At 41.2% G+C, this 144,179-nt stretch overlaps 4 protein-coding genes across 4 annotated transcripts; 1 reads left to right on the forward strand and 3 right to left on the reverse strand.

Annotated features, from left to right (window-relative positions):
• Positions 1-16,511: 16,511 nt before the first annotated feature.
• Positions 16,512-110,414, forward strand: UBAC2 (UBA domain containing 2). The gene is made up of 9 exons (XM_054383793.1): positions 16,512-16,542; positions 25,653-25,780; positions 30,483-30,602; positions 31,030-31,136; positions 76,272-76,395; positions 78,240-78,287; positions 89,731-89,976; positions 106,558-106,680; positions 110,105-110,414. The coding sequence occupies exons 1-9, from the start codon at positions 16,512-16,514 to the stop codon at positions 110,210-110,212; spliced, it is 1,035 nt and encodes a 344-aa protein (XP_054239768.1). The 3' UTR covers positions 110,213-110,414.
• On the reverse strand, positions 33,072-34,034 carry GPR18 (G protein-coupled receptor 18). The gene has a single exon (XM_054383783.1). The coding sequence runs from the start codon at positions 34,032-34,034 to the stop codon at positions 33,072-33,074; it is 963 nt and encodes a 320-aa protein (XP_054239758.1).
• On the reverse strand, positions 60,601-68,284 carry GPR183 (G protein-coupled receptor 183). The gene is given in 2 exon segments (XM_054383772.1): positions 60,601-61,714; positions 68,244-68,284. Coding segments are annotated over 2 exon segments (1,155 nt in total).
• Positions 110,415-120,771: 10,357 nt separating the features above from the next.
• Positions 120,772-121,806, reverse strand: LOC128973676 (G-protein coupled receptor 183-like). Its single transcript, XM_054390058.1, has one exon. It carries the CDS (start codon positions 121,804-121,806, stop codon positions 120,772-120,774), a length of 1,035 nt encoding a protein of 344 aa, XP_054246033.1.
• Between the last annotated feature and the right edge of the window lie 22,373 nt (positions 121,807-144,179).

Here is a 144,179-nt window from a genome sequence, read left to right on the forward strand (position 1 = left end):
TTTCCTCTTGTACGTTCCAGCTGGGCTAGGTAACTTCCTCTGTTTCGCAAATTCTGGTTGTTTGTTTTGTTAACATTTAACCCCAGTCTTCCAGCTTTCCAATCTTATGTCCCTGATCCACAGAGTCTTCCCTCATCCAAGTCAGCTATTCCAAATAGTCGCCTCTGAGAGATCAATCAAATTTCTCCAGTGCTTCACTCTACTTATCTTCTGATGAAAACAGCTTTCCTCTATGTTACAATTTACTTTTACATTTTTATGTTCTGTAATACTCTTTCATGATTCACCTGCCTGGTTTCATGGAACAGTACCAAAAGTATTAAATGTTTCAGCTTCTTGCCACAGACAAACCTAGGACCTGGCTGGTTTCCATTCTGCGGCAGTTGTAGTATTGCTACAGTCATTGTCCTCCAAGTACTTAGGCAAAATAAATTTTGTCACAAAAAATGCAAAATATTCTTTATTACCCTTTTTACTGTCACCTCTCTGATTTCTCCTTCTAGATGAAAATCAAAAACAAACCCACTTAACTTGTACATTTCCTGACATTTTCAGTATTGTTAGACCAATGTACTGCTCCATTGTTTTGCTCAGACATTTTCTTAGTTTCTTCACAATAGTTTCTTTGCTCAGCAATGACTCAAAACAGAAAAGTATTAAAGAGGTCAACCTATTTGTTTCTCAGCCTTGTTAAGGTGCAATTATCCACCCCAACAGGAAATTCAAGAGTCCTCTGTGAATGGGTTAAACCACAACAATGTTACAGAGGTACAGAGGCCAGAAAAGCCAACAGGCTATGGTCTAGCATATATGTGAGGTGACTTGGCCCAAATTAATTAAATTAATTGAGTGAAGGTAAGACTCTTCCTTAAATTAAACACACTGAAAAGAGAAAGGATTTACAAGCTGTGCTGAGCAGAACCTGAAAGAGTTTTCACCTCTTCCTGTGCCCTAAAAGCCTTTGCACCAGTGGCAATGGCCTGGAAGGAACTGATGCAGGAATCCTCTCACCACACCCATGCTAAACCCTAGCAGGTTAGAAAGGTGATTTGTTCAGACTCATGGTGGGTAAATAACTTCAGATTTACAGTTTATATGTTACTAAATCAGACAATATAAATAAGGCAGTTGCCATGTAATGTGAGAATACACAGATGTTGTATCTGTAAGACACCTCACACACAGGGCTGTATGAATGAATATTGAGGAACACTGTGGAGATGACTGGAATCTCCCCATCTGTCTAAATATATCTGGATCTGAATCAGCAAAACTCACTGAAGCCTCCAGCTTACTTCCTCTTGGATTTCCCCATCTTCAGATTTCTTTTCCTCTGTCTGTTGTAGGAGAGAGATGTTACAAAACATGAGTTGAAATCCTTTTATAAAAATTGCTTTTGAGTAAAATTCTGGATTAACATGGAGTTACAGCATCAGATTTTTGCTATTACTTGTCAATAACTAAGACTTTTTTTTTTTTTTTTGAGTACTGACATTGATTTCAGAAGACACAAAATCTTGATTCTGTGTGATCAGCAGCCCTCTGGCAGCACCCTCTCCAGGCTAATGCACCTTACTGTGATAATTGCCTTCTAGCAATCTGTTTTGTAATCCATTACTTTAAAGTAACAAAAGACAGATTTGTAGGACAAGAGGAAATGGCCTCAAGTTGCACCAGGGGAGGTTTAGATTGGATATTAGAAGAAAATTCGTCACTGAAAGGGTTATCAAACACTAGAATGGGCTCTCAGGGAGCTGGTTGAATCACCACCCCTTGGGAGTGTTAAAAAGGCACGTAGATGTGGTGCTAAGGGACAACATTTAGCACCAGGTTTGGTAGAGCTAGATAATGGCTGGACTCAGTGATCTTAAAGGTCTTTTCCAAATGAAATGATTCTGTGATTCTGTTTAACTTTCAAGAGCAACCACTTCTGAACAGTGAGAGAACGGTGAAAGACATGATTAATTTGGGACAACATATGTTTTATGTAATATTCACAAGTACCTAAATCACACTTTAAGTGTTTCAAGTTGTTTGTCTATTCTATTAATAAGTCCTTGTGTGACTCTCATTGAGTGACTGCCATTTGGGAAAGGAGAGGCAGGGCCACTTGCCTACAAGAGTAGCAGGAATCATGGGTGGAATGAGGGTTACAACACAGGATTTCCTGCCTCACAAATCTCTTCTGGTTCTTCCAGATCAGGCTGCCTCCCAAGCAGGTAATTACATATATATCTGTCACTTCTCTCATAATTTTCTTATATTTATTTATGAGCTATGATTCTCCTACTTAACTCAATTGTACTTCACTGTCTTAATTAGCTGTGCTTTACAAAACAACTCAGAGATGGTTTTTCATTTGCGTGTTCATGAAGTCAGCTACCAGAAAGGTGTTAACTAAGTATTTATAGGGCTACACAAAAAAACTCTAAAGCCCAATTAAAATATATTTAAAAGTGCTTAGCTGTCAGCCAACCAAATATTGCAAAGCCATTTAATCACCCACAAATTAGTCATAAAGAAAATTACGGCTGTACATACTGTTTGTGTTCAGGCAAGAGAGAACTGCATGCTTAAACAAAATGAACTTTAACATGGTTAAAAGAAACTCACACTTCTTTTAAGTGAGGTGCTTTTATGAAAAGTGGTAAGAGGAAGCTGTATCCATGCTCAGCTGTAGAGGAGGAAAAAGCAGATCCCCAGCTGCAGCAAACTGATTTTCGTTCAAGGAAACGAACAGATAGAGCTAGATTGACTTAATCCATTTACGGATCTTCATCAAATTTTCTTATAATCTCAACATTTACAAGACTTTCAACTCTGAAATTAATTTTGATAGAGGTAGTGAGAAAGACTGTGTTGAAAGCAATCTTGCTTACACATTGAGGGAACTATTAGCCCATTTTGTATTGTTTCATATTCTATGTCATCAAATAATTCTGCCCTCTATTCCAGTCATAAAGTATTTTATCATCTGTGGTTGGTGGATTTGTTTAAAAATACCTAATCCTTTTGACATTTTATTCAACCTGAATTGCTTCATTGCTTTTGAAGGGTTTTTTCCTCTCTGTTGAAGAAAGGTCAAACAACAATAGGGGTGTCAGCTGTATACACCATGACAGGTACACTCCAGAATACTTAGAGATATGAACATAAAGTCTGAACACAGTATGTATGCTTTTCTGTATGCATTATGTATGCTTTCAACTGTTTTGAATGTATATAAGGAACATCTATTTTTTAAAATTAGCCATTTTCTGACCAGCTTCCTCTGACCCCTTGTGATCTCTCCACAGAAGAGCTGTGTGGCTAGCTGTGTTTTAAGATCACCTGTAGGTTTAGCCAAGAAGTTCAAGAAAACAAAACAGGACCATTGTTCTATCCTTTGCAGAGATGATCTGGACCAGGGAGAAGAGCATATTACAAAATAAGAGTAGTATGCTCTAGAGTCTAGGAAAAATGGCAAAAGCAGGTACTGAAACACATATTGCTACTGGTTAGTTCATACATATAGTCCAGACAATTAGTTCCGTGCTCCAAGGCTGTCAGTCATGAGTGAAATATACAAAAAGTTCAAATTTGATTTCACACGAATGTGAAAGAATAAAACTTCTAGGTGTTCAGGGAAGCAGATGAAAGAGGTGAGACAGGTGAGCAGTACGGCACCATGGCATCTCTCTCTCATGTAAGGTCACGCTTCTCATGAATGCGGTATTAACGGTAATGGTGGCATAGGTGAGTAAGTGCTTTAGTCCTCTGAATCACCTGGACAAATCCCCAGATGAAAGACATCAATTCCCACTTGTAAACTTGCACTGGAGAGTGGTCTTTACTATTACTGTCTTGTTTCCAGCATGTTCTTGTGATCAGAGCAGAGATGCCTGGATGACCCCCGAGTTCTTTTTATCTTCTATGGATGCAAGATGGCACTGGCCAGCATCTGTCTTCACATACCTCAGCTTTCCTTCTTTCAGTAATTCCTGTAAATACCAACAGCACTATCTAGGAGCTGATGTGCCAGCTAGCATAAAGTCCAGCACGTTATGCTCAATTCCCCTTTCATATAGGGTATTTTCTCTAAGCTTTGAGACTTAAAACTCCCACTGTCTGGGGTTTGTGCACTCTTTCTTTTCTAAGGAAGAGTCATTTTAAACAGTGAGCATTCTGGATTCCTTTTTGGGTTTGTGTTTAATTGTTTGTATTTTGTTTTGTGATATGGGTGAATATCAAATCCTTGGCTAATGTAATACCTCAAAGCCCTTCCTAAAATGGATGCTATAATCTTGATTCATTCTCTCCTGAGTGTATAGTTTCTGAATTCCTCTCTAAGTCCTTCTCTGTTTATGAGTGATCTAGTGAGATTACAAATAATTTGTTTGAGACTGCTTATCCACCACTTTAGCATACATTGTAGTTAGGACTGATGACGTGTTTGAGAGAAATAAAGGGTTGGTTGGTGAGCACAAGTTATGAAAAACTCTATGAAACATGTTTACTTGAAAGAAAAGCTTGAAATGAGTGCTAAAAATGTGCTGTGTACCAAGCCATAGCACTGGCTCTGCTGCTGGCATTCTGTGTGCAAAAGTTAATCTGTGCTGGGTTATGCTTAACCTCAAGACAGCTTTTTTGCAGAATAGGGAAGTCCATGCAGAGGGCTAGTTACAAAACTCTAATTGTGTCTCATACCTATTGCACAAACTTTCAACAGGGAGACAAGCCTTTAGAAAAGGTCACTTGACATACAAGAGTGATGAGGTATTTGGTCCCTGGCACTTTTGTCACCCAACATGAGGCCACACCTCCACTTACAGTATTTTGAGCCCACATAATTATAATTAAGCTTCTTACTTGCCATAAAGCAGCACGGCTGATTGAAAACCTAGGTATCTGAGCAAAGACACTGTGGCACAGCCTTTGTGGTAGAGCCTTAGTGGCAGCCAGCTCCCTCATACTTGGGAGGTGGTAAAATGAGGAATCAGTCCATCAAATCACAAGCACTCTCACAGCATGGAAGAGACAAAATAATCCCCGCTAGGTCAGGAGAGAGTTAGGTTATAAAAGCAGTGTATCTGTCAGTAAATATTTCTAGGCATAGAAATGACCCAACAGACTGACTACCCCAGTTTTTTATCATATCAGTTACTAATTTGTGGACTGTGATTTAAGGGGTTAGGGTTATTGGTCTATAAACCATTGTAGGAGACAGGAATACCCATTGTTTAACCATCTCCTCAAACAGACATGTCAAAATCTAGAGTTATTTTCAAACATACTTACATTTTTTTGTTTGATTGAATTGTTATTTGTAAGTATATTCAAATCTCCTTCATTCCCTGGATCCTTGGGAAAGCCAGACAGTGCTGACAGAGGGATCATAATTGCTGCTGTGTAGCTAAGACAACATTAGCACCTGGGTTTTGACAATATTGTTTGTTGGTTCTCACGAATTCAGCTTTCCTGCTGGATGTGATAGCCCAGTAAAAGAGAGAATGTTGCACCGTCACCTTCACCACTGCCCAGTATGAAAGCCTGCCTGATTTTTTTTTTACACACTCTAATTAAATCCTTGAAGGTCTTCAGGTAGCAGTGAGTAATCTACTACTCATTTGGATCCCAGTTCTGTTCCTAAAGTCTAAAATACTCTTATCATGAATCCAGGCCAATGCCTTATTAATTATGACTGTGTCTGAGAAGATCATCTTGGTTGTTACTATATCAGCATGACAAAATGAAGAAATACAATTAGTGATGAAAGACACACACCCTTTATAATTTTCCATCTTGATCAATTCGTTCTCAGGCCTCACCCTAAATTCTTAACATAGGTGGTTACACAATGTCATTTGAATGAAGTGATCCACTTACTGATTTTCTTCCTTGAGCTCCTCTCCACAGAAGTGAGAAGGCATGTTGAAGTAGTAATCTTTTTCTTGCAAAGAACTTTGAAACTTTCTTAAGAGTGCTTGTAGTAATCACCACAACATTAGTGAGTTGCAAAATTTCAGTTCAAATTCTATATAATTGAGTTTTGGATCGTATTAGGATTTGTTCCAATACAGAATAATTAGATCTTATCCTATTTTTTGCCCATATCAGGCAAGGGTTCATTCTCTTCAGCTGAAGATGCTGACAGGGATTTTTTCTATGCGTCACTACTTTCGATTACTATGAAATAGCCACTGATGGTCAGTCCAGGTTTCCATTAAGCACTTTCCATGACTGGAGCCAAGATCAGACAAAATTACTTTCTAAAAGTTTTTTGCCTGACCAGTACCCTGATCACTTTTAGCTGGCCTCCCAGCACCACAATGTGTGCAAGCACTCCCCAAGAAGAGTTACTTACCTGCATATTATTTGGAGGGTATTGCCATGTGTCACCTACATACACTCAGAGGGTCCTATAGCATTTCCATTTTACAGAGAGAAGACACCTTTTGCACCTGTTTTGAACCTTGTGTGGAATGTGACGGTACTCAGGATACAGGACATCCTTGCTAGACAGTGAAGCTCAGTAAACTCTTTCACTGCATGAACTTACAGAAAAGACTCTACAGATACAACATACAAGGCAACCAGAATGCTTCAAGACAATTCAACAATTCTCCTTTCACTACTTTTATCTTCCTCTTTCTTTCCTTCTCTTTTTTAAAGTCATCATTCCACTGTGCGCAGACCTGGGCTCCATCCCATTGCTGTTACCTTACTTGTCAATCCCCCTTGCCACATCTACTCCTCAGAGCTTTTTATGGATTCCTCCTCTGCCAGTAGCAGGTTTAAGACCTGCCAAGTTGCATAACCCCGAGTGTGCCTCTGTTTTTTCCCCGTCTCTTGCTCCACCCGGTGCTAATTCCACACATTCCACCCAGCCTTCTTCTGGGGCCACTCCCTTCTTCTCTCTTTTTTGTTCTCGCCTTAATGCCATCCCCATCCATGCAGAGCGAGGGCAGCCTCCCACCCAAATGTTAGTTACGCGTCCTCCGTCTCCCCTCTCAAAACAAAGCAGGAGTGCGGCAGAATCCATCTGTTCCCTGAATCATGCAGTTTGTGATGGGCACTTTCCATCTGCCCTAGCTCACTGCTGTACTGACTGCGGTTTTGAAGCTTAAAGTGCACTCATCTGAGCCAAACCGTGCTGAAAACACAATGTGACTCTCCCTGTTGAATTCAGGACCCTTTTAATCAGGCCACAAATCATGTGGGGCTGACATGCTCTTTTTTTTCTTGCCATCTTTTTCTTTCCTTTTTAACATTTTAATGTACTGACACATCTCAAGTGTTGCATCAAACACAGGTACTTAAGCCCCAAACCAGTGCTCTTCCTGGGCATCATGTCAATCTTCTTACAGAATGTCCTTCAGATGAAAACAGTTTACCTACAAGTAAGTAAAATTTCTCGTTTGTATGACACTGAAATATGGCTTAAGGGAAAAAATGCTTAATTTTTGCCCCTGCAAATGTACATGCTCCCAGCAAGATCACTGATGTTGAATTCATCTTGCAGACTGCTTCTCCTGTATATATAAACATACCAGTACTCACTCATACTGACTGGATAATATATTCAAATAATTTTGTATTGCAACTCCAACTATGTTGATATGGAAGGACTAATCCCCCTAAAACCTGGAATTTTAGAGCTGAAAGTGACTGAAAATGCTTTCTTCTCAATATATATGCATATACAAATTATAATCCAATATTTGTACTAACAATTTTTTGTCATCAGTGTAATGTGACTTGTGTTGTAAATATATACTTACTAGTATGTATACTCAAACAAATACGTACTTAAGGAACAAATGTTGCAGTGAATGCATGTCTGATATGTACATAGGAGCTTGCTGACTTTGGTGGTTTATTTTTGTCCTACTTGAAAAGCTTGGTAACTTAGTTTACAGCAGGCACAAAACAATGAACTTGAGCTGATTTACTATTCCATCATTATTTCTTAAGTGCCAGAAATGGTCTTAACACAACCTTCAGCACAACTGCCAGATCAGGATACGGGCAGGTAGGAAGTCTCTGAACTCCAGTCACGCAGTGTAGATGGTTGCCTGTGCCCCTGGAAGAGTCTGTGGCAAGAGCTCCAGCATGAATGTGTAACAATAGAAAAGATTAATGTTATGGTTTACACACCCCTTCAGATAAGGGCTTCCAGTTCTTTCTCTCCCAATTAATTCCCTCTTGCTGTCTCATTTCCTCTGGGTGCAGGTGCATTTGCTGGAGATGAGCCACCAAGCTGCCAGAGAGCATGGAGGCATGAAACTCAGGCTGGTCTGTGCAGGCTGAAGGCAGCATGGAAAGATCCCGTGGAAGCTTCAGCATCCAGGCATTATGTGATTTACTTCAAAAATTTAAAATGGCATGAAATGTTGGTGCTCATTTCTCCAGTTTAACAGCCCAGTCAAGTCTGTCCTGAGAGATCAGTGGAAAAACACCCTCTCCATTGCATCAGCTGATCAGAAAATGGCACCATCCCACTTCCTGGGTGAGGGAGAGCCCAAAATAGCAGAGAAGCACAGGTAGAGAACATCATCTTCACACTAGGAAAGATTTCTTTGTTCTGGGTGGTGATTTCTGCTACAACCAGCCCCAGGAACACAGACGTTTGTAGTGTCCCTGATGCTCATTTATAAAGCACTTAGCATTTTTTTTTAATATTGAAGTATATTAAATTGTGCTCACCAAGAAAAACAAGAAATAATTCCTGTGTGTACAGAAGGGAACTAAAGGAACAGTAAGAACCCTGTCTTTTGTACTGAAGTAGTTTTATATTTTAGTTTTAGACTAGATCTCGTCCTCAGTTTTAGAAATCTCCCTAGCATACCAGTGCAAATGGAAAATGGCCCACACTGGAGAAAGTATAGCATGGAAGCAGTAATAAGCATAATAAACTATTCTTGCTGTGTTTTTAATAACTCTGCTGTATTTATACGTAATTTATCGGTACACTGATTTTTCTTTACAATAGTTTCTCTTTCTGATAATGAAAAGTGGTTTAGTTTTACCATTATTAACATTTTTAGAGGAGAAAAGAAACAACGGGACTGTTTATTTCCTGGAGGTGTGCATCTTCTATTGCAAATATCAAGCAAGTTCATTTCCTGGAGGTGAACATCCTTTAACTTTTTGCAAGTTCTTCCAAGAGAGCATTGTACTTCAATATAAGCATATGAACACAATCCTCCCTTGGCATGGGTAATTAGAGTTAGGAGGGAAAAAAAGATGAGACTATTCTTTTGTGCTCGAATTTAAGTCAAGTACAAATAACATAATGACATTTGGGGAGAAGAACTGCTTAAAGCTTTAACCTTTTTTTTTTCTTTAATCTCATAGCAGTGTTGTGCTACAGGCCTGATAACATCATGATGTGGGTGGCCATGTATTCCCTTAACCACAGATTTGCCTCTGAGTGTAAATATGGGTGTTTAATAACCTTTGCACTGTGTGGCGATATACAGGTAGGACTACAATACAAGATGTGAAGAAAGAGGAGGAGAATACTTGAAACTATGGATAGATATCACAGAGAAAAAAAAATCCCTTGAATACCCCTATAAATATCTTCTAAAATCTAATTTTCAGAATTTACACAGTTCCAGCACAGCCATAACTGTATGGAACAATGCAACTCATTTTCTGCATCTTAAAGGCTTAAGATTTTTGCTATCACTGAGACTTATCTTGGGTAATCTGGCATATACTCCAGACCACAAAGGTACTCTTTGACATAGATTCAGTGTGAATCTGATGGCTAGTGCTTGATCTCTAGAGTATATAAAAAAGTACATATACGTGAAGTATGCTGTGTCATGCAACGCTATACATAAAATTTTGACTTCCTAATGGATTCCTTAATTTGGTCTTTTGAGCACCATGTTTGAATCTCACAATTTTATTGATGCTTACTGATGTTTTGTCATTTACCTTCTAGTAAATTCATGCCCTTCAGATGCATGATCTAAAATCCATTTCTAGATCATAGAATCAATAAGGTTGGAAAATACCTTTAAGATCGAGTCCAAATGTAACCCAACTACCATGACCACCAAACCATGTACTGAAGTGCCACATCTACACACTTCTTGAACACCTCCAGGGATGGTGACTCTACCACCTTCCTGGGCAGCCTGTTCCAACACCTCATCACTCTCTCAGTAAAGAAAGTTTTCCTAATACAAAATCTAAACCTCCCCTGGCATAGCTTAAACCCATTTTCTCTCATCCTATCACTAGTTACTTGGGAGAACAGGCCAACACCAGCCTCACTACAATCTCCTTTCAGGTAGTTGCAGAGAGCAGTAAGATCTCCCCTTAGTCTTCTCTGCTCCAGACTAAAGAACCCCAGCACCCTCAGCTGCTCCTTCTATGCATGCCCTCCAAACCTGTTACTAGCCTTGTTGCTCTTCTCTGGACATGCTCCAGGACCTCAATATCTTTCTTAAACTGTGGCACCCAGAACTGAAGACAGTACTCAAGATGTGGCCTCAGCAGGTCTGAATACAGGGCCATGATCACTTCCCTACTCCTGCTAGACACACTTCTTGGCCACCTGGGCACTCTGCTGGCTCCTGCTCAGCTATGTGTCCACCGGCAGCCCCAGATCCTTTTCCACCATGCTGCTTTTCAGCCACTCTTCCCCAAGCCTGTAGTGTTGTTTAGGGTTCTGGCAGGGCCTGGCACTTGGTCTTGTTAAACTTCATTCCACTGACCTTAGCCCATTGATTTAACCTGTCCAGGTCTCTCTGGAGAGCCTTCCTACCCTCAAGCAGATCAACACTCCTGCTCAATTTAGTGTCATCTGCAAACTTGCTGATGGTGCCCTCAATCCCCTCATCCAAATCATTAATAAAGATATTAAGCAGAACTGGCCCAAATACCAAGCCCTGGAAGACACTGTTTGTGACTGGCCACAAACTGGATTTGACTCTGTTTACCACAACCCTTTGGGCCTGGCCGTCCAACCAGTTTTTAATCAGTTTTTAATGCTCAGTTGGACAGCTCAACCAGTCTATTTTTAATTCTCACAAGAATGAGGTCCCTCCTAAGTCAAATGGAATGTGAACATAGTACATTAAACATAAACACAGAGATAAAAATCAACAATTAAGAAACATCAGAATCAATTTGCCTATCTTAAACTTGTTTCCCTAATATGTTTGCATTAGAATCTAAGTCCTGGTATGCTACCATATGTTCTTTTTTTTTTCATAGGATCTCAGCCTTCATTGTAATAAAGAGCCTGGCTCCTGTGACAAAGAATTTAAGGACAATGACTTTATTTATAGATTTATAAAGATACAATGTGAAGAAGAAAGCACAGTTTCCTCCACAGGTCCAGGTAAACACACCTCTTGTGCTTCCCCCGTCAATCTCTGCAGAATGCACTGCATGATTGTTCTCTCACCCACATTTGAGGGGCATGGAATAAATCAAGAACATAGCAGATGCAAGACATTTCTGGTGACTTGCTGGGACTAAATAGACACTTGTTGGAAAGTGGTCAAGGTTGAGGCACCTGGCAATGAAGTAGGTATGAAAAGGCCTTTGCTGGGGATGGAGCTGAGCAATGTAAAGAGTGGAAGCTTGTGGCTGCTGATGGCCACCAGCTGGTGAGTTGGCTGAGCCAGTCCCTTAAATACTGTACTGTGATTGCCTCCTGTTCTGGGATTACAAAGAAAAACAAGATAGCTCTGTCTGAATTATGTTTGAGTTATTGAGGCAACAATTACCCCCGTATTCATATATTAGACATTGATATGGAGCTCAAGTTTAACATGGCTAGAATCATCTACCTGGAATCATGTAAAGTGTTTCCCACTGTCCCACATGACATCCTGGTTATCAAATTGTAAAAGCATGGACTTGAGGGGTGGGCCACTCACTGGATAAGGAATTGGCTGGATGGCCAAACTCAGGCAGTGGTGGTCAACGGCTCAATGCCCAAATGGAGACCAGTGATGAGTGGTGTCCCTCAGGGGTCGGTACTGGGACCAGTGTTATTTAACATCTTTGTCAGCTATATGGGCATTTGAGTGCACCCTCAGCAAGTTTGTAGATGACGCCAAGCTGTGTGGTCTCATTGATGTGCTGGAGGGAAGGGATACCATCCAGAGACACTTGGATAGGCTGGAGAGGTGGGCCCAAACCAACCTCATGAACTTCAACTAGGCCAAGTGCAAGGTCCTACACCTGGTTTTGGGTCATCTCAAACACAAATACAGTCGCCATGAGGAGTGGCTCAAGAGCAATCTTGAGGAGAAGGACTTGGGTGAGCTGATGAAAAACACAACAATGCTGGCAATATGCACTTGCAGCCCAGAAGGCCAGCCATATGCTGGACTGCATCAAAAGTAGTGTGACCAGCAGGACAAGGGAGGTAATTCTGCCCCTCTACTCTGCTCTTGTGAGACCCCACCTGGAGTACTGTGTCCAGTTCTGGTGCCCCAGCATAAGAAGGACATCAAACAGCTGGAGTGGGCCCAGAGGAGAGCCACAATGATGATCAGAGGGCTGGAGCACCTCCCCTGTGGAACTAGATGATCTTTAAGGTCCCTTCCAACCCAAACCATTCTATGAATCTATGAACAACAAAGGGGGAAGATTTGAGCACTTTAAAAATTATCTATAAGAGCATAATGCAAAATCAACTGAGAAAAAAAAAAACAGATAAAACACAATACTCTTGCCATTTTTTCCATTTAGGTTGCCTATCTTTGCTCACTTCATTGCTCCTCTACATGTAGAGAACTAACCTAGAAAATGGTCTGTATCTTCTATAGTCAAAAAAAAAAAAATCAAATGTTTATCTTTGTAATTCACCAAACCCATGTCACTGTAAGAGGACAGGGGTTCTGCTGCAGTACAAAGGTTTATTCACTTCTGAGAGAGTGAGAGAAATTCTGTAATTTCGGAAAAGCACAGGATCAACCAGTCTGATTTCAGCCCAGTTAAACTTTCCCCTCTGCCCACCCTCCTGTTCCCATGCAAGCTGCTATTAGTGAGCTACACTGCCACAGAAGTCTTCTCGGTAGGGTATGTACGGTGCACATCTTTCTTCTCTAGAGAAGGGCTAGAAACCATAGGTAGAAGCTACTGAAAATCATTATGTTTAACATCAATCTCTTTTCAGGTATCTGCTAATATTTCATGCAATTGTAATAACTGTAGGTGCTACTCAGAATGTCATAGAAACCCCAGATGTCAGAGACATGGATCACCCACCATTAACCTGCAGAATCATTAACCTGCATGGAGTTAGAGCAGAAAATCCCTAAGCTAGGTGCTACATTTCCACTCTGTTTCACTCTGCCACTATCCTTCATTCTATATGGCAAGGGACCATCTATTAGAGATTAATTAGTAATTAAGAGTTGGTTCAAAAACATCACAAGTTCAGTGAAGAAAGCAACCTAATTGTGTTAGAAAAATAGAAATACAAATTTCAGTCTTCTGAGATTTCTTCTGAACAGGAAATTAAAATAACTCGATTTTGAACATACCAAACTGATCCCACTAAGTAGATGTAATAAACAAATGGAGATATTTAAGCTGACATTTAAGCAGTGTCAAAGCCTCCTAAGCTTGTTCTGAGTAGATTAGTAGATAAGTGTTAGCTTTCCTATTCTGGGATATGGTCCAAGGCAAGCATGAGGACTGATGATTTCATTTAAAACCAAAGTGGACAACACTGCCTATTTAAATAATGCAAATCATCTATGTAATTCTGATGAGAGGCTACCAGTTGACACTGATGTTTTTGGGATAAAACCCCTCTCTTCTTGGCATTGTACCTGGGAGCAAAACCTTTATCATTCTATCAGTAAGTGAAACTATAATTATTAGCATGGTTTCGGTAGTTTCTCAAAAACAAACAGTGTATCTCATCTGATGGAATCCCAGAAAAACTGACTTAATAAATTAAATCTTTTTTGAAACAATAAATACCATGAGATGCTTCACAGATTCCATGATATATTTTTAGACTTAAGTAAGATAGTTGCAAATAAATTCAGAGCCAGCTCCCTGTATCTCAGTAGTACTGACAAAACTGCAAGTATTTCAGTATACAGCTGGGAGAAGCTTGCCAACCACTGCGACTCATTCAGTTTTGCTGTACCTATTAGTGATAATGAGTCCATACAACTGCTTTGAAAATGGCTCTTAAATATTTGCCTGAATGCATCTTTATTCAGCCAAATATACACACAAGTTTCTAGTACATTTAGTGATTCTGAATTAAATCCAATTCCAGTGCTCAGCACTACAGAGAAGAATCCCTCTGATTACTTTGTAGGACATCAATTTAGGGAAATCTTCAAAACTGAGCTTACAAAACAGAAGAATAATAGTTCTTGGCTAGCAAGACTGTAAACCTCTCAATTAAAGATTGTTCTGTCACTCCATTCTGAGTCACTGGTGAAAATAAAGAAAAGCAAGCCTTATCTTCAGCATTAAAACAGCAATCCTAAGCCTATTACACAGGCAGTGATGGAAAAGTTTTCAGGTTTTATCCTCACCTATATGAAAGGCAGATTCACAAAAAGGCTTAATTACTTTAAGTGGAGGTTAGTCAGGAAAATCCAAAATGGTGATTAATTAATCCATGAGTACCTTATTAGATCCCTAATGTTTCAGGAGGCCCCCAAGCATTTCCAAATGAGGTTTCACACTGGAACTATTACAAGCTCTGCAGCTCATTATTTACCTTCCCTTTCCTTAGACATGAGGATTGCCAGTGACTTATATAGGGTTATGCACATTCGGCAGCATACTGGCAAGGCAGAGTTTGCATATGTAACATATAGCAGCCAGATCCATTTGCATTTGAAAGAAAGGAGACTTTCTGCAGCCAATCACTTCTTCTAGACAGCTGTCAATAGCCAAAGACACAAGAAAGGTGATGGGTTTCGTGCTGTGAATCCAATTTCTTCGCTGAGGGAGGAATCTCAGGCTGGGAGGTAGTCGGGATTTTTCCATGCACCATCATTTTGGTTTCTCTTTCTGGCTAGTTTCAATATACCTCCTGCTCTGTGAGCTGACTGTGAATCCTATTCATGCCTCCCTGAGGAAGGACAAGTGAGCCAAAGAAATATGAAATGAGTGCTGGGAGACGGACATTTTAAAATTACATACTGATACACTGAACTTTAAGTCTTTGTAGGTCTTTTTATGTCGTCCTAGCAGCATGAAGAGTTTGTTTACAAAGACTCAGGATCTTCACATTTACAGGAGTTATTTAATAGTTGCATTTAAATGTAGTTACTAAAAGGCATATTATTATTTGGTGTTATGTGGGAAAAGTTTATGGAACATAAGAAATTTATGACTTGCCTAAAAAGTTTATTGTTTGCCTGCTTAAAAATTGTTATCTACCTGACAAGTCACATTTTCTGGTTCCAGAGTGACATTTGTTTTCGACCTCATACTGCAGTAAGCTAAACATGACATGGCAGCCCTGAGTTCTGTTGACTGCACACAGTGCACAGACTTTGTCCTGTTTCTTCCTGACATTCACGCCTGTGATGCAGAGTGGTGCATCATTATCACCTTTTAAATGCCTGGCATGACTTGTATCTGTAAGCTCTGATTTCTATGTGGACTTAAAAATAAAATTGAAATTAGGTGCCTGAATAATTTCAGCCTTATTATACCACATCTGAATGAAATTGGGTATTTGGCTCACCTTACATTAGGTGTCTGCCATGTCGGTAGACAGCCAGGCATCTGATGTATCCTTACAGCCAAAGGGGGTCAGTTCAATTCAGTCAGTGGAGCCTAGGGAGCAATTAATTTAATTCTAAAGTAGACACTTTCACGTGACCTTCTAAAAAGGTCTCCAGACACCACGGAACGTATTGGCTATGTCTCTATTAGCTGTAATGAGATCTTACTCACAGTTCCCAAGTAGGCACTTGCCTTGTGCACTGACAAAATTAGGATGAGCCTAGGGTGTCACAGTTTTCCAAAGCGTGAGGAGTCAAGCTTGCCCAAGGCATCTACAAATTTCAAATTTAAATCATATTTATAAAGCCAGAACTAATCATATATACCGTACACAGACTTAACTTACGTTTTATCCCTGACTAGCTACACCCAAGCTTTGAAGTGACCTTCCCTGTGCCTCAGGAACTGCGAGCGCCCTCTGACAGGACCAGCCGCCGGGAGCTGCCTCCTCAGTCTCACCGCCGGTTAATTAAGAAAAGGCATTCTGTGTATAGGCTCTCCTACAGGCTTCGCACTGTACCGCCGAAGTCACTGGCAGCGAGAACGCCGGGCGAAGAGCGGCGGACGCGGGAAGCTACGGGTCCCTAGCCTTGCCGCCCTCCCCTGTCCCCGGCGGGCCCGGCAGGGGGCGCCGGCTGCTCGGCTGACGGCGGTGTTTGGCCCATCGCGGCCGCCTTAGCAGTCCTCGGTCCGCCGCGGTTCCTTGGGGTCTGCCCGGCCTCTGGGGGTTCCGCCAGCGGCGCCCGCCGCGGCTGGGCTAAGCCGGGCCGGGCCGGGCCGCCGCCATGTTCACCAGCACCGGCTCCAACGGGCTTTGTGAGTACCGGCCCCGCTGCATCCCGCGGAGAGGACGGAGCTACGGGAGGGCGGCGGCAAGGGGTGTGTCGGCGTCTCCCCTGCGGAGGGTGGCCCGGCCCCCTCCGCCGGGGGACTGGACGGGGCCCCAACGCTAGGGCGGGGGGCGCCGCCGCCGTGAGGAGGCTAGCGGGGTGGCGGCGCTGTGACCTCTGCGGGTTCCGCGAAGGGAGGTACCGAGCGGCTCATGTTGCCCGGCCTGGGCGCGGTGCTGCCACCTCCTCCGAGGCAGCCGCTGGCCTCTTTCCCCCTTCTTTGCGCATGTGGCCTGGCCTCAGCCAGGCTTTTAAACTCGGACTTTACCACGTCTCCCGCTTACGTTTCTGCGGGTGAGGAGACGCGCCCGATAGTACCGGCGTTGGAGGGGCCGTTGCGCCTGTCGCGGCAGTGCTTTGGGCAGCGCTCGAGGGGCTTTGCTTCGCGGGTTTTGCTGCCTGGTGCGGCCGGTGGCAAGGGGTGGTTCCGGGGCGGAGGAGCGGTCCTCTAGCGTCGTGGCTGGCCCGGGACTCACTTCTCTGTGTGTGTATATCTCTCTACATAAATTGGTAAAGACTTACGTGCCTAAATATATATTAGAGAAGAGACATAACTTTTTATTTTTTTTAATTGTTAAGCAAAGATTGTTTAAACCATTTTATTGGGAAGACAGATAGAAGAGCAATAGATTTCTGGCTGTTTTTTAACCTTTTTTTTTTTTTTTTTTTTTTTTTACACGCAGCGGTTGTAAGTCATTTCCTATCCCCAGTGTTACTTGAATAGACTTCACGGACATGGAGGGTTGTTTCTGAACTTGTTTAAAGGAGAAAGAATCTTCTCCAGTTAGATATGACCATGAGGAACTCAGCTGGCTGTGGTGTGGACTTTGGTGCTGCAGTCCTCAGAGCAGGCTGGGATAAATGATAAGTCGGAACTTTGCTGACTAACTGCATGTTCCACATAAAGTCCAGATCTGACTATGAAAGCAGCCTCTGACTAGGGGGGAATAAGTCTGACATTTTAGAAGAGACATTGGTTGTAGCTATATTCTACTTGAGGCGTCCAAATGAGGGGAAGGTTGTTTTTCACTGAATCACAATGCCAGGTTGAAAGGACCCCAAGGATCATCTGGTCCAAATTTCTAGGTGATATTGTAGTTTAAATGAGATGGCCCAGCACCCTGTCAAGCTGAGTCTCATTTTTGCAGATGAATCTGGTAACACGGGTATTGGAACTAGAACTGGTGCTTGATTCACAGCTCCTGATTTTCATTCCCTCTCCCCAGTAACCGATACTGTAGAACACCAACATTTTGATGGCATGTGTCGGTGTATAATTCTATGAGAAAGAAGGTGAAGTGAAAACTATTTTTGTTTGGCTGAAAGTCATTGTCATTATTTGAAAATTTTTCCAAGATCAGAAAGAGGGGAAAATTAGTCATAAGAAACTTATTTGTGCTAGGAAAAAAAACCTAAACAAGATGCCATTATGCAAAAAGTGTTTTACTGGTTTTAATTTTTTTTTTTTTTTGAAAACTGGTACAACATACAGTCTTACTGAACTCACCTGTTGACCCAAAGTGTTGTTTTACAATTAGACCTGACTGCTACAGGTACCATGACAGTCTCTGAGACACAACATTTAGGTGACAGTGACATGCTCACTGCTATCTGCAGTACTGCACATGAGAGTAGTAACAAAGTCTCTTAGAGCTAGTCTTTATTAGGATAAAATCTGAGTCCATGTTTTTTAAAGCCTATCCACTTGATACATCTGGAAAATATTTAACAACTTTTCCTGCTACATACAGGTTACTTTTTGTAGTAGTAGGGAGTAGAGCCCTTTGAACTTGCATGCAGGCATTTCTACTAGTGTGACTTGAACTTTCATCTCTCTGTGAACCTTTGTCGTACAGGGATAGCAATTTGTTAAAAATCCGCAAGGCAAGAAGGGAATGTTGGGCTCCTCTGCTTTTGTAGCCTGCAATGCTGAACTGTAGGCATTTGGAAAATACTGAAGGTGAGCAAGCTGCTGCTTTGTGGTCCAACTGAAGGAAAAATAAAGTGTGTATTGAATATACCAGACTTTGGTGTGCAACAGTACTTAGTACACTACTAGATGGAAAAACAAATTAGTTTGTACATCAGTGGCTTTTTATGATGCTGTAACTACATCAGTGGACAAGGGAAGACCAACAGATGTCATCTGTCTGGACTTTTGTAAAGCATGTGACAGAGTCCTTCATAACATCTTTCTCTCTGAGCTGAAAAGAAATGGATTTGGTGGGTGGACTGTCCAGTGGATAAGGAATTGATTGGATGACCACATCCAAAGGCTAGTGGTCAAAGGCTCAATGTGCAGATGGAGGCAGGTGCATAAGTGGTATACCTCAAGGTTCTGTATTAGAACCAGTGCTGTCCAATCGCTTCATCAATGATATCAACACGGCACTCCTAGATACCAATACGGTCTTGGGGATGATGAAATTGAGGGCAGCCCTGCAGAAATAGACTTTGGGGTGCATGAGAAGCTGGACATGAGCAGACCATGTGTGCTTGCAGCCCAGAAGGCCAGTCACATCATAGGCTGCATCAAAAGAAGTGTGGCCAGCAGACTGAGAGAGGTGATTCTGACACTTCACTCTGCTCTGGTAAGATCTCACCTGGAGTATTGTGTCCAGGTCTAGAGCCTTCAATACAGGAGGGACATGGGCCTGCTGGAGCAGGTGCAGAAGAGGACCATGAAAATGATCAGGGGGCTGGAACACCTCTCCTATGAGAACAGGCTGAGGGAGCTGGGGTCATTCAGCTTGAAGAAGAGAAGGCTCTGCAGAGCCTTAACAGCGACCTTCCAGTACCTGAAGGGGGCCTACTGCAAGAAGGCTGCAGAGGGACTATTTACAAAGGCTCACTGTAGGGATAGGATGAGGGGCGGTGGTTTTAAATTAGAGAAGAGTGGATTTAGATTGGATGTTGGGAACAAGTTCTTTACTATGAGGGTGGTGGAACATTGGAAAAGGCTGCCCAGGGAGGTAGTTGAGGCCCCATCCCTGGAGGTATTCAAGGTCAGGCTCTACAAGGCTCTGGGCAACCTGATCTAGTTGAGGATGTCCTTGCTCACTGTAGGGGGTTAGACTAGCTAACCTTTTGAGGTCCCTTCTAACCCAAACCATTCTATGATTCTATGATCAGCATGCCACAGTGCAATGAGTACTGGGAGCACCATAGCCACATCAGCTCAATTAGCCAGGGATTGAGTGCTGTAAAAATGTGGTTATTCTGCTGCATTGTGATGCAGAGCCAGCTCATTTCAGTCTAGGATGGGGATTTCACATGGTGTTATGAAGCCATGCCTGATATTTATGAAAGCGTATATTAATAATAGTATGGTAATATACTCTGTGGTTGGGAGGAAGAAGAGACAGCTCAATGTGGTGAGCATTTTGTTTATTCATTTAACTTCATCTTTTTTTCCACTTTCTTTTCAAACATCACCTTTATAAGCAAAGGTTTTGAGGTTTTGTTGTTGCTTTTGGTTGGTTGGTTTTCTTCTTGTAGCTTCTCATTCTTTTGTAGTTTGTGACTTAGGCTAAACCCAGCAGTTTTCCAAATGTAAATGTATAGGCAATTGGTTTGATTACAGTCTTACTAAGGTCTCTTAAAGATACATTTAAAGCATGATCATATTTGGTTTCTTTATTGACTGTCTCAATATATACATTAATGTTACTCACATCTTAGTTTTTGCTTTAAGTTTATAAGCATTTGATGGAAAACTGTTCCTGCAGTGGTACTCTTCTTACTGTGTTCATTCACTTGCAGGTATAACAATGATTAACCACCAGAGTACGCTATGAAGCGACAATCTGAACACAGGATCTCCTTCCTGTATCAGTGCTCTGTGTCTAGACCAGGCACCAGAGCTGCTTTCCTGACCCCAAGTACTTCATTCAGTCATGTGATATTTTCAGGAAGCAGTAGCATCACTGCTTTTGCAGGGTCCTCTGGTTTGTTTGTTTGGATTTTGTTGTTTGGTTTGGGGTTTTTTTTTTTTTGTTGTTTGTTTTTCAAAGGATGAGCAAACTCTAAAAAAATTATCTTCTGGTTAAATTTCATCCTATCAGTCAGCACACAGTCTCCTGGTATCTTCTATATTCCTCCAGCAGTATTACATGGGTGCGCATCTCTTGTAGTCCTCCCTCCATGACGTGCTTTCATTTGTTCTTGGGCACCGTTCAGGACTTGGTGTTTGAAAGACATGCTTTTATTCCTCAGATATAGTAATGTCTTCAGTCTCCCAACAGCACACACTGGAGTCTAGGAAGCACTTAAAGATTCAAATTTGCATGTCTGACAGTGCATTTCATTAACCATTACAATAAAGGACAAGCAAGGGTTCCAGGCATTCAGGAGAAGGTGTTCACGCTTCTCTTTTATGTGTAGCAAACTTGAATCTGAAGGGAGAGTGGTAGGCAGAGTCCTTGAAAACTCTCACCTTTTCAAAACATCACTGTTTGACTGTGAACCTGCTGCAGGTTCCTGGACAGATTTTAGAATACAGTAGATGAATGTCTGCATGATGGCTTAGTGCAGGAAAAACAAGCCCCTAAAGTACAGATTCTATCAGTGCATTTGGGAAGTACTGTGCATTAAAATGTGCATAGGTTATGGTTTAAAAGACTCACAAATCTTGTGCATCAAGATGAAAAAATTATATATGTATATTTTATGCCATTATAGTAGCCCCCCAGCAGTTAATTTGCTGTATGAAAGTGGTGCTGAGGCCGTGTGAAAGCCTCAGCAGCAGGGTTTGGGAAATTTACAGATGACAGCATTTTAAAAAGCTGTTGCACAGTGTGTTTCATCTGTGGTGTAAGCTAAGTAGGGATCCTCACAAAAAAATACCCTGAGCTAATGTGAGCTTCTGCAGCCACTGCTTATCAGCTGGTGTTGGCAGTGAGGTCCTCTCTCAAGTCAATGTTTGAGTCTCAGGCCCAGAATAGAGGTACAGGGGATGAAGTTGTTCCCCAAACAACCCTTTTGAAACAGTAGTTTGGTCTGACTGCCTACTTTGACAGGTCTCCTGATCTGTGAGTGGTTAACAGGCAGGGAACAGGAAATAATTTCAAAAACCGTAGCTGTTGCTGCTACCCCCAACTTTCATATTATTAGTACAGCGGTGGCTTCTGAAACTGCAGCTGCCTGAGCGGTTGTGACAGACAGGCATTTCTATTCCTTAACTCTGTATACTTTGAAAGTGGGCAGCCAAAGAAGCAGTAGGTTGTGGAAGAATAGGGTTTGTGTGCTTTGTAATGAGTGCAGGGGTGGAATGTGAAGACATTGAGGTAGTTTTCTCATTCATGTCACATGTAGGATCAGCTTCACATTGCACAGCGGTAGCATAATGATAGGGATACTTGTTTATGAGATTATGAGATCATTTTGAGGGAAAACTTCTCCACTACAGCAGGGGGAAGCAAAGATCTGGAGTGAAAGCTAGTTCTTTGCTCTTTGTTGTAGCACAAATACACTATGCTGGCTATTACAAAATTTCTCTTGGAAGCTCAGTGTGTGTGTTGTGACACCAGCACTATTACAATCTGTTGTTTGAAAGAATTGCCACTTAAGTAGTACTTTGGGGCTGCAAATTTATTCCAGGGTCTTTGAAGATAGTATTCCCTGTATTTTAACTTTTCAGGATCAAAATGAGGGTTTATCCTGTCATTCTACTTTCTTTATGTGGTATAGAGGCATTGTTTTTTTTCTCCTTCTTGGGCACATTTATATTGGTGCTGATAGCAGACACTGGTACCCCAGTAGTTTGGTAGGATATTTCCATCCAGCATGTGGTTGTAAATCCATTGGTCTAGAATTTTGCTTTCTAAATTTTGCCTTTACATTCTAAGTAAGGAATTTTAACTCGGACGTCAGAATGCCCAATTGCACAGTTAGTCATTCTAGTCCGTGTAGTTAGTCTGGGGTTGTTAGTCGTTTTTGGTCTTACTGCTTGAGATGCTCCATGGCAGTGGGGTGGTTCCTTCTTCCCTGATGACCTTACAGCATCCTTGAGAATGATCTATATGTTGTCGAGGAGTCAAACAAACTACTACATTATACAGTGAAACGCTTGGGGAAAAAGCAGCAACATTTCAGGAGATGCATTATTTATCTGAAAGAGTTTGTCTTTCTCAGCTTTACTGGACAACAGTAAACTTACTGACTGTGATGATGTTTTGCGAAACTTGAGAGTAGAAGGTTCCGTTACTCATGTGATGTTCCCTATGGGTGACTGTCACAGTAATAGGTTAGTTACTACTGTGGTTTTTCACTTGGTAGCGTGTTTAAAAATAAGTACATTCCCTCTATAACACCTTTAAAGTGTCTAAGCTGAAAGCTGAAAGGAGGCTCTTAATAAAAGTGTGTCTTCACACTTTTGGAGAAAACAGACAAGTTCTGTTGGTTGATTATTTTTGGATGCATTCAATTTAGGAATGTATTTGATAGGATAAAATACTTCACATGTGTATTACCTGCAGTACATGTAAAAAGTTTGTAATTATGTGAAAATTGCAGTAAAGTCTTAAAACTGTATAGAAATATATAGTGATGGTGGGAAATCTAGTGATTTGCTTGCCGTGTTTCTTGTGGTAATGTGTTCTTTATATGAAAAGTATTACAGGATTAATGAGTTCTTGTGAAATTTTATTTAAACTCATGAAATAACATAAATGTATTTTGTTAGTAAAATACCAAATTTTGTCAAACTTTGGTTCAGAAATATCTGCTGTTGACTCTATTACCATTGCTCTGATTTAGGCTGTACTTTAAAATATCTGTTGTATCCTGGTCACAAAATGGACCTTTACCCATTAAGAAATGTTAAGTAAGTTAACTAAGGGAGCATTGTCTGAGGTTTCAAGTGTGTGCAATGTGTGCACAGTAACTTTTAGGCACCTCCAGCTTCTTTTTTCCTGCAGCGTTCTACAGTACTCTTATGGCTTCAAAATATTTTAAGCATCCAACCAGATCAGAGGTAGGAATAATTAAAAAAATGCTTTTGTTCAGCTAGGCTTTCTACCCTCCTGATGTGTCTTACACAAGAAATGTCATCATAAAAGTACAGCTTAAGGTTATGAGAGTAACATCAAGCTGTGCCATTGAAACACAGAATTCTTTCGGTTGGAAAAGACCCCTAAGATCGTTGAGTCCAACTGTCAGCCTAACACCACCATGGCTATTAAACCATGTTCCAAAGTGCCATGTCTACATATTTTTTTAACACCTCCAGGGATGGTGACTCCACCACCTTCCTGGGCAACCTATTCTGATGCCTGACTTGATACTAGGGAGAAGCGACTGACTCCCAGTGTCATTACAACCTCTGAGTCATTGTCTAATTTCTCTAAAAGGATAGTTCTCCAAAGTATTAATTGCTTAAATGGAGTAAGGAAAGTGAGTCTGTAAATAATGAACTCAAAGGTATGGTTGGGGTTCAAAAGGGATCAACAGAAGCATTTTAAGTACAAATCTATGTTATGATACACATAGAAAGAGATGTTTCCCTTGCATTTGTATTCTTTTCTTTCTCTGCAGTTCTGCAGGGTTCAGGGTGGTATGAACTGACAACAGCTAACAGTGCCTGTCAGAGTTGTTCTTGATGTGATCAGTTAGTATTTGGATGAGGACCATAATTGAATTATGTAATAAGAACCGTATTTTTTATAGGATCATGAAATAATTTCTGCTGGAAAAGTTCTTTTACATTGAGTTCAACCATTATCTAACTCTACCAAACCTGATGCAAAATGACATCCCTTAGCAGTGGGATTGTGCCGTGAATAAAATCTTGGCCTTCATGCCTATTACCACCTTCCTTTTCTAGCTGTTCGCTCTTCTAGTGTGCAGCAGATGTTGACACAGTCGTTCATATTACTCAGTTTATCTGAATAGACACTAAATGTTTCCTGTATTACACTTTTTTGATGCAGTTTTGTTCTTCTGGTGCTCCTGCTCTTTATTTCCCATTAGTAATTTTAAAGTAGTTTTAATGCTTCTTTTGTTGTCTAAGAACAATGACAACAGAACTATTGATTTCATTAAAACCAAACCAAACCCAACCAAACAACAACAATAAAAAAAAAAAACAAACGAGAAAGCAGTTGTTTGAAAATCAATACATTCTGTGCTATGACAGGGGATGTTTGGGAAGTAAATGTGATTCAGGCTGCATGTGTGAAAAGGATAAAAGTAATAGAAGAAATAGTATATCACAGTTTCTGTATTGGCTTAAGTTGTTGGGAGAGAATTTTTGTCTTTTTGCATCAGCTACACCAATAGGTTAGGACGAATTGCTGGGTATACTCCTGCTGGATGTTCCACTGGGCAGTTGGTAGTAAATACGTAATGCAGATTTCTCTGCTGGTTTTCTTCTGAGTTTCCTTTCTGAAAATTGTGCTAGCAGAGGGAAAGAAGTTCTGTTTCAAAAATGTGAATTAATTAGTTAACAAATTAATTTCTTTATTAATTTTTGTAACAATGAGTGGAAGATGAACGTTGTATAAGATAACTTTCCATCATCAGTGCATCCAAGCATGGTGAAGAGAAAGTCCATTTATTCAGGTAGTTCCTGCTATGTAGGCCCCCCCCCCCAAGCTAATTTTAATCCCTAATGCAGAGGAAACAAAGCTGTTTTTTAACTAGACGTGCATGTATGTTTTGCTAGTGAGCATGAGTGAGTGTTGTATTTCCTGAAACATCTCGATTGGGCCTTAGGAAGGCTGTATAGGAGGGCATGACTTGTATAGATGCAAAAAGCTTAGGCTTAATTATAACCAAATAATTTCATGAGAGAATGTTGAAAATAAAACGTCTGATTAATATTTAACTGTCATTAAAACCTCTAAAGACTTCCCCTGATTGGTGCGTTTTTCCTATTTGTTTGCAAGTTCTTAAGAACTTGAGAAGTTGTCAAGATAACTAATCAAGATGGTGCCACTGACAATATATTTTATAATCACCTGTTTAAATATGTAACTTTAAAAAATGTGACTTTTCTCTAAAATGGCTTTTTTGTTGTTTTTCTTTTTTCTCTTTAAGATAAAGCACCATTGTCAAAGAGTCTCTTACTAGTCCCAAGTGCCATCTCGATTCTATTGACTCTGCTCTTCCAACATTATCAGAAGTTCTTTGCATATAACCTACAAGCTATAAAAGAGGATTTTCAGGTAAGACTCAGTTAATTTTGGGTGGAAAGAGACTGTAAAATACGTTATTCTATGTGATTTATTTTCCAGTCTGTTTCTCTCCTTTTTCCCCTTTGTTCACTTTGTAAGACCAGGTTGTTCTTACCTTTTTTAATGTCACCTCAGCACATGACTTTTTGGAAAAAAGTGAGAAAAACTGATCTGAAACAATAAACATAGTTTTTCACTTCTTTCTTTTGCCTAGGAAATTATTTGGTTTGTATAATTTTTCCTTCCAGCCACTAGCATTTGGAAGCTGGCTGTAAATGAAGTGTGATTTAGCCTGAGTAATGCTAGAACTATTTTGATGTGAATGTCAAGGCTGTATTGTGCTTAGTTCTTGAGGCTGAAGAGGACTATTGTGGATGGGTACACTGATTATATATGATGTATTTTAACACTCTGTAACTTCTGCTGTAGTTAGATACAAGAAGCTAAAACGTGCCTGTTGAATAGAAAGCTTCTGCTTATAATTTGAAGAATCCAAGCAATGAGGAATTTTGTCATGCTCCTCAGCAATTTGCTGAATTGTTTAATTATGTTACTAAATACTCTTGCTCATTCCCAGTTGAAACTAGGATACTTTAAAGTATTGCGTCTTGTAAGGTTTTGTTCTCAGCATAATTAGGTATCCACTGGTATCAGTTTTTATTGTTGAAATAATGCATTTAGAAGTAATGAGATAAAAATTGTGATGATTTGAGCATTTTTTTTTATTTTTGGAAATGGCAAACTACTGCTCCACAGAGAATGGTCAGCAAATGCCTTTGTAATTATCTTACCCCACATGCTGTAGTTAGATCAAAAAGAAATATGTAGTCAGCTTAGTGTCTTTTGAGATTGCCAACTGTAGACTATATAAGACTTAAAAGATTATTAGACCTAGCTAGTGATACTCTGTGCTGTTGCAATGTTTGTGATCTTTCTTGTCAAGAAGAATTTTATTGTAATGGTGTGGGCTTCAACTCTGCAAGAGCACTGCTTATGTTTTCCAAGTCTCTTGCAAATGCTATGCAGCAAAAATACATAAATGAGTGTCTGTTTTGTGAAAGTGTTAGAACCAAGTGTTTGGGGAGAGGATGGAGAAAGTCTGAGAAACTTCCAGGTTTAAATATAAATTTTATGGGTTTGGAGTTTGTTTGCTTATTTGTTTGCTTTGCACTTTGTCTTTAGAGGAGTCCTCCCCAATTGTTTGATATGTTGAAAAGCAGTAGTAGCTGCGTTTTGTTCAAAGAAACATTAGCTGAGGTCTTGAGAAATGTAAGGCTCACGCAGCATGTTGGCATTTGGACTTTGATGAAAGGGAGAGTGCCTATCAGGCTGTGGCTTAGGAAATGGAGCAGGGAGACTCAAAGCTTAGCTGGAAACTAGCAAGGGAGATGAACATCAGCAAGGAAGGCTTTTTTAGTTACATCACCAGCGAAAAAAAGGCTTGAGGAGAGTGTGGGCCCAGTCCTCATTGTGGCAGAGGACCTAGTAATATGGGGATATGCCAAAGGCTGGAGGTATTCAAGCAGATACATTTATTAGTTTGTACTAGTATGTTTTGCCTCCAAGGTCCCTAAACTGCCTTGCAGAGTTTGTGAGAGTGAAGCAGTATCCACCATTTAGAAAAATAGAGTTAGAGATCACTTAATCCAGATGAATCACCTCTGAGAATGCCAGTGGAGCTGGAAATGTAACTGTAAGACCTTTCTCTAGCATCTTTGAAAGATCATGGCAATAGCTGGAGGTACCCAATGACTGGAGGAAGGCAAATGCCACACCCATCTTCATGAAGGGCAGAAAGGAGGATCCAGGTAACATCAGGTCATGCGGTCTTACCTTGGTCCCTAGGAAGGTCTTGGAGCAAATCTTTCTAGAAGCCATTTCTCAGTGCATCCTGTAGGTCATGACTGGCTCCACAGCTGGTGTTAGCAACACATTTTGTATTTTGTGCCCATAGGACCCTCTCTGAGGATGAAGGATTACTTGGAAGAGATGGGATCCACCTGACCAAGTGGGAGAAAAGCATCTTTGCTAACAGGCAGGTCAGCCTGGTGAGGAAAACTTTATAATAGGAGCAGTGTGGGAGAGAGAGGTCAACTCACAGTTAAGTGAAGAGGTAGCAGACTGGGTTAGCCCGCAAAGGAGACAGGGTGATGTGAACAGTAAAGATCTTGTAATCAACAAAACAGAACTGGAAAGGACCTACTTCAAGTGTGTACACTTAAATAAGGAAGTACCTACAGGACAGCATTTTATGGAAGACTCCCATATGTTTTCTGGGAAATCAGTGTGAGTGGGTGCCTCTCTGAAGTGTCTGTATGCTGATGCATGCTACATAGGCAACAAATAAGAGGAATTAAAGGTTGTATGTGGTTGCAGAGCTGTGATTGGGTCATGGAGGTGTGGTGGGTTAGCTTATGTGATAGGACTGCTGCAACAAGCACATACAAGCTAAGGGGGACAGGCAAGGAGGAGAATTGCGCTTTATGTGAAAGAAGTGGAGTACACAGAGCTTTATCTTCAGACATGAGGAATTTGAGAGTTTATGGGTCAGGATTAGCAGGGCAGACCAGCACAGCCATTTTAGGTGGTGGTGTTTGCTACAGGCCACCTGATCATGAAGAAGGAGATAAAGCCTTCTTCAGACACCTGGAAAAACTCTCATGATTTCAGGCCCTGCACCTCATGGAGGACTTTAACCATCCTGCAAGCTGCTGATCAGTCCTGCAGCAGGGTACAATCATCCTGAAGCATGATCAGTCCATTAGGTTTCTGTAGTGTATTGACAGAAACTTCCTAACACAAATTATTGAGATGCTGCTGATGGTGGCCAAGGGCCACCAGTATAGTCAGGGACTGGAGCAATTGGTGTGTCAGGAGAGGCTGAGAGAGCTGGGATTGTTTCGCTTGGGCAAGAGAAGGCGTAGGGTGGATCTTGCTGATCTGTGTAAATACCTGATGGGAGGGAGCAAAGAGGGAGCCAGGCCCAGTGAAAGGACAAGAGGGAATGGACGTGAAATGAAATACAAGAAATTCCATTTAAAGAAAAAGCTTTTTTTTTTACTGTAAGACTGATGAAACAGAGGAACAGTTTCCCCAGAGAAGTTGTGTAGTTGCCATCCTGGGAGACAGTCAGAACTAGATTGGGTGTGGTCATTTAACAATCCTGTCTTACTTAACTTTGTTTTGAGTGAGGGTGTCAAACTAGGTGATCTCCAAAGGTCACTTCTTACCTCAATCATTCTATGAAAGCATGCATGACCAGCTGGTTGCTTTCTTCCATGAGGCAGGTGGTGCTGTGGACAAGAAAGGAGTCAGTGATTTTGCATACCTTGACTTTAGCAAGTTCTTTAACCCAGTCTCCCGTTGTGTCCTTGAAGCCAAATTGGTGAGGTATGTACTAAACAACTGGATAAGAGGATAGGTGGAAAATTAGTTGGACTCTCAGTGGAATTATGATCAGTGCAAAGTCTAATTGGCAGGTTTTGATTGGGGGAGGGCCCCTCAGAGATGAATACTGGGACCAGTACTGTTTAATGTCTTCATTAGTGACCTGGATGATAGGATGGAGTGTGCTTCAAGCAAGTTTGTGAGTCAAAATTGGTGGAAATGGTCAATATGTTAGAAGACAGGGCTGCTATTCAGTCCAAGAAACGGACTGACAGGAACTTCATGAACTGAAAAGCCCTCCATCTGTGATGGAATAACCCCAACCTACAACAACACACACTTGGGGAGACAAGTGCTTGGAAAGTAGCTCTGCAGAGAAGCACCATGGATTTTAGCCTGTAGCAGGATTCAACAGTGTGTTCTTGCAACATGGAAGGACAACCATCTCCTGGACTATGTTAGTGAGATTGTGGCCAGTCAATTTGAGGCGAGTGACCCTACTTCTCTAGGTAACGCGGTGCTCTACGTGTAGTCACAGAAGTTCTCCGTTCTGGGAGAACGGAGTACAGAAGTACAGAAAAGATACAGATGCACTGGAGTTGGTCCACCAAGAGAGCCTGAGGGTTGGAGCATGGAACACGCAAGAAAAAGCTGTGAGAACTGGGTCTGCCCGGCCTCAAGAAGAGGGAGCAAAGAGGAGACGCATTGTTGCTGTCTACAAGCGTCTCATCAGAAGTTATGGAGAATCTGGACCCAGACTCTCCTTGGGGGTGCACTGAGGTAGTGCAAAAAGTAGTGGACGCAAGGTGGGACATGGGAAATTCTGCCTGGATGTAAGGATTTGATTTAGTTTTTTAAACCATGACATAGACAAACACTGGCATACATTTCTCAGATAGGCTATGGAACTTCCATCCTTGGAAGTGCTTGAGAGTCAGTTTGGCATGGCCCCAGGCAAAGTTATCTGATTTAGATCTGCTTAGAGCAGTATGCTGGACTAGTTGGTATCTGGATGTCACTTTGAAAATTACTCATTTTTCAGAATTCTCCAGCTTAGTAGGGTTGTGATTTTCATTTATATTTGTGAACATAAACTAGGGACATAAAAATGTTTTTGACTTGACTTTGTTTGAATTGTAGATTTATTTCATCAGTCTCTTCCTTGAAAATATTTTATTTTAAAACAGATTTCTTGAAGTTTCCATAACATTGTACTCACTTTGTTTCCCTCCTTAAATGCACTGCATTCTGTAGAGCATTTCCTTGAAGGAAGAGACACTTAACATGATGATCTTTAACATTTCAGGTTTGGAGACTTATATGTGGGAGAACAGTATGTCTTGATTTGAAAGACACATTTTGCAGCAGTCTGCTCATTTACAACTTTAGAATATTTGAAAGAAGATATGGCAGCAGAAAATTTTCAGTAAGTTCCACTTACATTTGTTTTTAACAAACTATTTTCTACACAGCTTAGAACCTTGTAGTCTTGGATTAATATTGCAGTTTTATTACTAACATCTTGTATATAAATATATATTAAATAATTTAAAAGATAATTTGGTTTGCATAAATCTAAATTTACATTGATAGTATCTTGCATTTAGGTGATTATTCTAATTAAAGTTTGAAGCTGTATCAGTTGAAAATTACAAGACTTTAATTTTGGTGACAAATTTAACTTTTAATTCTTCAGTGTCTAACCATGTAGATCTAAAATTATGTTGTGATTTTATTTGTCTTAGTTGAATTAGTATAGTGGTTTTCTTTTTTTTCTTTATTTTATGTAGAGATGTATCAAACCCTTAGATTTAAACTATTGAATTAATTTAAACTAAACTTTTTCTTTCCAGTCATTTTTACTGGGTGCTTGGATGCTTTCAGCTTTGTTTGATCTTCTCCTTGTAGAAGCCGCTCAGTATATATTTGGCATCACCATCAACAGCTTGCCTTCTGGTTTGTAAGTAACTCCTAATGGATTGGTTATTTTAGAAAATAGTTTCAAAGCATTATTTTGTGCAGTTTTATTTTTTAAAAAAACTTTCTTCATGTAGCCCTTCACATGAAATTTAATTTTCTCTTGAACTACAGTGTAAAGATTCTTGACACAGCTATTATTCTTCTGATCATTAGTTTCCTAGTTGTGATCTGCAGTTAATTAATTATAATGAATTATTACCTTCCATTCTGTTAGCCCCATTTCAAGTGTCAGCATGACTGAAACACAGTTTTCAATGCACAAATTATTGCTGTATTCGGTTTTGTTCAATTCAATAACTCTGTAATCAAGTTGATGCTTTTTTTTCTTAAATCACAAAGACAGCACAACTGTAATGCATATCTTTATGCTGACTTTGAGATGCTCATGCAGTTGTATGTATTTCATACTGTTATTTCATATGGTCGTGTTTCAAAAATTGAATGCAAAAGCATGTTAATCCATTTAGTGCTTGAATCTGAAATTCTTCAGGATTCATAAATCCTTATTATTAGTTAGCTAGTGATTCAGTTTCACATAACCTATTTTTGAGATTTCCACACTTAACAAGAGATAGATATATTACAGTTGAGCCACAGGGCTTGCAGAGCCTTTTGTTGTTAAGCTTCTGACAGGTGAGATGAACCTCATATAGACTCAGGTTTCCATGTGTCATATGCTCTGAAGTAACAATGAAAGCTCTTGGAGATTTTTAACATTAGATTTTTAACATTAAACACCATATTAGTCGTTCTTTTATTTTTGCCTTTTGTAGCGCATCTCTTGAAAGTAGCTAAAGTCTGATTTAATAAGGGAGAAAAAGCATATGTTTGACATTATAAAGATATATTTTTTGTAGTGGGTGAATATTCAAAACTCTTTACAACTACCTGAAAGGACATTGTGGAGAGGTTGGTGCTGGTCTTTTCTCACATGTAATGAGTGGTAGAACAAGAGGGAATGGCCTCAAGCTGCCACTGGGTAGGTTTAGTCTGGACATTAGGAAAAAATTTTCGCAGAAAGAGTGGTCAGGCATTAGAATGTGCTGCCCAGGGAGGTAGTTGAGTCACCAACCCTGGATATGTTTAAAGGTCGTTTGGATGTGGTGCTTGGGAATATGGTTTAGGGATGAACCTTGTAGAGCAGGCTTATTGGTTGGACTTGGTGATCCCAAAGGTCTTTTCCAACTTGGATGTTTCTGTGTGATTCTGTGTGAAAAGGAGTTGAATACTTCAGTAGTACTGCAGTTACGCATCATGTTTGCTACTTTTAAGTTTGTGGCTGGGATATAGGCTGCTGGTGTGTTTGGAAAAATTCGGTTTTTCATCTGTGTAAAAAAATACTTTGTGCAAGAGTAGGTTGTAATAAATGTATATATCATACTCACAGGATTAGTAAATAGTTTGACTATTATACCTGTTGATATTTTTATCTATGACTGCAGATTGTTGTCAGTTACAAACAAATCTTATCAAAGAAGTTTTTAGTTGAATGAAATATAAATGTTTTCTCTTTAAGGTGTGCTAACATCAGTCTTGAGAGAATGAAGCTAATTTTAGAAGTGTGGGCATTTCAGGAGTGTTTGGTTGTGCAAATATAGAGAATTACCATATACATTGCATGACAATTCTTCAATGTTGTCTGCTTTATTATAGTCACCTTTTCATGTCTGAAAATATTCATGAGTTTTGAGATGACAAAAGCATTGGAAAATATAACTCTAATACTAGGGTTTTAGTTCATTTCAGATTTACAAAAGCTGTCGAGCAAATATAAAGAAGTGCAATTATTCTGCTTCTGTCATACAGTGCAACAAATGTATTTGTTACTTCCAGCTATTGAACATTCTTCAGTGTAGTTCAGAAAAAAAGTCACTTGTTTACATTATAAAAGTCCCCTGACATTTTTTATCTCCTTTTATATCATTTCACTGTTCATATTACTGAGTGATCTTACACTTCCAGTTCGAAAACTTTTCCTGCGCACACTTCTAAGGTAGTTGCGGTAGAGGATTACACTGATGACTCTTGCCTGAAATTGCTTAGAAACAATATAGTACAGTATCACATCCAAGCATGTACTGAGATTCATGAGAAAGGTGGTAAAGGCTGCCCAGGGATTGTAAATTGTATTTTCATCTTGCAGCATCAAGAAGGCGAAGCAAATGTGGAAGGGTACAAAGCAGATAAGTACTTGAGCAATCAGAGTAGCTATAATTCTTATGGATCTCTCCTTGGCCTTAGGCTTCAGTTTGGAAGTTTTGCCGTGGATAAAATTGTAAATAATAACTAGATAACACCCCATCATGATAAACAAGGGAGTCAAAAAGAAAAAAATCAGACGAGAAAAGTTCAATGTATTTACTTCCTTTAAATGGATGATATCAAGCATTTTCATGCAGGTGGTAAAATTCGAGGCTGTGTCTGGATCAGATTGTAAAAATAGCAATGGGGACGTTGTTGCGAGGGTCATTATCCAGATTCCAATGCAAGCCAGCACAGCCTTTTTGGTATTTTTCAGTTCTTTGACATGTCTGGGCTGGACAATAGCCATAAATCTGTCTACACTTATAAAAGTGAGTAACCACAATGCAATGGCTGGATAAAATACAGTGAAAGCACTGATAATGCGACAGAATGTATCTCCAAATGGCCACATTTCTTTTCCATGGTAGATTATTCGAAAAGGCAGGGAAAATATAAAAATGATATCAAGTAATGCTACATTCATCATATATACGGTTATGGTAGTTCTCTTCTTGGTAGTGCAGCTGAATACCCATAGTGCAGTGGCATTCACCAGTAATCCCACCGTGAATACAAAACTGTAGAAGACCAGTGATGCAATTCTGTATTCTTCAGGGTGGTGATTTCCAGACATAATATTTTAATTGAATTTAGGAATAGTTGTTGCACTCCATAAATACCCTAAAAATAGATAAAATATGAAAAATTATTCTCAGTCAAAAAAAAACTTCTGTAAAAATAAAAACCAAACAAGAAAATTGTCGTAGGATGGGGTTTAGTGACAAAATTATATTGTTAAGCTGTGAAAATGTGTTAGCTTTGTTGCTTTTTCTGACTACAAATACATTATTGTGCTCTGAAGGAAGTACATGTACTGTCAGACTTGTGATAGAGCTAGTTTTAGTTAAATACCTTGAATTATTTCAGAAATTTCTTATATAAGGAATCAAAAAGTCAAGATTGACCAGCTCTTTGAGTGTGCTTCAGTAGTTGGTAATTAGATTGTAACAGCTGTAATTGAGGTAAGAGAGATATTTTCTTAATAAAGAAAAAAATTAATAATTTCTTCAAGTTATCCGTGTTGAAAAATTAATGACTAAAACTAGTTATGAAAAGAAGTAAGTGAGCCTGACATGTAGTGACATTTGGATATGCAAAGTGAAGCACTGACTTTGTATTTTATCTGTGTAGGAACTACTTAGCTCCCAAAAGAATAGGTGCATGCTGTTGCTTGTAAAAGACACTGAAAAGCTATCTTGATAGATGCATAGCTTCTAATACAATATTTAATCCCAAGGTATCAGAACCAAATACCTGACATATGAATGAGATTAATAGATTGATAACTTTCTCTTTATAAAAAATTGTAAAACAGGAAGTAGTGCGTTCTCCAGCCAGGCCCTATGTGCACACTATTTGTTGGAGGGAAAATTTGGTGGCTGGTAGCCAGCTGCTCCAGAGCACAGTTCTGTTACTTCTCTCAGCTTCTTGATCATAGGAGTTGGACATCTGAAATGTCATTATGCAGACGTAGATGATGAGAGCTGAAATATAGGGGAGACATTTGAGGATGGCAGGGTTTACATGATGTTTGCAAGGGTGCATTGGTTAACTTGTACCTGCTTGCTTTCTTGGGTATTGCTGTGATCACAGTTTCATGACTTTGCATGAGAAGGTTCCTTCTGTTTGGCTTTTTACCCAGCCCTGTGGCAGCTTTGTGAAGAGGAGGAAAGAGTGAGTTCGTGTCTGATCTTCCCACTTGCGCCAGCCAGCCAAATAACTTCTGCATTATCAGTTAGGCACCAAAGCTGTCCTCAAGAGTAGAAGAGTACATAGTTCCTGTGTGTTTTATTTCCAAAAGTGGAGAATACATTAAAAAAAAAAGGCTTATTGTTACTGCTCCTCTGATTTATGCTTTTACTGTGATGTTACCAGATACTTGTTTGTTGTGGAGTGGGAATACACACGGGATCGAATCAGTGTTTATTAATCTGGTGTCCTGGTTTGACAGTGGCAAATACAGGCTTCTTTTGAAAAGAGTATCCATGGAGTAACTAACTTAAGTACAACCCATTAAATATGTCATGTTAGTTTTTGCTTCAAAATAGCAAGTTTGGACTTTTGATTTTCTTATAATTCTCCGATTTACAGGTATAAAAAAAAAATCATGCATTCAAATATCTAGCCCTAAACTTTGGCCTCAAAGATAAATTTTCTGATCAGATGAGGCCATTAGAATGTGTAAATTTATGTTTTGCATGGAAAAAGCTATGCATATAATACTGACAAAAAAGAGGTTCGGAGGGCATCTGTATGAATGCCTTTAAAATACATTGTGTGAAGAACACTAAAATGAACAGAATTAGTGATAGCAGACCATATTAATGGCATATGCTTAAAAAAAATTGTAGCACATGTGTATAGCACAGTTAAGATACTCTGACATACTGTCCCACTTCCATTATTGTTGCATGAAATTGTCCAAATATTGCTTAATATTCCCTGGCTGCCTTCACACATTTTCATTGTTATTTTTTCTCTTCTGTTCTATTTTTAAATCTCTTGTTAGCGGTTGTGTGTGGCATAATGCATTACTACCTATCTCAAGATCCTCACTGATTTAGCAAGTGAATTGAGTAGTAATGTATAGGTCAGGTAGTAGAATTCAGTTTTTGTAGATTAAAGGTAACAAACAGCATGAATTTTGGTTTTGGTTTTGCTCTTCTTTGCACTTGCAGTGTCTGTAATTTTTCTGGTCAGATTTGAGTTCCAAAATAACCAGAAGATTGATGTTGATTGGAAGAGAGGAAGCTGAGTTTGGCATGAGCTTCTATCAGGACAGCCAGTGGTTCCATAGCTTGTTTGCTGGTTATTTCAAGTTTGTGATAATTTCAGATATATCAAAGAATGGACATGCTGTAACAAAAAAGGTGTGTCTCTGTGTAATTTAGTTGTTGAAGACACTCTTCTCAGACTTTGTGGATTTAAATGCATATCAGTGTTATAACTGGATATTTTTTTCCTGAATTTAATTTTCAAGAATATAAAATATAACATTTATGTAGGTAAAAAACAATGAGTTTTTTTAAAAAGTGTTTAGTTACCCATCTGCATTTGTACATGAGTGTGGATGTTCTGCATTTTCATCAGTACTTGTCTGCACAGAGTTCAGGTTGATAACCTAGGTCAGCCCAAGTAGATCATTGTGTGCCTTTGAGTGTATGGTTTAGCCCTAGTTGCCATTTTTCATAATAGGAACACTTGCTAGCATTGCTTAAAGCAGTTCTGAAGAGCCTCTAGAGTCAGTTGGTGTTGGATGTCTATGTTAATTCTGAATCATTACTGTAATGTTGGTTAGTATGTTTTATCAATGTTTTAAGTTTTTAATGATAGCTGAGGTCCTGAATGTCTGATAGGAATTGTGAAACACATCTAGGTGCTGCATATGAAAACAAAGACTCTCAGAACAAAACCATAATTACACCTTTTCTTCCAGTTTCTTACTATGAGTTAGGCAACAGTGATTGCATTTAAAGGATTTTGTATCTCTGTTCCAAACCACCACTTTTTCTTTGGCTGTCCCTTACATTTGCTCGCATTCCCTGAGGAGAACATGGCTTTCAGTGAAGCTCAGGGACCAAGAAAGAAAATAATTTTTTTTGGAAAACAACTTCTTTCCTTTAGTAGTAACATACTTACAAGTTCTTTTAGTTATTGCATATTTTAAAATTTATTGTTAAAATGTTAAACAACAGTATTTATGATCATTTGCTGTTACAAATACAGTAAATGTTATTTATGGAATGCTGCCTGTACCTTGAAAGTGCATTAAAGAAATTAAATACCTTTTAATTAGTTTTAGAATTCCCATGTTCAGCTTCTGAAGAAAGAAGCGACATAGGTAAACATCCAGGTTACTTTGTTAGCATGGATTGTTACTCACCTTCTATGCACTGCAAAGTTTCTTCAGAGATGCTCCTTTAGTAGCCCCAAATCTGTAGATGATTTAGACTTCCGCTTCTCTGTTCAGCTTTACTTAAACTAGAATAGCTCCTCTTCACAGGCAGGAAACAATGATGTAATCTATCTGCTTAGCTCTTCTATTGGTCATATTTAAAAGTTAATATTTAACATAAGTGTAGTACCTGTGAACTGATATTTCTAGGACCTTTTAATAGACAAGCTTTTACATTATTTCTGGTGTGGTCAAACTAGGCTGTTGTCCTATGAGTCTTTCAAACATGCATTTAAAAATGTTTATGGTATAAAAAAACCCCATTTTTATTAATGTTTGCATACAAAGGTTTCTGCAAGAACATGCATCTTGGGTCTGCAGAAGTTTCTAATATAAGCACAAAGTAACTGTATTTTCTGTAATGCATAGTGTTTTTTTCTTTTTTTGTGGAAATCCCCATTTAACTTCTATTACCTTGGCGAGTAGTCAGTCTGAAAGTGATAGCAACTTGCTACATTTGAAATGAGAAGTTTGATTCACTTGAATACACAACTTGTTTGTACTGTACCTACCATATTTTACTAAAACAACAGCAATGTTTCCTTATTTATTTGCTGTCTAAACCAATAACATGCCTACTTAATAGATTTGAAGAAAAATGCTGTATGAGGAGAGGTTTTAGCCTTTGTTAAAATGGAGTAAAATCTCTGAACTGTGTCACTGCAACAGACATCTTTCTTGGGATGAGAATATGCACAAAACATAGTAGGTAAAGAAGACTATCTTCCTACGTTTCACCTTTGTCGACTTGAAAAAAGATCCAACCTTTGAAATAGCCATTCAGAGAAGGATATCATTCCCATTTCTCTGCAGAGTGCTCACTAAGCTCTGGGTCTCTGACTGGCAATCTTTGGGACACTGAAGCACAATACAGAGAATTTGGTACCTCTTCTAGCCTTCTTTCCCCTACCCCTCCAACTGAAGGAGAAATGTGTGTTGAGGAAGGGACTGTAATGTTTCATTCTCTTCCTGGCATGCTATCAAGAATTTGCCAGGATTTGCCCATGGTGCCAGAAGCATCAAGGCCTGCAGTTCAGATGTGGCTAGAACCAGGTTTGATTTGTGGGGACATCTTTCTTCACTGTCTGTAAAAGTAGTGTATGTAGGTGTTCCTCAGTGCAAAAGATAACTTCTGTGAAGTACACCCTCTCTGCTGAAGTCATGTAATTTGTCTCAGTTGAACGGGTTTGTTCTAGTGTGTAGGTATTTGCTTAGGTCAGTGTGATGGGTGAAGCAGTCACAGAGAGGAACCTGGGTATGGTTTTTAGTGTGTAGATTAATTATTTGGTCTTGTTTAGGTGAACTAATACCAAACTTAATTTTTGTATCATTCCACAGATCTCTTAAATGTAATTAGCTGCAAATGATACCCAGATCATCCTACAGAAATAAAAATCTATTACAAAGAGCTTAGTATTTTAGGATTAAGGGTTATCTTAAAAGGGCTAACCAGTATTGAAAACTCTCCAGTGGCTTTACCATTAGCAAAACAACTCTGAAGCGTGCTTCAGCAGGGTGAGTCACTCCTGCTGTATAAAGCTTAGTGAAAGCTCATTGAAATTCAGCAACATTCTAAGAAGAAAAATTAGCTCTATCCCAGCAGAAACCAGGACAGTCATACATATTTTAAAAGGTTTAAAAATTATTGTGTGGCTCTTGGAAGAGAATAACTAGGCTTTTGAACTCTCCTAGGCAGGAATACTTTATTTTGGTAAAAATAACGTTTGGGAATTGTGCTGTGAATGTACTGAAACAAGCAAGTGGGTAGACAGGTCCCCCCTTAGCTAAAGGAGTACAAAAGCGGTTCTGGGTTTGGATGGAAACCAGGCAGATGTTGAGGCAGGGATCGGAAAAGTTATGTGCTGTGCACTGCCTCTTGGCTTGCTGTCTTCTTGAGGGGTGGAAAGGGTGAGGTTTTATAGCTGTGACTCATTTTGTCTGAAGAGGCTGCCTGATTTCTTGACCCTACAGGAGGTGATGCCTTGTGAGGGCAGCTGAAATAGTTTACAGAGGTGGATAACAGCAGCCCAGTTGAGTTTACTGGCAGGTTAGCTATCCAGCTGGCTTGCCATAGCATATACATGTCAGTCTGTGTTCTGCTTTCATTCAGACTATCCACGGTCTGCCTGGTGGAGAAGAGGCAGTCAAACCACTCTGCTGCTGACAGGCTGGAAGGCCTTCCTCCTGAGCATGGAGGGGCAGCTCTGTCTGGCACCAGTGTTTGCACTGCCAGCAAGTGTTTGCTTGTTCTTGTCCAGGTGCTCAGGCTGGCTGCAGCTGCAGGGTGATAAACATTTGGATGTGAACACCCAAGTGAAAAGCTGCCCTGTGGTTTGTGAGAGGCAGTGAGCTGCTCTGCTGTGCTGCATTCCCCTGGTGCTTTGGTTTCTGTTGTAGGAAGCACCTTACCATTTTTGTTCTCCTGTACTGTTTATCAGCTAGAGATGAATGTCTTGCATTGGTTTCCCTCAGATGGGTGAGTACTTTAAGCACTCCAGCACTTACTGAAATAAATGTGCCGTTCCTTCCAGGTCTTATTTTGCTGTTCTGAAGTTCAGGGGCTAAAGATAATTTTAGTTGTGTTGCGTTGAAGTTTTTGGGTGGTTAAAAGCTTAGCCAGTGTGCTTCATATCTGAGAATAAGGTAGTGTGCACATGTGGTTTATTACATGTGGTCTGTTACTCACTAACTGGCATTAAGCCTTAGAAGAAATGAGTTTGATTACCTGCAACAATGTAAAAGTGCAGCACTGAAGATACTGTCTTCATGTTGTTGCGTTTGCATGAGTAAGGCACTACTTGGTCTTTCAGTGGTTTAGTCATGGTGCACAAACTGTTTTGCCTATCTACTTACTGTGTAATGCAAGCTTTGTCCTGCGAAGTTCTGCACGCAGAAGGGCAGAAGGACCACTCTTTGCTTCAGTTTGGTAGGGAGCAGGCTTGAGCTTGTGTTCTGAACTTTTCCATCTTTCGGACCTATTGAAAAGAAAGAACTGAAGCTTCTAGCGCAGTCCAGTGCACCACTGGTGTGGGAAGCAACTTCCCATGTGTCAGTTTATTAACTTACCAACTTGTGGGTGAATCTACATGTAGTTTTGGGTTACTGTTATCAACCTTGAGGAAATCATGCTTCATTTTTTATTCTAGTATGTGTTGTATTATAGTGAAGGTTTAAGAACAGACTACTGGTTAAAGGTTGTCATGGCACTGACTGCATAAACCTACTGTAACTGTTTCCAGTTTTGCCATATGTGTGTTGCTCAGACGTGGTGTCATGACATAGCTGTCCCTCCTCTCTGCAAGTGAGTATAAATGGTGCGTGTGAGGGAATGGGAAATGGAGCAGCTTAATGGGACTGCAGCCTAGTTAGCTCTACCTGACATGTCCTAATTACTGTCACATTTTGCTTTCTCTTCTGTGTTTTGCTAGGATTGGTATGGTTTGAGGAAGGAGTTCCTGATTTTTTCATTTTAAAAACCATCAGTAATGAAATTGACACCCTATCTTTCTCCTGCAGTTGTTTGTTGCTTTTTTTCCCACTCCTTCTCTTGTGCAGCCAGGACAAACCCTGTGTCACTAAATACCCTAAAAATATACAGTGCATCTGACCTGCAGTTCATCTGTTCAGCAATATCAGCCTTTGAAAGAAGCAGTACTTAAAAAAATGTCAGTTCTGATTTTTGCTTCCCACAGGAAACACTGTTGTGAAGCATCTTTTTTTTTTCTCCAAAAGTACAGATTTTTCATGACAAATGCTTCATAGTTGTTTAAAACCTGCATGAATACTCTTATTAAAAAAAGTATTTTCATTTTAAAATCTCTATGCATTGTCAGGAGCTGTGCAATGAGTCGACTGTTCCAATTTGGAGGTTTCTAGGAGAGCTTTTTCAAATACCTTTTTCTTTACTAATAACATGCTGTGTGATATTTTTATTGTTAAACTGCTTTTAAAAGTCTCAGGTGTGTAGGAGTACTGTTCTGAAACTTGATATGCCTCCTGGGGTGGAGGATAGAGTTAGTGTTTCAAGAGAAATGTCTTTGTTGGGAGCTGCATATGCTTGGATGCTTTTGATGAAGTCTAGTGCAGAAGCTGGGAAAATAATTTTGACTCCTCTAAAGTTCAGGATCTTGGACAGCTTCTGCCCAGTTACTAGCCTGAGTATAGGCAATCAGCAATTACAGAATTAAAAATTGCTACATATGCTTTAGTCTGCCAGCAAAGTGTTTAATTAAAAGTGCCTGAAATGAGAGCAAACTTTCCTTTAAATTCAAGAGCACCTTGCATGCGTTGCATAGTGCCTAGCCCAGGCAGGTAGCTTTGATGAAGTAACAGTCTTCTAATTTTGTTCTACCTGTGCTACCTGTCTCTGGCACAGATTAACAAACACAGTAATGTTGTGAAGCTTGGTGTGCTGTGGTGGAGTTGATCTGACACAAGGGAATATTCAAGATGGTAGAAGGTCTTGCGTAATCCAGGTTGGAACAAAGGAACTCAATTCCTTTCACGTAGCAGTCAATCTGATTCGTTAGGATCTCTGCAGGTCAAGGTTGCTTGGTGTGCTGTCTCAGCACTGTCGTTGGAGGTAAAGGGCAAGTTCAGTGTGAGTATGCTCAGTGTACCTGATCTCTGAGCCAAGGCCAGCTGATCCTGTGAGCTGGCAAAGGAAGTCAGGTGACTTAGAGAAATCACTGTCTCTCTGTAGGGACAGAGCTGGGCTTTGTCAGAGGACTCTATACTTTCTGATTCAACTTAAAAAAAAAAAAAAATTTACACACACACATGCACTTTGAGGGGAAGGAGATGAAAATCCTGAGTTTTATCCTGACAAGAGGCCTAGTAGAACAAGGCAGGGCACAGATTTGAAGTTCAATAATTTAAGCAGCAGCCTTCCTTGTGTAGACATTGTGTTGGTAAAGGTGGCTTTAAGACAGCATGGGCCACTGAACCCAAACTGAGACTTGCGTACCTTCTATGGTCAGACACCTTCATCCTTTGCCTCTAAATCGTACTGCCTGTCAATGCATTTTTATTTTTGTCCTGGAACATCTGGGGCATTGCTTTCATTTGCTTGTAGGTGAGCTCTGTGCTGTGTGGGGATATAGGTCACCAAATGCATAGCACTTAAACAGCAGAAATGAGAGGGAGTACAAAGCTTGTCTTGAATGAGGTGCAGCAGAGGAATAAAGGGCAGTAAAGGTGACAGGATGTTTGGTATATCTAAGTTCCTTCTGTCTAATTTGACAGCGTATGGAGGTAACTATAAGAACTATACCAGCAGCCAATGGCTCACAGTACTCTTTACTGTCAAGATGGTGGACACTAAATTGTCACAGTTATTGGGCGAGTGTTTGACATAGTGTCTTTTAGTAGGGATCCTGGATCTGGCTTTTTACTGCCAGGCAGTTCCTTGCCCAAAGCCTATAGTGTATGGTGAAGATGAATTACCGCATCAATGCTGCCATCTATGGATCATTATCTAGCATAGCGGGAAACAGATACAGTGGGGATCGTTCCTTTATACACCTGCACTACTTAGCCAGTTGTGCAGGAACACTGATGATGAAGAGTGAAAAGACTCCCGCATGGAAGGGAGGTACCACGTGGTATGGAAACTTTGATCACTCCTGTACTTGTTCTGCTGTCGCTCAAAGAGCTACATTTCAGGTCTCCCCCTGTATTTCTTTTTGAACAATAAGATACAATTCTGAGCATGAGTTGTAAGCGAAGATTTCCTTACTGTGTATAGTCTGAATTTACCTTGAAAAAGTGAAGAATTAGAAGACATCTGGTGTGGGAAGGAGAAGAAGGACTGGAGTCAACATTTACTACTCTTCTTCTGACTTTATTATATGACAAAAGGATGGGAAAAAAAGAGGCAACCTTCTAGTTTTGTTTTGTTTTGTTTTATTTGTCTGATATGTCTTTATCAAAATAAGACACAATAACAACAACATTTCTACAACAGCATTTAATTTTTCTGAAGGAGTGAGTGTCTTCAAAAAATTTAATGATTAAATTGTTTCATGAAAATAAAGCTTTCTTTTCTGTGTTGGAATAGGAGGCTTCCTTTTTAGCTTAATAGCTTATCATTGAAGGCTATTTTCGTTCCTTATGGGGATGATCATCTCTAAGAAAATATTCTTTTCTTTCTGTCTTTACTGGCAACTTGTGTTTTTTTCCCCTTCTCTCTTCCTTTTTCGGGAAGTAGGAACGGCTTATTTGTTCAACCATAGTAAAGGAAGACAGGGATGTGGAAGTCCCTTTGGAATTTAAAAGGAAATCCTGGATCTAATTGTAGATGTCTGTACCACAGACTTCTGTACAAATGATAATTTCAGCTGTTGTTTCTGAGTGACAGTTGTGCCCCAGGTTACTTGATCTGAAGGAAAACAATCTTGAAGTAGTCCTTACATTCTAGAAACATCAGTTCTCTCCTGTCTGTAGAAGTTCTGCTCTAAGTATGGGTTGCTACAACACTTTAATCTGGTAATCTTTCATAAGGGATGTGATATCCCCCCTCCAAAACCAAACAAACTGCCTCCATTCCAGTGATGGTCTGTATGTCTCTTCCCTATCTTTATATTTGTAGAGCAGCTTATTGTTTGACTGAGGTGGAGAAAAAAGGAAGAGAAGTGAATGAACAATTGTCAAAGTAGTTGGGAGGTGTTACTAATATGAGGAGATACTGTGTCTGTCATGTCTTTTTGCAACATAGTGTGGTTGTTCTCTTAGGACAAAGAGGAGGGAGTAATGGAATAACTTCACAAAGGAGGTCTTGCACTGACTGATACTTTGAAGAAGCTCCTCTTGATTTACCAGAGTAATGGACAGAAGTGGATTCAGTAAGTTCAGTGGTTTTCTGAGAAGGCACAGTTGTATGATTGAGTCTTTAAAAAGCAAATATGTATGAAACAGAGACAGCATGTATAGTTAGTAAAAACACCTCTCATGGTTGCTTCACTAAAGAATTAGGAAATTGGAACATCTCTTTTTCAGAATTAAAAGGACTTTGCTGACTTTCTGTGTAAATAACAAGATTTTTGTTATGACTTATTTTTAATTTTCTCTTTGCTTTTATGCTTACTGAATACTATCCTTTTGTTTAGTCATCGCTTTGCATCAGACACCTTGGTCTGTAGTGGTGGAAAAAGGATTATATGGTGGTCTTAATGGGGAAGTATTTTTTGCAAAGAAATCATTTGTCTACTACAGCTTTTCTATTTTGTTTCTGTTTTGTCATGAACAAGCTAAACAATTTCCTGCCAGAAGTTTGGGCCCTAGAATACTTGAGAGAGTCCTCTTTGGAAAAAGAAAAGATGAGCTACAGTCATGAATCAAAAAGAGGTGTGAATGGTGTATTGACTAAAAAAAAAAAAAATCCAAACAAAGCCCCAAAATTGTCTAAATTGTTTAATTTTCAAGTAGTGTGAAGTATGCCAAATGGTGCAGATATGATGAACATTAAAATCTCTCTTTAGTAGTCTTTAGCAGTTGAAGACATTATGACATCCACTACAATGTACTAATTACAATGTGGCGAGTATGAGATGTAATTTTTTTTCCTGATGACCAAAAATTCCAAAGTAGTTTCAAAAATGGCTCAGTCAAAAAATAATGAATGAAGAAGAGGAGAGATAGCCAGTTACTAGCCTGCTCTACAGAATTACATTCAAAATTTTGAACAGCGGTTATCCGAGTCATATTTTGGTAGTTAGTTCCAACTTATTGTCTCTATGATGAAAATAGGTCACAATAAATGAGGCAAAAATAGCTTACGTGCTTTGCAACATAGGTCATCATAGCCATCCATTGGCTCTGCTCTGCCTGAGCTTTACACTAAATATAAATTCCAATAAAAGGTGCTTAAATCACCAGGGAGCTGTGCATGAGGACCTTCTTCAGCTCATCACATAATGAGGTGTGCTCTTGGATTGCTTAGGTGGTGTGGATTGGATGATGTGCATGGTAAGGAAGGTGGAGGGAAGTGAAGTTCCTGTGCTGCCACATGAGAATTGATAGCACAGTAGGGGATCAGATGTCAGATGCCAGATGGTGGGAAAGGCTGAAGCTGCTGTTCGCCTGTGGTGCCCACCTCTCCATTCCCAGCACATGCAGTTGTCATGTAGTCAAACATCTATGCAGATGGTTCTGGGAGGCTGATGCTACCCGCTGCTTCTCTCTACACTTCCTTTATACCAGAAATGTGAAATCTGGGAAGCTGTGGGAGCCGTAAGTTCTCTTTGAAAAGACAGTATTTTTCACACAAAGTAAGACTGTCCACAAAAAATTTATTTTGAAATCATAACTCTAAATTCAGGTGTGCAACATACCAGATTGTATTTAAGACAAGAAGTTTGCAGAATAAAAATGTGTGTATTAGATACAGAGTTAAAAGCCAGTCCTCATTTAAAATTGGACTAATCCCAGTATAATGTTCTGCTTTCAAGGTTAAATGTGTCTCAAGGGCCCCTTGAAGTAAATGCCTGTCTTAAGTGAAGTTACCCACTCTTGTTGGTTCAGTAGAGTGGCTCACAAGTGGCAGTTTACCAGAATAAGTGTCAGGATCCTAACAACTGCAACCAGTTTTCTACTCTTTAGATTCGTAGACCCTCACAGAAACATGAGTTTGATTGCTTCCAGGCTATGCCCATCCAGGCTTGGGGGGCACTTTACTCACACTAGGCCATATACTCCCACATCCCTCTGGACTTGTGGGTCCGTGCATAACACTTTGCTCAGTGCTCACCTTGCACATAGGTGTAGTTTGAAAGAGGATGCCGTGGTGGTAAACTGCACTGTCACAGGATTGTAGCCTTTTGTCTTCAACTATTAACAGATACATAATCATGGAGTTCTATTACCCAAACCAGGATCTTTGATGTCTTTGGAGGGGCAGAGACCTTGTGTCTTGAATTTCCATGTCTGTACCAAACATGCAAAAAGTTCAGGCTAGTTGAGGTAGGTGATCCTTTTCTCCATCAAGATTCAGCTTATCCAAACAGCAATAGCTGACAGTAGCATGGTGTATTACACAGACAGGAAGGCTGACACATCGCCCTCTGGCTTAGGTTAGGTATGTTGGTCATTTGGTGGAACTTAATTTACTTATTGGCAAATTGGGATTTTAAGTGCATAAGTCAGGTGTGTCACAAACAGGAAATCTGCTTAGAGCTATTTTAAAAACTGTTTTCCTCTATTCTGGAGCCAGTCAGACATGAGGCCACCTTTCCAGTTTTATGATGATACAGAGAGACTGGGCAGGATGCAGACAAGTTAGTTGTGATGGCACCACTCCATCTGCGAGGCAGCTTTCCTTCAAGACTGTCTCAGCTAACAATGCAGTCACTCCGCACCTCCTTCTTTGATTTCTGTCCCTGTTTTTCAGCCTGGGGATAAGTTTTGGGTTGGTAAAGTATGTCCATTAAACCATGTTAAGAAACAGCCAAGAGGAAGCACTTATTCTCTTGTGGTTCTTAAATGAGCAGACTTCCCCTGTAGTGTGAGAGAAAATACCTTTCTACATTTTAAAACTTTTGTCAGTTTTTAAATGTTTTTATTTATTTGTCTTTTACACTTAAGAAAATAAAAGCAATTCCACAAAGGGATACTTAGGAGTAATCCGTCTGCTTTTCTGAGACTTGTCACCATGGGTTTTATCAGACTTGATGAGGGGTGGTTTTGTTAGTTTGTTTTGCCTTTGCTTAATGATCCTTTTCCATAATGGGATGTTAATTTAGGTCTTTCTTTTCTCACACTAGGGCTCTTTGAGCCTGTGGCACCAGCTCTTTTGATGAAGATAGTGTTTTGGTAGCTGTGTACTCTGACAGAAGCATAAAAGAAGATTGAAGTCCGTGTGACTGAAGCAATGTAACATCCTGTGCTGTCCCTCTTTTTAAAATTCTCAGAATTCATCCCAGATACCACATCACTTGTCAGAAAATCATCCTGGTGTTTTCATCATATTTCTAGTACTGGAACATCTTTGTACCTCCTCAATGACAAATGGACTTTATATTTCTAAAGGTCATTCAGGAGTGGTTTTTTTTACTTTTTTGGTGTAGTAACTATCTGTTGTAATAACAGCAGACTATGAGATGATAAGGAAGCTAGGGCTAAACACCAGACTTGAGTCCCAGTGTCCACAGTGGAATCACTAAGGAATGTTCCCACTCTAGAAATAAAAATCAGAGTTTTATTTACACCTTAGCAAAAATGTTTCTTTGGCTACAGGCCTGAAGCAGTGCTTGCAGTAGCTTCTGTGCAGTCTTACCTCTCTTTCCCTGAATACTAGCTTCCTTTGGCAAGCAACTTCTTTGAGCTACAGTTGAGAGAAGCGAATGTTTGCCATTACAGTGAACGTTCATACAAATATATTCATTCAAAGGAAAATAAGAATGTCATGCTTATAACTGGAGATTTGGGGTGTGTTATCTATATACAGACCTCCTTCCTCTTGTCTACTTCTGAACTCCTTCTGTGTGTTGTAAGTGTGAGATGGGCAAATGAGAGAGATAGGGTATGTGTCAATCCTTCCACACTACATTGAACCAACAAGGGGAGTAAACAGTCAGGACCCCACCTTACTGGTATTCTTAAGCTTAACATCTTTGCTCTTAAGTGCTTGACTTATGGATTTCCAAACTATGGATGACTTATCCCATCCCAAATATGGGCACCAGTAAACTCAATTAAAATAATTTCTGCCTAATATAGTAGTGATTGTGAGAAGAGATTAAAGAGTAAGGGAACAGGACCGGTATATTTAGACTCAAAGGAACTATGAAGACCTTAATAATTGAGACAGAAGAGACAAAGTAATGGTAGGCAAAAAATATTCTTAACAAATGCCAAGTGACACTTGATTGGTGTGAGGCAGCTTGAGGCATCTGTACTCAGAAATAAGGGCTCTGACCCGTGTTCAGCTGATGAAAACAGCTGAAATACGGCTTCCCCAGCTGTGCTCTCCACTCCTGTCCTAGAGCCTTGCTAAGGAGACAGTAAGAACAAATGTCTGGCTTTGCTTCACCTGCTGAAGATTTTATAGCAGGGCTGTGCTGGTTGAAGCATTGGCTGCTGCTTAACAGAGCAAGCACTTGACCCTAGTCTGTGCTTTCCTACCTACCATTTGCAGTGCAAGTCATCTGACTTCCTGTAGGGAGTGGTTACAGGGAGATAAAATGATGTTTAGAAATAAAACATGAATACACATAAATTTTTGCAGGGATCATTTCCCACTGGGTTAAGTTTCTAAATCTGCTTGTTTCTGGATTAATGATGCCAGCACCAGAGCAAGGAGAGCAGTGGGAACAATTAGGTGGAAAACAGAATGGGGACTTTCTTCTTTTTTTAATCTTTACCAAGGAGACTCACAGTTGATTGCTTCAGCCCAGGTTCAGGTGGTTTTGGTTAAGGTATGTATTGCTGTAGAGTCAGCAACCTCTGCCAGAGGATGGAGCAGACCCCAACCTCTGAACTGGGTTTCTCTGCAGCTTTATCTCACCACATGATGATTTTAATACTCGTAAGAAGAGATCAAAAAGTCATTATCAGCCAAAAGCTCTGCGGTGTAGAAAGCAGTGCCATTTTGGATATCAGACTATAATAACAAAAGGAAAATCAAGTGTTTCTTAGTTGGTGTCAGGATTTGCTGAGGTTTTTTTGAGATGGAGCAATGCTCCATTTTCATAATAATTAGGATACTTACCTCTGCATTGCATTTGGGATGTGAAGTCTATCTGCTGTCTCACCTCTCAGACAGGAGCACCTGTGCATAAAATACAAAGTTGAGCAGTGTTATTTAAGATGGAAAAAAAAAGCAGTAGGAGGAGGTGATTTGACAGAAGGTGTTTCCAGTGTTTGTAGCTGAAAGCAGGGTGGTAGAGCTTTGGAAGGACTTCACTGATATGAGCTACCCTGTCAAATTCAGAGAGTGCCAACTGGTATTTCTAATTGCAGACTGTCACCACATTCACACTTAAGCATTTTTAGTTGCTTTTATTAAGTGGAAAGTTCCAAGAATATTTTTATCAGAGATCTGTGAACTAAGTGTAATTATTCAAATTGGATATGTGTTTTTATTTAAGGGGAGAGAAGCTCATAGACCCTGCAGCAGGATTAATCTCTGTAGTCAGAATTCTTTAAGGAGCTTATGGAAGTAAACATTACATGTGTCTGCCAACTTGGCTAAATATTGCCAACTGTCTTAACCCATTTTAAAGATAAGTGAGCTGTAATTGGATTTCTGCACTGGATAATTTTAAACAAGGGCAATTAGAAGAAGCAGTAATTGTTATGAAGAAACTGCACAATAGGCATATTATTATGAGACATTGCATCTGTCAGAGTGATTTAGTATCTGGCTATCAGAATCAGGGTAGCAGATCAAAGAGAAACATGTTTGGTGTGGCAATTCCCATTATTATGTGTGAGGAAACAGAAAAGAAGTTTGGGTGGAGTTGGTGAGAGGAGGGAGGTGATGGTACTGAGAGTTACTTTGTACCAGTGTTGTGAACTTTTAAAAATGAAAGAAGAGAAAAGATAAATTGATTACCATTTTTTACATTTCTACAAATTAAAAATGTAAATAATAAAAGTAGATACTATTTTTATCTGCAATAATATACTTTTAAAAAATAAAATAATTTAACATTTCACTCAGAAATTGCTTCTGTAAAGAGCTAATTTTTCTAGGAATAGGTAGATATTAGGAATGGAAAACATGTCTGTTTCAATAGAATTTTAACCACTCTGTTGGCAATCTTTGCCTCATGCCTGTTGTGAGATCTAAAAAAAGTTAAAAGTGAAGCCACATGGGGAGAGCACATTGTGATATTGCCCACAGTATTTAATTTGGTGGTTGTTGTTACGAGAGGCCATCAAGTTGTTTGGGTTTTTTTTTTTTGGAAAGCACAGATAGAGTATTCAAATAGTAAAATCTTAAGTTTAAAAATGAGGGATATTTTTGTTTCACCAATTTGTTTTGAACAAATGAAGCACAAGTTTATTTAGCCTCTTAAGTTATTTTTGTTTTTTATTGACAGTAGTATGTTTGAAGCACAGAAATTACTGTATTTAGCCATTTTTCTCAATTTAATGTGGCATTAATAGATTGTTATATTTTTGAGTGTTTGTTGCCCCAAAAAGTGGTGGGGTTTTTTCATTGTAATATTTTAATTCTTTGTTTTCTTACACCCATTGTTTGATTATAGGTTTTCTCAGATGGAGTACTGCCTGATTCTCTCTCCTAGGTTTCAGGGTAGCTCACTGTTATGTTCTCCAATTTGCTTGCATTTTTTTTCCTTTATTACTCTTCACAAAGTCGCATAACTACTTTGCCTTCATTCTGCTTATTAAAAGAAAAAATCACTACTTTTTTAACTCAGTCACTTTTTGATTTGAAGGAATACTTTTTGGAGTGATTTATCTTTTATCCTACTGATGTTGGTGACTGGAAAAATGATAATAAAAGGTTGTATTGCAAGAAGGTGAGAACAGTTCTTTCTGGATCCCAATAAGAAAGGCACAAACACTTGAAAGGCAAGTAATTCTTCATTAATAGCCCAGAAATGCCAACAGCAAGTTACAAATCTCAAGACCTTTTCTGATGCTGTGAACCCTTGACATGTTACAGCATCGGCTGGACCTCAGAGGGTCAGGGACAGCATGCGGTGCAGATCTCTGATGTTCATCAGCTGTGAGATCACTAGTGTTCCTCCAGGCTCTTTTGCTCATAGTACACACAAAATATTTGTCCACTGCTGGCTATAAGGGTAGATAGATGAATCACTGTTTGGTAAGGTAAGAAGTAAGGAGTGTAAGAAGTATCTGTGCCTGCAAACATTGTGATTCAAATTACTTCTGATTTTCTTATTTATTATGTATCAAAGAAGTATTGCTCTTCTAAGTAAAGGCCACTTAAGTAAAATTTCTTTTATAGTTTTGAGGTGCTCTGCAGTTCTTGGTTCATCTAGTTGGTACACCCTGACATTCTTCCCTTCCTCTTTGCCCACTGCTGTCATTGTCCTGTATATAGAAGAGCCCTGTTGTGGAGTTAGATCCTCAGATTAGCGGGAGTGTAAGTAAGAACTCTTACTTGGTTACACCTTTTTTGGAGATGTTGACAAAGACAGATAAAGCTGTGAAAAAGAGTGGCAAAAACTTCTTCCACCAATGTTTGTGGTGAGTGAGACACACTTGTTTCCTGTTTTTGATTGAGTAGAAAGTGTCACCTTGTTAAAGAGCATTAGAATCAGATGTCTGAGAAGTAAGTTGAGAGTTCAGGCTTCATCTTCTTGCCTTGCCTAATTATAGCTATTTTGACAGAGGAAGTAAATTAACCAGTAAACTTTGCTCGGTGTTAGAAGGACTGTTTAAAACATTAAAGACAAATACTACAGCAGCCACACTATTAGGCAGACAGAGTGATAGCCGGGGGAATTGATATTTCCAAGTTCAGCTTCCACATGCAGTACAGGAAATGTAAAGAGACCTTTTATGCAGATGGTAAAATCAATTCAGACAGCAGAGGCATTTCCCTGACCCTGATTGTCAGCTAGTTGCTGTCAGCGGTGAGCTTGGCCTCTGTAGCTTTGTCTAACTGTGGACAGCTCTGCCTGTGATCCTAGGTATGGACGGATGCCTTATGGGCAAGGATTGAGGTGCTATCTGAATGGCTGAAATGATGCAGGATTAAAGCAAGGAGGGGCAAAGAGATGGCCTGATTGTGCTAAGAGCTGTAAGCTGCTCATTTTGCAGTCATCGCTGGCATTTGTGGTTACTAGTTCTGCTTGTCAATGGTGGCATCCAAGTGTGCCTCTTTTAGAACTTCTGCTGTAGCTTCTGAGTTAAGAGGAGTTAAAGAGGAAGAATCCTTTGTTTAATGAAATTAATTCAGTGTAATGTTACATCAGTAATTTCAGATTTTTTTTTTTTCCCTACACAACTTTCTTCTAGGTCACATTTTTAATAGTGATGTACAATGTATTATCCTCTTGCAGGCTTTTTTCTGGATGTCTGGTAATTTATATTAGGTTTTGTCTTGCACAGAGCGAGAGATCAGGGGATGCTATTAAGTGTTGGGGATAGGAATATATGCCCTCGAGTCCTCTTTCAGCATAAGTAACATTGTTATGCATCTGTCCAAGTAGCTAGCCCTGACACATTTGAAATAGCTGGTTTCCCTCCATCTGAGTGAATGAAGGAGTAAGGTTCTGATGGGTGTTTTGGCTGTTTTGAATAGCTGGCATTGTGAATACGCTGTATTTGTTTTCGCAAAGACAAAATGAATTGTCCCAGAGTTGCCTTTGTAGTCTTGTCAGGAGGTAACCTGTCAGGACTTTTCAGATTTTTTTTTTTTTAAAGGGCCTCATACATGCTTCATCTCTTCTATCCAACTGGGGATAATGATCTGCCATTGTTATTTTTAAATAGAATTGCTGTAACTTTCCATACTTAGTACTTGTGTTATTAAGGTTTCATCAAGACCTTATAGCCTCCTAGTATCAGCAGCTGCTGATCAAACATTGCCTGGCTGCTTTGTAGGCTAGTGAGTTGAGAATAATCAGTTTTCAGCATCTCTATATTTAAAGTAGGCTGCCTCAGAGTGCCTCCTGTTAACTAACCACAACTTCCCTCAAAAGTTACATGCCACAGGAAGGATGAAACTGCTAAGTCTAGCTTATTAAAGGGAGGAACATAGCACTCTCTCGTGTGTGGTATAAGACGATGTATTCTTTTCTGGAGGGGATAGGATAACCACAAATGTTGCTGCCCTTAGAACAGGTGCAAAACTCGCTTTTTTATTTTAGCCTTTTGCACAACATCTGTCACAACTGAGGAAAAGAAAAGAGGAACAGGACAAAATCATGTTTTGCATGGAGGAAAAATGAATGCAACTTTTTCCTCAACCTTTATATTAGGAGGATGCTAATGACAGCATTTTGATGAGGACTTAAAATAGAGGACAACAGTAGAAGATTTCCAGGTTGTATCATTTGCTAGTTTTACTGCAAGCCATTGAGTTTCATGTTGCTTTGTTGTCTAACCTAAAGTTGACCAAATTTGTTGGTTGTAGGAGCATGCAGGTTAGAAGGTAGTGTTGTCCAGCGTTGGTAGTGCCAATTTAACCAGGGTTGTATCCAGTCAAGATTTGAGTATCTCTAATGTTAGAGATTTCACAGGCTTTATGTGCAACTTTTACCAATGTCTGACTAACCTCATGGTGAAAAAATGCTTTCTAACGTTTCATTGTTCCTTGATGCCACTTGTGCAGGGTACTAAGTGTTGCCATCTTTTCTGTGTGCCTCCTTATTAGGCAGTTGAAGATGACAGTGACATCTCCTCTCAGTCTTCCCTCTCCAGGCTGAACCATCTCAACACGCTCAGCCTCTCCTCCTGTAGCATGTTCTGCAAGTCCCTTCATCGTTTTTGGTGGCCCTCTGCTGGGCTTGTTCTAGTATGTCAGTATCTTTCTCGTACTGGGAAGCCCAAAACTGGGTACAGGATTCCAGGTGTGAGCTCACAAGTACTGAATAAAAGGGAAAGATCACATCCTTCTATGTTCTTTTGAACATAGTCCCATACAAGTTCGGCTGTGAGGTCATACTATTGACTTTTCTTTAACCTGCTGACCACTAGGAGCCCAGACCTGTTTTGCCAACCTTCGTTCTAACCAGTTGGTGCCAGTTGTGTGGGGCTGTTCCATCTTGGATGCAGGACGTAACATTTGACTCACTGAATTTCATGAGGTTCCTGCAAGCCTATTTTTACAGCCCATTAAGGTATTGTTCTTTTTGACTTAAAGCATATGAACAAGGATATCCAATTCTAGTAGTCATGGGGCAAGGTCCTAATTTTGACAATTAACTTTGCGCTACTGTGGTAGGAAAAGTAGATCACGATGCTGTTGATCTCCCTGTGTACAGATATACTCTGTTCTCCTGCCATCCAGCTTGAACACAGATTTTTGTTCTTTCTTTGCACTTGCCTTCTTTCCTTCCTCTGTAAGTGGTGAATTGATCTGACTGTTCATTGGAGAAGAGACTAGATGGAGGAGAAGGGGCTTTGATGCAGGTCTGTAAAATCAGAATAGGGAGTTAGAGTAAATAGGGAGTCACAGTGTTCACTCATTTCTGGTGTGAGAAGCAGGGGACTTAAATGAAAGTAACAGGTGTCAAAAGCGAAATAAAATGGCTTCAGACACCATGGGTAGTTAGTCTGTGGAACTTCTTGTGGCAAAATGTGGCAGACACAGATGCTTTTGATTTTCAAAAGGGACCAGACAGACTCATGGGAGAAGAATTGATTGAAGACTGTCATGTGCAAAGATGAGACATCTGCCTTAGGAAATCCAAAGGTAGACATTGCAAGTTAGGATAATATTCTGAGAGGGAAAAACTTGTGAGGAATTATGTCTGAGCACTTACTACACAAAGAAAAATTCCCCTGCTTAACACAGTAAATCAGTTAACCTGCCTGTGCCCCAGCTCAAACACCCAACACAGAAGTGAGGGAAAAGTAACACAAAAGAAACCTCTGCGTTGAGATGAAGGCTTGAGATAAGAACTTAGTATAAAGTAGGATAACGTAATCATAATGTGCAGTTACCTTAGCTTAGCCTACTTGCAGAAAAAGCACAGTGAAATGCAGGAAAGAAAAAACAAACCAGCGGAAACTGGAAACCAAAGCCAGCGTGCTACCCTGCTCCCACCCATATCGCTGCCATCCCTGTGGAAGAGAGACACCACCAAAAACCTGGAACCAGAAAATAGCAACTGGAACAGGTAGCCTCTCATGTTACAGTCTGAACTTCAAGTCCCATAATAGTTTGCTCCAACCAGCACTTTGATTTTGAAGCTGGCATGGTGGTTTGAATAACAGCCACAAATTTGAATTCAACCCACAACACTCAGTTTTTCTTTGGAAAAGGGTTACAGCTTGGCTGAATTAATTTTGTACCATAGCCTTAGTCTGCAGGCCACATCTTAGCCAGAACTGTATTAGAAAATACTTTGCTCAAATGAATTTCATGTTTTTGTAGTGATTCTTTGTGTCCGTTGATCTTGTATGTATTGACCCAGCACAGATACTGCTAAAATACTAACCCTCATTTGTTCTGAGTTCTTCCTCTGCTCTGTACCACAGACATGGAGATAGAAGAGGAGAGCATGTCATTGCTTTTCAGTTCCTTAAAACTGGTCATGTAAGGCAAAGCTTATCTTCTCCTCTTTGGCTGCACCCATGAGGGTGGTGAGACACTGGAACAGAGACCCCATGCCTGGAGGTTTTTAAGGCCAGGCTGGATGTGACTCTGGGCCACCTGATCTAGTATGAGGTGTCCCTGCCCATGGCAGCAGGATTGGAACTAGATGATCCCTGAGGTCCCTTCCAACCCTAACAATTCTATGATTCTATCTATTTTTCTTATGCTACAAGCTGGCTCATAATTTTCTTGGAGTCTGTTAATTCCTTACTTACCTGTCCTCCTCTGCAGGGATTGCAAACCACAGGAGATTGTTTGCTTTATTTCTGTATGTTCAGCTGGGTTTCAGTATCTTGGAGCCCAAGGCAGCTGAGGGAACCTCTGAGCACTTGCAGTAGTAGTTCTTAGTTTTTTGCATTCTCAGCAAAAGGAATGGTAAAGGCACTAAATGCTCTTGTGCTGAAAGTTCATGTTTGGGGATTTTTCAAGTTATGCACCTTCACTTGGTCATGTGTTCAATAACAGGTGTTTATGTAGCTTTCATTTCTGGATTTAGAATCATAGAATTGTTTAGGCTGCAAAACACCTTTAAGGTCATTAACCTAAGCCTACCAAATCTGCTGCTAAACCCTGTTCCTAAGCACCATTTCTAGACATCTTTTAAATACCTCCAGGAACGATGATTCAATGACCTTCCTGGGAAGCCTGTTCCAGTGCTTGACAACCCTTCCAGTAAAGAAGTTTTTCCTAGTCTCCAATCTAAACCTCCTCTAGTGCAACTTGGGGTAGTTTCCTCTTGTCCTGATGCTTGCTGCTTGGGAGAACAGACCAACACCCACCTCACTACAACCTCCTTTTTGGGTAGTTGTAGAGAGCAGTAAGGTCTCCTCTCAGCCTCTTTTTCTCCAAACTAAACAATCCCAGTTCCCTCAGCCATTCCTCAAGAACTTGTGCTCTAGCGCCTTCACCCACTTTGTTGCCTTTCTCTGGACACAGTCCTGCACCTTAATGTCTTGTAGTGAGGGACCCAAAACTGAAAATAGTATTCAGGGTACAGTGTCACCAAGTACAAGGGGACAATCACCTGCTGGCCACACTATTCCTGATACAGGCCAGGATGGTGCTGGTCTTCTTGGCCACCTGTGCACACTGCTGGCTCACACTCAGCCAGCTGAGTGTGAACCAGCACCCCCCAGGTCCACTGGGCAGCATTCCAACTACTTTGTCCCAAGCCTGTAGCATTGCTTGGGGTTGTTGTGACCCAAGTGCAGGACCCAACCTGGTCCAAGGACTTGGCCTTGTTGAATGTCAGACAGTTGACCTTGGCCCATTGATCCCACCTGTCCAGATCCCTCTGCAGAGCTTTCCTACCCTCAAGCAAATCAACACTCCGACTCACCTTGGTGTTGTCTGCAGACTTAGCAAAGGGGCACTCAATCCCCTAATCCAGATTACTGATAAAGATATTAAAGAAAACTAGTCTTAGTATTGAGGCCTAAGGAGCATCACTTGTGACTGGCCACCAACTGGAGTTATCTCTATTCAGTATTTGTGCCCAGCCATCCTGCCAGTTTTTAACCCAGCGAAGCATATGCCCATCCAAGCCATGAGCACCCAGTTTCTCCAGGAGGATGCTGTGTGACACAGCATCTCTGTCTCTGCTGTGGACAGAGGTAGCCAAAACATACAATTTGGCCCCCACTGTTTTTTTTTTTTGTTTGTTTGTTTTGTCTTGTTTTGTTTTTCCTGTGTGCTGTGTTACATTCTCTACCAGGTAAAATTTGAGAGAGATGTCAGCAGTGGACGTGGAGTCTAGTTGGAGCCCCCTTAGCAAGTGCCCTAGCCCTAAACTCCAAAGTGTAGAGTTAAAAGATACTCTATCTCTTTTGTCATGAACACGGGTTTTAAGATCCTGACTGGACTTCACCCTCCAAACAGAGACTCAGTGTTTCCAAAGAACTTCAGTCAGATGTTCATAATGAGTAAGTCATTGGAACCTGCTGCTATTTGTCAGCTGCTTCAATTATATGTGAAAAAGGGTGAGCAAGCCCCAGACCTGTATGACCGTTTCACATCCTTTCACGTAGAAGGGAGCATTCCCTAGAATGTATCAAATCTTTTGCCCCAAAGCAAAAGCTCATTTTCTTTCACAAAGCTCATATTGCTTCAGGCATATGTTGCATGGCATGGCATGCTCATGTCTTAAAAGACAGGTACATCTATCATAGAATCAGTATTTGTCGAGGGAAAAAGATACCAGGTATGGTTTTATACCCTTTATTCATGTCTGTGTGGCATGCAGGAGACATGTGAGGTGTGCCACTACAGATAACTGCTATTTTAAAGATACTTTGGCAGACAGTGCTGGGGGAAGAGTGCCAGGAGGATGAATGGATAAGGGCATCTTGAAGAATACCACTTGTTTGAGAACATCTGTTAAATTTTCACTGCTACTCCCTTGCTCCAGAGATGGCTACCAGACCCACAGCATGACTGGTTTAAGAAATAGGACAGATGCTTTCTAAATTACTTCAATGTAGTGGCCCAGACCAACTGAAACCACCACTGCTTCTTTAGGCAGTTTCAGCTAAGCACAGAGAAGAAGGCTCCCCACTGAAACAAGCATGCATGAGCTGTGGTGTGTGCTGAGGAGTAGTGAGGGGAAGCAGCAGCAGCTATAGCTGTAGATTGTCCCTGTCTGTCTCAATCTTTAGGACTCATGTCACAAAGCTGAGCTTAGCTTATCTTTTAAATGTTTTTATTTTATTGGTTTCTTCAGCATTTGAGAAATATTAAAATGAGGAAAACCTAGCTTTTCTCAAGCCCATATCTAACACACTAAGATGTGTTAAAGCAGTATTTTGATGTAAAGTTATCTGTTTGACACTGCTGATGTGATTAAAAACAAAGCATGAGAAAATGGGAATAGAGAAAGATTTTTCAATACAGATCTTCATTTTGTTTCCACTGAGAAGAGAATAGGTATCTGCATTATGTAGTGCTGTAATACGATTTTGAGTTCTATTTTACAGACAAATATAAAAAAGATGTCTTGCCTTTAAGGTTTTATAATCATGGTTAGATGAAATCTATATCAAAATAAGGAAATAGACATTAGCAGAATAAAATGAACTTGTAGTGGTTTTATGTTAATAATACATATATTTTATTTCTACAGCTTCTATGTATTTATGAGTGGTCTGTCTGTGGGTTTATCAGGTTATCATTTGCTTATTCTGATAGGAACAAATTCTTAAATAGTAATTTAAAATAGTTTATTAAAAAAGCTGAGAATTAAGTAGAACTTCTGTTAAAAGTTATTTTTCTTACTCCATTTTCCTGTAGCTGCATAGTGTCTTTTGTAATTAGAAGCTCTAGTTTGGTAACCTAACTGGTAGGAAATAGAGTATTTTGCATTTTCTTTCCCATAAAAAAGTAATTGTTAATTTAATGTTTCCGTACTGCTGTTCAGATACGACCCTTCCTTATTTGCAGGCAGGTCAGCACGTGAGGAAGGAAGGAAGGGCAAAGCTGACAAATGTAACTATGCTTGTTTGACTTCCAGTACAACCTCAATGCCAGAGACTTACAGCTACAGTAAATAACTTTTATTCTGACACCTGGCATAGATTTTGCCAGTAATTATCAGGCACTCTTTAATTTTGCTTTCCCATCACAGTCTCATGGTGCAATTACCCAAGTTGTGTTGGCAGGTGAAGGCATATCAGTAAAACAGAAGACAAAAGAAAAGACAGGGAGGCCAGGAATGAAGTAGGGAAGGAAACTGACACGACGGAAGGGCATGACAGCAGGAACCCAGGGCTTGCATCCTGGATACTCAACTGGTATTGAGCTGATTCCTGCAGGATGTGTTTAAGTCATTTGGTCTCTACTGGTCCAGTTTCAGTCTGCCCAAAGTGATGCCAGATAAGCAATATGAAAGTGTGATGGGAAAGCTTGTCCTCCCCCAGCTTGTCCTGCTGTTCTCATTTATTGATCTCACAGGTAAACGGTGCTGAAGAAGAGGTGGCCATCTCACACCATGAGATTTAATTAATTTAACTTTTTGGTGGCTTCAACTGCAAACATTTATTCCTGTTTCTAAAAAGTTTGTCTTGTGTCCATGTCGGTATCGTAGAATCATAGAACAGCTTAGGTTTGAAGGGACCTTAGATACCATCTACTCCAACAGTTTTCATATTACAGTCTCTTGCTTCCACTTATTTTTTATGTTTATAAATAATTTATATACAGCCTCAGTAGAGACTCTTTACAATACACACTAGAAAGAAAAATTCTCCTTTAGGAAAAGGAATAAAACAACAATATACCTTGCAAAGATGAGTAATTTAACATGTGTTAGGGAAAAACAAACAGTTCATTAATTTTTCATCGATTACATTTGACAATATTATCTATGTGAATTGTCCCAATAAGGTATTTATGGTCCAAATTCTGTAAAAAGCAATTTCACCTCCAAAGGACTATAAACTAAGAACTTGTGACAGTCAAACCTGCACAGAAATTGTCCATTTTATCTCACAGTTTGATTTTCTTTGCTTATGTGACTTGGCTGACAAAACCATTGCTGTAATTGGAGCTCAGCTAGAGGTCTTTCAATTTTCAGATGTTCTGGTTGTAGTCAGTCTGAATTGTAAGCTATTTGTGTTTAATCCTTTCTCAGACCACCCACACTGAGTCTTTGCTTGAGTTAATAACATCCAGACATACGTATGTGCAGTATAGAATTAGAACATTCACAATGGTGCATATTTCCTGGAAAAAATAACAAGATCAGTCAAAATGATACAGCTAGGAAATTATAATGCTGAGTTTTCCTGCTGTCCTGTGCCATTTTTTTTTCAGTCCAATGTCAGCCCTTGATTTTCTGACATCCTGAGAATCTTACTTAAGCTACTGTACAGGGGGCACTAAGTATTTTTACGGTGGGCCGTGGATTTTTGAGCTTGCTGTAACTGCAGCATACTACAGATTTGGTTTCTCAGGTAGCTTCGCATTGGGAGATTTTGGAAGTACCGTCATTTGCGTTTCTCCCACATCACGTGAGCTTTCTTCATGATGTGACCTGGCAGCGCTTGAAATCGATACACTCACTTGTCGTCTCAGTATTTTCATTACAGTTCTCTTGTATCCTTTGCATGCAAAGAAATAGATGAAAGGATCTAGGCAGCAGTTAAAATTCATCAGAAACACAGTATAATGGAGTGACTTCTGGAAAATTTTATTTTCAGTGCATGAAGGCTCACTCTGAAGCTTCTTAATCATGTGTTGTATGATTGCAACGTGATAAGGGGTAAAGCAGATGATGAACACTATAATTACAAATATGATGGTGTTGATGGCTTTTTTGTTTATCCCTGATTTTTCAGTCAGTGGATTTTCCTTGGCTGTTTGAAAAAGTTTGCAGCTAATTTGAGAGTAACAAAATAGTATAATTCCCAGGGGAATAAGGTACCCTACTAAACAGGCAGCAAGGAGTATAAGCGGTAGATGTGCAATTTTTTCAAAGTTTGGGTATTCCATACATGTAGTCCTTTCTTTTTCTTCCTGTGACATGGGTTGTATAAGTAATGGGAAAGTTTGACTAAATACAAGTAACCAGATAAAGACACAAATTCCCTTGGCGTATTTAATCCTTCTGATCTTGTATCGGAAAGGGTGGACAACAGCAAAAAACCTGTCAATGCTCAAACATGTCATGAAGTTTACACCTGCGTAAGTGTTGATGTAGAACAAGAGAGCAGTTATTCGACACAATACTTCTCCAAATGGCCAGTGAAATCCCAGGGCATAGTAGGCTATCCTTGTAGGCAAGGCAATACAGAACAGAAGATCAGAGAAGACGAGATTTGTTGAATAGAGGGTAGTGGAGTTGATCTTCTTTCTGTTTTTAAAAATGACAGTGAGGGCAATGGTGTTTCCAAGCACTCCAAAAATTAAGATGGAGCTGTAGAAGACAGACAGTAGTATCCGTGCTGTATCTTTGTGCTCATACAAATCACAGATGGAGCTGTTTGTCTGAGAAGCTGTGAAAGTGTCCATTTCTGTAACCACTGTTGTTGCAGGAAGCTCAGCAGACCTAACATGGGAAAAAAAAAAAGCCACAGAAGGGAACATTTTGTAATAAATGTAGATAAGCAACTTATGCATAGCAATGGCTAACCTGTGTTGCAAAAAGCAAGTCTGTGAAAAACTGAAATGAAACTTCACTATGTGAACTACTTGCCAAAACCAAACAAACAATAAGATAGATCTTTCTGTCTTTTCTGTTTTGACCCCAGTTTCTTCTTTCCTGAAATAAGACAGAAGGCAAAATAATAAAGCAGGGCTGTAATGTATTTGAAAAGTGAAGGTGGGAGACTGTTTAAAGCAATCCAAAGTGAAAAAGGAGTCAGAAGAAACCACACAATAATCATAGAATGGTTTAGGTTGGAAGGGACCTCCAAAGGTCATCTCGTCCAGTGCCCCTGCAGTTAGCAGGGACATCCTCCACTAGATCAGTTTGCCCAGAGCTTTGTCAAGCCTGACAAGGGACCATATGAACCCCCATGAGCCAGGCAAGCAGACAAAAATCTTTTAAATGCATTTCAGTGAATTTTTAGGGAGTTTTTGTTTCTAACAATTCATGTTTTGGTGGTTTAACTTGTTTAGAAAGACTTATTTTTTTTCATCATTCTTACCATATTTGCATTATAATAATTCAGCTTGCTTAGTGCTAGTTTTAAGAGCTGGCTTTTGAAATCCATTTAAAATGTTGTTGCATACATAAATTCTTAAGACTTCTACTTTAGTCACTCTTTAGTGGTGCTGCAAAAGAGGACTAACTCAGCTACAATATTTTACATGCTGTTGATTTAGTAGAATTTAGAAATTGCTTAATCTGCACAGTTGTAAGTAGCATGGAAGAGCTGCAAAGTGGCAGTGATTTGGGGGACTTAAAAATATAAACCAGCAGAATTTCAGAAATGGAAAGGACCCCATTGTGTTGATACTGCTTGCAGTGGAAACTATTTTGTAGGTCTGTTGTTACCTGACCATTCCATATTGTAAGTAGAAAGGCCATCTAATGTTACTCCTGCAAAATGCATTGAGGAGATTGTCCTACTCATTTCAAGTTCACAGTTAATAAAACTGCAACACACTGCTGTATCTGATCCTGTCTGATCAGTCTTCTGGCTAGGTTAGCAAGGAATACACATCATCCACTATTCACTATTCACTATTCATCATCCAGTGAATAGTGGATGATGTGTATTAAAATACATAAATAACTTACGTTTAAGGAATAAATTTAGCATCCAGATAGTCTGTGTTTGCTATGTTGTACAGGCAGTGGAAAGACAGGTTACTGATTTCTGACATAGATATCTGATGTTTTGACTCTTAGATACCTACCCATATATCAGGAGGTGGGAATACTGCATCCAGGATTGAAAGTCAAATTTGAAGTGGGAGTTTTATGATTTGAATAGGAGAATTAAACTGTTAAATTGTAACTCCAGCTGTAGTGAAGGTTTGGGAATATCTAATTTTATAAAAGCATAGAATTGTATTGGTTGAAAAGATGTTTAAGATGAAGTCCAGTCATTATCTAAGACTCTACCAAGTCTGGTGCTAAACCATCTCTCTTAGCACTGTATCTATAAGTCTTTTAAACACCTCCAGGGATGGCAATTCAGCCACCTCCCTGGAGAAAGTTATATTACTTAATTCCACATTGTTCACAATATCTTGGTGATGATGTGTGATGATTGGTTGGTTGATTGATGCAGTAGTTATTGCCCTGAGGATAGTTATGGGATACTTTCCTCTTACTTAAGTGTAGCAGACTGGTTTTTGCAGAAAATAGTGTGGGTTTGTGTAGGGTAAGAGTCAGTGAGGTATTTGGGTTTTGTTTCTCTTACTTAAATGCTTCTGCTTACGTGTTCACACTCCCAGCATGACACCTATCTTCTACTAATTTCTTCCTTGACATTTAGATAAAATCATTGCTTGAGCATATGTAAGGAAGAGTAATGTAAGATTTATGATGAGTAGGTCTTTTGCAGTAACTAACTACAGCATGTTAATGGCATGAATTTATATTCACTGTAAAGTTGTAATAGGTTTTGATCGTAAATAATGTGAATAATTTTCACATCCATTCAGTTTCCTTTATATAGAAGTTTGTAAAATGTAGAAAATCTGTTATGCAAACACATTTAACTATAATTTAGGAAAAAATATCTAGTTTCAGTGAAATTTACTCTTTTTACATCAAGGGTAGGATGTCATGAAATGTGTTACCTAGTTTTTGCATCTTTAACATAACAGATTAAACCAGAACTTGTTTCTGATTAAAAGATGTTCACTCTCACATAAAACTATGGCTGTCTTGAGAAGGAGTCCTAGCTGAGAGAGGGTTTATGTTTGTTGGATTAAATACCCTTCCTCAGTGGCTTAGTTTACTGATCATACTATTTTGAAGTATATAGCTGGAAACAAGTCAACTTCAATTTACCTTAATACTTTAACAATTTTTGAAAACATTGCCACATTTTGTTTGTCATAGAAGTACATGTAAGACTTTAAGGCATAAAATATTTTAAATTGTTCAGGTGGTTAGTTTTTCTGAGTCTGCAGACATACAATGTTCAGTGACACAGACCACTTACCCATTTAATATGACCTTTTGTATAATCCAGGTTACGTTACTATTTTAGTATTTGTGTATGGATTCCATCTACTTTTAATTTAAACCATATTTTCTAAAAGGCTATTTGGTCTTAATTTGGAGAACTGAAGAGAAAGTGAATTTGCCTCTTGTACTGTAGTTTTTAGTCAATCAACCTCCCTGTTAAAAAATGTGTCTGTCTCTTATTTAAATTTCTCTAAAATTAACCTGCAATTGCTGGTTTTGTGTAGCCTTTCCCTTTCATACAATCTCATGGCTTTGTCAATTCAAGGTGAATTTCTCAAATGTCTCACCACAAGGCAAAACGTGTGACATCCATTCTAACCTCATTTTAGTCCCACATAGGCAATGGAGTTCCATATGCCTCTTGGCATCATTGTACCTGGAAGCATACTCACCAGTATGTCCCTGCTTTTTCTGGTCAGTTGATTAGGTATCCAAGATAGAGCTGCATACCACAACACTGGGAGCTTGTGAAGTTAGTTCACTGTGATCCCAGAGTAGTTCTCAGATTCACTGTGTCCTAGGGTATCTCCAATCTAGGAGCATGACCACTGCTCTTTGCTTCTCCCTGAGGGAACCTTATGCCTGGGAGAGTTTAAAATTAATTTTAATATTATGCCTAGGCTTGCAACCAGTGCAGTGTTCCTTATTGTTCTCCCACTTGCCTTTTTCAAGTCTTAGCATTGTATTTGCTTTTTGATCACCAATGGAAGAAAAAAAAGTCTTTAGGCAATTGTTTTATGAGATTTGTTAGCTAGGCAGCATTTAGTCTGTTCTGTGTGCTTTCTTGATACTTGATATCAGTAGTATCCAGTTAGGGGAAGAAAAAATCACAGTACCACATCAAGCTGCTTACAAAATCTAGCACATCTAAATTCTGCGCAGGTGCCTTTTAAAGTCAATTTTATAATCTCGTCAAAGAGGAAAATAAGTTGGTTTAGGATACTGATTTTCTGTGATAATACTTAACTGCCATCATTCATTTGGTTTGTTTCTACTACATTACACAAGAGCCAATCTCAGAGTAGAGTCCACACTGCAAAAGGTGTCTGATGAATGCAGTGGTGGTTCCAATCTGAAAGTATTATGTAAGCCCTGGTTCATAGAGGTGTTCATGTATAATGAGTTTTATCTGTACTATCATAATGTTACATACATTTAACAAGCATAGATTTAAGATACAAGCCAGCAATTGCCATGTTGCAACCCTTGATTACATGGGTTTTGATTATGTGCAAGCAGTGATACAAAGCTTTCTCTGTAAGCTAAATGAGTTTTCTTCTTGTTCTCATCTCCTGCTTTTGCTGAAGGACAACCATCTGTCTTTTCAGCAGAAGAGGGAACATGTAGAAGACTTTAACTGTGTATTGTAATCTAATGTGTGATTTTTCTGTCTCTCTTCATAATTTTCATTCTTTGGAGATGAATCCCTGGTCCATCTGTTCAGTAGCTAAATTAAGAGGGACACTTAACTAAATTATTGGAAAGGCAGGGTAGATCATTAGAAAGATCTTTCCAGACTCTATAGATAGTGTGGTTTAGTCACTTTGAGATGGACAGTATTTCTCTAACAAACAGTATTGGGTGATAATACTGTTTATTCATACATAAAAAGTATAAATGATTTTTAAAGGAATGGTTGGGAAAGACTTCTCTTTCCTTGCAGTGCCTGACCTGAGGATTTCCTGAGCTTACAGTCCTCTATAGGTGTAAGCTGTGTAAGTCTTACAAAGTTGAACAACAGATGAAGTCGGCAAATACACAGTGCTGTGGTTATGTAGGTTTATGGTTTTTTTTCTTAATCTCTAATTGTTTTCTGTTGACCAGTCATATTTACTGGTTGAGTTTCTAATTTACTATACCATCGATCTGCATTGTAGACTGTTTTCTTTGGGAAAGCAGCTTGATTAAGTTAAGTATGTTAAAAAGTATGCATGCTAAGTTTCATTAGTACAACATTTTTTTAATACAGAAGGAGCATATACCTAAGGTACATATATTGAGGTGTGTGGATTGGCAGCTTGGGAACTGTGTGTGGTTTAATAAAAGCTGAGGCAAGAGACAGGCACGTCCTGAAGCTTACTGTTTCTTTCTAATACTTTAACACTTGTACACTTCTAGTGCATTATGATAGTTTACCTTATTTCAAAACGTTTTTTCTGTCCTAAATGACAATGAATAAGCCTAATGACCTGAAGACTGAATCCTGGAGTCACAACCTACAGCTGTAAGCCACACATGAGAGAACCCCAAGTATGCTTTCAATGAATGAAACTGTCTTAATGATGGCAATGAAGGATTATAGTTTGCTTCAAATACTTAATAGAATTTGCAGATGTACACAGTGTGGGTTCTTAATGGTTCTGCTTATATCTATTACTATAGATTTTGCAAAGTTGTGTGACAGTTATACTTGGTGCTCTAATAAAGTAATAGAAGATACAGTAAGTGAAATGGAAGTAAAGAAGTCGAGTTTAAGTGCTGCATTAGCTAAAGAAAAAGTGGAAGTCATTTGAGGTGTGCGTCTTTCTTATCTGTTACATCTCTTTTTCCAAATGTGATCTGTCCTATGAAAATGGTGAGAACTATCTAACGTAAATCATCTCTACCAAAGATGCGTGTTAATGTGAAGAGCTGTGCTGATGCCGAGATGATTAACCTCTCTTCAATGTACTTCCCTAAGTACACTCAATGTAAAAGTGAGAGAGCCTAAAATGCAGTAAATGAAACAAAATCCTGAGCCACAGTTACATTCTTGCAAGAAGAAAAAAGGAGTGAAATAACAAATTGCATTTTAGTACTAGAAAACATGCACACATTTTATATGATTTTTTTTCTTCCTGGTGATGTGGAACTTGCACAGGTAGTCTTTAATTTTAGGGATTACAACTTCAAAACTCCAGCTTGAATTTATTATTCATTACATGTCTACATATTCCTCAATCTTTTGAACAGAAAGGGATAAGATTTGAGCTCTTAAAGAATAATTGTCTCACATCTCTGCAGGAGAACCATGAAATGTTCAAGACCCCTTTTATTCTGTGCTCAAAGTATGCAAGCCATCTTTATTTTTAAGATAAATTATAGTCTATTGAGCAGTGTATTTTATTTTTCAAGTATACTAGGAAGAATGGATCCTGACAGTGATCCTTCTAAAGTAATGGGGAAGATGTTTAAAAATCGTATATATTTTAATATTTCTTTATCATTGTGGCAGTAATAAGGAACTTGTTTTTTTAATAACATGATGTTTGGTGATGTGATTCACAAAAATAATTCCTTCTAAAAACTTCAAAACATATGCATGTCAGAAGGTAAAAGAGGAGTTACCTCATAAAACTTTGAATTCTTAAAATATTCTTTTGCAATATTTAGATGTGAGAAGAGCAACTGAGGAGTTTTTGAACTGGTAAGAAAGGCTGTTTCATAGACAAGGAGTGCATATGATAGAACAAGCTATGCATTCACAGCAGTAGCACAGATTTGTTTTAAGGCACTCTTCTGCTATTAAAGTGTTCTGAGCTTCAGCAAATGACTTAAGAACTGCAATGCTTCTCTTACTACTTATACAGTAGTTATTTTTGCATTAGTTTAAATTACTAATGCTAAAAGAAAAATATCTAAACTAATGCAGTATCACAGTATCAAATGTTTCCTTGTGATTGTGGAAAGGCTGTATTATAAGAAACAACTTGAAATAACTTGATGTGGGTTAACAGAGCCTTTAAATAATTATCTTTCAGCATATGTGAACTTTAAATATCACAGAATTTCCTCCAGGAATCTTGTCTCTTCCATCTAAAGATCATTTATCCTTCTTATCACGTGAAAATATTCAGTATAATGATTAAAAAAAAAAAAGTCTTTCTGAAATTGTTTGCTGGTGTACAGTGAAAAACATTTTTTAAAGTTAATTGTTTTCTGTACTTACATATCTGTAGCTTCTTAGATCCTCTGAGCAGTTAAGGGCATTAGCAGGATGGCTTGACTGTGAAAGTTCACCCTTGCACATTGTTTTCAAGAGTGATTACGTGAGCCTCTTTTGTGGGAGGGGCTGAAGTACTTGAAAAAAAACCCCGTGTTTGTATGCTGGTCTTGATTTGCTGCCGACTGTTTCATGGGATGTGAAAGCATCTATTTTTAAGCCTTTTACAATTAGTCTGTTCAAAGACAGCAATAAGAAACAATCCTCCTACCCTCCTCCCTGAAGTTACACATTATTGACTTTCATAGAAGGGACTTTACCCAAAAGTTTACTTGACTAATTGTTGACCAACTGAAACCCATGAGTGAAAAACTTTGCATTTAAAAATAACTTAAATGTCGCTTGTATCTGAGAGCTTTATGATCAGTATATGCTTTAAAACTACTTCTTACTGACCAAATCTGACACAGCACAAGAAAACCTCAGAAGTGAGGTTTACTGAGATGTGTGACTTCTCAACAGCCCATGTACATTCCCAGCACTGGTTTAGTATCATAATGAGGAGGCTTTACAGAAAGGACCTTTGAAAATACATGAAGGAGTTGAGGAACTCTGGTGGTTTGAGAGATTAGGGAGGATGTGTGCCTTTGTAAGCTGTTTATTGCATTTTTAACAAGGATGATAATACTACTACTATTGCACATGTAAGGGTAAATACATTAAAGATTAAAAGCTTGTAAAACACAAATCTGATTCACCTAAAATCATACTGATAAGAATGGCTGGCTAGGGAGTAGGAAAGGAATAGGATATCAAAATGGGAGGTAACATATCGTTAACCTTCTGTCTGGGTAAAGAACAGTGATCTAGGAGTTACGCTGTGTATTGGTTAAGAGGGTTTTGAGATCAGAGATAGATGGAAAACCCTGTGGTTTGCTGCTACAGGCTGTGTTTGAGAGTTACCTGGGATTTTCCCCAGAAAATTCATACTGATTGTTCATAACTGCACAGAACTATTTATCTTTAACATGTGCTCATTTAGTGGCCTGGTTTTTCAAGAACCAGCAAGCATGCGTGATGATCAGTGGGTCTGACCCATGCAGAGGGTGCAATGCCTCTTTAGAAACATTAGGGCTGTGTTCATGGCATTTGCTGATGTTGCAGGGTTGGAGGCATGCAGAGATACAATCTTGACTAACATGTCCATCTAATCAGAAGGCCTAAACTAACGGCAGATCTAATGACAACATGAAACTTTCCTAAGCATACCCTGTCTTATAAGAAATGTTTTTACTACAGGAGAATGAAGTAGAGCCTTGTGAGCTGCTTTTGTGCCTGCTTGGAGCATTTAGTTGACATTATACACTGATTTTTTTTTTTTTTTCTGGTGCTGAAGTCCCAGTGCAGACATGGCTTGATTGCCCTTATTTGCCTGGGAGCTGAAGGGCTCCATCCAGGGCTTTCAGCTCCTCAATTTTTATGGTGCATTTATGTTCTAACACTAGATTCTCTTAATGAGAACTTACTGGTCTTATTCTGGATTTTTTCCTTTCTTGGTTTTGAATTGCTTTTCAATTACTCAGCTTCATCATGAAGTAGAAGAGCTTTAAATGAAGCAATGAGAGTTAGAGACTGCTTAAGGGGAAATTGCAGAGAGAACTTGCTTCATATGTACACAAAGTAATAGCACAGTGTGATTTCTTGTCCAGCAGCAAAAATATGTAGCAGAAATGGGAATTTTTGAGAAATACAGTCAGTTAGTAGTTTTTGCTCAAGGGATGACATTAGTACCACAGCTTCATATTGAAGGAAATGCTTATTTCAACATAGTCCTACTATTATAAAATAACACCAATATGTGTTTCCTGCTCTGATCTGATAAAATACTGCCTTCCTTTGATTAAGATAAATTACTGGATTGTACCCTTTGAGTCATACTGGTGTATTAGCTACCAATCCAGCCTACGATGATGTGATGTTAGTTGCTTGAGCTGAATAATCCAGACTGCATTCTTTCACTCTCTGTTTATCCTTTTAACTGTTTTCTGTTCTTATACAGCTGCTATTTCTTCAATAGCTAGTTGACTGTCCTCATATATGAACATTTAAAACAAGAAATGACATGTATCAAAAAGCATGAAATATGTTTTGTGTTACCATTTGTGTGCAAAAGTTTACTGTTTTGGTTTTGGCATGCTAGGAGAATAACGTGTAAATTAATATGATCGTTTGTCACATTCAGAGATGGTGACATCAAAACAATGCCGTTAATATTTTGACCAGTATGTTATGATGCCTGTGATGATTTCTTTTCCATATACTTAGTTCCTACTATATTTGGGCATTATGCAGATAGTACTGCATTTCACTTTACAATTCCATATCTAGAGAGCTACTGCCCAAGATAGGAAATTACTTCTGAGTAATTCTAAGGGTGCTTGTGGATCAACCAGAAAATTAATCCAGCCAGCTTGTTTCTTAACTGCAAAACTACCTTTCCTTCCAAAACAAACTCCTTTTGTTTTGTGGGAGATGGGTCAGGTGTCTAGAACTAACCTGTAGCTGAATCCAGTCTTTTTTTGTGAACGAATATGATTTTTCAAGTGACTTGAGTAAGAGGAACAGGAAATGATGACTCATCAATGAGTCATGGTAACTCTTCAGAGGCTAAATAAAATATGTTCAGTTGATTTAAATGAAGAAGAAATAGTTAAATTGTGAATGCCTAACTGAAGAAATTTCATGTTGTATATTGTAGCAGGCTGGTAGAATAGAAAGGGTTAGGTCAGCGAGTCAGCTTTGTAAAACAAAGGTTGCGTAGAGATAATTGAGTTTTAGAAAAGATAAAGAATAGTGATTTCATATGTTAGCATCTTATTAATGAACAATAAATTAAACCTGAAACTGGAAGAAAGATTCTGGCAAGCAGAATAAGAAAGATGCAGATTAGCTCACCAATGGGAAGGGAAAGGAACTTGAAACTGGTTTACAATGGAGGTGAGCAGTTTATGTAATAATCATTGGATAGTCTTGTCATTAAAAAATATTTTATTTTTTTTTTTAAGGAGAGGTAGTTTTCTGAATCCTGTCTTCATCAGGGAATTGTAAAATATTTGATTGGTTGATTGGTCTCATAATGAACTGAAAGTTGCAGTGATTCTGCTGGGAGATATCCTTGTACAAGAGGAACCTTTCTTTTTCCATCAAGACGCACAATTTCAAGTTTTGTTCCTTTATTCCTGCACTCCTGCGACATATTGGCAGTTAGATACACAACTGTTGGGTAACATACCTCATACCTTAATGCTTTTGCTGTTATTGAGAGGCTTCAGGTGCTGGGGTGTCTTGTTCATATGTAGCAAAAATATTGAGGACCAAAGATAGTTCCTTTGAGTCCTGGGCTCCGTCAGGCAGAGGATCACAGCTGCAAAGGGTGGTCATGATCCAAGGAATTACCTGATTACAACAGTGTCTGGATAGCCTGTAAGAACACAGAGCGCTGAAGTAACTTAGTAACTTGGATCGCAAGTGCACTCTTTACATGCTCTGTATTATCTGCAGCTGCTTTTATAACTGATTTTTTTAGCTCCCCCAAAATATACTTGATTGTGAATTTGTCAGGTTAATGTTTTTATGAAGAACTTGAATGACGAAAAATACAGCACCTGCAGTTCGTAAGCGTAATGAGTCATTCTGAATAAAATGACTATTTCTGCAAGTTTAATCCCACAGAACTTCCACTGACAACAGCAGGTATTTTTGCAGAAGTAACATTTAGCTTCCTACTCGTTTGTTCATGTATTATAGAACCATTTTTTCTGTATTTACTAATGTTAAAATATTTTCTTTTAATTTGCATTAATATTTGACCTTTCAGTAGCGTGTTTCTTTTATGAGAAGTACTTGCTCCTGATTCTTCTCTTCCAGTAGTTTCTATGCCTCTATTTTTTCCAAGGTGTTTTTTTTGTCTTCATGCCCTTTGAAGTAAAGATATAATTGTTGTAGAGTCTGCTGTTACAGTACATCTTTAAGATGGACATAGTGTCTATATAGAGTGTTCCAAGACTAGAATGTAATCTTTTGGGTTCTGGAGTTTTCTGGTTTGTTTGAAAATTCATTTTTCTAACCCACATAGCTGAAATTAACTTCCTAAACTTGAAGTGGGCATAAACTCAGTTTAGAGTCAGCACGTATTTGAGTCAATGGCCCTTCTTGGCACACAGACATCTCATGTTTCTTTCAGAAGTTAATTATGGCGTTTGAATGGGTGTTCCTTATATAGAGGGGGCTGGGACAAAAGTCTCTGGAAAAGGAAAGAGAGAGGTTGAAAGGGATGAGGGAATGTGATGGTTTAAAGGTTTTCCCAGAGTCCAAAAGCGCAAAAGAATCATAGAATCAGTCAGGGTTGGAAGGGACCACAAGGATCATCTAGTTCCAACCCCCCTACCATGGGCAGGGACACCTCACACTAGATCAGGCTGGCCAGAGTTTCATCCAGCCTGGCCTTAAACACCTCCAGGGATGGGGCCTCAACCACCTCCCTGGACAACCCATTCCAGGCTCTCACCACTCTCATGGGGAAGAACTTCTTCCTCACATCCAGCCTGAATCTCCCCACTTCCAGCTTTATTCCATTCCCCCTAGTCCTGTCACTACCTGATATCCTAAAAAGTCCCTCCCCAGCTTTCCTGTAGGCCCCCTTCAGATACTGGAAGGCCACAAGAAGGTCACCTCGGAGCCTTCTCTTCTCCAGACTGAACAGCCCCAATTCTTTCAGTCTGTTAGATTTTCTTCCCCCTCTCCCTTTTTCCAAGTAGGGTAAAGGCAAGTTGGGCAGAAGAAAGGAAAGGTAAAATCACAAAAAGAAATTGTGTGGAATCGTTTGGGAAGTAAAAAAGGTAAATTTTTAACAAAATATATTTATAGCAGTGACAGGGGAGGTTACAAAGGTATAAGGAAAAGGGTAAATGGAAAAATATACAAAACCAGGCTCAGCTGGCATTGGATTCCTTTGATGTAAGTGGATGCAGTTCTTTAAACGTGGTTTGTAAGCTGCATGGAGGTAGGCCTCCCCACATGGTCGATGGGGGAAGCAGGAGGGCAGCAGAGAGGTCTGTCAAGCAGGCAATGTGCAGAGGAAACAGCAAGAACCATGAAGTGTCTCTCCTTAAATAGGTTTGCTGGACAGGAAGGGGGAGTGGAATAGACCTTTGACCCAGGGGACCCCTCCTCCTGGGAGGGGGAATACCAAGTCTCTCTCTCCGCCCACCTTGATCGAGTTTCATTTGTCCACCTGGGGTCTGGGTTCTTTTCAGCCCCCTTTCAAAAATGGGTGTAACGTGGGACAGGGGAAAAGCAAAAAATGAGAGGGAAAACGAGAAGTGATGGAAAGGAGTCAATTTAAGTCCTTCAGTAAGAGTATGTTTTCCACTTGTAGATGTTGAGGTATTTCTCTGACACATAGGCAGCAACTCCAGACAGATATTCTAAAAGAAGGCATGAATAATGTGTAGAAAATTTTGAAGGCAACAGAAAAAATTAATTGAAAATAAAGTACAGAATTATGTGATGGAAGTTGAAGACAAAAAAGTTTAATTGGAATAAATTTTCACACAGTGGAGTCCTCTGTACAAATGAATTGCACAAAATATTTTGGAAGGCACTACTTTTGACATTAAAAAAAAAAGCTGCCTGAATGGATATTCATGAAATACCTATTTGTACTAGATGTGAACCCTGTCTCAAAACCAAAACCTGGTGTCTTTCAAAGCATACATCTGTGGTGCCTGTGAATTTACTGTTTCAGGAGAAAAGGTTTGTCACTAAGTTTCATCTAGCTAGTTCCTCTAGATTGTCAGGCAATGATCATGCTGAACTTTGAATTACACAGATGACTACCCTGGGAATGGACTGGTGCTTTCTATGGTGTCTATTGACATTAATAATAATCTTTAATATTTAAGGAACCTTTCCACATTCTCTAATCTCTTTTTTTTAAACACACTTGCTGTCATGGGAAATTCCTTGTTGTACTTTCCCTTCATATGGCTGAGTGTGCTCTTGCATGGGAAATCTCATGTCTGAGTTGCTATTTGTCTCAGGAGTGAAAAACCTGAAAAGCATGCCACAATTTTGGTACTCTCTCAGATAATTTCCTAAGAGTAGAAGGAAATAGTTTAAAATTCTTTTTCTAAGAAGGCAAAAAATGTTTTTTCCTTTGTTTTTGTTCTCTTTTCATTTACAAAACCTAATTTGTTTCAGGGAGTATCATTTACAATGGAAGCACTTCTGAGGAAGAATTTTTTTCTTTAGTGGCCTTCTTAGAGCTCTGCCTAAACTAGATAATTTGAATTTATATTAAGAACATGTTGTGTGTGTTTTTACAGGTGACTTTTGTTTATATAAGATTTATGTGCAAAATTTAACATTTTTCCAGTAGTTTTTGAGTTAGCATTCTCTCTAAATGCAAATCGATCTGTGTAAAACTGACAGTACTAAAAATGTCTTTATAACTAAACTGCATTTCAGTCCTCAGAGACTTTTCAGCAAGTTGAACTTCATGTATAACAAACAAAATGATAATGAAATGCTCTTAAGCTACAGCCCATTAAACGGGTAAAAATCATATTTGAGGAGGTTTTTTTTCATAGCTGTGAGGTTTGGATTTGGCAGTATTTCAGGAAATGTAAGTTTTAATATTCAGGCGATCGTTTCACGTTGTATTACTCCTATCAGTAGTTTCCCTGAAAGGGAAATTATTTTTGAGTGATCATTTCAGGTTGTTTAGGTCCTGGCTTGTGTTGTTTGCAGAATTCATGCTAAGTAAAATAAGATTCTTTTCATGCAAAGGCCTGTGGAAACTGCAACTCCAGAAAGTTTTGATAAGATGATGAGCAGTGAAAAAGCACCCCACACCTGTCAGACACCAGACAGTACAGGGCCACAGGCAAGGATTCAGCTGGGACAGGAGTGCACTTTGCTGATAGCTTCCTGCTGCCTGCAGTTTGCTGCCTGGAGGTCACTGCCGTTGCAGCTCCGCTGGTGGAGCAGGTTATGTCTACCTGAGGTTACCTTTTTTCCTTCCCTCTTTTCATCCTAGGAAGTATTTTTCTTCAAGGATCTCCCATAGCCATGCCTTTGCCACTGGTTCTGCTGTGGCCTCTCCCATTGTCTTTACATAATTTAGTGTTTTATCGTGAGGAACACAAGCTTTGTATCTGGGTATATAAATGAAATACACTAGTTTATATGTTCACAAGCTCAGTCTAGGTATCTGGTAGTGGTAACAGGTGCTTGAGTCTTAAATTCTATGAAACAGCTTCCAATGAGAGTTTAGTAACTTAATAAACATCTTATGCTGTGATTAAGGTAACCTGTTTGGATGCATGCATGTGTGACCTGGTATAGGCAATCCTGCTCTGGCAGGGGCATTGGACTAGATGATCTTTCTAGGTCCCTTCCAAACCCTAACATTCTGTGATTCTGTGAAGTTAGTTATTTGTAGAGCCATGGAAGTCACTGGCAAAGAGAAGCTAAATCAAACTCAATAATCCCCTTTTAGATACGGCAGTCTATTGCCAGTCTTCTCAGTCCTTAAGCTTGGGTAAATAATAGGAGCTTGACTTCATAAGTGAAGTGGTATCCATAACCTTCTGAGAAAGCTGTAATGCTTACCATTTGTCCATTTGAATCAAAGAGATTTTGTTCTGATGCACGAGACTGCAGCTATTCTTTTTATGTACTGTATTTTATAGAAACAGTCTGCTATTAAGACTGAACCTGCTGCCTTCTCTGCTGCTTCCAGTCCTACATATTTGGAAATAGGATACTTTTTGCCACCTGTTCTTCTTATTTGCTAATGAGCCTATTATCCTGAATGCAAATATGTAAAGATTTGTTCTCATGGAAGACCTTTACTTGCAAGGTGGTGTTAGGTTTTGATTGTTATATAGCTAGGATTAATTACTTTTGATTGAGTTACATTACTGTTGCTAGTATCATTCTTATTAACCATCTGCGTCTTTCTTTTTGCAGCTTGGGTCCTGTGTTTGCATTGTTTGTACCATTTTATTCCTCCATTCCAAGAGTGCAGGTGGCACAAGTATTAGGCCACTTTTCTATCACAAACAAGACGCTGGTCTATATACTGGGTTTACAGGTATGATATGTACTAATGTAGTGGTTATTATTTCTGTATGATTATCTATGAATTTTGCTGCTTACCCATGTGTGATTCCATATTTGTCTCATCAACTACAACAGAGAAAAACAAATGTTTCTAGTATATATTTCTATATACTGAAGTGGTGGACGAGTGATCTGTTCTGCCATTGTCTTCTGTCTTGATCGTCTTGCACAGGAAAATATAATAGACAATTCTACAATTATTTTCTTTTGGTCCACAAAATTAACTAGACGAAAATAGATGAAAACAGAACCCAATGCTAAGGCATATGAATCATTCACCTTTCAATTTTGCTTATATTCTTGATTTTGTTTATTTTCCCCTTGTCTATTAGAGTTCAAACAAAGCTATAGAATACAGTATTTTTCTGTAGTAAGACAATTGGTAAATAATTAAGATTTTGGCTGAATTTCACCTTTATATAAATTGATATTACTTTTATATCAAGCATTACCATGTGGCAGATAATTTAAAATAGTATAACTTATAGTACAGCAATATCATGTAGTATTCTGTTAAATATGAGTGGAAAAACACAGATACAGAAAATCAGTAGTTGTTAAAAAGAAAAAAAAAAAACAAAACACACCACCCCATCAGCAGCCTATAAATGAATGGATATTCATGTTACAACCTGAATTGTGAAATAGGAGATGTGTGGACTTTTGAGAAATTATACTCATTTTTGTATATTCTGGAGACTCAAAAGTAACTCCAGCACTAGTAATGGAAAGCACCATAGTTAGGTTGAGCTTGGTAAAGATACGTTAAAATGGGTGGTCATTTGCAGAATGTTGACTGATGCTCCATTGAATATTCTGATCATCCCTTTTGCTGTTTGGATTCCTTACATTCCTGCTCCAGCATCTTATTTTCTTTATCTTTTAGAAATTTAATTTCTCTCTTCCAAATCCATCAATACCACTATTCCAGTCTTTGGGAAAGCCACGATACTATCTGAGTTCTTTTCTATCATGCCCTTTGCATTTTGTTTTCATACACTCACCACCTGTGTTACAGATCACCACTGTTACCGGTCACTGTATCTTTGCCTGATCTTTCCTTGTTGTCATCACACAGAGACTGGGGGAAGAATCATTTGCCTTCTCATTTGTAAGCTCTGCCCTTATCTCAAGGCACTCTTGGCATAGTCAGAAGTCTAGAGAGAAGGTGGTGTCATGGCATCATGCAGAACTGGTTTAGTAACCAGTATTGGTCTGATTTTCAGCCCATTTTTCCAGCTGGTAAATGCTGTCTCAGGGTGATTAATGATATATTTAACTAGAAATGATGGGTTGCCCTGTTGGCTTTTTAGGATTTTTTTTTTAATTGATTCTAGCCTATTTCTGTGATTTCATGTTGGCAAAAGTGCCACTGGGTGAGAATGTTATTTTTTTAATTTTGGTACTCATGCTTAGTCTCTGGGGACTGCATGTGTGAGAGCTTCACTTGCACTGCCTGCCCTGCTTGGAACTCTTCTCCTGTTGCTGCTGAGTCATTTCCTTTGCTTCAGTCTATCTTTCAGACTTGTTTTTCTGTGCAGCCTATAACTGACATCCTGTTACACTTCGTATGCTATATGAAAATAAAATGTATTGTTCTGTGGAAGGAGAACAATTGTTGGATCCTCATGTTTTTTCCACTTTTGCTACTTCTGGAATACACCTTTTTTTAAACGTTAAACTGAGTTTCCACAGAGGTAAATCTCTGACTTCTCCTGGTGTCATAAGTACATAGTCAATGTAATACTGTAATGTAGTGGTTCAGACAACAGCTTTGTAAAATTAAAATTTTAAATCACTGTTGTTCTCTTCTAGCTTTTAACCTCTGGTTCCTACATCTGGATTTTAGCCTTAAGTGGATTGGTAAGTCTTACTGCTCTAAAAATTGTATGTTGGTTAAACCAACCTGCTATGTATACAATCACTTTATTGTATTTGGGCTCAAAAAGAACAAAAAATACTGACTGGTGCTTTTATTTGTGATGGCAAGTAGGAAGTTTTCATCTTCAGCTTCTAAAGGTGTAAACCATAGGTTTGCTGGTGATAAACTGACAGAGAACCAAGGAGCTGGTTAATACTTGCAGGTATCTTCCAACCTGGTTGATTCCATGATTCTGTGATTCTTTGACCCTCTGAAATGGTAGAAATGTTTACCCGTTTGCTTATTATTTTTCAGTTTTCAGCAATCTTCAAGCTTTTATTTCAAAAAAGCAGCTTTGAGCCTCTGCTGTCAGAATTTTTCATGTTTTGCCATTCTCCTAAAACATCTGTAGTATAGCTGTTTCTTACTATGATAATAACAGTAAAGGTGCAAAATCACTTTCTTCACATCAGCCAGATAAAGTCAATGTGGACTGTGTTTTTCCTTTCAAATCTGTTCTTAATACTAAGGCACTTAGTTCTAAAACAGATTGTGCTAAGTGTTCCAGACTGTTAGATACTGATACGCATATTCTGAAATTTTACAAACGTACAAATTAGGAACTCAGACTGATTTCTTGACCCAAAATACTGTCTACTTTTCCAGCACCTTGAAAGAAGTTCACTATTATGTTCATGCAATCTTTAGAAGAGCTTGAATTGTACTCTGCTAATGGGAATTTGCAGTGAGCTCAGGGTGAAATGCCTGTAGACCCTTCACATATTGCCACCATGCCTCAGTAGTTTCGCCTCTAACCATTTGCACTGACTATTCCAAAATACTCTGTGAGCTCACAAGATAGCTAACAGGAGTTGATGGAGCAGTAAATAGTGAAATCTGCTCAGCAATTTGATCTGACTATACATACCAATGAAAATAGGGCAACTAACAAACCAGAATTATGCTCTTCTGGAGGTCAGCCCAAGCTTCTGTGCCTGCCTGAGGATCTGTGACTTCCTCCAAATGCACTACCCTTCCTGTTACTCTTCTGGCTCTTTAAATAGCCTTTCCTTTTGAACAGGTGTTCATTAGAGAGGGAAGGAAAGGAAAGGCATTTTAATTCCCTCTTTCGTGGTGGCAGGAACTGTGTGTATACTTGGTTATTCAGACTTATAAAGAAAGGCTCCAGTATTTTTTTTCCTAATACATTGTGCAGTTCTTATTTTAATTCCCTTTTAATGTCCAATTTAGTCAGGGGTGTAATGTACCTTTCTTAGGTTTCTTTTTCACAAATGACTTTTTCTCGTAATGGCAGGTTGGCAGTATGTTTTACATGTGTGTAAGTCTGTAGGAATAAATTTCCCTTTGTCACAGGAAAAGCTTGGAAAAAAAATATTAAGTTTTCATGTTGCCTCAGTCAACATGGATTAAGTCATCAATGATGATGTGTTTTCAGTCTTCATTTTTTTCTGCAGCAAGTGAAGAGCTTAACTACCATTTTGGAATATATGCTACAATTTGGAGAAAATTCTTTTATGAATTTCAGCCATTTTTTGCACAGCATATCCATCACACTTTTGTAAAAAAAGAAGTCTCTTTTTCTCCTCCATTAAAAGTTATAATTTGGTATCTTTCAAGAAAACCTGATTAAGGAGTAAAATTTCACACTGTATTAAATAATATGAAGAGGAATGTGAAAAACTGCAAAGGTACCTTTTAGCACTACAGGTGTAGGTACTTGAAAATATATTTATATGTACTATTACAGAAATATGTGGGTTGTCAAATCAATGCTAAGTCATTCCAACAACTTATGTATTTTTGTAATTGACATTTTCTACCATAGTATATCCTTGCTGAATCAAGTTTTTGTGTATTTGTACAAACAGGCTGAGTAAGTGCGTGAATACTGTCAGCTAGGTGTGACACTTAGTCATTAATTCATTGCCTGTTAGACTCTTTACTGTCTGTGAAGTGACAGTGTATTTTTAGCTGTGAGGATCACTCATATGACTTAGTCGTGATGCTGTTCTGCAATTTAGCTTTTATTGCACTTCTGCTTATGAGGATTATTAAAATGGGCAATGCTGACGTGATTTCTGAATTGTCAGTTTCCACTTTCTTTTCATTGTGTTCCTGGTTTAGGTTTATTTAGTCTTACAATTTCTGTTTTAAAGTGTAATTAACTCTCTTAAACTAAACAGTATCTGACTTTCCAGGTATACAATGTGGCGCTGAAGTTTGATTTCTATGATTATCCCTGCTAATGCTGTTAGACTTCTCTGTGAAATCCAGGCAGGGCATAGAGCAACTAGGAACTGAACCACCTTGAGTTCTTGTTTTCAGTGGTTTTGAGTGATGCCATTATTATTCAGGCAGGTAGTGATGTAATGTGCATGGTGGCAGGGAATTTTAGACAGTTTGTGGTTTGACACTGGATTGTTCTCAGTTATGGAGGAAATCAAAATTGTCTTCACCTTTAAAAGGCAAGAGTCTCTAAACCCCTGTTTACTTTGAAGATTTCTTTAAGCTAAATGCAATAGCCTTCTTCATTGTTTCGTGCTACAAGGTGATGTACTTTTCTCAGGTTTTATGGAAAGTCACACTTCTAATACTTATGATATCAGAAAACTGTAGAGAATCTCTAACTTAGAGCATGTCATTTAACGGCCTAAAGTTAAAATAGAAAGTTCAAACAGGGCTGACTGCTTGGGTTTAATTTCAGTTCTGATTTTTTGAGTGCTTTAGTTCTTATTCACGATTTTGACATTACTAACTTCATTCTGCATAGAATACAGATGTCTAATGTTAAATGCTCCCAAGCCTACTTTGGATTGTTTTGAGTTCTGTTTGTTAAGAACTTTATTCATCCTTTCTGTTTGTTATTCATTCAGCTGAGGTGTTTTTCTACAGTGAATTCCTGACTTCAGGGTTGGCATTTATAGGGTAAGATGTAATTGGGCTGTGGAGCCAAATATTGAAATGAGACTCACATGTTTGTTTTTTTTTGTTCTTGTCTTGAAAATAGTATGTAGTTAGTGTCTGATGAGACATAAGACTAATTGATTTTCTTTTGAACAATTCTTAGTAAATTCTTTTTGCTATTTTAAAAGGTGTTTCAAAGGGAAAGCAGAAGCATTTTTATTATTCCACAGTGCAGTAACAACACTTAAATATCATCCTTTCTACATATTTAAAATTAGTGTTAAATATGCACTGATGTATGCAGTTGCCTCCACATTCATATCCTGCCATGTATCCTTCTTCATCCTCCAGTTAGTCTGGACGTTCTCAAGTCATCCATGTTTAGTTTTAGGTAGATCTCTAGTCAGTGTCAAAGTACAATATTCCTTGAATGATATTAAGACAAACTTGCTGGTGACTTTTTGGAACTTGAGTTGTGATTTCTGGATATTTGACACTGGCTTTACTACTGGCATCCGTAATATTACTAGTATCAGTGAGACTACTCACATTAAAAATTCTGCCTATGCTTAAGTACTTTCCTAAATAAAAGCATCTATTTTATGTGTAACTGTTGTGATTCCCCTTTGCCAACAGAACTGCCCACCAAAGACTGAGTATTCTGGCAGTCCACAGAATCACTAAGACTAACATCTGGTACATCATTCCTGCTTAGGTAGGGCCACTCAGAGCTAGTTGCTCAGGACCATGAGCAGATAGATTTCAAATATCTCAAAGGGTTAAGATTTCACCACCTCTCTGGACAACTCATGCCAGTGCTTGGTCACCCTGGTAAGGATAAAGCCTTTCCTGTTGTTCAGAGGGAACCTCCTGTGTTTCAGTTTGTGCCCACTGGCTCTGGTCCTGTTACTCTGGTCCTGGCATCACTGAGAAAAGCCTGTCTCCTGCCTCTTAATTCTCTACCTTCAGGCTTTTGTGTGCTTTGGTAAAATCTCCCCGGATCCTTCTGATCTCCAGTCCAAACGATCCTACTTGTCTAAGCCTCTCCTCATGTGAGCAAAGATCGGTCACTTTGATCATCTTTGTGGTTCTGTGCTGGACTTGATAATGAAACAAGAGAAATGATCACTTCCCTCAACCAGCTGGCAATACAGTTGAGGAAGCTCAGCAAATGGAAAAGCAATAGAATAACAGAGATTAGGGAATGAAAGAGAAGCATTGTCTGTTTGTTTGTCTCCTAGCATTGGAATCATTTAGTCTGGAGAGGAGGAGGCTGAGGGGTGGACTTTACTGCTCTCTATAACTGCCTGAAAGGAGGTTGTAGTGAGAGGGGAGTTGGTGACTTCTCCATAGTACCAACTAACAGAATGAGAGGAAATGGCCTCAGATTGTACCAGAGGAAGTTTAGACTGGATATTAAGAAAAATTTCTTTACTGAAAGAGTGGTCTGGCATTGGAACAGGCTGCCCAGAGGGGTGCCCACTGTCTCTGTAGGTGTTCAAAAAACATGTAGACATGGCACTTTGGGACATGGTTTAATGGCCATGGTGGTGTTAGATCAACAGTTGGACTCAATTATTTTTGATTTTTTTTCTCTAACCAAAGCAATTCCATAATTCTGTGACAGGTGCTTATGTGAGCTAATGGATGTGCTGAATCCCATCCAAAACTAACATGAGATATCTGCATACGGGAACTAGTGAATATTCAGTTGAGTGTTTGTAGATCACTAAATTTGAGATACTAGCTGTATTGTCTTGGTCTCCTCTGTGGTGGGAGCTTAGATACTTTGCTTGTCTAGATGGCTACATGTAAACACATGATAACTGACTAAGCTGGTAACGCTTACTCCTGCATCAGTTAAAGCATCTGAGAAGAAAAGTAGTTGATTCATCTGACATACAGAGGATGTTAGTGTGGAACCAAAGGTGTAATTGTTTGGGGAGGAGGAAAATGCAGAGATTTCCAGTTCTGGAAGAAGGAGAAAGTAGTGGGAAAGGAGCGGAGAAGATAACAATGTGTCATAAGATACTTTCTCTTTTATATCCGTAGTTTCTGAGATCCTGTAGAAAAGTGGCTTTTAGTTTTCAGCTTTTATTTCGCTTCTAAGTTTCCAGTTTTTCTCTCAGATCTGAGGAGGAGTTTATGCGCCCCAAATCTGGTCTAGTTGGTCAGCTGTGCCAGCTGGTTCAGTAAGAGGTAGACTGCTTCAGTGAAGCTTTTCTAGCCTGTACATGTACACCATCATGGCTGCAGTGTTGCAGTTGTTTAGGGAGGGAATCTGTGAGAGTAATTCACTTCTGTGTGTACTTCGGATGAGTCACACCTTAACAGTGTCTCTTTCTCTTTGTTGACTGTGAAACCAACTTTAAGCAACCATCTTCTTAAGTAGGTTTTTAAATTAGAGATGTCTACATGGGGCAGATAAATCCAATCATGATGTGAAGAAGTTTGGTTAACAGTATGATGACAATTGCCTGCAGACCCCTAGCAGAGACCCAAGGCAACTTATCCTTAGGTCACAAGTACAAGTGAAGAATGGATGTACTGTGCTGAAATAGCAGTACAGTACTTGCTTGCACAAACACAAAGAACGATCGAGATCTGGTAGTGATTGCATCTGACCAATGAAGATAGATTGGGTGGACTCTGAAGAAAAAGAAAATCACAGTATCCGGGAAATTTATGAATCAAGTCAACAGGGAAGGAAATTGATGAGAATTGGTTTATTGTTATTACAATCTTCTTTTTCTGTTAAGCTAATTATTGCAAAGGTCTGTTTATACTCCTAGTAACTATATCCATAAAGAAATCCCAAGCAAAATAATCTGTTGTGTTATACTTACATTGCACATTATAACTACAAGTTGAAAATACATGTTTAGTGGTTTTATTTGTTGAGTGGTTTTCACACCTTCTCTCTTGGTTTTAATAAATATGTTTCTGTAATCAAGGTAAATGCAGAATCTTGACACAAACTTGAACTCCTTGTTTTGATTCTAGTTGTATAGAATTCACAACATGCTAAGGATGACCCCACCTGGAATACTGAGTCCAGTTCTGGAACCCCTATTGCAAGAAAGACACGGATGTGCTGGAACATGTCCAAAGAAGGGCCATGAGGATGATCAGAGGGCTGGAGCACCTCTCCTGTGGAGACAGACTGAGAGAGTTAGGGCTATTCGGTCTGGAGAGGAGAAAGCTCTGAGGAGAACTTATTGTGGCCTTCCAGTATCTGAAGGGGGCCTACAGAAAAGCTGGCGAGGGACTCTTTAGCGTGTGAGGTAGTGATAGGACTCGGGGGAATGGAGCAAAACTAGAAGTGGGTAGATTCAGATTGGATGTTAGGTAGAAATTCTTCACCATGAGACACTGGAACAGGTTGCCTATAGACATGGTAGACGCCCCATCCTTGGAAGTTTTTAAGGCTAGGCTGAGTGGGGCTCTGAGGAACCTGATCTAGTGTGAGGTGTCTCTGCCAATGGCAGGGGGGTTGGAACTAGATGATCCTTGAAGTCCCTTCCAACCCTAATGATTCTATGAGATAAAATGCACATTAAAACATCACTTCACCTTAAGAATACGTCTATTTGTTTTCAAATTATTGATGTCTGAAAAGGGCAAAATTTTGAATACATATGGTGAATATACCTAAATAATTCAGAACAAAATGATGGAGTATTTGCTGTCAAGTTCTAACCATTAGGCAAAAACATTTTCAACATTGTTTTCTAAACCAATCTGCCTAGTGTTTTTTCTTCTTGATTTTTTTTTTTTACTGTTCATCAAATACAGTGATTTAAAATATCTCAGTCAGTAGCAGAGCATATGTGTCTTTGTCATGTAAAATATTGGAGAGCTTCCATGTTTGGTTTACCTAACGTAAAAGTAACTACAGCTACTTCCTTCTGAATAGTGTGCAGCTTCAGAGGAACATGAAGGAAGAGGAAGTTGAGCTTTATGCAGGGGCAAGAAGAGGTTGAGAAACTTCATGTGAAGGATGTGATGTTAATAAACTGAAAAAGTGTAAGCACACTTTTTTCTGCAGCATGCCGGACAATTTCCAGCGTACTCTATTTCCTCTGCTTAGCATTGTGCCTCATATAATATGGTGGATGAGATTGTAGGTTATGATGGTGTGACTAGCAGAAAACAACTAAGATGTGTTTTATATTGCTAACCAAAAAATCTCCATTCTCACAATGTGAGCTTAGCTGCAATGTCTTTCTATGGTGACTTTTTAGAGCCTAAAATACGCTGGATGCTTATCTGTTTGGGAGAAGTAGCCCTTTAATCTTGTGTGCAGTGCTGAAGTTGGGATATAATGAGATCATCTTCATTGTATAAACAGAGTTGGTTTATTTACTTTCTTTAACACTGGAAATTCTCTGCATGTCTGTAACAAAAATGATATGAAAAGTTATTTTACACTTTGTCAAAGCTTGTTTTTTTTTAAAATGATGTATATCAAGGTCGGCATATGAACCACCTAAAAAGGAAGTTCTTTGGAAATACTTGACATTAAGATGAGTGTATGACACTAAACCAGACTGAATCATAGGACTTATTTTAACTACAACTGTCTCCATTCTGGGGTTATTGGAAATATGCAAATAGGTATCTCTTCCTCACTAGATGGAACTTCTTGAAAATTTGTTAAAACTGAGCACGCAGCATTTAAAGTTTCTTATACTTCCATCTAATAGCTTCATAATTGGAAAATAATTCCAGGGAGAGAGGACAGGGAGTTTGCACTGAAATCCTAACAGATGTGGAGGTAACAAGGTGGATTGCCAGTGTACACTTGCTGCTCTTCACCACTGAGTCTGTCCTTCCATCTGTTCATACTTGTGAAGAATTGCAGTCTCACAGCATTGCTCTGAACAATTACTGGTCCACAGTTAAGTTTCTTGGCAACTATATGTAGAAGATGTACTTCTCTTCTGCTATCCCAAGCAGTTTTGTCATATTCCTTCACCAAGTGCTTTTATGTTAGGTTTTAGTTTGAATTGTATATCGTCAGACTTCTGGACTTCCTTTTGTATGAGCACTGAAGTCCACGTTTGGGTTATGGAGTGAGTTTCTGAGTAAGTCAGGACAAGGAGGGGCAAAGACACTAGACTGGTGTTGGGGAGCAAACAGAGGAGAGAAGACAGCTGACTGCAACTGACACTTTGGCTATAGACTAGGCATGCTACTCCAGTGCACTCAGAAAAGCTGGGAGAGCAGGTGGGAGCCGTGTGTATGAGTCTCACACACAGTGCTAAGTGCCATGCTCTGTTTTGGCAATGTCCATAAACTTTTAGCTGTATTAAGTCTTTTCTTCCAATTAAATGCTCTGCCATGGCTTGCTCTCTACAACAACCTGGAAAGAGGCTGTAATGAGGTAGGCATCAGTTTCTTTTCCCAAGAGGAAACAACATCAAATTGCACCAGGAGAGGTTTAGATTGTGTATTAGGAAAAGTGTTTTCACCAAGAGGGTTGTCAAGCATTGGAATGGGCTGCCCAGGAGAAAGGCATTTTAAATACCCTGAAGGTATTTAAAAGACACATAGATGTGGCACTTAGGGATGTGCGCAGTGGTGAAATGTAGCAGTGTTATAGGTTAATAGTTGGACTCAACGATCTTAAAAGTCTTTTCCAACCTAAATGATTCTATGATTCTATGACTAGCCATCTCTACTTAGAAAAATAAGAGAATGCTGTTGCTGATGCAACTTCTAGTTGGTGCTTGCAGTACATTTTTCCTTCTGAAACAAGTCCCAAAGTACAAAGGACATGCTGTGCTATCTTTTTGCTCTATTTTCTATCTTGATTTATCAACTCAAGAGAATGATTGTGCTTGTGGTTAATGTGTTCAGACATGTGCCAAACTGTCATACATTCAGAGAGATGCAGATCTACAACTGCTTGCTTTTTGTTCTTGTGACTTCTGGAACCTGTTCAAGATTCAGGGTGCCCTGAAAATATTAGACCTTAGTGGAAGACTGTAGGTGATAAGAAAGAGCAGAGATCAGTGTCAGGGAGCAGTATAATTCCCCTGAAATCCAGGAGGAAGTAGTTAGGGACTTGATGAGCCACTTGGATACTCATAAGTTCATGGGACCAGATGGGATCCATCCAAGGGTACTGAGAGAGCTGGCAGATGAGCTGGCCAAGCCACTCTCCATAATTTCCCACCAGTCCTGGCTCACTGGAGAGGTCCCAGAAGACTGGAAACTGGCCAATGTGATGTCCATCCATAAGAAGGGCCAGATGGAGGAACCTGGAAACTACAGGCCAGTCAGCCTGACCTCAGTGCCAGGCAAGATTATGGAGCAGATCATCTTGGGGGAAATCACAGTGCGCCTGTAGGACGGCCAAGGGATCAGGCCCAGCCAACATGGATTTAGGAAGGGCAGGTCCTGCCTGACCAACCTGATCTCCTTCTATGATCAGGTGACTGCCTGGTGGATGTGGGGCAGGCTGTGGATGTAGTCTACCTGGACTTCGGAGTCAGAGTGGCTGGAGAGCAGCCAGGCAGAAAGGGACCTGGGGGTACTGGTTGACAGCTGAACATGAGCCAGCAGTGTGCCCAGGTGACCAAGAATGCCAATGGCATCCTGGCCTGCATCAGAAATAGTGTGGCCAGCAGGAGCAGGGAAGTCATTCTGCCCCTGTTAGGCAGCTCTGGTTAGGTCACACCTTGAGTACTGTGTCCAGTTCTGGGCTCCTCAATTTAAGAAGGACATTGAGACACTTGACCAGAGAAGGGCAATGAGGCTGGTGTGAGGTCTCAAGCACAAGTCCTATGAAGAGAGGCTGAGGGAGCTGGGGTTGTTTAGCCTGAAGAAGAAGAGGCTCAGGGATGACATTATTTCTCTGTACAACTACTTGAAAGGAGGTTGTAGACAGGTGGGGGTTGGTCTCTTCTCCCAGGCAACCAGCACCAGAACAAGAGGACACAGTCTCAAGCTGTGCCAGGGGAAGTTTAGGCTGGAGGTGAGGAGAAAGTTCTTCACAGAAAGAGAGATCTGGCATTGGAATGTGCTGCCCATGGAGGTGGTGGAGTCACCGTCCCTGGAGGTGTTCAAAAAAGGATTGGACATGGCACTTGAAGCCATCGTTTAGCTAATCATGAGGTGCTGGGTGATAGGTTGGACTTGATGATCTCTGAGGTCTTTTCCAACCTTGTTGATTCTATGATTCTATGTTTGGAACAAGCGAGGGGGTAGTGGTGTGATATTGGACAAAGCATTTTCAACAGGATCACTTTCCCTGCCTGGTTATGCCTGTGCACCAAGAAATGCAGAATCCTTGGGACCAAAGAGGAGGCCTGCCTCTGCAGCCTAATGATATGAGGTAGGAGGAAGGACAGACAATAATTTGTAGGTTCTGATACTGCTTCTGGATTTTGCATCTAACAAATTATCAGATTAAATGCATATGTAATATTTGCAACCTGGTTCAATTGCAATTCATGCTCCCCCCCAAAAAAAAAACCTTCCTGATATCCTTGCAGTTTAGGTTTCTTGAGTGAGGAGCCTGTCTTCATAACCCTTTTAGGACGAGGTGATGAGCTACTGAGAGACCTTCTTGCTAGGTACATACTTCAAGTACTACATACCAAAGGAGGTTGAATTGCAAAGCAATACGGATTTTTCTTCACTTACTCTTTATTATAGTTTTATCTGTTTCCAGTTGATGTGCAAGTTCTGATTGTGGGCATGCAGTCATCTGGAACAGTTTCACTAAAGCTGAGGAAAGAATTTCTGAGGTCATGAAGAAGGTTCTGTTCCAGTGCCCTGCCACTCCTGAAGTCCAGTCAAGATCTTTCTTTGAATACAAAATTTTTTTATTACAGGCAGTCTTCACTATAATTCCAGAGATTATGGCCTTCCTCTTAGCCCATCCTCATAGCACATAAAGATTGAAGGGGATAAGGGTAGTTTAAAATTGTTCTTTCTCATAGTTTTTAATAAACTGGTTTTTGGACCTTTTTTTCCTCCTAGAAGGGGGATGAGGTCCTTTTGGAATAATTCTGTGCGTACTCTTAGTTTTAACTTCAGATGATTTTGTTTGTAGTAGAAGGAGAGACTTGGTTGGTGGGAGCAGAAGCCTCGAGGGGGTTGTTTTTCTTAATGGTGTTTCTATTGCTTCAACATTCTCCAGGGAAGCCATAGTCATCTCAAGTCAGCATGCGCATACCCTGACCTGTTCCTTTAATAGAAATGAAAATTTTGACCTGTTTGGGAAAGCGTTGCTTGGCTTGGGCTCAAATTCAGAAAGAAAAAAAAAAAAAACCTCAGGCAGCTTTCTGAGTCACAGACACAGTACACAGATTTTAAAAGTAATCGTCTGTAGTTGTGGGGAAGTTGGAGGTAAAGAAATCCCCTGTTTTTTCTCTGATTCTTGACTGAGAACTCTCGGTAAATACAATAAAAAGTGCTTTAAAAAAAACACACCAACTGCTAACTGCAGCAAAATACAAAGTAAATTTGGAGTGTTTTAGTTTTTTAACGTTTCGGTTTCGGTTTTAGGTTTCTGGGATTTTCTACAATAGCAGTATATTAAAAATTCATCGAATTCTTTGTGTACCCAGCTGGGTAGCAAAGATATTTTCTTGGACTCTTGAACCAATCTTCTCATCTGCGGAACCAACAAATGAAGCTCGAGTGGGAATGGGAGCAACAGTTGACATCCAGCGGCAGCAGAGAATGGAGTTACTGGATCGTCAGATCATGATGTCGCAGGTTGCCCAAATGAGACGGCAAAGGCAGCAGCAGGTATCGATACACATTCCATAAGGGTTGTATTAAGTTGTAGGAAAAAGACATTTTTGCTTCGTCTGTCTTTTGTGTTTCTTGTTTCCTAAAAAGTATGTATTTATTTAAAAGTACGTATTTCTTTATTCTTCATCAGTCTTTGTTTGCTAATAGCCATTTAAGAATTTTTCATAGCTTTATATGTTAAAACTGCTTCACAAGGTGTAAGCAGAATGTGAGATAATACTGTCAGGATATCAGTTCTTCAGGAATTTATTCACCAAAAATTAAGCTGAAAGTTGAAGTGATTGCCTCTTGGTGGTCTTTAAGTAAGAACAATTTTGGAAAGTTAGGAAGTCAAAATGGTCCCGACTCTTCTGAATATGTATTGTTAGCATCCTTTTCAGAGACTTTGAAAATTGTCTGTGTAACTCCTTTGATTGCAGATGTACTTTGAATAAGGTTTGTTTCTTCTAAAAAAGTGCAGAAATTAAATTCTCATAACTTTTCTTACAGAGGTCAACCACAGGGAATTTCTATTTGATGTGTTTAATGCTCTTGTTTTATTCCCTTATTGAACAGAATACCAGAGCCTTTCTGTTTTCTCTGTTTTAGCCAAACTAGCAAATGCAGATGGTCACATACTTTGTGTTGTAGAGCAGTATAACCAGGTGGATGGTGTCTCAATCCATTTTTTCTTGTACCTTAGATATACAGGTTATTACTCTATCAAACCTAGCAGACAGCACAGGCTTTGCATTCTGTGTGAACTTACATTACCCATAATTTGATTAGAGCCTAGCAATTAGAGGTGTTACTGAGTTTCCTTTGCCTGAAACACAGCTCCGTACTGATACACAAGTCCTCATTGTGTTTGAGGTAGTGTAACGCAAGTAGGTATACCTGTGTCACCCTTATTCTGTTGCCAGAATTAGAGATGGGATGGCATAAAGCTTTGGCCAACAACTGCAGTATGAATCTTTGTTTTCAGTCCCTAATGACATCAATCTGTTTTCCTTGATTTCTTTACATTTTAATCTGATTAAATTGTTCCTCATGTGGAAAGATCCTAATCTACTTTTCTCTAGTCCTGTTACAACGTTAATCAGTTTCAATGTAAGAATTGAAGCAGGAATTACTGAGTTCTTGAACATTGCCATTGTAATAGAAAACGAATCGAACGTGTCTGTTGGACCACAGGCTGCTGGGAAGCGTGCAGCCAAGTTTCTTCAGACAGGAGGAAGAAGCCATTTCCAGTTACGAAGGACAATCTTTATAATATATCTTTAATTGCAAAAGGTGGTAAATAAGTTCAGAATGGCAAATGATAAAAGAACAGTTGATAACATTTTCTTCACATCTTTTTTTCTTAGGCAATGAACAGTAAAAGTGGAAAAATGTCTCTTCATGTTTGACTTGAAATAAAGTTCTTTAAAAAGGTGGAGAGGTGTAAGGGAAATACATGAACATTGTTTGAACTTCATTAAGATTCTCTCCTTCACAAGTTGCTGGAACAGTTTCAGGTTACCTTCATGTTTGGCCTTTAACTTAACTGATAGTGGTAGTCTGTGAAACCAGTCATCAGAAGGCAATGAGAAAGCTTTTGGCCAGCCTTTTTTTTGTTTTGTAATGACTCACAGAATTTACTGGCCATCAACTGAATTATAAAGAACATCATGCACAAATGTTGAGAGGTAATAGTAAAGGTGCAAAACAGGCTAATTTAAAGCTCAGGATAATATTTTTAACATTAGAAGCTGTTTTCTGGCTTGCTGTACTTGGGCAATTCTTTTATCTTTTAGAGGCTTGGAAAGGTGTAATTTGAGGATAGTGGAGCTGAACAGATCATGTTACAGATAGAATTTAGATGATAATTTTACCTGTGAGAGTGAAGCTGATAAAGAATGCAGATCGGTCTCTTAGGGAGGTTTGTTTATTTGGGGTTTTTTGTGCAACTGAAAATAATCAAAGCTGTGAAGTGTATATCTGTGATCAAATATGGCTTCAAATTATATTCTAGTAGAATATTGTACAGATATCTGGAGTTTCAATATGCTGTCTGTAGGTAATGTGCCATAGGTGAGATAAATTAATATTTTCTATCCTTCTTTCCATTTTGTTTGGTGAGGTAGGCAAACTTTAACTTTCCTCAGTATGGTGTAGTGCAGCAATTTTGTTTAGCTGCTTCTTGAGAAGGTGCTCTGCCCATTCCTCCTACTCCTTTACTCCTCAGTTCATATGATTGAGAAAAAACAATGGAATTTCTCTGTATATTGGTAGGATTTTGGAAGAACAGAAGAACATGATAGGTGGTTTTAACAGTGCTCCATTGTCTGTTCAGTGTGACAAACTGTTCTGGCTACAAGAAAGCCCCTTTCTTAAATGGATGCTTTTTGTAGTAAGCTTATTCTTCAAGTCTTTGCTAGAAATTCTGAAGGATGTGAGCCTTGCAAGTTGTGCAAGCCAACATAAAACAAAGAAAAATTTTTTTTTAAAAATGAAAAATAAGGGGAAAAACCTTTCTCGTAAGTTGTTTTTATTGTACCTCCATGATAGTGGGATGTAAATAATATTATCTTTTTTTTCCTGCCGTTCACTGAACTTTTATCCAAAGCAGAATTCACTTTGCATGCTATTAAAAAAAAAAAAAAGAAAGAAAAACAACACCACCAAAACCCATTCCAGAATTTCTTGATTGGCAGCTCTTTGGACTTTCTCTTTTCCAGTCTTCCTTTAGCTGAAGTGTTCTGTTCCGGAGTACCCTGAAGCACATAGCTGTGCGTGTGAGTGCTGGGTTGTCTGATACCCGTAACTTCGAGGAGTAGGTTGAGTTATGTGGATAACTTGAACATAAGCTACTAACTTCATTACTTGATATATCTCATCATGTTCAGTGGTACTGTGTCTGAATGTGTTGTTAGAAACTGAAAAAAATCATGTTGTGTTGCTATTTTCTTAGGGGAGTGTGGTTACATGGTAACTGATTTTTGTCTTGGTTTCTAGTTGCTGTGGATACAGCCCTTAAATAGATGGTATTGTGCATATTGGAAACTTCTGGTTCTTTTTTTTCCTTCCTTGGATAATCCTGAAAAATTATGAACTTGTCACAAATGGAGAATTACTGAGCATCACCTCCATGCACCTTTTGAGACAGTAGAATAAAACGTGTGCCATATATATTCATTCCCTCAAAACAAGTTTGTTAAACTTTTGTTTCCTTGTTTGTTTTTTTCTTTCCCACTCTTTTGTCTGTTCTCTTTTCTACTTTAAGTAATCTGTCCTGTCTTTTTCCTCCATTATCTGATCTTTTTTCCCCTTCATACCACTTACACATTTTCAATCTCCACTGTGACAATTTCATCATCTCTTCCTCATCGTCTCTTCCTCTTCATCTCTCTTCATCATGGGCAGCCTGGTCTAGTTGAGGATGCCCCTGCTTACTGCAGTGGGGGTTGGACTAGATGACTTTTGGAGTTCCCTTCCAGCCCTGAGCCATTTTATGATTCTATGATCTCCACCGTTCCTCGTAGTTTGTGTTTGTTCCTGTACAAAATCTTTCCTCACTGTGAGGGAAGTTCTCTCTTGTTGTGTTTCACTGCCACTAATCATTTGCTCATGCATCACGAAGTGCATAAAATTCTAGGCATGGATGCCTCTTGCCTTGCTCTCATTAGACAAGATATAGTTGAGATCTTTGGGCACCCTGTTACGATTTTGATACTGTAATATTGATGAACATTTTAGACTTCCTCTCCTGAATTTTCTATTTCTTGATCTCTTTCATTTCCCAGCATTTTTCTAAAGTTTATCTTTCTATAACCCAAATGAAAGCCATGGTGGGAAAAAGGAAGTGACTGCTGCATCTGTACACCAGTGTGGTAGCAGGGAGTCAACTTGACTTTCACTTCCTATTGAGAAACTTGGAGAGAGGCTGGCAGTGAACCAAACTGCAAATAGAAAAGGGAGGAGTCTGTGCGTAGGTATTATTGACAATGTATTATTGACAACATTGTTGTCACTAAAGACAGATATGTGAAAGGTAATGGAAAGTTGCACAAAAGGTAGTCACTGCCTTCTACTGGCAACTAAATAACCACCTCTCCTTTGAGGGCTCATCCAAGTGCCCATTTGTGAGGGGGGTGTGTGGATCTCAGTCCCTCTGCGTTGAAAAAATGCTTTTTGTGTCTACCAAGCATTTATTCCTTCATTCACCCTGAGCATGTTAAAGACACCATATTGCCTGCTTCTTAGCTTTATTTCAGTTTCTTGGCTCATAAAAGACCTTCTCCAGATTGCTCCAGCCTGTGTGATAAGCGTGCAGCTATACATTAAAATCTTAATAACTTATCATAGAATCAACTAGGTTGGAAGAGACCTCCAAGATCATCCAGTCCAGCCAATCCAACCAAGCCCTAAGCAATCAACTGGACCATGGCACTAAGTGCCTCATCCAGTCTTCTCTTGAACATCTCTCTTCCACTTTAAGCTTATTTTGTCTTTTCTGTCCTGTTTTTCTGTTCTTCTATTCCAGCTGTCATTACTTTTCAGTAAGGCCAGACTTTCCCTTGATTTGTATCACACACCCTCGCTATGTGAGATTTTACTGTTTGCGAAGACCAGACTTCTTCTATAACAATGTGACTTCCTCTAATTGTTCATTCATTAGATGTCTTTCTCCTGAAAAACTGGAGAGATGCTCTGTGGGTAGGCACAGTGAGTATCTTTATTGTTATGAGGAGTCTCGTATCCTGAGAAATACCCAAGTTTTGCATTTTGTCAACTAAGGACTGTGAGGCTAGATTGCTGATTTGCCTCCTGGTTATTTCTGAAAGGTAAACTCCTGACCTTGGGAAAAATAGATGAATAATAGATGAATAGATTATCACAGTCAGGATTTTGGATGGAAAGAGCTTGTTCATACTGTTCCACAGATGGATGTATCATTGTCAGAAAGCGATCTACCAGACAGCTTTACCTGAATAAATGAGTAACTAAATTTTTCATCTAAGTGTTACACAAAGTCTTTTTCTCTAATTGGGTTTCCATTCTAACTAGTCTGTGCTAATTGAGGCTACTTTGGAAATTTGTGACATAATTGAACAGAAACAGCCTTAAGCAATCTCGCCATAAGCTTCAAAGACAACTATGTGCAGGATGCCATTAGGATAAAAAAAGTTGTTTGAGCTCAGACTCCTGAGTTTTGTGTCTACAAGATCTGACATATTTTTTATGAACTCTGTTAACTAATAAGTGATTTGTGGGTTTATTTCAGCCCATGAATGAAGTGTGTTTGCTGCAGCAATAACTATTGTGGCTAAATTTAGACTGAATATTCCTTCATTCTTGCCGCCTTCTGTGTACTGATGTACATGTGTGGACATACCACAAGCCTTTTTTGAAATCATGGATAGCTTCAATTTTTGAGGTCCTTCAGACCTCAGTGAAACTTTAACTCATCCTTTGCTTTCTGGAACTCTCCTGGCTTTTTCAAATCTTTGTTTTCTCTGTAATTTTTAAAATAATGTTTTCTTTGTGTTGAGAATAGGCCTGGGTTTTGTTTTGTTTTGTTTTCAAAAAGAGAGATTTACTTTTAGAGGTTGTTGAGTATAAAAGCTGCGTGTACTGTAGATGTTGGCATATTTGTCTTTTCACTGTTTCATTTTAATATCTTTTTTTTGCAGCAGCAGCAGCAGTTGATAATCCACTGCTATTCAGATATTTCTGATTTCTTTCTCTGAGTACTTTTTTCATGGTTTCTAGGTGTGAAATTAAAAATGTTGAATTTTCAGGGTGCTGATCCAGCTAATGAACAGTTTATGACTCTTTGCAGGCTAGGTCTTTATTTTTCTGCCTTTTTCATGGAAAGTATCAATTCCACAAGATGACACTCTAGTTAGTACTGCTAGAATAACCTGAATGTCTTTCATTAGTGGCCAGTTGTCACAGGCACAAGGCTGTCTCTGACTCCTACTCCTCAGAAGGCAAGTTTCTTTTTAGTTGTACCTGTCCCTTCATTTCTAACTTTGAACATGGGGCAAATAAGGCATCTGTTTTGGGGAGTGATCATTTAGTGGATGCCAGAGCTTCTGTTGTCTCTTCAGTCTGCACTACAAGAGTCTTGATGAGCCATTTCTTCTTCCTAGTGTTATCTTCCATAGCACAAAGTAAGCAAGAAGCATGTAGTAAATAAGAAACAGAATCACAGAATACATCTGGTTGGAAGAGACCTCAAAGGTCATCCAGTCCAACCTTTGTCACAGCACTGAAGGGTCAACGCTAAACCATGTCCCTAAGTGCCAGATCCACACGTTGCATATACACCTTCAGGGATGGTGACTTCACCAATGCCCTGGGCAGACCATTCCAGTGTTTGATAACCCTTTCAGTGGATAAGTATTTCCTAGCATCCAGCCTGAACCTCCCCTCATGCAGCTTGAAACCATTTCCTCTAATCCTGTCACTTGTCATCAAGAAGAGGCTGGTCCCCTCGTCGCTCTAACTTCCTTTCAGGTAGTTGTAGAGAGCAATGAGGTCTCCCCTCAGCCTCCTCTTCTCCAGAGTGAACAGTCTCATCTCCCTCAGATGCTCCTCATAGGCCATGTGCTCCAGGCCTTTCACCAGCATTGTTGCCCTTCCCCAAACACACTTCAGAACCGAAATGTCCCTCATGTAGTGAGGGGCCCAAAACTAAACACAATACTCAAGGTGAGGCCTCACCAATACTGAGTACAGGGGGATGATCACCTCCCTGTTCCTGCTGGCCTCTATGTTTCTAGTACAAGCCTGAATGCTATTTGCTTTCTTGGCCACCTGGGCACACTGCTGACTCATACTCAGCTGCTTATTGATTAGAACCCCCAGGTCTCCTTCTGCTAGAAAGCTTTTCAGACACACTTCCCCAAACCTGTAGTGTTGCATGGGGTTGTCATGACCCAGATGGAGGACCTGGCACTTGGCTTTGTGCAGCTTCATATAGTTAGCTTTGGCCCATCAGTCTAACTTGTCCAGATGCCACTGTAAAGCTTCCCTACCCTCTAGCAGACACGGCTAGACGCAGTCACCCAGCTTGGCATCATCTGCAACCTTACTGAGGGTGCACTCAATCCTCTCATCCAGATCATTAATGAAGATACTAAAGAGGACAGGGCCCAGTACTGAACCCTGGGGGACACCACAAGTGACTGGGTGCCAGCCAGACTTAACTCCATTCACCACCACTCTCTGGGCCTGGTCAGCCACTCATTTTTTTTATCCATTGCAGAATGCACTTATCCAAGCCTAGTGCCATGAGTTTCTAAAGATGAATGCATTGGGAGATAGTGTCACAGGCTTTAGTAAAGTCCAGCTAGACAAGGTCCACATCACTTCCCTCATCCACTAGGCAGGTCATCTTAGTGTGGAAGGAGATCAGATTAGTCAGGCAGGACCTGCCTTTCATAAACCTGTGCTGACTGGGCCTGATTGTCTTGTAAGTGCCATGTGATCCATAACCTTTCCTGGCACCAAGGTCAGACTGACAGGCCTGTAGTTCCCTTGATCATCCTTCCAGCCCTTCCTGTAGGTGAGCATCACATTGGCTAGCCTCCAGTCAGCTGGGACCTCCCTGGTTAGCCAGGCCTGCAGGACAGTTTGGGCAGAAAGTGGTCCATCTTAGTGTTCAGGTTTTCTGATCAGAACTCTGATATTAGCACATAACAATTACAGGCTGGTTTCAACGACTATTCCTTAATGTGCTATCTTCAAAGGCACAACAGATACAACAGTTTCGCCAGCAGTGTTGCAAGTGTGGCACTGTGCATGTTGGCTTCGGCATCTCAACAAACGGAAGCTCTTCCTATTTGCAACCTAAGACAGAACTTGAATCTTTATACCCCAAACGGGGTACTAATCTGTTTGGGGCTTCCCCCACATCGTCGTCGCTAACCCTTTATATACTTAGGTATGAGTTTAGGTTGGAGAATTTATTTTTGAGTTTTCTTTGTGCCCAGTGTTTATCTCAGCTTGTCAAATCAAAATAGTCTAGGAACTCTGATTTTTCACTTTTATTTCAGCCTCTACTTATCAATGTTTGAACAAATTTGTTGACAGGAGGTAGGTGAGGGATGATCTGTCTAATTGTCATCCTTCAGTAACCATCCACTATCGCCAGTCAGTATTCAAAGAGCCATGCAGTGAGGAGTAGAACTGCCTCTGTGTTGTGTAATACATCTGAAACAGAGCTAAAATGATTTCCTCAGGTACAGACTCTGTTCATGCTGGTGGACATGCCTTCAGCATTTGACAGACTGGATTCCCTCCCCTGTTCCCATTATGTCAGCAAGTGTCAAACAAGAACAGCCCCAAATTATGCCATTCCTTTAAAATTCACCTCTCACAAGACATTTAAAAAGATTACTTTTTAATAATGGGGATGTACTTTTCAGTAGATACTTGTGATTTCTATGGGAAAAAGTGACAAGCCCCACTGCCAGTACTGTGACAGGAATGTGTGTTTCCAACTAATGTATTCATGACCATATCTGTGATGTCACAGCAAGAGCTCAATTTGGATGAACAGCTGACACAAGCAGGGGAGACTGGGAAGTTTGGAAAAGTTAAGTTCATTGAAAAGGTGGTTGAAGACCTCTCTCTACTGTCTACAGAGGATCCAAATCCCAATATATTTTTGCAGGAAAAGTCTTAGAATCCTGCTATACACTTCCTTAATGATGGATGAATGAATAACACCAGTTCTAACAATGCCATCTTTCAACTTCTGCTTGATATGGAATAGCTTTCTTTCTTGGCATAGTGACCCACCACTTTCCGGCTGAATTACTGTATCACAACAGTAATGAAAAGTGAGTGTTTCTGTCATGCACAGTTTGGCACAGAATAGGTATTTAGCCTTACTGTAACAGGTTACACACAGAGCAGTCAAACTCTTTCAGTGTTCTGAGATAACTACCAGGAGTTTTTTTAGGAGTACCTGCACAGGTCTTAAATGCCTCCAGCCAGTCACAAGTCCAAGTAAATATACCAGCACCCCTTCCTGCCCTGTGTGACAAGCAGTGGTCTACAAGGCCAAGTGTTTGGGCATGCACAAGTACATGCAGAAGCATTTCTAACTCTCTTCACCTTCCTTGAATGCAGTAGCAGAAGCAGCCTCAAAGGAACTGATGTGCCTGCCTCTTGGTATTTCTAGCTTCTGCTACTAAGAAGACATTGTGCCTGTGATGAAATCCCTTCCATTGTCTTTCAGGCAGCTTCAGAAGCCAGACTAAGGTGTTCCTCCTAGATTTCAAAGGAAGTAGCTGATCAAGCTTCAGAAAATACCACATGTGGATTTTTGAATTTCTGTGACATATGAGCTCCTCTGGGACAATGCAGGCATCAAAGTTCAGGATACAGCAACTGAGAGTTGGAGACAGAGCCTCTTGGCTAAAGAGACTCTGTCTGTAGGATACAGTTCAGAGGAAATTGGGACGTCATTAAAAGTTGCTGCATTCCTTGGTGAAAAATTCCATCGTTAAGAAAGATGCTCAGAACGCTAATAATGTTACATTTCTACCTCCTTTCAAAAGAAGGAAGGTATTAAAGTGAAAAGAAAAGAAAAAGACACAAAACCCAAACAAACAAACCAACCAAAGCCAAAAACCAAAAACCAAACAACCCAAACAAAAAAAAAAATATCACAGTTTTTTCCTCACAAAAAGAGACAGGCTAGACATTTCACTGTTTCTTACACAGCATTAAGAGCAGCAGATATTATTCTGTCATTCATGGCTATACTTCTTCGTTTGTATCATCAGTATGTGCACTTTGGTGCCAATATTTTATGAGAAAAAATTGTCTGGAAATTAAGTAAGTGTTTGTTGCTTTCAGTAACATTTGTTATTTTTTTTTTAATATGAACCTTTATGTGAAAGAAGTAAGACAATATTTATGTCTATACCCAGTAATGGTATACAGAGTAGCGAACTTTTAAAATGTTACTTCAAAATACTAAATGCAAAGCAATTTCCTTTTTATTTTTTTTTAGCTGTGGTTGTTATGTTAAGAAAAGGTGAACAGGACAGATACCAGGAGGCACTTCCTGTTTGTGCAAACAGATGGCAAGATGGCATTAACCATACTCATGAGATAACATCATCAAAATACTTTAACCACCACACGCATCACTTTCAAGAGGATTTTTATAAAGTTTTTCTTTCCTTTCTTTTGAAATGAATTAAAATGTGCCGATGTGACAACTACTTAACAGGTATTTGCTCATTATCCATAACACAACATTTTTAATCATCAAGCTTTGGATAAGAAGTATTTTTATAAATTAATCCATGGCAGGTATGTATATGGGAAACAGCTGCATTTCAAACAGAGAGGAAGGAGATAATGTGAAAAGAAATGGCATAGCTGGGTTTATAACAGGTTGTAAAATCAGAGACATTACTAGCTCTAGATAGCTTTTCCTTATTCTGTAGGAAAGGAGGATACTCTTTTCCTCGTAAATAGTATTGTCCCAGACACCATTAAAAAAAATAACCAAAACAAAAAAAGACATCAAGGATGTGACCTCATAAGGCACAACTGAAGTATGTAGAGCCCTGGCAAACTATCTAAGAATAGGTCATCAATATGGCATTTCCTTACAACCCTTTCTGAAATGAAGAGCAGTTGGTTTGCCCATTGTCTTGTTCCAGTCTGTTCTTAAATATCATTCTTTGGTCATCTAAACTTGTGACCATTTTATTGTCTTCCTATAAGAGAAGTACCAACGTCACCGGTGTTTTCCACTTCTACTAGTGATTTATCAGAGAACACTAAAATGGTCTCCTTAGTATGTTTGTGTCCTATCAGACACATTATATATTATGATCTAATATAATCAACTGATTCATGCAGTCTTTTCACTCATTGTTATGTCAAAGAAAACAGAATATTTATTTAAAAAAATGCAACCTAGGAGTGAAGGAGGGGGAAAGGCCTTTCTTAGGTGTGTCCATCACCCTTCTAGTGAAATAATTAATGAAGCATTCTTTCTGTCAAGTGTTTCTCCTGATGCTATGTGGGACACTATGTTGAGGACAGAAATAAGGGTGTAGTCACCAATTTGTACAAAGTATTTTTATGGATGATGGATTTTTCAGTGCTTGTCTCTCTCTAGTAGTGCAGCAATCAGTTCTTCCAAAACAGAGTTTCTGATTAATGCCATGAAAACAAGTACAACATCTGGCAGTGGAGACTAGAACTTCTATATGGCATCCCACTGCAGTGACCCTGACCCTTCAGCTTCTTGACTACAGTGAGCTTGGTGCTCTTTTCAAGCCTCCTTGAGCCTCTCATCCTGCAGCACAAAAAAGCAATGGAGGAATTGCATGTGCGGGGAAAGAAAAAAAAAAAGACATTTCCTTTTGCTATATTAAAGCTTGCATCATTCACACAGTTGAGCATGGAAAAAAATGGACTAAGGAAGCAGATGTGAACAAGAAATACCACCTTTACGTAGATAACATGACAAATGGCTATTGTCCAGAGCTACTGCATGGCAGAAGGCTTTGGTTTCATGTCATGTCCTTGAGTGCACTAACAGGGTCTCTAGGGGGTTGGCTACCTGTGCTGAGGGTCAGCTCTGGTACAGTACAGCTCTTCAGCCTTGGAGCAGGCTCATGTGAGAAAGAGCTGTAGTGTAAGAAGCTTCGTTGAGACCTCACTCACTTTGACTAGGAGTTGCCTTTAAGTTCAGGTCCTTGTGCTTGGTGCCTGCTGAGCTTTGTGGATACACGTCCACACACGTGTATAGCACTCCCTGCTCCTGACCCACTGATTCAACTTCTAGGATTGATCTTACATGTCCCTGGTGATCTGGACCTGCTTTGCTCTTCTCACTTGGAACCTGTGGGAACACAGCACATTTCAGTGAGGCCCCTGCCTCTGTTTGCCTTGTTTTCACGCTTGGCTCCCAGCTTTCTGCTCCCCAATACCTAAAATTCAGGACAAAGACAAATGTCACCTCAGGTAATCTCAGTGTAAGACAGTCTGAGTTGTGGAAACTGGCTCTGGATGTAAGAAGTTTAATGCAACCTCCATACCTAGTCCTGAGTTGTGTTAATTCCCAGTCCCCAAACCATTTACAGTATCACAGTACACTAGGGGTTGGAAGGGACCTTGAAAGATCATCGAGCCCAACGACCCTGCCAGAGCAGGATCACTTAGGGTAGTCTCCCCAGGAATGCATCCAGGTGGGTTTTGAAAGTCTCCAGACCATAACCTCTCTGGGCAGCCTGCTCCAGTGTTCTGTCACCTTCACTGTAAAGAAGTTTCTCCTCCTGTTGAGGTGAAATCTTCTATGTTCAAGTTTGAACCCATTGTTCCTTGTCTTATCACTGTGAACCACCGAAAAGAGCCTGGCCCTCTCCGCTTGACACCCACCCCTCAGATATTTATCCACATTGATGAGATCCCCTTTCAGTCTTCTCAAGACTAAACAGCCCCAGGGGTCTCAGTCTCTCTTCACAGGGGAGATGCTCAAGTCCCCTAATCATCCTCGTGGCTCTCTGTTGGATTCTCTCCAGCAGGTCTCTGTTTCTCTTGAACTGGGGAGCCCAAAACTGGACACAGTATTCCAGGTGTGGTCTCACCAGGGCAGAGTAGAGAGGTAGAAGAACTTCCCTAGACCTGCTGGACACACTTTTCTTGATGCATCCCAGGATCCCATTGGCTCTCTTGGCCACAAGAGCACATTGTTGTTCCATGGAGAACTTGCTGTCCACCAGCACTCCAAGGTCTTTCTCTGTGGAGCTGCTTTCCAGCGGGGCAGCCCCTAACCTGTACTGGTGTCTGCTGTTGTTCCTCCCCAGATGTAGGACCTTGCACTCGTCCTTATTAAACTTCATGATGTTTGCCTGCACCCAGCTCTCCAGCCTGTCCAGGTCACGTTGGATGGCTGCACAGCCTGAGGGGGTGTCAGCCAACCCCCCCAGTTTTGTATCATCAGTGAATTTGCTGAGGGTACTCTCAATGCCCTCATCCAGGTTGTTGATAAAGATATTGAACAAAACTGGACCCAGTACTGATCCCTGGGGGACACCACTTGCCACAGGCCTCCAAGTTGACTCTGTGCCACTGATGACGACCCTCTGAACTCTGTTGTGGAGCCAGTTTGCAATCTACCTCACGGACCAGCTGTGAGTAGTATTAAACTCACATCTTTTTAAACAAACCAAGAAACTGGAATTGCAGAACTTTCTGGGCTTCCTTGAATGGATTAGACTGTCAGATGCTTTTCACTTAAAGTGCTGCTCAGGAAAGGAGCTTACATACTGGAGCCTTGAACATATTCACTGCTTAATTATTATCTCCTTTTCTGCCTTTGCTCTGGAGCACTCCAGAGAGCTCTGTTACCTGAGAGAAGGCTCCTGCAGAGGGTGAAGAGATTGATGTAAGCTCATCTGTCCTGTTAGGTGCTTATATTGTTAAATGCATAAATATTTTTTCCCGATTACCCAGTAGGAACTCTCAGGTGGTTTAGAAGCATCACTTCTTGTCTTCATGTGAAATCTCCCTGACTTTTCGTATAGCAAGTGTGTTAGCATGGTCAAAGTCCACTGCAGTACAGAAATCATCATAAAACTGGGAAGCAGGGGTCTGCACAAGGTAGAGTATTGGTCTGGAAATCTCCTTCTGAAGATTTTGTAACTGGAATTTGTAATATTTACTTAAGGCATTTTTGGCTGTTTGTTTTGGGTCAAAAACTCACAGATCTTCCTGTATTTCTGCTATGATAGTTAAGGTTGTCTAGAAATCTTTACCATCCACACTGAAAATCCATAACCTTGATCTCCATCTTGTGTGGATCTAAGGCATTAGCTACACTTCAGAATTTTTCCTTTCCTTTACTCTGCAGGATTAGCCACAGTACCAGTCCCATAGCTCTTGCTGCAGTTCCTTGAATCTCTGATCTCTTGAGCCTGACTCTGTGCATTGTCCATCATGTAATTAGAAGCAAGACTGTGAGGAGAAACAATTTTCTTGCAGTTAATATAAAGAAGCGTAACATGCCTGGGTGTAGTGCAGTTTGTAAAGCACTACAGAGATGAGAAGTGGACTCTAACATTGGGATTATGCTGAACATCAGTGTTCACATGCCATTAAGAGTTTCAGCCTTTAATACTTACTATTGTGGAATGTTTGGTGTTTTTATGTTGTAATTTAGTTAAGAACTGATGGGTTATGTTAGCCCCAATTTCCAAAGGAAGTATTCTAAGGGCATCTGCAAAACATCTTTTCATAACTGTTTTCATCTAATTTGCCTAGTCTGTTATTTCTGGGAAGGTGTTAACAGTCTTCACATGGAATTCTCCTGAATACATCAGTTCCTATCTGTAGTTTATCAAGACACATGCTGTAAACTTTGAAAACTAAATAGTTACCTTACTAAGGAATATGGTTTTTAAAATTATTATTCAAAGTAATGAATTCTGTGTATGTTAACTTAAAGTGTATTGTAAATTTAGGGTAAGGAAGTAGACAAGTCTCTTTGTAGTGGGAGGTGACAGGGCGCAGTACAGGGAGAATGCAAAAGCAAGCTGGAATAGGCAGCTCAATATTGATGCTGAAGGCACAGCTGGAGAGGTGCATTTATTTCAGCCTTCAGATACATTGGAATATTGCTAAATTGATACATTTATTGTAGATTTTATATTTCATATACATTATTCTGTATGACTTCTAATGCTTCAAAGGAACGTGTCATTGTCCTGTTAGGATTTTTCATTTCACCAGTTTAATGTGAACAACCTGTGGAAGCCTTATTTTCTCATATTCAGGTCTTTTCAAAAGTGTAAACCCAGGCAAAACAGCATCAATGCACATCTTCCTTCTGAACTATAGAGCTTAGTACACTTTCAGAAATTCAAAGTTGAATTAAAACTAAACATAATACTGAGTTAGGGGAAATTATAGATGGAGAAGTACAGGACATGTGATCTTCCAAGACCACGGAGTAGTGTAGTGGTGTCAGTAGGTCTGAGATCCCTGTCTGGGTTTAAACTACAAACCAATTCTCTTTTTTACTGCACTGTGCTGTTTGGCTAATGCAAGGCTTATACAGAATTCTTTGGTTAAGACCTCATGACTTTTAAGCAAATGTTTTATATAGCATGCAAAATAGAAATGCAGATGCATAATAATTTTTAAACTTCAGAATCATTAATGGTGGAAACTATGTCAGTGACAACTCCTAGCTATTGCACGTCTTCACAGAGAAAAACAGGCTGTAGTGCAGAAGAGACTGGAACTGTACAAGCTAGTGTTTCAAATCTCCTGACTCCCCAAATGCCTCTGTGGTGTTTGGGACAGTTGGGTCTCCTTTGGAGAGAAAGGGAGAAAACAAAGGGAAGAGCAGGAAAACTAAATAAATTATTTTTATTTTCTTTTTGGTCTAGGAGCAGGTTTAACTACTGATGATCTGATTGAGCAGCAAGCATTTAATGTTCTAGAGATACATAAAGGCAGGAAGAGCCCTCACTGAGAGAAGAAAAGAAAACTCTCCTAAGAGGAAGGTCTTCTGAGAAACATTATAGAACTAAAATAGAGCAACTAGAGGAAGGAAGCCCATGTCCTATATATACTGAAAGGGAGGGGGATCTTCTCCATAGTAACGGAGTGAACAGGGGAGGAGGAAAAGGACAACACAAACTGCAAAAGATGTGTTAACAAGTTGTGTAGTAAAGAGAGATTTGGGGTTTGCTCTTCTTTCCTGTTTTCAGGGCCTGTGGTTTTAGTATAATGCAAAATTCCTTTAAAAATGTTTAAAAAATGAATATTAATTATTTCTGGAACTATAAAGCTTTTATTTTAGTACTTGTACTTCATATTCTGAACGTCTTACTGTTAGAAAACTTGAAGCTTGGTTGTTAGAAGGAAGTTTCAGTTCTGTGATTTACACCATATGTATGTTACTGCTGTATATTTGTATTATTACTATGTAGTTACAAAATGTTTTGGCACTGGAATATGGCCAGATTTTGCAATGGTATTTAACAGACAGTAGTTGGATGACGTGGTCTGCACATATGTAACAGTCACGTTGGTGTCACTGACAAGGAAATCACAGGTATCCCAAAGACTGGGCTTGTTCTGTGTTTCCTGATGTGATATAGTTTTGCTGCTGCACTGAGAATCCATTTTTGCTCCCCCACTCCACACCCAGCTTATTTCTTGTGCTTTTTTTCGCTGGTTAACTCCAGCAGTAGTCTTGCAAAGCACTTGCAGGACGTGCTGTTGCATCTCTTGCCGGGCAAATCCCTCTCAGTAAAGAGAGCAGTCCTTCAGCCTCAGAAATCTAGCACTGTAGTAAACTAGATCTTTCATAATCCGTATGAAATGTCTTTTCCTCCTTTTTCAGCAATTCTTCTTAATATACAGTGATTACTTCTAATAACTAGTAAAGTAGTAACCAGACCAAGTTCTACTTCATGACAGACTGGCAGTTTTTATTGCTTAAAATAAAGTATTTTACTCAAAAGTTTGCCTTTCGTATTATGTGGGATAAGTCATCTTTTTTGTTTAAAAATATCTGTAGCTGTTTTTGCAAAGACTGACAGCAGTGTCTGGTTGCAGGGTGGGATGATTAACTGGAATAGACTGTTTCCTCCTTTACGTCATAGACATAATGCAAATTACCAAGATCATCACCCGTCGGAACAAGACACACCTCCACCTACTGAGGTTTCTGAAGAGCAGGTAAAACATTTTTCTATTTTAAAATGGTATTTTAAAAAATCTATTAGGAATTATCTAGACCTAATTTTTTTGTCATCTGGTGACACAGTTTCTTAAAACACTGTCTGTAGCAGCACGAATCGGTGTAGTGGATAAGGGTCACCGTGCAGAGACAGCAAATTGTCATTGCCATTCAAACCAGAGTGACATCAGCTTGGGAGTTTCTGCTCTTATGTGTAGCAGCTTGCCTTTTGTATTTAAAGATGGGACAGTTTCATTAGTGAGAGCTATTCAAATCCAGTAAAGTACATAGAATCATAGAATCAACCAGGTTGGAAGAGACCTCCAAGATCATCCAGTCCAACCTATCACCCAGCCCTATCCAATCAACTAGACCATGGCACTAAGTGCCTCATCCAGTCTTCTCTTGAACATCTCCAGGGTTGGTGACTCCACTACCTCCCCGGGCAGTCGATTCCAATGGCAAACCATTCTCTCTGTGAAGAACTTCCTCCTAACATCCAGCCAATACCTCCCCTGGCACAACTTGAGACTGTGTCCCCTTGTTCTGTTGCTGGTTGCCTGGGAGAAGACACCAACCCCCACCTGCCTACAACCTCCCTTCAGGTAGTTGTAGACAGCAGTGAGGTCACCCCTGAGCCTCCTTTTCTCCAGGCTAAAAACCCCAGCTCCCTTAACCTTTCCTTATAGGGTTTGTGTTCCAGACCCCTCACCAGCTTCGTCACCCTTCTCTGGACACGTTCCAGTACCTCAACATCTCTCTTGAATTGAGGGGCCCAGAACTGGACACAGTACTCAAGGTGTGGCCTGATCAGTGCTGAATACAGGGGAAGAATAACCTTCCATGTTTCAAAGAAGGAAAAATGACGAACAGATTTCATTATTTGTCTTGTAGGCATGCAAGGTTTCCTTCATAGCTTAAGCTTCCAATTCAGTTGTGTAGTTTTTTTGGAATAAGAATGTTATGCCAGCTGTGGACTGCACATAGTCTTGGACTAAAACTCGGATGTTTCCCTCAGTAATGTGCTTGACTGATTTAATATGTTGATACAAACAGAGAAGTCTGTGTCTTTTCTATTAAACATAGATTTAGACTCATTGTGTAGTTTTAGACTTTTGTTGATAATTTTAGTCTCAGAGAATGGTTTAGCAGGAAATTCAAGAATTTTGAATTAGTCTTACTTCTGTGTTCAGGGTTTATTGCATGCAAGTTCTCTGGGTTGTAGTCTTTCTGCAGTTAGTTGCATTGGCGTTTTACAGTCTAATGTCTCTGCTACCCATGAACAAGAGTAGTTTTCAAGGGCAAGTTTTGATTCCAGTTTTTCCTTTTTTTTTTTTATTCCCTAGGGAGGTAAATCAACACTTCTTAGTACCATGCTGTCATTTCTAGCGAGTTTAAAATGAGCCTGTCCCAAACAGAAATCTTTGCTAAGATTTGATTTCCAGTTTTGTTTTAATGTATATGTTCAGAGTGTTCAAAACTTTAACTACACAGGTGATTTTGACTGTAAGCCTTCTGAGCTACATCCAATAAGGGAGAATAACCCCTGCCAAAAAAACCCAACCCCAAAAAACCCCTACCCAACCAATCAAAAAAAAACCCAAAACCAAAAAACAACCAACCAAGCAAACCCCCCCAAAAAAACCCAAACCAACAAAACAAACAAAAAACCAACACAGAGAGAAAACAAACAAACAAAAGCCCCACCAAAAATTCCCCCCCACGCAAAATCACCCCCAGACAAAATACCATTTTCTGTGACAAACCCAGAAACTTAGTTTTAGCTGGCCTGAAAGCCTACTTAGTGCCAGGTATGGAGTAGGCCAAAACATTTCCTTGCTGGGTTGGTTTGTTTATTTGTTTATTAACAACTTCTCCGTTTGGGAACATTTTATTGTAGGACTGAAACTAAAGAAACAGTTATTAATCTGCAATTCTTACCCAAGCCCTTTAGGCTTGCGTTTTCTCATGCACTGGAATTGAAGAGTTCACCTGATGGCTGTCATTTGCAATACTGTCTAGTTACCCTGCAAAGAAAAAAGGGACCTAAACACCTTTGATTTCTCAGGACTGTACTAATACCTGTACAAGCTGTCTTAAAATGGCAGAAACACAAGGGTATCTTCTTCAGGTTAGAATTTGCAAGCGTTTGTGAGGCTTCTAGTACAAAAATCTCTGCATTTCTTGTGGGTTTTTTTAGCACCTTAGATTACTGTTACCAGTATGCATCTCTGCTTCCTGAAGCTGGATTCAGTTCTTGTGGTTAAGCTACACTCAGATGAAAAGAGCTTTTTATTGTTACAATCTATTCCCCAAGATGCTTGTTGAATATTTCTGTAATGGGAACATCACAATTCCATCCACCACTTCTTAAGGTTAGAATTCATGGCAATTTCAGTAAAAACCTTTCTTCTGAATTGTGTTTCTATGGTTAGCTTTTTATTCCACTGTCTGCCCTTTTTCTCATAAAACCCCACAATCTTACAAATGAAAATTCAGAGGGAGTAAGCTTCGGAAAGTTACAGGTTATGAAATCCAGTTTGAGGTTACGCTGTTGTCGCAGAGACGTCGAAAGTAATGATTCGTTTTTCTCAAGGAGGTGAGAAACTGGCATTGGTTTGTAAAAGCAGGAAAGAGAAGGAAGGGCACAAAAGTGATCAGTGCCCATATTTGCTATTCTGACAACCAAGGCAGACATTTTCAAACATCGTGTTATGATGTATTTAGATTAAGAAAAGGTAGGGCCCCTCCTCTGGGCATACTGGGCATACTGTATTTTTTCAGTAAGTTGCCAAAGCAGAGAAGATTAGAAATAATGAAACTTCTGGAGGTGTCTTAGAGGAAGGGGAGGTTGCTTTTAATGACACCTTTTAAAAGAAAGACATTTAAAGTACCAGTGCACGTTGGTCTTGTACCCTGGGAAGATTGCTCTGCTGTGTTCCTGCTGAGCTTCATTCTGCTGCTTCAGACTCTGTACATGCAGAGGAGGAGTAGCAGTAGCTCTCACACAGCTCCTATACCCGAGGACTTCTAGATTCAGGAGCTATGGAGTCTGGTCACAAGACCATTCCTGTGGAGAGCAGCAAGCCCCAAGATCAGACTGTAGTTATCATGTGAGGTGCCATACTTTCTATTTTACTCTTCTTTCAGAATGGCCAGCTAGGCAAATAGGTGTGTGGCACTTTCAGCAAATGATTGCTTTTGAGTCAGCAAGCAGTCATCTCTGCGGCAGTGTTTGCCAGCATGCTGTCCCAGAATCGTCTTTGTGATGGTGTGTAGCCATGCTTGCTTACTGTCTGGAATGGTAAGCCTCTGAGCATCCTGTTCAGTGGAAAAGTGATCTCTGGCATGTCAACATGAATAGTGTGCACACAGTGTGAGTAAAATTGATTTTGAAGCAGTGTTATGTTATTTCTTTTCCAGGTTGCACGACTTATGGAAATGGGATTTTCCAGGGGAGATGCCCTAGAAGCTCTGAGGGCTTCAAATAATGACTTAAACGTAGCCACTAATTTTCTACTGCAGCACTGATGGTTTTCTGTGTGAAGGAACTTCACTTGATGGGTTTGTACGTCTGAAAGAGGATCAAAGCCACCTGCTGGACAGACTCACAAAAGTTGTCCCCACAAGAGCGTCAGAAAAGAGAAGCTGGCTTCATGTGACTGGTGATTCAAAGTGATGTTAAGGAATGATGTGGACTGCTCCCAAAGCTTCGGATCACTTGGTGGTTTCTAGTCAGGTTATCCTTTTCAAAGTAACTTTAGTTTCTGCCTATTACTGGATATCACCTAAATTTATTTCTAAAATAAAGGAGGTGGTTTTTTTTTCTTGTAAAGCCTTGTTAGACATTATCAGACTTAATAATTAGGAAAAGAAACACCAAAACCCACAACAACTACGTTTACCTATCAAGAAAAATTGTATTTTCGTCATTTACCAGCCTAATTTCTCTAGCTTACATGCTGCTTTACAGTATTTGATTTTTTTATTACAGTAATAAGAGATTTGAAGATCATTTCATTTTCAACTCAGTAAAGGGTAATGGGACTAGTGGGTTGTTTTTTGGAAAGTTTTATTCATGCCTGTAATACTTCATTTCTTGAATTCCTTTTCAAATAAAAGTTGTCATTCAGCACATAATACCCAGATAGGATGAGAGAAAATTCATGTGCATATTGCACATGTGGTAGGTGACCACTGTACATTTAAATTTTTACAAATGAATTGAATTGCTGTCCAAATTGCAGGCCATGAAGATACTCACTGGAAGCAATAAAGGTGAATGATACAGTAAGATAAGAACTGAAATTATTTCAATGACTTCCACGTGTAATTCAGACAGATTTCTCTAATGATGGCTGTATGCTCAGTATCCAGTTGCTGGTTTCATTTTTTGAGCGGGCTACATACTGTCTTAAAATTATAGAAAGCTAACTTTCTATATATAGTTCTAGTTTTGTACTGTCAAAGGTGTGGGTGGTGCTGCATTTGCTGAATTTTCACTGTCTGAAGCAACTTACTGTTGGTCACAGACTGGAACATTAACCTTAGGGGTGATTGAGGCCAACACAGGAGGGAACAGGGCAGTAATGCCAGAGTAGTACAATACTGGGTTTGAAGTTCAGACTGGTAAATAAGCTTGCTTGGCTTGACTCTCAGAAACGCTCAGTATTAGCAACTCCTTGGGAACCTCAGGAGATGAGATGGAGAGAGGTGAACATCTCTATAAAACCAAGAAGTAATACAATATTCCAAACTGCAGCTCTGTAAAACCAATCTACATATGTATCTCAAGCATTTAATGTATGTTTCTGTATGTACTTGTGTTTGTATATTGTGTGTATGTGTGTCTATTTATACACACAGAGGCATATTTAATACATACATACATTCAGAATAAGGTGGAGGCCATCAGAAACAGAACAAATGCAATAGCAGGTGCAGACAGCAAGAGGTGAAAGAATACAGGAGAAGGAAGGATAGTTTGGAAATCCAAATGAACAAGTGTGTACCAAAGTACAGATATGTGCAGTTTCACATGCTCTGAAAAATATACCAGGGAATTGCAGGACAAGATTTAGGGAGAGAGAGAGAGAGATGCCTTTCTTTTTCTTTTTTAATGGGTTAAAAAAAAGTCCTCAAGCATACAAATCCTTATCCAGAAATTACATCAAATTTGGGCAGCTTTGGATACATGACATAATTTTTAATAAAGTCAATCTCCTGCATATATTTTTTAGTATTTTCCAGTGGCTGAAATAAGGGAGTTTTGGAATGATCATGTGTTTCCTGGGCTTTGATCAACCTCCTTCAGGGTTTAACTTGCTGCTATGATCACATTATGTAGTCAGGGTCTGCTTATTAATTGAAAGGTTTTGTTTGTGTGAAGCTGAGTTGCTCCCTGTGTGTGTAAGCTAGGGATGTTTCTATACCTGAAACCTGAGTCTGGAAACCTCCTGTCTTACAAAGCAAAGGGCAAAAAAAGGAAAAAAAAAAACCTACAATAATTTGCAAACTAGTTAAATATTTTGAAAGCAGTACAGGTTTTAATTTTGAAACATAACGTATTTCCCTCATGAATATTTTACCCAAAGTAGCAATAAAGGCTGGTGAATTACTTCAGAAGCCAGATTTTGTCTGTAGGAAATAAAGGTCTGACTACTCCAGAGTAAATTAGACATGGCCTGTGCCCTTTTAGACATTGCCCTGCTCTAGGGACAAGCACAAAGAGCCTTTATTCCTTGAAATTTTAAAACATGCCATCTGGGACATGGAATATTCTCAAAGTCTAAATTCTTTCTTGCCATTATCTGTACAAGAGGTATCAAAATGTCACCATTGTGTGGAAAGTCCCTGGCCATTCACAAAACTCGGTCAGATATAATGGGCAAAATTCAGGTCTTGGTGATGTCAGTTGAAAACTCCCCTTGACTGAAGAACAGTTTGTGTTCAAAATGCTTCCAGGGTCGTGATTTTCAATTTATTTAAAAAAAGAAAAAAGTAAAAGTGCCAGATGCTGTTGAACACAGCAGTTCCTGCTCTGTGCAAGAACCCTAGAAGATTCCCACAGCAAAGCTGCAAAACAACTTGGTTTCCACTTCATGGTAAAACTTTCATGGACCATTTCTTGGAATGCAAGGAGTTTTTCACAGCCTATGCAGTGTTTGTCCAATACAGTTTTGAGTATCTCATTGCACAGTTCCTGTTTTGTGTGTGACACAGCAGTATTGTTTGGATAGTTAGAAAATGCAGAACACTTTTCTATGGGCAGGATTTTAAGTCCCTAGGAAATGGAGACACATTTTAGTAAAGCTAAAATTTGGTGTTTTGAAATAAAAGTAGTTTTCTGCTGTTAAAATTTTGCTATAAGACTGGGAATGTTGTCTTTTGACACAACATCAGAATAATTTACTGGGGACTTTCCTAGACAGTTATGTGATACTTTAAAATACACCCACAGGGAGGTCTGAGTTTGTGGAAATATACCTGATAAGGCACCAGGTTCCGAAGCCTTAATTTTTTTAATAAGATGCAGAATGACTGAAATCTGTACCTACCAAACCCATTTTCCTCTCCCAAAACAAGTGTTAAGTGTTGCCTACTACTTAGTGGATGGTCATGTACCTGCCTGTGCTGTCTAGCACTTGTCAGTGCCTTGGTGAATGTGTGATGGAGAAAAGGTCTCATTATTTTTGTCCAAAATGGAAGAAGCAGCAAGCAAAACTTATCACAAGGTGCTGGGCAAAGGGCAACACTTTTGGCTCTGTTTGTGCATGGGTATATATAGGTATATGTACATGCATATATGTATATATATGTGTATGTATGCATATGTATATATACAGCGAGTGAGTGAGAATATTTATGTATTGCTTTGATGAATTTAACTGGAGCTACAAGTGTGCTGAAGAAAATTAAAAGTCTGCATTCAAAGACTGCCATTGCTCAGACACGTGTGTGTTTGGGGTGTAGACGCAGCTGCAAAGGCACCCAGATTTGAACACTTAGAACTACAGCTGTGATGTGGGAGGGGAACTGCAGCTGTTTGAGGATAATAAATGCAGAGTGTTCACTGGAGCTAGCAGAGAGTTTCTGATACGTATGTGCAGTTAATGTCTTGTGTTTGTTCTTCTGCAAGAAAAACCTCGATGAGATCAGCTTTAGTTAATAGTAATAGCTTCAGCCATAGTAATCAGTATTTTATATCAATGAGCATAAATGCTGTTTTATTAGGAGAGTCACCTGAACACACAAACACTGTATGTGTTTTTATATATGCACACATGTATTTTATCTCTATATATATGTGCTTACCTATATGTTTATACTGGGATTTAATTTTTAGTAGACTACATTCCTCCATTTTCCATATATAAAGAGATGCTTTGACCATAGAAAGTCCACTCTTAATTGGAACTTAAGGAAGGCATGTGCTACCAACAGTTTTCAGTTCAAAGAGAAGACAAGAAATGGATGATGGGAGCAAAAGAATGGTACAACCTGATGAATGGGTGTGACTGATGAAAATCTCAACAAATCTGTAGTTCAGCTTTCGTCATTTGATTTTTTTCCAAAAGAGAGTTTTAAGAGGACACAAGAAGTTAGCTGGGTTCACACATGGTTGCAGAAAACCTGAAAGGTAGCATTGAAAAATGAAGAATATACGTACTTTTTAAATGGATGAAAAATTCTGGGATTGTGGCAGAACGAAAACCAGGTTTTCACCTGTGCACTGGAGGCATCATAAATGTAATTCAAGATTGGCAAAGGACTTGAGGGAGATGAGGGAGGTGGAACTGAGCAAGACCAGAGAGTTGAGAGAAAAGGAGTAAAGAAGATAGGCTGCAAAGGAAAGAAGCACAGGATCACAGGATGTTAGGGATTGGAAGGGACCTCTGGAGATCTTCAAGTCCAACCCCCCTGCCAGAGCAGGACCATATAATCTTATATACATTTACTAGATCCCCTCTCAGTCTTTTCCTCTTCTGACTAAAAAGCCCCAGGTCCCTCAGCCTTTGCTCATAAGGCAGTGCTCCAGTCCCTTAATCATCCTTGTAGCCCTCCGTTGGACTCTCTCAAGTAGTTCCTTGTCCCTCCTGAACTGAGGAGCCAAGAACTGGATGCAATGACCTGCTGAGAGGGGTGTCATATTGTGCTTTGTTCAGTTTTGAAAGAATTCACAGATTCTGTGTGGAAAATGCAAATTACACAATATTGTGACTAAGTTTGTATGGAAAAACCTCTCTTTTTTCAGGGGTGTCCAACAGGGGAATCTTACATCTCATACAAAATTGACCAAATAAAATGGAATGTGTAGCTAGAGAGAAATGGTGTTATCCCAGCAGGAGGTGGATCAAGGACTTTTGCTTGCCCTTTGCTTTGCTTGCAAGGGGGAGAGGAATGTGTGCATCTCTGAGGAAAAACCTTGCCCACATCACCTGGCCCAAACAATCACACCAGCACTTGTTACACGGCCACAAGAAGCTTTTTAAGTAGGTACATATATTTTTACATGACACTATTTTATTGTCTTACAAAGATGGATGTCATGCCATGCAATAGCATCAATACAGGACAGCTTAAAGCACAGACCAAGGAACCACATTGTATGGCACAGGGAGTTTTCTAACAGGTAATGTGTAACTGAAATCAGGAGCTGTGGTCATAGAATCATAGAATGGTCTGGGTCAGAAGGGACCTCTGAAGGTCATCTAGTCCAATTCCCTCTGCAGTAAGCAGGGACATACTCAACTAGATCAGGCTGCACAAAGCCCTGTCAAGCGCCACTGTGAATTACCTCCAGCCATGGGGCTCCAACCACCTGCCTGGGCAACCTGTTCCAGTGTTCCACCACCCTCATAGTAAAGAACCTGTTCCTAATATCCAACCTAAATCGACTCTTTCATTTGAAGCCATTACCCCTTGTCCTATCACCACATGCCTTTGTAAACAGTCTCTCTCCATCCTTCTTGTAGGCCCCCTTCAGGTACTGGAAGGCCACTATTAGGTCTCTCTGGAGCCTCCTCCAGGCTGAACAACCCCAGCTCCCTCTGCCTGTCATCATAGCAACCACCTGATAATTTTTGTGGCCCTCCTCTGGACCTGCTCCATCAGGTCCATGTCCTTCCTATATTGAGGGCTCCAGACCTGCACACAGTACTCCAATTGAGGTCTCACCAGAGCGAAGTGGCAGAATCACCTGTCTGGATCTGCTGGCCACACTTCTTTTGATGCAGCCCAGGATGTAATCAGCCTTCTGGGCTGCAAGCACACACTGTCTGCTCATGTCCAGTTCCTTTTCCATCAGCACTCCCAAGTCCTGGAGGCTCAGGGGTGACTTCATTGCTGTCTACAACTACCTGAAGGGAGGCTGTAGGCAGGTGGGGGTTGGTCTGTTCTCCCAGGCAACCAGCAGCAGAACAAGAGGACACAGTCTCAAGTTGTGCCAGGGGAGGTATAGGCTGGATATTAGGAGGAAGTTCTTCACAGAGAGACTGATTGCCCATTGGAATCAGCTGCCCAGGGAGGTGGTGGAGTCGCCGTCCCTGCAGATGTTCAAGAGAAGACTGGATGAGGCACTTAGTGCCATGGTCTAGTTGACTGGATATAGCTGGGTGATGGGTTGGACTGGATGATCTTGGAGGTCTTTTCCAACCTGGCTGATTCTATGATTCCTTTCCCACGGGGCTGCTTTCTATCACCTCACCCTGAGTTTGTATTGATAGTGAGGATTGTTCCAGCCGAGGTGCAGAACCCTGCATTTGCTGTTGTTGAACCTCATGAGGTCCTGCAATGCTCTCCTGGAAATATATGCTTTTAGCTGAAAGCATTAAGTTGGAAACCACCATTAAAGAAAAAAGGCAGTGCTGTTCGAGCTCCATGTGTTTGCCATCAAAATACAGCTTGCCAGGCAGGGCTGTCATCTGCAGAGATCCCATCTACATTCTGCATTGCAATCAGTCAGCATGAGCTAATCACCCTTTTGCAGAAGCTCAAGAGAAACCTGAAATACACTGTGTTAGAGGTGTTTGGCTCACATTGGGTTTTGGGCTATGAGGATCACAGCATGAATTTGCTAATAAAAACCTCAGTTTGCACAATGTACCTATATAACATGTATCATTATACACAGTTATGGCAGTGTCATGAAACCTGCCCTTAGATGAAAATCCCATTTTCACTTCTTAGAAGACAGTATGAGAATAGGCTGCAGTCTAGGGTGAGGTAAGAAATAATCACAGAATCATTGAGTCGTTTTGATTGGAAAAGACTTCTAAAATCATCGAGTCCAGCTGTTGACCCACTGTGACAGGTTAACATGGCAAATCATAGAATGGTTTGGGTTGGAAGGGACTCGTAAAGGTCACCTGCAGTGAGCAGGGACATCTTTAACTAGGTCAAGTTGCTCAGAGCCCCAGACAATATGACCTTAAATGGTTCCTGTGCCAGTGTTTCAGCACCCTCATTGTAAAAAAATTCTTCTATCTAGTCTTACACAGAAAGCCTTCAAGGATTCCACTGTGCTACCGTGTGCTGGCTGTACACCTCTTTATTAAATACACCGCGTCCCTAGGTGGCAGTATGCGCATGGGGAAGCACCACCTGCATCTCCAGCGGGTGTTTTTAGATTTGTCGGTGTGTTTTTAACCCTGGACTGTAGTAGTTTTGACTCCCTCCTATGGCAAGAACCACCGCTGCCCTGCTCCTCTGGCAGAGCAGCACTGCACAGGCTACGAGCTGCATTGAGTCCCATCCTCCTGCCATGGCCTGTGGGACCTCGGGGCGAGAGCTGGTATTCCTCTGGGGCTGGCAGCCCACTCGCCCCTGATGTCCTTCTGCCACAGGTATCCCCCAGCCCATGGCAGCAGCCGAGGGAGACTCCCAAGGCATTTTGCACCTCAGGAGCAGCAGTGGTCAAGCAGAGCCAGTAGTGAAGGGCAGGATGGTTGTCAGAGGGTTCATCCATGGGGCAAAGAGACAAGTGGGAAACATGCCTGATGCCAGCTTCTGGCTGCCTGGTGAACAGGGCAGCAGATTAGAGGAAACATTGTGCAAAGAGTTTGGATCAGGCAGTGAATGAAGTGCAGAAAAAGTGTTAACCGTTCCTCTAGAGAGAATGCTCTTTGATTTTAGGAAAATGCTCTGCTTTCAAGCAGCAAGGGAACACCCCCAGTGTGAGCTGGTTCAGGCAACACAGGATTCCTTAGGAAATTCTCCTTCTCACCCATTCTGTCTAACTCTCTTCCTTCTCCATCCCTTGGGTGTATCCTCATCCCCAGCTAACTGCCTGCTGTCCTCAGGTGGGTATTTTCAAAAGCAAAGGGCCCTGGGCTGGCATCAGCCCAGAGGAGGGAGGCCTCCTGCATGCTGCCATTTTCGTACCATGGAAAGATAGAATCATAGAACAGCAAGATGAAAGGGACCTCAGGGATCACTTGGTTCAACCTTTCTCAGCAGAAGCACAGTCTAAACAAGATGGCCCAGAACCCTATCTGGCTGAATCTTGGAAGTGTCTAATGTTGAGGAATCCACCATTTCCCAGGGAGATTATTCCAGTGGATGATTGTCTTTGTTGTGAAAAATTTTCCTCTTGTGTCTAACTGGAATCTCAACGAGATTAATTGTACCCATTACCTCTCATCTCTTCCATGTCACTCAGTGTACAAAGGGAGTCTCCATTTTCTTCATAGCTGCCCTTTAAATACTGGAACACAGTGATAAAGTCTCCCCTGAGCCTTCTTTTCTCAGGGCTGAACAAACTCAATATTCTCATTTTGCAGCACTACATTAAACTGTTCACCTATGTCCTTCCCCAAAGGCTCTTACTGGTGGCAAAAGGATGGAAGGTGGGGACAGCTTTGTTCATAAACTGCTTTGGAGAAAAGTAGAGCCCAACAAGGAGCAAGCAAGGCTGTGTTTGTACTTCACCTTTTCCTGAGAAGGCTTCATCACAGATTTGCCTTCACTTCAGCTGTAGGTTCTAGCCTGGCAAAACATCTCTATGCCTTGGCCCTGAGAAGGAGGGCTGTCCACCCCTGCATGTACTCCAGCGTTCACGTGGACCGATAGCTGAGACCGATAGCTACATACCACTGTTCTCCTGGCAGCTCCCACCATGGTCACACAGGAATTTCAGTTACAAAGATGACAAAAATTCTTCTTAGTGTGAGTAGGTTGTATTAGGGGCAAGAACCACCAGCTGTGGATGGGGAGGTTCAGACTGGATGGTGGGGGAAAACACTTTCATCCAGAGGGCGATGCACCATAGGAACCATCACCTCAGCAGAAACAGCCTCCTTGCCTGGATTTTCCACACCTCAGCTAGACGACGACACTGACAGCCTGACTTTATGCCAGCTATATTTCTGCTTTGAGTAGGCTGCTGGATGAGGTGATGCAGAGAGGTCCCTGACTATCAGCCAACACTTCTTTGACAAGTTAATAGGGCACCATAGCTACACAGCAACACTCAGTCTAGCCAGGCTCCTTTAGGGTGTTTAGACCATTAATGTAATTATATTCATGCATACCAGCTCTTCCTTTTCCATCGTAGCATGTTTTCTGGGGCATAGGCTCTCTGCAGGCAAGCAGAGACCTGCTTTGAGGAGGGCTCAGATAACCTCCTGAAAGGACCTACTAGTGTCCTTTTCTCACCTGAATTATTTTGGGCATCTCTCTTAGCCTTCAGGATGCTACAGTTACCATAAGTAAAACCATCACCATCCAAAAGCTCATTCATGTGCAGTTAAAACAACTAAGGGCAGTGCATGACTATTACTAACTTTCTAGCCATAAAGACAGGTTATTACCTTAATGATTTGCTACAATGAAAAGCGTCCGTTCATGAAACTTCTTCAGGTTTACTTTCCATCATAATAAGCTGCTTTTTTTTTTCCTTTTTCATGTCTCTGTGCATGCCTCTCTCCCTTCCAATTTCAAACAGAAGACCAGCTGTGAAATCTTAAGGTATGGTGGTTTTTGCAACCCAATGACTTCAGAAAAGAGCCTGAGGAGGTCCCAGCTCCTACCAACTTTCTTATCCACAGGCTCAAATGTCAGCAGGAACCCAGTCTCAGGGCTTCTCCTCTCACTCTGGCAATAGGTCACATGTAACCTGCCCTTGGGACAGCTCTCAGACTCATCAGGGCACTGGGCTCAAGCAAAATCAAAAGTCAGCCAAAATCATGTAAGACCACCCTCAGTCCTTGTCCCCTTTCCTCCACTTCCCCCAAGTTAAGGAGAGGTGGGAAGTGCCCCCAGGGCACATTTGCAGGAGCTTGTGAGCCAGGCCAGCCCCAGCATCCCCTTTCTGGCAGCAGGTCCCAGGGCAATCGCAGCACCTTCAGCTGTGAGGGAAGGCACTCTGGCAAAGAAGCAGCTGCCCAAGCAACAGGTGCAGGCAGCAGCACTCCCAGCAGCAGTGCCCCTCCCTTGAAGATAGGCTTTTTTTGGCAGCTGCCATGCACTCTGCTTACTGCTTGGCCCATCCAGTGCCCGAGTGCAATATGGGGACACTGTGCAGGGGAAGAGTGAAGCTGCTGTTGTCAGTGTAGAGGAAGAGCTGCAGGTGACTTTCTGTGCAGAAGTAACATCCCAGCCTCTTCGTGAAATGCGCTGAGTGTGTAGGCTCCTTGTTGGTTGCCCTGATACCTGCAGGGATGCTGCCCAAGCACTCCAGGAAGGGGTCAGGGAGGTCAGGACAGCCATGGTAGTTATCAGCAGACAGCAGACCCACAGGGGATGCAGGACAGGTGTGGAAGCATGGTGCAGTGCAGAGCTGGGAAACCCCTGGCTGTGTTTGCCAGCCAGAGCAGTTGCATGAGCTGCCTCCACTGGAGCTGGGATGAAGATGGGCCTCGCTATCCTCCATGACAGCAGGTCCAGCAGTGCTGAGCACAGAAGCCAGGTGTGCAGGTACAGGCACAGCTGTGTCCTGGTTGGGATGGCTTTGCAAGAGCCCCTGGCTTAAGGCAGCAAAGTAATGAAGCCTGCTGGAGGTGCTGGTCCTACTCTGCAGCTGGTGTCTGGCTCCTGCAATTGGGGACAGTCCATAAACTGCAGGCCAGAGCAAAAGGGAGGGGCTTTTGCCACTACACAGAGATGGAACCAGGAGGCTGGCTGATGCTGTTGCTCTCAGAGTGGGTCTTGGAGCCACTTTTCAAGACAATGAGCAGCCTCTGCTTGTAGCCCCGGAAGGCAAAGAAGTAGATGATAGGGTCGATGCAGCAGTTGAGGTTCATGAATGCCACAGTGACTTGCAGAGATGTCTTGAAGGCTTGCTGCTCATGGCAGGATGGCTGGTAGAGGATCTTCCTGACCATGAACTGGACAATGTTGAGGTGGTAGGGACTGAAGCACAGCAGGACGGCCAGCAGCACCACCAGGATGACGATGAAGGCCCGGTAGCTGTGCCCATTCTTCACTGTCAGCGGATTCTCCTTGGCCGTCTGGCAGAGCTTGAGGTTGATCCTCACATAGCACACCAGGATGATGCCCACAGGCAGGAAGAAGCTGAGCACACAAGCACCTAGCAGCAGGTAGGGCAGCTTGGGAATCTCCTCAAAGTTGAAGTACTCCATGCATGTCAGCTTGTTCCCCATCTTCCGTGTCATGGGCCTCAGAAGCAGTGGTGCCGTCTGCAGAAACACCAAGGACCAGATGAGGACACAGACTCCTCTGGCACGGCTCATCCTCTGGACCCTGCTGGGGTATTTGGTGCGCACCACAGCGATGTAGCGGTCTACACTTATGCAGGTCATGAAGTAGATGCCCACATAGGTGTTCATGTAGAAGATGAAGGCTGTGGCCCGACAGAACCAGTCCCCAAAGGGCCAGTCAAACTCCAGGATGTAATAGGCAATCCTGCCTGGCAATGCTAGGGTGAAGAGGGCATCAGAGAGGGCAAGGTTCACTAGGTAGAGGTTGGTGGAATTGAGTTTCTTCTTCCTGCGCTGGAAGGTGATGCAAAGGGCCAGGATGTTCCCACAGGCACCAAACACCAGCAGGACAGCGTAGAAGAGGGAGAAGGTGACTTTGGCAGAAAAGTGATAGTTGTGCACATTGCAGCTGCTCTGATTGCTGGAGGTGAGGTTGGTAGGTGGGAACACAGCCTCCTCAACAGCCATTTCCATGGTGTCTTGTGAGCTCTTGCTCTCTCCCTGGGAATAAGAACAAGCATGAAACTTGCAGCTCATCAATAATGGGAGTGGCACACCCTTGTCACAAAGAGAAAAGCGTGTCCCCTGCTCCCTGCCTCCCCAGCGGTGGCACACAGCTCGAGTAATCTAGAAAAATCCATTTCTTGTGATTTTAGTCTCAACAAAGGTTGTGACTCATTGTCTTCTTCTCACCAGCTCTTCTTATTCTTGGTTCAGTACCAGAACGGATTGGGGGAGGGGGCAGGAGGTTGAATCGCTTGTCACACTAACAAGGTCCCAAACTCACCTGGTGGCAGAGATGTCACCATTCATCACCGCGGGGAGGAATGGGGAGCTTCACGGGCAAAGTGCCCGGAAAGCGGAGGGTGACAGATTGCACTTTTGCAGCCCTCGGGCTGGGACCAGACTGGAAACAAATCCGAAGACATTCAAGGAGAGGAAAAGTCACATCCTGGCCTCAAAATCCCATGCCCCACGCCCGTCTAAGGGGGGAAGCGGGGAACACCCGGTACCAAAGCCCCGCGACCCGCACGTCCTCCAGCTGCCGGGACACGGCTCCGTGAGCACCCCTCAGCCCCGGGGCTGCAGCAACTCCCGGCCTCGGTCCCATCCCGTTCGACCCCAGCCCCGCCGCTTACCGCTCGCTGCCGCACCTCGGGGCCGCCTCCCGCCGCCAGGCTCCGCGGGACGGCGTGTCCCGATCACGGCGCTGCCTCCCGTTCCGGACAGCGCGGTCCTGCGGGGCTGAGATACGCACACGCAGCCCGGCACGCCCGAACGCGCAAACAGAGGATACAACTTGGGAGCCGCGATGCCGCCTCCTCCTCCCGGCCGACGCTAGCGGGGGGTGGGGGTGGGTGGGTGCTGTCGGCGGGACACAGGGAGCTCCCCTGCCCACCACCGGCTCTAGGCGCCCCGGCCGAAAGAGCGCCTCTCGGGACTCGCTCACGTTATAAAATCACCGAAAAGTCTGGGGGTTTTGGTGTGACTTATTTTCTTTCTTGTTTCTCTTGGAGTTAGTAAAAATGAGCGTTCTTTCTGGATGGGTTTTTCTTTTTCGATATGTGAGAGGCATTTGGCTACAGCATAGGTTATTCTCAGTGGTGGCTGTGCTGAAGAATGTAAATGACTGTACCTGAGCATCAGCCTCTCCCAACATCTGAGCTGACTTTGGGTTTTACTCTGAAAATTACTCCAAGGATGCAAAATGTAACTGAACAATGAAAACAGCCTCAGCCCTGGTTCGAGTGCAGTCCAAAGAGTTCACCCCTGAGCACATACATACCTGTGGCTGTGCAACCAGACCCTGACACCTTGCCCAATAAAGCTTGGATGAATCTCCTGTGGAGCTCCTTGTGCCCATAGCCAGCACAAGCCACACCGTGCACGAATGCATGGCTATGTCCCCAGGCAGTGGCAAGACCTTGAACTGCCTTTTGTACACACATGGAGAGGCTACTAGTTGTGGCTCCTTGAGGAATAGGCTAACCTGAGTAGAATGAGACTATTCGCCCTTAGTGGAAAAGCATTTTAATTATTAGGATGATAAATTGTGTGGCGAATGTAGGGCAACCCCCCCTTGTCTTACTTGGAGCTTTCTCAGGGCAGACTCCGTCCTTGCAGGGTGCCAGAGAGTGAAGGGCTCTGTTTGACACTGCAGCCCTACATGTGAGTGGCTGGCAGGGCTGTGGTGTGGCTGGGGAGCCAACATGAGCATAGAAGTCCTGACCATGGCACAGTGTTACTGAAGACTGGGCGAGGGATGTGGGCCACCAGTGTGCCTTGCAGTGAGGAGAGAGTACTTTCCCACTCAGCACTTCCCAAAATGTTTGCAGAAGCACAGTCTGCCTTGTGACTGGTGGGATGGCCTTCCCCATGGTGGCTATTTACTGGAGATCACTGGGGTTTTCAAATCCCAAGAGGATTTTATGCTCTTTTTAGTGGTCTCAGGGTTTTTTTGTGGTTGCTGCTGGGGATTAGTTTGCTTGTTTCCTTTTTTTCCCCCTCTCCACAACTCCTAATAAACCAGGAAATTCCCATCATGGGGCATTCAGGGTGCCACTGAAAAAATACTGAAGCTAAACAATGTCAGGGTTAAAACTGAAGTTAAACTAAATTCGAATTTCCCTCTGAGCTTGTAAAGCCCAAGCAGTCCCTTAATTGCACAATATTGATAATGTTTTATAACACAGTAGCATTAAACTCAGTATTAATCTGTATACTCATGTACAGTGAGTCATTTGTACAGAAATTACACAGTGAATGACATTGCCATGAATTACTACAAATTGAAAGTACCTACTAAGAGTAATAGTGAAAACTTGCTAATATCCAGCTGTTAATGGAGATACTTTTGCCACTCAGGGGGTTATATCACATGAAGGGAAAGGTCTTCTAATGAGAGAATAACTGCTGAGTAAATTATTTAAAATATTTCTTAGCAAGATGGGGGTTTTCTACATGCACCTCTGTCCAAAATTAAGCTCATCAAACTTGTGTGAGGCTTGTTCTTGAGCTGTTTCATCATGATGATGAAAATACCTGATGGGTATTACATTATTGAGCTGCTATCCCTGCAGAAATCCTGAGCCCACACTGGTGAGTGGATCCAGGACTATCCTTCTGTCTACCTCATGCACTGCACAAAATACAGCTGCATCTGAAATAAATGCTGGTCACCCTGAAGTCTGGGTCACTGTGATACTAACACTGTGATACAAAGCCGATGCTTTGTCCATGAATGTCTCTTGTCCACCCTCATTGCACTGTCTCCACAAGAGTTTTGTCTCCACAGACTAACTCCATCAAGGAAATAAATCCGGGATAAAGCTGGGCAAAATGCCATCACTTTCCAGCCAGGTGCCTCCAATGTCTCAAGGCAGTGGCCATCACCATCCATGACAGGGCATTCTGTGATGGACTTTGTCCATGCAGTCAAATCCTCCCATCCTTCAAGCCCCGTGTTCACACAGGCGCTAAAAACGGAGATGCAGATCCCAGAAGGGGAGCTGCATGTGGATAACACAGCAGCGCCAGCCCCGCTGCTAACACAAACCCTGGAGATGAGCTGCTTCTCATGGGAGCCTATGGGAGCAGGAAGGAATCACTGTGCCAAAGCAGGACCTAGATTAAGAGAAGCCTGGGAAGCTCAGCCCCTGAGTGGACGATGAGGTCCTTCTGGGGTTCAGGTGCAGAGTGGGTCCAGCAGAGCTGTAGGAGGAAGATAACCCAAGGCCACCACCAACCTCAAAACCAGGTGTAGGAGCTTGTAGGAGCTCAAAGATCAATATGATGACTGCATCCAGGGACTTGGGAATAAAGAGGAGGGGAATCAGTGCTCTCTGATGGGTTTTATTTTTCCTTTTTGCAATGTAGAAGAGAGGAAGTGGGTTCTTCTTTTGTGCAAAACATGCTCCTGCCCTGCATTCAGCAGGTGCTTTGCTACAGGAGTGCAACGCAGCTCCACCCATTTGCACAGCCCCGGTGGCCCAACCAAGCCCAGCAGTGCTGCACCACTCTGCATTGCTGGCAGCAAGCCCTTTTCAGATGGGGGCCATAGGGCTTCAGGACCTTCCTTCACAGCTAGTGGGACCCCCTCCTTGCCACTGCAATACTGGGTTAGCTGAAAAGGGACTCCCCCCCAAATGCAGCACAGAGAAACCCTGTCCTACCCAGTTTGCAGCTATGTCATATAAGAAATATTGCCATTTACTGAACCCAGTAGCTGGATGAAAAGTGGTGTAGGATCTGGGGTGAAAGGTTCAACTTCAGAACTAGGTCCAAGTTTTACTCCACTGCATTTGTGTTTGCACAGAGCTACTTTTCCTTGGGATCAGCAGGGCACAAGTGAAGGGTCCCACAGCCCATGTACCTAACCCAGGGCAAGGAAGAGCTGCTGTCTTAGGGTGTCTCTGCTGCCAGGGACCCAGCCAGAGCCTGGGGGTTGCCTCCTGGGACACAATTCCAGCCAGGTCCCTTCCAGGCAGCCACCCCATGCTGCTTGCCCAAGGGTTGGTGCCATCCTCACCAGAGCCAGCTATTGGGTTCAGGGCAGACTTGTACTTCCGAGTCACTGCAGCTTGCTTCTTGCATCATCTTCACAGAGGACATTGCTCTCTTCCATCCCATGAAGGCTCCCTGCAATCCCCTCTCACTCCTGGAGGCCTTTGCTGAGACATTTCATCCTAGCACAGCAAAAAAGCCAGCCCACAGCTCTTCTGGGGTCAGGCCTGTCAGGCCCTTCAGGCCATCAGCTGTGAGCCTGGCCATGGCAGTGGATGTGACTGGTGAAGTAAGCTTTCAAAAGGCCATTAGAACGATGTAATGCAGGTGTTCACCCTCATGTGCTGGGAGAGCTGGCACTGGGCTTGCCCCAGAGCTTCATCTTCAGGTGCAAAGCCACAAGTCAGTGGTGCTGAGGCTGTTGTTTACATCTGGTGGGGTTTCCCAGAGTTGAGAGATGATTTGGAGCTGGAGTTTCTGGAGGCACAGCAACATAACAAATGAGGTAACAGCTCCTTAATAGACAGCAGGAAGTTTGCATCTTCTCTTTCCATTGTATCACCACCTCTCCCTCTTTCCTTTCCCTGTTGACTTCGGTTACCTTTTCTCTCTTCTAGTGCAAAACATTTTCAGGAAGTTTTGGGGTTAGACACAAAATTCTCAAATCCAGGTGCTTTCAGGTTTGATGCAAGAGGTAGAGACCTTCCACAGCTCATCCCCTGGATCTCAGGCTACCATTAATCATCTGGTGGTAAAGCAGAAATTGGGAAAACATTGGATTTTAACATCCACCTGCCCATTTAATAACAGCAGCTATGTGAAGAGGACAACATTCGAAAGGCTTTAATTCAAGGTGATGGGAATGGTAAAGAAAAAAAGAAACCTGTAACAAGATTCCCACCAATTTATAACATAAATCTCAAGAAAATAATTCCTGGGGTCTTTGTACCTTTGAAACCTAATCTGTCCCTAAACCTAAGTGGGAAAACCTGAATAACAAAGCAATGGAAATCTGCTTCTGTATGACATCACCTGATCTATTCTGCACGTGCAGCACCAGCTCTGGAAATGATTTCTCAGCACCAAGCCATGACACGGTCACAACAATGTCCCAGGCAGTGGGACGCAACGTGGCCTCTCTAGGATCTGCTTCCTTCCACATCCCCTTGCCTTCAGTCCCAAAATATGTGCATGCAGCCTCGCGTGTGGGCCACACAACTGCCACAGTTTCCATGTACCCATGGTTTCACTGAGCCTAGCTGCAGGAGGGGGTAGGTATTCTGACAGGGAACTCTTAGTCACATAGGTCTGGACATCTTAGTAGGAGACATACTGATGAAATTCACGTTAAGAAATAACTTCCTCCGGTGAGCATGAAAGGTACTTGTTCCCACGCTGCACTCAGAAGCTCCATTTTGATTTTTGCAGGAATAAGACGAAAGTTTTCTTGGTATCTGATTTCTGTGGTTAAAAACAATGTTAAAACGTTTCTTAAAAAAACCCACAGTCATAAGCCAAGTTTGGAGAAATGAGGGCCTGGTTTTGTCTGTTTTTTACTTATGGCAGGGCCACATGCACTATAAATGCACGTGCACACACACATTTCTAACATACAGCTATGACAAAAGCTGATCACAAAAATGCAAAAATGCAGCTATGACAGAAGATGGTCACAAAACGCAAAAATGAGTGTTTGTGATAAAGAATGTGCCAAAACCACATCTTAATTCTGGATGCACTTTAAGTCTGGGTTTCCATGACCATATACAACAACTTGTTTTGGCAAGACTCTTTCTTATTTTGTGACTCATCAGTCTTTTTTTCTTTTCTTAATTTCCATTTCTTCTTCTCATTCAGTGTTTAGGCCATGCTATCATCAAGTTTTCACCATGTTTAACACGTATCAGGTAAATCTTATGACAAGTGGAAAAATGAGCATCTTTATGAGCATTTCTGTGGCACACTCAGCAGAGTGCACCAGTGCCTCACAGATACACAGAATAGTTGATGTTGGAAGGGGCTTCCAGAGATTATCTGGTTCAATACCCCCTGCTAAAGCAGGACTGCTTAGAGCCAGGACCATGTAAACATCTCCAAGGATGAAGACACTATCACCTCTCTGGGCAATCTGTGCCAGTGCTTGGTCATCTTCACCACAACAAAGTGTTTCCTGATGTTCAATGGGAACTTCCCCAGCTTCAGGATGTGCCCAGTGCCTCTGGTCTTCTCACTGGGCATCACTGAGGAGTGTCTGGCTATGTCCTCTTTGCACCCTTTCTTCAGATATTTATGTACATTGATGAGATCCAGACTGAACTGTCCCAGCTCTCTCAGCCTTTCTTTGTAGAAGAAATGCTTCAGTCCCTTTATCAATATAGTGGCCTTTTGCTGGACTCTCTCCAGTATGTTTATATCTCTGTTGTACTGGAGAGTCCAGAACTGGACCCAGGACTCCAGGTGTGGTGGCCTCACCAGTGCTGAGCAGGGAGTAAGGATCCCCTCCCTTGACCTGCTGGCAACACTTATCCTAATGCAGCCCAGGATGCCATTTGCTCATGTTCAACTTTGTGTTCACCAGGACTCCCAGGTCCTTTTCTGCCAAGACACTTTAGAGCCAGTTGGCCCCCCACTAGTGCCTGGGGTCACTCTTCTCCAGGTGCAGGATTTTGCACTTTCCCTTGTTGAACTTGATGAGGGTCTTACCAGCCTGTTTCTCCAGCCTGTTAAGGTTCCTCTGGATGGCATCACTACCCTCTGGCATAGAAGCCACTCCTCTCACTTTTGTGTCATCAGCAAACTTGCTGAAGGTCCACTTTGCCTCATCATCCAGGTCATTAGAGAAGATTAGACCCAGTATTGAACCCTGGGGATACACTACTACTGTCTCCAGCTGGGATTTGCACTGCTGATCACCACCCCTTGGGCCTGGCCATTATCAACCCATGTCAACAGCTCAGCATTCTCTGCCAATTTATCTGCCCAGCACTTAACAGGCAAGCAAGTGGGGTGCTCTGAAACCTCAGAGAAAACACAGGGAACCGTAAACAGCTGGAGGCCTGGGCCTGTTTTTATTCAGAGCAGTTTGTTGTTGCTTGCTCAGAGGGTAGCTGTAACTCGCTGCAGCACTGGCCCCTGTGCATTTCCACCACCCCAGCCCCTGCAGCATCCTGTGGCTTTTGGGAGAAAGCAGGTCCAGCTCTCTGTGGAATAAAAACCTTACTTAAAGGAAAACCTTCCTCAGCAAAAGCCTCCCTTACCAGCGGTGGTCCGAGTGAGCTCTACATTTCTGGCTACTGCTGCCTGGATTCAGTGCGGACAAAGCAAGGAGAGCAATCTGTTCACCCCGCAGCAGCGACTCATCTGCAGAGCATTGCCCGCACAGTACCAAGCTGTGGCAGTTCAGGCTGGGTGCCTCCTGTCACTGCCACATAAGTTATACCTCTGGTGTCCTGAGTGTCCAACCCAATCAGGTGGACACAGGAAACGGCGTATTGCTACCCATAAATCCTGCACCCTACAAATCCATCTGCAAAGTCATCCTCTTCCTCTTTCTTTCTTCTCTGCTCCCGTGGGAGATGCTCCCTATCAGGTGATGGTGGGGGAGTATCTCAAGGCCTCTTAGGCCTGTCTAGGCCTAATGCCAGGAGGAGAATGGAGGGGGGAACAGTCTCAGACCTGGCCAGCCTGAGACTTGCCTAGCAGGGGGGGGGGGGGGGGGGGGGGAGGTTAAGAAAGAGCCCTGGGGGTTTTGGGTAGACCATCAGGAGGGGAGAAGGGAAGAGTTGGTAGGTCTTTGGGTGTTGTGTAAGGGGCTCTGTATGCTTTGGGGTATCTTTGCCACTATGCTTTGTAGTTTCTGTAGTTTCACCAATTGCTTTTCCATTTAAACTTTCCATCACTCTCCAATCCGTTTGTGTGAGTGTCATTCTTTTGTCCCTCTCAGGGCAAGAGAGGATCTTTCTGGCCTCAAACCAGTACACAAGCCTAATGCAGTCTTGGGGGAAAAGCAAACTGTGATCATCCACCAAAAGCCTGTCACACACCCCTGCATGTGGCACGCATGTGTGTGGCAACTGCACCAACTCGGTACAGACATAATGCTGGCATCTCCTGATTTTATCATGCTAGGAATGCAACCTAATGTGGCTTTTCAGTGTTGCTTTGGTTACTTTCTTCTTTTTATGCTGCTTAGGAGACCAGGCAGGAGAAGCAAGACATGGTACCTCAGAGAGCGGTGATGCTTGTTGGTGCTGGCCACTGGCATGGCCGTATCTCTGCGCCCTGCTGTGACGCTCACCAAGTCTTTGGGGAAACAAGGAGCAGCACAGGCTGGCTGTTCCACAGCTGCTTCCCAGGCAGCAAGTGAAAGCAGAGGTGTAGGTGCACACAGGTTCTTGCTGGGATACCTGTTTGACTGATTGCAGTCTGCCCTCCTGGAGCTGCCAGCATCTTGCTCCTTCCGTGGGTCCAGACAGTGCTGGGTCCTCCCAGGGTCATCACTGATCCTGCCTGTAAATGTTGTGCAGCACCACATAGATGAGACCGGCAGGGAATTGGGGCAAAACACAAACATTTCTACTGAGCTGATGTTCAGGGGGGACCTGTGGTTTGGCCAGAGGATGCAGGAATTTCATGCAGCAGCTGGTGGCCACATCCTTGAAAGTACAGCCCTCTGTAATGGTTGGTCACCTTGGGAGGCTGGCACCTCTCTGCAGACCATGGCTTTATTTTTTCATATATGAAATGGAATGTGTCTCTCAAGCTTTACTTTCAAAAATCATTAAGTCATTTTCAGGTGGAATTTTCTGGCAGCACTTACATTAGAGTAGTCTTTTGGCAAAACCAACTCCAAACTCAGACCATACCTGTCTGGCCAAACCGTATGGACCTGAAAGATGTTGTGCAATAGAAAGCACTGGGGATGTGTGGTCTAGTGCCAGTCTAGCCTCCTGCACTGCTCACAAATGTCATCTGCTCCCACTCCACAGCCCAGGCTCAACCCCTGCTCGTGGCACCTGGGACTCTCCTGGCAATGTGGTAGTACATCCCATGGGATGAATGTAGGACATCTGTGCATATGCGAGGCCAGGACACAAATGCATGCATATGTCTACACAGACCTCCATGTACCAGAGGATTTCAGCAGGAGACAGGAGAGTGGGAATAGAGACCAGGCACTGTTTTTCTGGGATTGAACAGTAAGTAGAGATCAACATCTCAGAATGAATCCTCCATTTTGCTTTGCAGTTTCCCCATGAAGGACCATGTTCATGGGAGTAAGATTTTGTTCAAGGCTTCAAGAAAAATTTGCTGTTAAACAATACCTTCCAAAGGCATTGTTGCTGTTAAATACCTTCCAAAAGGCTGGAAGTCACTGGGAGCAGGGAAAGAACGGTGTCTGCCACAGCATTCTCCTTCACAGGCTCATGGCACAAGGCTTGGATAAGTGCACCCTGCACTGGATAAAAAAACTGACTGGCCAACAGGGCCCAAAGAGTGGTGGTGAGTGGAGCTAAGTCTGGCTGGTGCCCAGTCACTTGTGGTGTCCCCCAGGGTTCAGTACTGGGGGACTGTTGTAATGATCTGGATGAGGGGATTTAATGCACCCTCAGTAAGGTTGCAGATGACACCAAGCTGGGTCACTGTGTTGATCTGCTAGAGGGTAGGGAAGCTTTACAGCAGGATCTGGACAAGTTAAACTTATGGGCCAAGGCTAATTGTATGAAGTTCAATAAGACCAAGTGCCAGGTCCTTCATCTGGGTCACAACAACCCCATGGTAAGCTACAGACTTTGGGATGTGTGGTTGGGAAGCTGTGACTTGGAGAGGGACCTGGGGGTATTGGTTGACAGTCAACTGAATATGAGCCAGAAGTGTGCCCAGGTGGTCAAGAAAGCAAATAGCATCCTGGCTTGTATTAGAAACACTGTGGCCAGCAGGAACAGGGGGGTGATCATCCCCCTGTACTCAGCACTGGTGAGGCCACACCTTGAGTACTGTGTTCAGTTCTGGACCCCTCACTATAGGAAGGACAATGAGAAGAGCAGAGAAGGGCAAGAAGGTTGGTAAAGGGACTGGAACACTTGGCTTACAAGGAGTGTCTGAGAGAGCTGAATTTGTTCAGTCTAGAGAAGAGGAGGCTGAGGGAAGATCTTATCACTCTCTACAACTACCTGAAGGGAGGTTGGAGGAAGGAGGGGGCCAGCCTCTTCTTGATGTCAAGCAATAGACTAGAGGAAATGGTTTCAAGCTGCACCAGGGGAGGATTACGCTGGATATCAGGAAATATTTCTTCACTGAAAGGGTTACCAAGCTTTGGAATGATCTGCCCAGGGCAGTGGTGGAGTCACCATTCCTGAAGGTATTCGAGTAGAGTGTGGACCTGGTGCTTAGGGACATGGTTTACTGTTGACCCTTCAGTTCTGGGTTGAAGGTTGGACTGGATGATCTTTGAGGTCTCTTCCAACCAGATGTATTCTGTGATTCTGTGGTTCTTGCACCACTTAACTGCATGGTGTAATTCTGTTGAGGATCTTGGAATCCTTCCCTAACAACATGGTACAGAACTTCCTTGAAGGTCCAGATAGGGCCCATCCCTATGTTTCTCTGCAGATCCCTCCCTTGGCAGAGCTTTTGCCCTGAAGTTCACGTGTGGTGGGTGACCTACTTCACTGAACCCTCCACAACCTCTCTTACCTCCTCTCTTTTCTGTGTTGCAGCCCTCTGTGTCTGCCTAACAAAAGGTGCTGCTCGAACAAGATTGGCTGAAGCCTCAAACATTTAATCAGATTGAATCTTGGCGATGCTTTAAATGTCTGGATTATATTGAAGCATTTATTTTGCAGTCAGTAATTTTTACCTTTTAGTACTTGTAATTCCAGGCAGATATATCTTAACCCAAACCACCCTAAATGTCCATAGTTTTCAGGATTTGTTGGCTAAATATTGTTTAAATGTGTTTGTTAGGTGCCTTTGTTTCTTCACTCTTGTCTCCTGAGTCCAAGCTGTGGTTGGTCTCCTCCCATATGCACCCAGGAATACAGTTACAAAGTTATTTCTTCATAAAGGAAATTCTGCTTCCTGGGATTTCATTCACTTGTTAACATATTCATGGAGACTGCAACATTTTGGCTGCTAATGCTTATTGAAAACACTTAGGGTCTCTGGGCCCTACTGTAGTTACATTTGATGCTTAATGCTTTGAATGATTTGTGAATTTGGTCTGACAGCATTTTTGAGCAGACAGACTTCTGAGCACTCCATTAAAACTAGAAAAAAAGTGGCACAACTTTTGCATCTTTGGGGGAGTTTTGTATGTACATGGTAGACAGAGAAGCTTGACCTCAAAATGAAGATATTTTTGGAACAAGTAGAATCAGATGTCAGTTGCAAGAAACAACGAAATCCCTCCATCCACATAAAAATAGAGCACGCTCAGCGTCACATTCAGCCCCTCAAAAAGCCACAAGCCACAGCTCAAACAGGGCAAAGATGCCCCTGCCTGACTTCAGTAAGGAAAGGAAGAAAATCAGCTTTTAACAGCCTGAGTGAGGGCACGGCCCACAGCTTGCTCTAAGTGCCTTCTTACTGGGAAGGGTTTGCACAAATGGGAAGCACCAGCACTTCCACCGCAGTGACTCACAGAGGCAGGGATAATTCCCCTCCATCTGCCACTGAACATACCCACTGCTCACCACCCCAGTGTCTGCACAGATTTTACCTCTGGCACGAGACACAGAAGAATGATTTGCATCTCACAGATAGAGATCAGAGGCAGAGAATGAGGTGGTCTAGATGACTTTCTTTACCAATTGTAGTTGCATGGTGCAGCATCACGAAGCCGTAAACCTTAAAGCAGGACTTTGCCTGTGAGCCATGCTGGAAATTTTGAGAGGCTGTTACAATCATTGATTTGTTATTCAGAGAGTATTTTGCTTGTGACAAAATACCATGTGGTACATGGCAGAGTGTTGTGGAAACAAGTTTCAGAAAATTTTTTTTAAGGTTTTTCTTTTCTGGATTGGCTCTCTGCCAGTGTTGATTGTCTGCAGCAACTCATGCAGTTCTGAGCTGTTAAAATGTGTAATCTTGAAACATGCAGTCAGAGAGAAACGTTTTGTTCTTCACACCCCCTGATCAAAATCTGACCTCAAACTTGTCTAAAATCCTGATTACTTGAAATAATTTTCAAATGCAGGAACAGGTTGCAGCATGCTGCTGGTTCTTTAGTACCATCCATCACATATAGTGCACATGGGCATCACATTATCTACCATTGACAACCCTCAGCTGAGCAGGAATTTAGCTCTCTTGCTAAGTGTGTCTTTAGTCACCAGCTCCCTATAACTGTGTGAGTGTCTCTTCTTAGGAGAGGATGTGACTGCTGTGGTGGCAAATGGTCAGTATCAGGAGTCAGAGACAAGCTGATAGAAAATGAGAATAACAAAGAATGTTTCTTAAAGAAAAAGAAACATGGGGGGAGGGGTGGTGGTGTTTTAAGAGCCAAGGGAAATTTGAGGAAAGAATTTCCTGTCTCTCCAGCATTTTAGTCATCTGTTGACTTCAATTGGCCTTGACTGTTGATTACTAAACACACAATTTCACAGAAGATGCCCTGCTTGTTGTGGCCACACTAGGGTTATTTTTTAATGCATTCAAATAGTCTAGGACACTAGATTTATCATCCTAATCTGAGAGAAATGCCAGCTCCTAAGAAGGGTAAAATTAGTATTTACTAGAAATGAAGACAGTGTCTTTTCAATATCTAGACTTCGATACTCCTCAGAAAGTGTAGATAAGGACATGCACCATCTCCCCACCCACACTTGGTTCACAAATTAATAGTCTGGCTGTGTCTGGCTTCACTGTGAAAAAGCAGTTTCTGCCTTTGGCTCTTTCTCTCAACAAGGAACAAAAGGTCAGGTCATGGACGTGCCACCTCAACCACTACCACCTCGATCACCAGGATTCCCACAGGTGGCCAGTCCCACTACCCTTTCAAAGGCACACAGGGCTCACAGCAGGAGCTTCCTGTTCCTTCCCATCACCCGGCCGTCTTGCCATGTGTCACTAGTGGAGCTGTTTTGCCTCCAGGCTCCAGACACATGAGTTAAGCAGCAAGCCCTCAGCAGCCAGACCCAAAGCCAGACTGGGTGTGAACTAGGGGTAAAAATGGTTTTATGCTCAGAAGTGTGTTTTGTTCTTGAGGTACCTTTCTGAGCATCTGTGGGTGGACTACCCATGGCTGCCTGGGTCCACGTTTGTGCACTGTCACACAGGACTCTTATGAAAGGAGAAGGTCTTTTAAAAGGTACCGAACGCAACAAGGAAAGGGTACTTACCACTTGGATGACCTAGTTTTTCATCAGAAAACAGTCTGAGGTAAAAGAAAGGCCCACACTGGGGTCCTTTGGTAAGGTCCACTGAGCAAATGCTAATTAGATGAAAATTCATGCACAGAGTTGGGATTTTGTGGAAAGAAATATCCCTGAGCAAAGAGACCACGCTCTCCACAGGGCAAGTAAAAACTGTGTCCCAGCTTAAATGGACATCCTCCAAGCCACCCGGCTCAAGAGGTGGAAACCCACATCCTTAAACCAATGTAGAAGTTTGTTTAAACGTTGTGCCCTCCAAGAAAGCATTTGCTAAAGTGCCTCTGTGCTGGCAGGTGTGATGTGCAGCCCACTGGTGAGGAGCCAGCTGGCAGGGGGCAATGCCACAGTGAGGTGGGACAACCAAGACAGCGGAGGGGAGTGTGCCAAGATGCAATTTCCCTCTTTACAGGTAGCATTGAACATTCTCTGCCTGGGATAAGAATGTCTGAAGGGCCTTAGCACTTAGCTGGACAATGCCAGGGACAAGCCCTGGCACAGAAGGACTCTGTGTTAACACCTCCAGGACTTTCTGCAGGAGTGAGAAGGGACCATGGACCCACCAAAGCCATGATGATGCTGGTCCCATTGTAAGATGCTCCAGTGAGTATGGGAGGAAAGTCATCTTGCTGTCACTCCCGTATGTGCATTGTGGGAAGAAGTCCTGAGCAACTTTTGAATTTCTCTAGGCTTGAACTGAGTAGGGTGATGCAGAGCTGTCAACAGGTCCTAGTGTAGCTTCACAGAGGTGGTGAAGGGAGGAAGTGGTTGCTTTCATCTCCGGATGATCTGCTGCTGCACACCAGTTGCAAAGCCTTGTATGAGGCCCATGGCAGAGCTTGCCCTGCATAGGCAGGGAGGGATGAAGAGTTAGTAGAAAAAAAAAATATTTAAAGGAAGAAAGGCAATTTTTGTAAGGGGGAAAAAAGCCATCCCACATCTCCTGTGGATTTGAGACAAAATAGTGCAGCACTGGATTGTGCAAATCAAGTATGGTGAAGGCCAGCTCAGTCACTTCTCCACACAGCAGCCATTGGTCCTGGGACCACAGGGGCTGCTGGTGTGATGGGAAGCTGGTCTGGGTGGCAGGAGACCTCCTTGCCCAGTGGGGAAGATGTTGGGACAGGGCACATAGGGCTGGTGCACACTAGGGTTGGCTCCACATCCCAGAATGCCCAGATAGGGGATGGGTTGATGAGGACATCAGCCATGTTGGACAAGGGACTTGGTTTGGCCCAAGGGTCTGGTCTTGTGGAGAGGGCTAGAGGGGTGCTAGAAGGAGGCAGGCAGAAGTGCAGGATGACATGATTTCCTTTGCTTTCTGAACTCATCCAGAGGAGGGAGGAGGCATGGAGGGGACATGGGTGCTGGGCCCCAACCCACATCCTCTCCGTAGTCAGGGATGCCAAAGAAATGTTGATTTATGGCAAGAAATTAGGAAAAGAGAGAGAGAGCAAGAATAGATTTTAATCGTTAGATGGTATTTTTAGGGTACCCAGAGGTAAAATCTGCAGCTCCCCACCATCTCTTGAAAGCCTTCTTACCTCCGCATACGCACTAGAGATGTTGCCTTGGGATTACACACTAGCAGGGATTAAGTACTGAATTAATTTCCACCTATTAAAAGAAGTAGCTTTTTAATAGGAAAGATAGGGGGAAATAAAGGCACAAAGCACCCACCACAAGCTACAGGCTCCTTGTGGCTGGGCACCGGGGTGTGCAAAAAGTCGAGACCCAGAGGCCATCTTCCTTCAGTACTCCTTTCTGTAGCTCCTAACGGGGAATGGCAGCTACCTTCAGCAGCTTTTGGGGTTTATGCCTGGAAACAGGAGAGAGACGGCTTCCCGCCGCCACTAGAGGTCACCGTCTCAACGAGGTACCGGCCCTCCGGCACCGGCAGCTGCCTGGGCGAGCGGTGCAGTCAGCCCCTTTCGAACACGGGCTGTCACCAGTGTTGACACGCAGGCGCTTCTAAGGAGCAAGAACCTACGTCCAGCCTTTGCAACCTCTCCAGAGAAGGTTTGTTGAAGCTGACAGAGTTAAAATAGTTTATTAATATGAAGGGGGGAGGCAAAAAAATAGAGGTTTGTGCTTTGAGAGCAAGGACTTCCTTAGTCGCTTTGCTATACTTGGCATACTACTTCTAGTCGTTACTAGAACAATTAAGAACTTAAATAAACTATAGCTCTACTTATTTAGTTAGAGAATTTAAAAGAACGCAGATGGAAAATGCCTTTTATTTTTTTTAAAAGAGCTTCTGAAACTCAAAGCAACTTTTGAAGGCCACCTTCCACAGCATCCTATGTAAAACCTTCCGTGCCCCATCTCTTGGAAGCCGATTTTTTTTAGAAAGCTTCCATACCAAGGGTCTCCCACACTTGCATCACCATATTTCCTTACCTCCACCCACCATGAGGGCTGAAATGAGGCCTCAGCCAGGGCTGGGCTTTACAGGAGCTGCTGCACCAAAATCTTTGCATTAAAATATTTGATTCTTACTGTGTATGAATTAAAAACATTTCATTAAGAGAGGAGTTAAAGGCATCCTGTGGGAAATACCTACCCTCAGGCAGTCATTTATCATTCTTGCAGAGCTTCCCCCATCTCCCCCCTTGGATGCCTCCACTTGGCCTGAAGCTGAGGCCTCAGCCTCTCATTTACATGCCTCAAACCTTTCTAGGTCGGATAAAATTTTTAAGTAGGTAACCATCATGGTTTTAGCCAGGTTTCACTTTGAATGGCTGGCTTACCTCAAAGAAAAACTGAGAAAAAGCCCTGGGGTAACTCTCATGTTCTCAAACCTCGGACTGTCACACACCTTCACTTAGAGTGAAATTATTCAGAGACGGTGCCAACAGCTATTGCTCCCGTTAGAAACCAGACGAAACACCCTCAATTTCAGCAGTGAAACTGAGAGGAAGATTTGTTTTTAGTGGCTACCTCCATATTTAGCTTTCGGAAATGCCGGTCGCGATCACCACTGACATTGAGCAAACCCACTCTCACTTTCCACACTGGCACCCTCTGCTTGTAAGGGGGAGAAATATATATATATATATAGAACAACGTGGTTGGGAAAGTCATTAGAGATAACGCTTTGGTATAAGGGAGCTTAGCGCTTAGCCCCCTGGGGTCAAGTGAGGGGCTTTGTACTCGGGAGGCTCCCTGGTGGGACTTAGGACCCTGGGGACTCCCTCGCGGTGAAGGCGGCAGAAACACCTGGAGGCAGGTTTGAGAGCCCTGCAGATGGTTTTAGGCGCGCGTTTTGCTGACCAAGCAAGGCAGGTGGCAACTGCTTGGCGGCAAGGTGCGAAAGGATAAAAGAGGCTGCTTGGAGGAACTTTCGGGATGCTCCTTGAGAGCTGTCGGCTGGGAGAAAGACCTGCGTGTCTGCCGTAAAGAGCCGCCGCCTGCCTTTCCTGCGTGCCCTGCCTCCCTGCCCTGGCGTGCACCTATGAGAGAGCCTCCGTCCCACCTGGCCCCACTCCCTCTGCCATTGCGTCATCACCGCTCGACCACCGCGGTATCCATTTCGCAGTCTGTCAATAAACCCTTTTAGGCACTTGACTCTGTTTTGAGTCTTAATTCTGTTTGCGAGAATGTAAAAGTTAGTCACCTTAAAGGTCCAACCGGGCGTCAATCAGAACTTAAGGTCAGCTGCACTCAGCACCATCTGGAATTCAAGGGGGTTTAACTTCTGCCAAACTCCCACCATTGGATTGTGACACTGCTGAGCTGCCACTCTTGTGATTGGGGAAGGACATGGACCTAAAGCATCAGACTGAGAAATGCCACATAGCAAAGAGGACGGGGAGATTATTGCTGGTGGAAGGTGATGAGTGTATGATGCTGGGGAGCAAAACCTGGTCAGGATAGCATGGATGAGGCTGGCACTCAGAATCACAGAATCCATCTGGTTTGAAGAGATCTGGGGCAAGTGCAGAGGAGAACAACAAAGTTGGTGAAGGGCCTGGAGAATAAACCTTATGAAGAGCGACTGAAGGAGCTGGGGCTGTTTAGTTTGAAAAAGAAGAGGTTGAGGGGGGACCTCATGGCTGTCTACAGCTACCTGAAAGGACATTGTGGAGAGGCTGGTGCTAGTCTCTTCTCACAGGTAATTAGGGAATGGCCTCAAGCTGCGACTGGGTAGGTTTAGACTGGACATTAGGAAAAAAAATTCACAGAAACAGTGTCAGGCTGCCCAGGGAGGTGGTTGAATTGCCAACCCTGGATGTGTTTAAAGGTTGTTTGGATGTGGTGCTTGCAGATACGGTTTAGGGGTGAACCTTGTAGAGTAGGGTTATCAGTTGGACTTCATGATCCCAAGATCTTTTCCAACCTGAATGCTCCTATGATTCTGTGATCATCCAGTTCAACCCTTCACTCAGCACTGAAGGGTCAACACTAAACCATGCCTGTAAGAGCCAGGTCCACATGCTCCTTGAACACTAAATATTGCAAACGTTTGGCAACACTGGCTTGGCTCAATGCTGCCACTACATGCAGATACTGCAATGCTGGTGGATAGTTTTGGGATAGGCCAATCCTCCTCCGTTCAGCTCATAAACCAGCACCGCTTCTTCTATCACACGTTAAGGGCTCCAACTGATTTATTTTACATATGCATCTCACTTTCACTAGGAAAAGTTTGATACAGGACAGGTAGTCACTGAGCTTCTAGTCTCCAGCCATTTCCTCAGCTGCCAGGGCTTGCAGGAGAAGATGTGGGAGAAGGTCCAGGCCCTGCAGTGTGGGATGCTCAGTCAGGAGGATGCCATTGTACAGAATATTTTTGGACACTTATGTCCTTCTATTCTCCCAGTCTGAACTCTGAGGACCAGCAGGTGTTTCCATGTCCCCAAAGCATTAGCTGCATGTTCACAAGCTTTGCAGGCACAATCTAGCAACACGTGCTTTTGTATAGGCAGTCCCAACACATCTGCCTGACACCTCCTTGGTCTTGGCAGGAGGTGGAGTAGTGAATATTGCTTCCTGGTAAACAAAAGGGTTCTAGTGTACACGCTCCAGTTTAGTCTCTTATTGGAGATGGTCCTTGTTATACAAGGCTAGGTGTGGGGACTGGGAGGAGGGGGATGGAAAGATGCCAAAAGGAGGAAGAACGCCATCCTGAGGGTAGCAGGATCTCGATTTCTGGAGGGCACTCGTGGTTGTTACAGTGTTTACATCATCTGGCACTAGGGTCCATGTAGTTTGGGAGAGACCCAGACTTCATGACCAGAGTCAACACTGACAGCTTTCCCAAGGCATGGAGGAGATCTTCTCAACAGACAGGGAACATAAAGCCAAGGGAGGTGAAGGTGCCACTAGTCTCAGCTGCAGCAGGAGCTCCTTGAGCACAGGACAGTGCTTTCCTCTCCTTGTAAGGAAATGTCCTACAAAAGGCTGTGGAGAATCAATAAGAAAACCTCAATTATGAACACTGCAGTTTGTCCAAATTAAATGATCAAAAGCCAGTGCAGCTTACTGTGGTTTATGTCCTTTTAATAAAACCTGCTTTTCATCTCCCTCTGAAGGTACCTGACCCCAGTGATTGAAAGCAGGCGACAAGAAGCCTACCACTGTAGATACGGGACAAACTCCAGTACAGGCAAGTTAGGTGCTGATTAGAGACCATAAACACTTGAACAGAAATAACAAGGTGAGCCAAAGTGCTGGAAAAGCCATTTCTTATAGGAACCATAGGAGAAGGTGAACTGCAGACTGATATAAGGCTCCATCCAGTACCAGATGGCTATGGCAGGGTTCCTTCACATACTGTTTGATACAGGTGAAGTTCTGGGGACTAGGTCTTAAGCCTAGAAAGATCTCAGTGTATTTTAGCTCTGTGTCCCTTTTAACTGCTCTTTTGACAACCACTGTGATGAGATCAAAGCAAGGCCGAGAAAAGAAGACAGCCCAGGTCCTAATTTTTTGTTATTCAGGCATTAAATGAAAATCTGGAAGTTCCACATGCAGGATGCAAGTGCTTTTGAGATACTTTGAAATTACAAGCTAGTTAGAGAAAAAAATGTATAGTAAGATGATTTTGGACACCCAAGTTTAAAAAAGAGTTCCCATAATTGCTGTCTTTAGAGATTACCTACTAAATCCAAGAAATAAAAGCAATAATATTTTCTAATATGGAGATCAAATGGTCAGGCTATACTAATATAGAGCTGATAGTAAGATCTATTCCAACCTTGCCTAACTTTTGATAAGAGTTAGCAAACAACATTGGCTGACAGATTTACACTAGGAATTCTTGTCAGAGGCAAGTTTTAAAGATCACAGACTTGCCTGCAACAGGGAAGTTAATTGACTGCAAAAATAAATTGTCAGAAAGAAAAAGAAGCTCCTCCCAGAAGTCTCCCAAACATTCTAAATTCCTCTATGTGAAACAATGTAAACGGCCTCAGCATTTAGAGCTTTTGAATCTACCCAGGAAAATCAAATTGATGATATTTTGACAGACTGTGGATATTTTGAAATATCAAAGTATGACACAAATGTTTCTTGAAATGTTTCTGGAGTCTCAAGTGGAGAAAAATAAAGGGAAAAGTTACAATCTGGTAGCCTGGGCAGTGAATTTTAAAAGCACACAGCTCTGTTTGCTGTTATTTCCTAGATTTGGGACATAATCCATCTCTGATTTAAGTCAATGGGAGTTTTGCTATTGACTTCAGAGGGACCAGAATCAGGCACTTTGTCTGCTGCAGACCTGACCCATTTTATTTGGAAATATAACTTTTTAAAACACACGCTTTTCTCTTAAAATGCTACAAAGTAGAGTGAATAATTACATTAGGGTCTACCTGAAGCTCCAGAGAATTAATACAAAGGCTGCTTGGCTCTTGCCAACTTTGACTATTACAATTTTACTAGCACCATATGCAGCACTACTTTACCTGCTTGTTTCACTTAGTAAACTCATTGGGGTTTTTGGTTTGGTTTTGTTTTTTTCAAAGCAACATGCAATATCCACAAACAAAAGCTCCAGGGAGCGGGGACCAGCTCGGTGGCCCATATGGTCTTGGTATGAAAGAAATCAGAGATGGAGCAGGTATGTTTGCTCAGCATCACCTTTGAGACTATGGAAAGGTTTGGAACATTTTTTTTGAGGACAGCTGAGAAAGGATTTCTGCAGAGGAGAGTTTTCAGCATAAAAAGCAAGTCCTCTGGTTCTCATGTGACTAAACCCAACGCAGTAAAAGAACCAAACACAAATTATACATACAAGGTCTCACAAAGAGACCAAGGTGGGGACTTTTCTCCAACAGACAGCTTTGCTAAGTAGAATAAATTTGACAAGGGATTTGTCACCAGGGAACTTGATAATAAAGTGTCATATTGCTGGAAGATAAGTTTTGAAGACCAAAGACTCTTGCAGCTCCCTCAGGCTTGCCCAGAGGACATCTTCTTCTGCACCAGGCCAGGGTGATGGACTTCAACTTCACCTGCACCATGACATACAGCATCATTTAAGTGGTCACACCCATGACAGTCCTGTTTTTTTTCATCCTTGTGAAAACTTCACACAGTCAAGCCAATGAGGCATTTCATTCTGCTAATGACCTTTGAGACTGTTGTACTTCTCTGTGTTGGAGCAGCCCGACAGACCTCCTGGTTGAGTCCTCCTCTACCTCTCACCCTCACTTGAGGGCCGAGTGGTGTAACCGGCACAAAGGGCAGTCCATGAGCTTTTTTCAGCCCTAAGGATTGTCGGTTGTGAGGTGAGCAATGAGAGGGCCTGGGAGTCTAACAGATAGCAGGAGGAAGCAATGTTAGATGGAGCAGGGAGTTAGGGAGAAGGAAAGGGAAGAAACGGTTGGAACAGGAAAGCAAACATGATAGACTCAGGTAAGTTCCAAGTTTTTTCTCGCAGATGGGTTTGGTGATCGAGTACAGTGTATGGATAACTTCTGCTCAATAAACAGAAGATTTACTGTATCGAAGAGTTCTATCACTGGGCTCCAGCTTATTTCAGGCTGTCACAAAACAAGATTTTGTGTTCAGGAGACAACTTGTATTGGCTGCTCATAGAATCAGAAAGAAAATCAAAGGATTTGTGAGAAAAGGTTAAATGCTTGAAATTGAAAGTGCAGCTGCAGCTTTCAACCTCATTTTGCATCTAGTTCACAACAAGACTGGGGGGTCAGAGGGTATATGTTGCAGCCAGTATGCTACCTGGCGATGCACAAGTACCTTGAATCATGACTCGTGTGACCATGACTCCTCCAAGGCACAGCCATGTGGAAGTCAGTCATTGGTGTCTGTAAGACATAAGCTATCTGAGGCAGACAGGTTGTGTTATAAACTTTTTTCTGGACCTCAGCATAGTCTAATGCATACTTGTGAATAAGAGCTAGGCTGGGACCAGCTCCCTGGATTCAGGGTCTGGCAGAGCTGCCCTCTTTCTCTGATGAGATGAACTGACTGATGGTTTGGGACATGCTTCTCCCTCAATCCAGGAAAAAAGGACCATGAAATTACAGAAACATTGGTTACATAGGATTGCTAGAGGTCACCTAGTCCAATCTCCTGTCAAGGCAGGACCACCAACATCATCCCATTAATCAGCCGTTATCCAGCCAAGTTATAAAAAGCCTCCAATGAAGGTGTCCCCATCACCTCTCTGGAGCACCTGGTAGAGAAGGTTTTCCTAATGACCAGTCTGAACCTCCTCTCCATTATGTGTGGCCATTGCCCCTTGTTACATCTTCTGGCACCACCAAGAAGAATTTGGCTGCGCCATCTTTGTTACTGCTCTTAAGACAGCCAAAGGCTGCTGTTCCATCACCCTATGGGCTCCTCTTTATCAGGTGAAACAAGCCCAACTTCTTCCATCTCTCTCACACCATACTTGCACTCTAGGCTCTGAACCATGGTGGTAGTCCTTAGTAACCTCTCCAGTTTTTCCACATGCCCCTTGAAGCAGGGGTCCCAATAGAGGATGCCTTGGACACAACA

Source organism: Indicator indicator, chromosome 1 (assembly GCF_027791375.1).
Source record: "Indicator indicator isolate 239-I01 chromosome 1, UM_Iind_1.1, whole genome shotgun sequence".
NCBI lineage: Eukaryota > Metazoa > Chordata > Aves > Piciformes > Indicatoridae > Indicator > Indicator indicator.

Coding starts and splice junctions, on each gene's coding strand:
- UBAC2 (XM_054383793.1), top strand. CDS start 16,512: ATGTTCACCAGCACCGGCTCCAACGGGCTTT. Junction 30,603..31,029: donor ATGGCAGCAGAAAATTTTCA/GTAAGTTCCACT, acceptor TTTTCTTTCCAG/TCATTTTTACTGGGTGCTTG. Junction 106,681..110,104: donor CTGAGGTTTCTGAAGAGCAG/GTAAAACATTTT, acceptor TTTCTTTTCCAG/GTTGCACGACTTATGGAAAT.
- GPR18 (XM_054383783.1), bottom strand. CDS start 34,034: ATGTCTGGAAATCACCACCCTGAAGAATACAGAATTGCATCACTGGTC.
- LOC128973676 (XM_054390058.1), bottom strand. CDS start 121,806: ATGGCTGTTGAGGAGGCTGTGTTCCCACCTACCAACCTCACCTCCAGC.